Source organism: Bufo gargarizans, chromosome 6, assembly GCF_014858855.1.
Source record: "Bufo gargarizans isolate SCDJY-AF-19 chromosome 6, ASM1485885v1, whole genome shotgun sequence".
Classification (NCBI taxonomy): domain Eukaryota; kingdom Metazoa; phylum Chordata; class Amphibia; order Anura; family Bufonidae; genus Bufo; species Bufo gargarizans.
In genome coordinates this window covers 329,379,000-329,523,178 of record NC_058085.1, presented here as the reverse complement: position 1 = coordinate 329,523,178, position 144,179 = coordinate 329,379,000, and the positions used below count along the sequence as shown (strand labels likewise).

The following is a 144,179-nucleotide window of genomic DNA, read 5'->3' as shown; positions in this document are numbered from 1 at the left end:
GCAAGCTCAGGCCATGTTGCCAATTTTAAGACCCAGAAGTTGAAGGGGGCAGACCCATCATTCAGTACGTGTAGGCGTGTGCACACATACTGCTCCACCATGTTGGTGAAATGCTGCCTCCTGCTAAGACGTTCCATATCAGCTGGTGGTGCTGGTTGTTGTGGTGTGCTGACAAAGCATTTCCACATTTTGGCCATGCTAACCTTGCATTCTGAGGTGCTGGTAGTGCCCCAGCTGCGTTGGTGACATCTTCCTCCTCCTCTGCCTTTGCCTTGTGCTTCCACTGTGCCCCTGCTGTCAGGTGGGAATGCCACCAGCAGCGCGTCTACCAGCGTGCGCTTGTACTCGCGCATCTTACTATCATGCTACAGTGATGGAATTAAGGACGGTACGTTGTCCTTATAATGGGGATCCAGCAGCGTGGCTACCCAGTAATCAGCACAAGTTAGAACCTGGGCAACTCGGCGGTTGTTGCCGGGACACTGCAGCTTGTAATCGCTCATGTGTGCCAGGCTGCCCAGAGGCAACGAAAAGCTGTCCTCTGTGGGAGGTGTATCGTCTGTGTCCTCTGTATCCCAGCCAAAAACCAGTGATGGCCATGGGATGATTTGGGTGCCTCCCTGCTGTGAACACGGTTCCTCCTCCTCCATCTCCTCCTCCTCAATGTCCACCTCGTCATCCTCCAGAACTGTGCCCTGGCTGGACAATTGTGTACCTGGCGTTTGTGAGTGCAGGAACCCACTCTTGGAGCCACTTGTGAATGACTGGCCTGAAACCCTATGAAATGATCCCTCTTCCTCCTCCTGTGCCACATCCTCTTCCATCATCGCCCGAAGCGTTTTTTCAAGGAGGCATAGAAGTGGGATAGTAACGCTGAGAACGGCGTCATCGGCACTGGCCATGTTGGTCGAGTACTCAAAACAGCGCAACAAGGCACACAGGTCTTGTATGGAGGCCCAGTCATTGGTGGTGAAGTGGTTCTGTTCCGCAGAGCGACTCACCTGTGCGTGCTGCAGCTGAAACTCCACTATCGCCTGCTGTTGCTCGCACAGTCTGGCCAGCATTTGCAAGGTGGAGTTCCAACTTGTGGGGACGTCGCATATAAGGCGGTGAGACGGAAGGCCGAAGTTACGCTGCAGCGCTGATAGACGAGCAGCAGCAGGGTGAGAACGCCGAAGGCGCGCACAGACGGCCCGCACTTTCTGCAGCAGCTCTGACATATCGGAGTAATTTTGAAGGAACCTCTGCACCACCAAATTCAGCACATGCGCTAGGCAAGGGATGTGCGTCAAACCAGCTTGTCCCAGAGCTGCTACGAGATTAAGCCCATTATCGCACACCACAAGGCCGGGCTTGAGGCTCACTGGCACGAACTACTCATCGGTCTGTTGTTCAAGGCCAGTCCACAGCTTTTGCGTAGTGTGGGGTTTGTTAGATACCTTTTTGGTTGTTTACCCCTGGCTGTGCTGAAGTTGGTGGTGAAGGTGTTACGCTGACCGGATGAGGAGGCGGTAGAGGATGAGGAAGCAGAGTAGGAGTAGGAAGCAACTGGAGGCAAACTGAAGCGCCCTGCAATCCTCGTGGTGGAAGGACATGCGCCAAGCTGCTATCCGCCTCAGGTCCAGCCGCCACTGCATTTACCTAGTGTGCTGTTAGGGACATATAACGTCTATGACCGTGCTTACTGGTCCACATATCCGTAGTTAGGTTAACCTTGCCACAGATGGCGTTGCGCAGTGCACACTTGATTTTGTCCCCCACTTGGTTGTGCAGGGAAGGGATGGCTCGCCTGGAAAAGTAGTGGCAGCTGGGCACGACGTACTGTGGGACAGCCATAAGGCTTTTAAAACTCTCCATCTCCACCAGACAGAATGACAGCATTTCAGAGGCCAGTAATTTTGAAATGCTGGCATTCAGGGCCAGGGATCGAAGGTGGGTGTGGGGGGGGGGGGTACTTCCTCTTTTGCTCCAGTGTTTGGGAGATAGAGAGTTGAACACTTCCATGGGACATTGTGGAGATGCTTGGTGACCCAGATGGTTGTGTTTCTGGCAGATCCTCTGTTTGCGGGGTGGCAGGTGCCACTTTCACTCCAGAGGTGGATGAAGAGGCAGAGACTGCAGCAGAAGAGGAAGCAGGAGGAGCCAGAGACCTTTCTTGGTTTTTGAGGTGTCTACTCCACTGCAGATCGTGATTGCCTGGTCATGCAGGTTGTGCTCAGGTTGAGAACGTTTATGCCTCGCTTCAGGCTCTGATTGCACAGCGTGCAAACCACTCGTGTCTTGTCGTCAGCACATTGTCTGAAGAACTGCCACACCAGGGAACTCCTTGGAGCTGGATTTGGTGTGCTCGGTCCCTTGCTGCGGTGGGCAGTAGCAGGCATACTGTCTAGGGGACGGCCACTCCGCTTTTGCACCCTGCTCCCTCTTCTGCTGTGCTGGTGGCTCTGTTCGACCACCGCCTCTCCCTCCGAACTAGACAGGTCACTCGCATGACCTTGATTCCATGTGGGGTAGAGGACCTCATCGTCCTTCGCATCATCTTCCACCCAGTCACATGTGTTTTGTCAGCATCCGAGACGTGCTGCGGTGGTCCTCCCATGTACTCATCCTGAAACATAAGTGGTTGGGCATCGGTGCACTCAATCTCTTCCACTTCTGGGGCAGGGTTATGTGGATGGCCCTGGGAAACCCTGCTAGCAGAGTCATCAAAAAGCAGAAGAGACTACTCCGTGACTTGGGGCTCAGACTGCTTGGCTGATTTGCAAGGGGTGAGGTGAAGGACTGATGGACATGGGCTGCAGGTGCCAACTCTGATCTTTCAGCAGGTGACTAGGTGTGAGACAATGTGAAGGAACTGGAGGCACTGTCAGCCACCCAATCTACTTTCGCCTGTACTTGTTCTGGCCTCACCATTCGTAGAGCCGCATTCGGCCCTACCAAATAACGCTGAAGGTTCTGTTGCCTACTCGCACCTGAGGAAGGTGTTTCACTTGTGCGTGTAGCTGGCACAGATTGACCACGTCCTCTCCCTGCAACAGGAGCTCCACCAGCAGCACCACGACCGGGGCCACGTCCCTTATTTGCGGCTCTCCTCATTCTTTGCGTTCACCCACCAAACTAACAGATGGTTTTTGTCAGGCGACAACGTAACCACCAATAGTCAACAATTAAGTTCACTGAGAGTAAGGCAGTGCCGGTGTCATAAAGGGGAAAAATTTCTTGAGGTCACACAACAGTGTGACAGGCGAATTTTATACAATTACTTCACGGTCCCAAAAAATGTTAATTTGTCAACCAACAATGTAACTGCAGTATTGACTGGTTGTATTTGACTGTAACAAATGCAGCAAAGGCCCCAGATGTAGGGTCTTGCAAACAATTTTTATTTTATTTTTTGAAACCCAGAATATAACAGCAGTATTTAAAGTTTGCATTTGACTGTCACAAATGCAACAAAGGCCGCAAATGTATTATCTTGCCCTAAATGGGTGGTTTTTAAAAACAAGAATGTAACAGCAGTATCTAACACTTGTATTGAACTGTCAGAAATGCAGCAAAGGCCGCAAATTTATTATCTTGCCCAAAATGGGTGTTTTTTTTAAAACAAGAATATAACAGCACTATCTAACACTTGTATTGGAATGTGACAAATGCAGCAAAGGCCACAAATGTATTATCTTGCCCAAAATAGGTGTTTTTTTTAATACCAGAATATAACAGCGGTATTGGACTGTGAAAAAATGCAGCAAAGGCCCCAGATGTAGGGTCTTGCAAAAAATGGGTGTTTTTTTAAACCAAGAATATAACTGCAGTATTTAAACTTTGTATTTGACTGTGACAAATGCAACAAAGGCCACAAATGTATTATCTTGCCTAAAATGGGTGTTTTAAGAATACCAGAATATAACAGCGGTATATCACGCTTGCATTGGACTGTCAGAAATGCAGAAAAAGCCGCAAATTTATTATCTTATTATCTTGCCCAAAATGGGTGTATTTTTAATACCAGAATATAACAGCATTATCAAACTCTTCTATTTCACTGTTACAAATGCAGCAAGGGCCCCAGTTGTAGGGTATTGCAAAAAAATGGGTGTTTTTTTAAACCCAGAATATAATTGCAGTATTTCAAGCTTGTATTTCACTGTGACAAATGCAACAAAAGCCACAAATGTATTATCTTGCCCAAAATGGGTGTTTTTTTAATACCAGAAAATAACAGCACTATCTAACGCTTGTATTGGACTGTCAGAAATGCAGCAAAGGCCGCAAATGTATTATCTTGCCCAAAATGAGTGTTTTTAATACCACAATATAACAGCGGTATATAACGCTTGTATTGGACTGTGACAAATTCAGCAAAGGCCCCAGATGTAGGGTATTGCAAAAAATTGGTGTTTTTTTTAAAACCAAGAATATAATTGCAGTATTTCAAGCTTGTATTTCACTGTGACAAATGCAACAAAAGCCACAAATGTATTATCTTGCCCAAAATGGGTGCTTTTTTAATACCAGAAAATAACAGCAGTATCTAACGCTTGTATTGGACTGTCAGAAATGCAGCAAAGGCTGCAAATGTATTATCTTGCCCAAAATGAGTGTTTTTTAATACCACAATATAACAGCGGTATATAACACTTGTATTGGACTATTGACAAATTCAGCAAAGGCCCCAGATGTAGGGTATTGCAAAAAATGGGTGTTTTTTTAAAACCGAGAATATAATTGCAGTATTTCAAGCTTGTATTTCACTGTGACAAATGCAACAAAGGCCACTAATGTATTATCTTGCCCAAAATGGGTGGGGTTTTTTTAAAACCAGAATATAACAGCAGTATCTAACGCTAGTATTTGACTGTGACAAATGCAGCAAATGCCCCAGATGTAGGGTCTTGCAAAAATTTTTTTTTTTTTTAAACCAAGAATATAACTGCAGTATTTAAACTTTGTATTTGACTGTCACAAATGCAACAAAGGCCACAAATGTATTATCTTGCCCAAAATGGGTGTTTTAAGAATACCAGAATATAACAGCGGCATACCACGCTTGTATTGGACTGTCAGGAATGCAGCAAAGGTCGCACATTTATTATCTTGCCCAAAATGGGTGTTTTTTAAAACCATAATATAACAGCAGTATATCACGCTTGTATTGGACTGTCAGAAATGCAGTAAAGGCTGCAAATTTATTATCTTGCCTAAAATCTGTGTTTTTTAATGCCAGAATATAACAGTACAATCTGACACTTGTATTTCACTGTGACAAATGCAGTAAAGGCCCCAGATGTAGGGTATTGCAAAAATGGGTGTTTTTTTAAACCCAAAATATAATTGCAGTATTTCAAACTTGTATTTCACTGTGACAAATGCAGCAAAGGCCCCAGATGTAGGGTCTTGCAAAAAATGTGTGTTTTTTTTAAACCCAGAATATAATTGCAGTATTTCAAGCTTGTATTTCACTGTGACAAATGCAGCAAAGGCCCCACATGTAGGGTCTTGCAAAAACTGTGACAAATGCAGCAAAGGCCCCACGTGTAGGGTCTTGCAAAAAATTTGTATTTTTTTAAAACTCTGAATATAATAGCAGTATTTCGAGCTTGTATTTCACTGTGACAAATGCAGCAAAGGCCCCAGATGTAGGATATTGCAAAAGTTAGTGTTTTTTTAACCCAGAATATAATTGCAGTATTTCAAGCTTGTATTTCACTGTGCCAAATGCAGCAAAGGCCCCAGATGTAGGGTATTGCAAAAAATTATTTTTTTTTTAAACCCAGAATATAAATGCAGTATTTCAGGCTTGTATTTCACTGTCACAAATGCAAATATGCTGTGCTGGTGCACTGAACTTGCATAAAATGGCCACCGACGCCCACCTAACTAACAGACGGATAAGGCCCCATGCACACAACCGTATTTTGTTTCCGTGTCCGATCCGTTTTTTTTGCGGATAGGATGCAGACCCATTAATTTCAATAGGTCTGCAAAAAACGTGGACAGCACACCGTGTCCTCTCCGCGTCAGTATGTCCCTTCCGTTGCTCCGCCAAAAAAATAGTGCATGTCCTATTTTTTTCTAGTTTGCGGACAAGGATAGGCATTATTACAATGGATCCGCCAAAAAAATGGATGCCATACAGAACGTCATCAGTTTTTTTTGCGGATCCGCAATTTGCGGACCGCAAAACACATACGTCGTGTGCATGTAGCCTTAAAGTTCTTTTTCTGTGTCACTGCGCTCAGAGCAGGGTAAAAAAATTGTGCACTGCACCCACAAAACAAAATTGCTGTAGATCGCTAAGTTAACAAGCACTTCTGATAACTGATTCTTTCCTATTCTCTCCCTCACAACAGCAGCATCCTCTCCCTATACTAGTAAGAGCAGAGTGACGTGCAGCGCTACGTGACTCCAGCTTATATAGAGGCTGGGTCACATGCTGCACTGGCCAATCACAGCTATGCCATTAGTAGGCATGGCTGTGATGGCTTTTAAGGGCACACTTGTTAATCGCTTGTTGATTGGCTGCTCTGCAGCCTTTTAAAAAGCGCCATTAACTCGCCGAACCCCGAACCCAAACTTTTAATGAAAAGTTCGGGTTTGGGTCCGGGGTCTAAAAATCCTAAAGATCGGTACGAACCCAAACTTTACAGTTCGGATTCACTCAACCCTAGTTAAGACCCCTATAATTCCTAGAACAAAGGGAATGCAGCATTCTTCATATTACCATGACTCTCACCTGTGGTACATGTAACATCCCAGAGTATGTCACTAAAAACTCTGTCTCCCTGCTACAACATGTCAAGTGTATATTTATTGCCATCTTGTGTAGTCAAACTTAGCATTTTCCATTATGTGTATTTTCCAGGCCTATATTATGTATTTGCTGTAATTTCCCTGTCCGCCAGCAGGTGGCAGCAATATGTAGCAGTCCATAGCCAGTTTAGTATACCTAGCCTGGAATATTCCATTCCAGTCTAGACTCCCCTGTGTGAGCAGAAGTGGGATGTTCCCATGTCCTGTCTCATGAAGAGGAGAGGAAGTTAAGTTAGTGTGTACCAGCCCCCTGCCTGGGGTAGGCTGTGTTAGTAGGAGCTCCCAGTTACAGGGATCCCAACCTAGGATCCAGCCTCGGCTGAGGCCAAGGATCACTCTTCCCAGCCTGAGTCATCTACCTCAGCTGGTGACAACCAAGCAACCCTCCAGAACTACAGATCTCCAGGACGACATCATTCCCTGCGAGCAGTCCTGTTAGTACTTATCCAGAGTCCAGGAGAAGCCAAATTCCTCCTCAACTAGTCAGGCCCATTACTGAGCAGAAGACAGACAGAGCAGAAGATAAATACCTGCCAGATTCTTTAGGCATATGATCAGAAGCAGAATAGATATAAATTCCTGCCACATATTGCCAATTCCTGCTGGGACCCAAAAGACTATTGCTGTAACTTGTATGGATATCTGTTGCCATTAAGTAAAGACAAGTTGGATTATATCTCCTGTCCGGATCTCAATCATTCCTCAATTACTCCTACTGACCACACTCAATTTTATTGCAAGTGAGCCAGGATCCAGGAGTCCAGCCGTACCAAGGTAGGAGACACTGACAATACACAGAGACATTATCCCCCTCTGGCATTCCTCACCTGGTACGTGAGCTATAACATCTTAAAGGGCCCTGCTACAGTAACTGTGCAAGCTGCAATTGGCGTCACAAACTACTACACATATATACTGACCCACTGCATAGCTGACCCACTGTACCAGTGTCCTGCTCATTGCATACATATACCAGTGGCGGATCCAGAGCCTGGTCTCAGGAGGGGCACTTCCAGATTGTCTTGTGGCGGCGGACAGAAAATAATGTGCTTATATCGTACAGATCTAACACATATAATCTAATAGACTTTCTGAAGTACTGGTACAGTCTTCTATAAAGATGGCGGTGCGCTGGGCCCTTGTGTATACAGAGTCCCTGGTAATAGTCTTTGACCACACCGGGCAGTAAATGATTTGTTTTCATTGGGGCCCTCAGATCTGATCAGTTACACACACTGGTCTTCTGCAGGTCTTCTTGGGGGTCGGGCGGCTCAGGGCCAGTCTGATCACACTCTGCACTAAGGAGACAGATCGCAGCACTCCCCCCGCACCCCGCAGAGACAACACAGGACCCCCACACCTTAACGCAGACTCACACACAACATAGGGACATTATACAGAGGTAATATAACTGAGGAGAGCTATCAGGGGACATTATACAGGGGTAATATAACGGACGAGGGGTATCAGGGGACATTATACAGGGGTACTAGAACTGAGGAGGGGTATCAGGGGACATTATACATGGGCACTATAACTGAGGAGGGGTATCAGGGGACATTATACAGGGGTAATATAACTGAGGAGGGGTATCAGGGGACATTATACAGGGGTAATATAACTGAAGAGGGGTATCAGGGGACATTATACAGGGGTAATATAACTGAAGAGGGGTATCAGGGGACATTATACAGGGGCACTATAACTGAGGAGGGGTATCAGGGGACATTATACAGGGGTAATATAACTGAAGAGGGGTATCAGGGGACATTATACAGGGGTAATATAACTGAAGAGGGGTATCAGGGGACATTATACAGGGGCACTATAACTGAGGAGGGGTATCAGGGGACATTATACAGGGGTAATATAACTGAGGAGGGGTATCAGGGGACATTATACAGGGGTAATATAACTGAGGAGAGCTATCAGGGGACATTATACAGGGGTACTATAACTGAGGAGGGGTATCAGGGGACATTATACAGGGGTAATATAACTGAGGAGGGGTATCAGGGGACATTATACTGGGGTAATATAACTGAGGAGGGCTATCAGGGTACATTATACAGTGGTAATATAACTGAGGAGGGGTATCAGGGTACATTATACAGTGGTAATATAACTGAGGAGGAGTATCAGGGTACATTATACAGTGGTAATATAACTGAGGAGGAGTATCAGGGTACATTATACAGTGGTAATATAACTGAGGAGGAGTATCAGGGTACATTATACAGTGGTAATATAACTGAGGAGGAGTATCAGGGTACATTATACAGTGGTAATATAACTGAAGAGGGGTATTAGGGTACATTATACAGTGGTAATATAACTGAGGAAGGAGTATCAGGGTACATTATACAGGGGGTAATATAACTGAGGAGGGGTATCAGGGGACATTATACTGGGGTAATATAACTGAGGAGGGCTATCAGGGTACATTATACAGTGGTAATATAACTGAGGAGGAGTATCAGGGTAAATTAAACAGTGGTAATATAACTGAGGAGGAGTATCAGGGTACATTATACAGTGGTAATATAACTCAGGAGGAGTATCAGGGTACATTATACAGTGGTAATATAACTCAGGAGGAGTATCAGGGTACATTATACAGTGGTAATAAAACTGAGGAGAGCTATCAGGATACATTATACAGGGGTAATATAACTGAGGAGGGCTATCAGGATACATTATACAGGGATAAGTTATATTACCCCTGTATTATGTCCCCTGATAGCCCTCCTCAGTTATATTACCACTGTATAATGTACCCTGATACCCCTTAGTTATATTACCCCCTGTATTATGTACCCTGATACCCTTCAGTTATATAACTGAGGGGTATCAGGCAGGGTACATTATATACAGGGGGTAATATAACTGAGGAGAGGTTGCAGGGTAGGGTACATACTTTATATGCATTATATACTATATATTATACAGAGGTAGGGACGGGTCTCAGCCAGGGCAGTGTTCTTGTATCCTGTAAGGTAGCAGGTGGGCACGAACACTATCACACCGCCACCACCCTCACCTCACAAGCAGGCACACAGTCCGGGCACGCAGCAGCTTCAGGCTCTTCCTTCCAACTTTGCCACCAAGACGGGACCACTCCCTCTCCTGGCTGCGCCTGCCAGCATGGCTCTGCCTCCGCCCCCTATGTGGACTTAGCGGCAGCCCGCAGGACAGGTATTGTAATTACAGTCCAGCACTGTGGCGGCGGCCAGCGTTAAAGGGGAAAATCAGCGGGAAACTCCTCGGGGGGGGGGGTGAATTGACCCGCTTTGAATCTGCCAATGATATACCCTGGTGGGCATATACCATATCTCATATCTCTAGAGCAGTGTTTCCCAACCAGTGTGCCTCCAGCTGTTGCAAAACTACAACTCCCAGCATGCCTGGACAGCCTTTGGCTGTGCGGGCATGCTGGGAGTTGTAGTTTTGCAACAGCTGGAGGCACACTGGTTGGGAAACACTGCTCTAGAGAGTACTTGATCTGTCCTCATCGTGTGCGTTAATAGATGCAATAACTTGTATGATCAAAACCTGGGATACTTTAATATAATTTATTGGAGCAGAAGGTACTCAGCTTAGAAACATTGTACACCCCTCCACCCATCAATATGACAATTGTATGCTGTGAGGATCTGGCTATGGGAATGGTAATCTTTCCCTTTCATATCTTACAAATACTTTTATTTTATTTTTAAACTGAGGAAGGAAAGAAACTAATATGACTTGAGCTGCCCATAATTCATGTCATGTGGACATGACATCCCATGGTACTAGTCTTCTTCCAGCCTTGGCTCTTTTACATATTTTTAGATTTTTCCTACCAAGTATACAGAAATAACCCATTCAATAATATATGTTCCTGCTTCTTTTGTGACTGTGTCATACATCTTGCAGTTTCTGTCTCATGTTTTATACGGCTGCACTTGTGTGCTCGCTCTTCTTCTAACACAATACAATAGCGAGCACATCAATCTATGATAGCCACTTAACGTTATTCTACAGCAAAATGGCTTTAGCATATAGATTTCTGTTTTGTGTCATACTCCTTTGCCTGCGACAAAACCTGATAAATAATTAGATAAAGTCAAGCTGGTTGCTGTCCCAAAATAATTTAGTTTACGATATCACTTCACCTCTCCCATCATTATATATTCTATTCAGCCATCATTTTGCGTCCCCTTGGTCTCTCCTTGTCTATTTGTCTTCTCCGTTCAATTCAATACTGCTTACACTTACTGTCAAATCTACAAATTAAATCATTCAGGAGCTCAGTTTGATCAAAAGAGGACTCTGCTGTCTTGTGTCAGTGGCTGATGCATTTTTAAGTAACATATGCCTGACGTTTCATTTCTACATTGAAACATCCGCCATTGCTCTGCCACACGCTGTGAAGTTGATTTATGAACAGACCAAGATGCCAGTGTATTAGGCTGCATACTCCCCCTCTGTTCAATTGAGGATCTATTTAAAAATCAATGGCTAAACTGCTGCTGCTTAACATGCATGCCAAAGCCGGATAATGGCAAGTCCGGATGGGTTGAACAGCTATAACCAACCCAAATGTTCTTGAAGAGCTGTCAGATTGTGGAGACTGTTTAGATAGGGGATGGGTATTAGATAGTGTTGATCGAGCACCAAAGTGCTCGGGTGCTTGGGCCGAACACCTCGGGATGCTCGGGTGACAATGGAAGTCAATGGGAGAACGCGAACATTAAACCAGGCACCCCCTGCTCTGAAGAGGGGAGGGTGTCTGGTTCACATGAAAAGGTCAGAAATTGATGGAAACACCACTGAAATGGTTTGGGAACAGCATGGGAAGGATGTCTGGATGCATCTTGGACTCCCAGGTCTCTGCTGGGAACGATGTTGTGCGAGTAGTACGCCACTTTTATAGACTGACATTAATACGCACAAAACCAAAGATAAAAATGAGAAACAATCGGAAACATTCTTTCCTGTATATTTACTTGTATATAAAGTGCAAGTGCTGCCAAAAATTACAAGGAAAAGACACTCCGATACAACCTGTATATCACATAAAGGAGGGCCTTATTCACATTGTGGTACAATTGTTCAGGTAGTGGGACTCCTACACTTATAAAGCCTATCCACTAAGTGAAAGGCCTGCCAAATATTACAAGGAACCGGCACTCCAATACACCCTTTATTACACATAAAGTAGGGCAATATAAACCCGTGAAAATTTATGATTGACGGCCTGCTAGTGATCTGACCCTCTAAAAAATTATATGCGAGGGCCTGCAGGTGAGCTGACCCTCTAAAAAATTATATGCGAGGGCCTGCTGGTGAGCTGACCCTCTAAAAAATTATATGCGAGGGCCTGCTGGTGAGCTGACCCTCTAAAAAATGATATGCGAGGGCCTGCAGGTGAGCTGAACCCTGTAAAAGATTGTAGGTGAGGGCCTGCTGGTGAGCTGACTCTCTAACAAATTATATGTGAGGGCCTGCAGGTGAGCCGACCCTCTAAAAAATTATATGCAAGGGCCTGCAGGTGAGCTGACCCTGTAAAAGATTGTAGGTGAGGGCCTGCTGGTGAGCTGACCCTCTAACAAATGATATGCGGGGGGGGGGGGTGTAGGTGAGCTTACCCTCTAAAAAATTATATGCAAGGGCCTGCAGGTGAGCTGACCCTGTAAAAGATTGTAGGTGATGGCCTGCAGGTGAGCTGGCCCTGTAAAAGATTGTAGGTGAGGGCCTGCTGGTAAGCTGACCCTCTAAAAAATTATATGCGAGGGCATATATGTGAGGGCATTATATTCGACAAATAAGCATGTTGATATGATGGAAGAGGAGAAGGAGGATGAGAAAAGGAAGATTCAACCATATACCCTTGTTTGTGGTGGAAGGGGTACATGAGAATACAGTGTATTCAGTACATTATAAACAACACATTTAAAGTGCCTTAATGTTCATCAGCTTTCCTCTGGTGGAGTCGAGAAGTCATGGTCAATCCAGGCCTTGTTCATTTTTATAAGATTTAACCTGTCAGCATTTTCAGTTGACATGCGGATACGCTTATCTGTTATAATGCCACCAGCAGCACTAAATACCCGCTCAGACAAAACGCTGGCGGCAGGGCAGGCCAGCACCTCCAAGGCGTAGAACGCCAGTTTGTGCCCTGTGTACAGCTTGAACACCAAGTAGTTGTAAGGCACTGAGGGATCATTGAGGACGCTGACACGGCCTGCTATGTACTCCTTCACCATCTTCCAAAATGTTTCCCTCCTTGTGACAGTAGGCCGCGCATCAGGGTGAGGGTGCTGGCAGGGTGTCATGAAACTGTCCCAGGCTTTGGAGAGTGTTGCTATGCCTCTGTTGGAACTGCTGTGTGTTCCCCTTGTCTCCCTTCCTCGGTTGCCCACGGAACTACGGACTCTGCCACCAGCATTGTCAGATGGCAATATTTTGAGAAAGGACCTTTTGGTATTGCACCGTTTTCCTTGTCCTCTCCACACGAGGAATGAGAGATGAGAAGTTCTCTTTGTAGCGGGGGTCGAGAAGGGTGAACAACCAGTAATCCGTGTTGTCTAAAATGCGTATAACGCGCAGGTTGCTGGAAAGGCAGCCTAACATGAAATTAGCCATGTGTGCCAGAGTACCAACAGGCAAGACTTCGCTGTTGTCATCAGGAGGATGACCCTAAATCTCCTCATCCTCTTCCCCCTCTTGTGTCCATCCACGCAGAACAGATAGAATTAAACTTCCATGGGTACTACCCTCTGTAGCGGAGGTAACCGTCTCCTGCTTCTCCTTCTCCTCCTCTTCATAGTCCAATTTGCGCTGAGAAGACAAACTGAGCGTGGTCTGGCTATCACCCTGTGTAATATCTTCCCCCATTTCCACCTCTTCCACATGCAAAGTGTTGTCCTTAATTGTGAGCAGTGAGCGTTTTTGAGTAGACACAGAAGTGGGATGGTTACGCTGATAATAGAGTTATCGCCGCTCACCATCTGTGTTGATTCCTCAAAGTTTCTTAAAACCTCACAGAGGTCAGACATCCATGCCCACTCCTTGCTTCTGAATAGCGGAAGCTGACTAGAAAGGCGACGACCATGTTGCAGCTGGTATTCCACTACTGCCCTCTGCTGCTCACAAAGCCTGGCCAACATGTGGAACGTCGAGTTCCAGTGCGTGCTCACGTCGCACAACAGCCGGTGAGCTGTCAATTTCCACCGCTGCTGCAGCATTGACAGACCGGGTGAAGCTGTCGATGACTTGCGGAAATGTGCACTCACACAGCGCACCTTCACCAGTAGCTCAGGAAAATTGGGGTAGGTATTGAGAAACCGCTGAACCACTAAGTTTAAGATGTGGGCTAGGCATGGGATGTGTGTGAGCTTGCGAGCTCCAAAGCCGCCATTAAGTTACGGCCCTTAACCATGCCTGGTTCTAGGTTGAGTGGTGAGAGCCACAGCTCAGTCTGGTCTCTTATTCCCTGAGACACAGCTCTGCGGTGGTGTGCTGTTTGTCCCCTAAGCATATCAGCTTCAGCTGGGCCTGTTGCCGCTTCCCCACTGCAGTGCTACACTGCTTCCAGCTACCAACTGATGGCTGACTGGTGCTGCACGCGGATAATTCTGAGGTGGAAGTGGAGGAGGAGGCAGAGGAGGAGAAGTGGAGGTTGGAGCCAATAACGTAGGTGCTGGCGGAAACCCTGATCGAAGTAGGGCCCGCACTCCTTGGCGTCGGTAGCACCTGTGCCATCCCAGGGTACGACTCGCTCCCGGCCTCCACAACGCTCACCCAGTATGCCATCAGGGAAATGTAGCATCCCTGGCCGAATGCACCTGTCCATATGTCCGTGGACCTTCCCAGTAGCTGCTTTGGTCAGGGCACGTTAGATGTTACGGGACACATGTTGGTGTAAGGTGGGCATGGCACAAAAAATAATGGCGGCTGGGGACTGCGTAAGACGGAACAGCCGCCACCACCAGGCTGTGGAAGGCTTCAGTGTCCACAAGCCTAAATGCCAAAATTTCCAGGGCCTGTAATTTGGAAAGTTGCGCATTTAGTGCTATGGCCTGTGGGTGGGTGGCTGGGTATTTGCGCTTGCGTTCAAATGCCTGGGGTAAGGACATTTGTACACTGCGCTGGGACACGGAAGTGGATGTGGTCATTGATGGTGCTTGCGAAAGTCCAGGTGCAGGGCAGGAGGCATCCGGGCCTGCGCCTTTGACAGGGGATTGGCCAGCACGTAACACAGGGGAAGAGGAGGCAGTGGTGTGACCCGCAGACACAGATTGCGTTCGTCCCACTTATTACAGTGCTGGGATGCCATGTGGCGGATCATGCTGATGGTGGTGAGAAGTGGATATGTAGGGAGAGAAAAAGGTGAGGATTAATCAGATCTTATGGAACAGGCCCAAAAGATCCGAATAAGCTAGAGGCGCCAGTGGATTCAGAGTACGTATTATTAGCGGAAGAGAAGGAGTAAGTACTGTAAAGAAAGCGGTCTATGAGAGGGAAGGCTGCTTGTGGGTTAAGCAATGCAGATAAAGAATCGGCATGTAAATTCAATGAGAAGAAAGAAAGAACAAAAGAACAAGTGGGTTGAAGGCAGTGGCTTCTAAGGGTGAAACCACTGGGTTAACCCTGTTCCCGAACCCACCAAAGAGTTCCAAACCCTATTACGCTATTTCTATTTTATTAGGGTTGCCTAGCCCCTTTTTTTTTTAAACCAAGTGCAAGTGGCTTTGTGCAAACAATATGAGGAATAGAAGTGGTTACGCCAAACCCTAATCCGTTGTTTTGTTAGGGTTGCCTAGCCCCTTTTTTTAAGTCCAAGTGCAGGTCGCTTTGTGCATATAGTAAGAGGAACGGAAGTGGTACTGCCACCAAAACAACTTAGGACAAGTGAAAGAATAACATGCTAAAATCATAATATGAGCAGTGTAGGTTTTGTGGGAATTTGCTCTAGTAGTCAGGCTAGCGGACGCAGTATAGAGGCAACCACAAAGTCTTTAACTTAAACAGTTCAGTGTTTTATTCACACATAAGGAAAAACAAAAAGGGACATTTTGCAGTCTAGGTGTTTGTTCTCAGCATAAAAAGTCCACAGAACAAAAACCTTCACCTGGTTTTCAGTTTCTCCACCTGTGGTCCACAGGAGGCTTTAGGGGTCTGTTTCTCAGCATGCAGCTCCCAGCCCTTTTGCAAAGCACAAGTTTTCAGATCCCCAAAAAACACAGGGACTGACAGCGCTCCAGTGTCAGAGAGGAGTAATCCACACACCCAGCTGAGACTGATGGCTGGGTTTGATATAGGGCAGTAAAAACCCGGCCTGGAGCGTGGGGAGAAGCCACCCACTCAGCACTTTGGCTACTCCCAGTAAGAGCCGGCTCGGATCAGCTTACAGCCATATTAAAATAGCAACGTGTCAACCAGCACTAGCTGCCGCTGACACTTGAAAATACTGACTCTTACTTTACCGAGGCCAGGAACCTCGGTGACACATACCTTCCGTCAACGACGGACCCTTGCGCCTTCCTACATACCTCCCCCCTTTGTTCAACCCTGAGGGGGTGAACACTTGCCAGACAGTGTACACGGGACAGGGCATCCATGTTTCCCTGTAAGCAGCCTGCCCTGTGTTCCACTGAGAACTTGAAGTTCTGTAATGAAAAGAACCATCTGGTGACCTGAGCATTCCTCTCTTTGGTTTGGCTCATCCACTTGAGAGGGGAGTGGTCGGTCACCAGAAGGACCTTTCTCCCCATCAGATAATAGCGGAGAGACTCGAGTGCCCACTTGATGGCCAGGTACTCTCTCTCCACTATACTGTACCTAGTCTCGACTGGGGTAAGTTTGCGCTCAGGAAAACAACAGGATGCTCCTCTCCATTGATTTCCTGAGAGAGTACAGCTCCGAGGCCTACTTCAGATTCATCGGTCAGTACCACAAACTCCCTCTTGAAGTCGGACGTCACCAAAACCGGTGACCCGCATCGGACCGACTTTAATGTGAAAAAAGCCTCTTCCGTCTGGTCATTTCAGCGGACCATCACGGACTTCCGTCCCTTCAGGAGCCCTGTCAAAATGGGGAACGGATTGGGGGCTATTATATGAGATCCGCTAAAGTGTCAAAATGGGGAACGGATCTCATATAATAGCCAGCCATTCCCAGGAACGACTTTATTTGCCCAGTGGTGACAGGTCGGGGCCAATTCCGAATCGCCTCTATTTTATTTACTTGGGGTTTGATGACTCCGCGTCCAATGACATACCAAAGGTACTTAGTCTCCTCTAACTCTATCGCACTTTTTTGGGGTTAGCGGTCAGTCCAGCCTTCCTAAGGGAGTCCACTACAGCCTGCACTTTTGGTAGATGACTTTCCCAGTCAGTACTATGAATGATAATATCGTCCAGGTAAGCCGAAGCGTACCGACGATGTGAACAAAGAACAATGTCCACGAGACGTTGAAAAGTGGCAGGGGGCCATGCAGACCAAATGGTAACACCTTATATTGGTATAGCCCTTCTGGTGTGATGAAGGCAGTTTTCTCTTTGGCAGCCTCCATCAAGGGTACCTGCCAGTACCCTTTGGTGAGGTCCAAAACAGAAAAATACTGAGCTTGGCTGAACCTCTCAATAAGCTCATCCACCCGAGGCATGGGATATGCATCAAACTTAGAGATTTCGTTTAGTTTGCGAAAATAGTTACAGAACCGTAATGTCCCGTCCGGTTTGGGTATTAAGACTGGCCCATTCACTTTTGGACTCCTCAATGACGTCTAGCTGCAGCATTAGCTGCACTTCCTCTGCAATGGCTTGTCGCCGAGCCTCGGGTACCCGGTATGGTTTTAACCAAACTTTTGCCTGAGGCTCAGTGATAATATTATGCCGGATTATGGAAGTGCGTCCAGGGAGGTCCGAGAACACATCCGTGTTCCGACTAATGAACTCCCTGGCTTCCTGAGCCTGTTTAGATGAGAGGCTGTCAGCAATTTTCACTGTGGCAGCTGCTTCCCTTGCTTCAGACAGAGGGTCCGAAACCGCTTTGCCTAGAAACCCTGGCCGCGGGCTGTCTTCAGTACAGGTTTCCCTATTTTTCCATGGTTTGAGCAGATTCACATGGTACGCCTGCTCCGGTTTTCGCCTCCCTGGCTGGTGTACCTTCTAATCTACCTCTCCAATTATTTCAAGTACCTCGTAGGGCCCCTGCCACCTAGATAGGAACTTACTGTCTATGGTTGGTACCAGAACCAATACCCGATCACCTGGGTTAAAATTCCTGACCCGAGCCTGCCGATTATAGACCCTACTCTGGGCTTGCTGCGCTGCCTCCATATGCTCCCTTACCAGAGGTAACACTGTTTCCATCCGTCCTTGCATCTGGGTTAAGTACTTAACAACACTTTTGTACGGTGTGGGTTGTTGTTCCCACGCCACTTTGGCCACATCCAACAAGAGGGTGTCTGCCATATAGCAGTTCGAAGGGCGAGAACCCAGTAAAGGCCTAGGGCACTTCTCGCACTGTGAACATGAGATAGGGCAGAAGAAGGTCCCAGTCCCTCCCATCCTTAGACACCACTCTTTTTAGCATTTTTTTTAATGTTTGATTAAACCTCTCTACCAGGCCATGCGTTTGCAGATGTTACACGGACGTCCGTAGCTGATTTATGTGGAGCAACTTACAGAGTTCCCTTATGACCTTGGACATAAACCGGGTCCCTTGGTCAGTCAGAACCTCCTTAGGCAGACCCACTCGAGAAAACAACTCCATTAACGCCTTAGCTATGAGTTTGGCTGATGTATGATGCAGTAGCACCGCTCCTGGGTACCGAGTGGCGTAGTCGAGGATGACCAAGATGTGTTGGTGCACTCTAAAGGACTTCGGTTCCGGGCCTATAAGATCCATAGCGATTCCCTAGATAATTGGGAGGGGTACCAGGGGACTACGGAAATGTGGCTGGGGTCTCGTTATCTGGTAGGTTGGGCAAGACTTACAATATTCTTCTAACTCTTTGAACACACTGGGCCAGTAAAACCGTTGTAGTATCCGGTCCTGTGTTTTCTGCATTCCCAGTTGACCCCCGAGAACATGCTGGTGGGCTAACTCTAACACGAGTTTGCTATAAGCCTGGGGCACCACCAACTGTTCAATGGATTCACCTTGCAGCTGGTTTACCCGATACAACATATGTTGATGAACCACAAAATGGTAAAACACCGACTCTGCCCCCGGTTATTGTGGTTCCCCATCTATTGTTAATATATTTTCCCAGGATCGATATAGGGTTGGGTCCTGGTGTTGTGCTGAACCAAAATTATCCCTGCAGACATTGAGGTCTGCCAGCTCAGCACCCGGCAGCAAGTCCTCCATGTCTCCCAACATCATACTTAGGGGGGTTGTCTCCCCCTCTTCCACTGAAGTGGCGGTCACCCCTACAGCTGGCCCTTTGGACTGAGCCGGGTTACATCTGTCTCACAGGTATCCGGCCATAGTGCTGGGAAAACGGGGAAGTCTCTCCCAATTATTAGTTCATATTGTAATTTTGTGGCGATGGCCACCTCATGAGTCCATCTGCTGGCCACCGTTGACATAGAGACCAGGGCGGTGGGATAGTCCTTAAAGTCTCTATGAATGCACACAATGCCGACTTTTTGGCCAGTATACTTGGCAGGCCACACCAGGGACACCAGGCTCTCTGAATCCAACAGTGCCACCGCCATAATGTTCCCCACTTCCACCTGGCACAGGTGGCTATTGTCTATAGTCTCAGAGGTACCTGTGGCACACAGCTTCTTGGCATACAATGAGTGGTGGTAGCCATAGTTGGTATCCATGGGTTCACCCCAATGGGGACAGTCGGCCCTTATTTGTCCAGGCTCCTGACACCGCCAGCCGACCACTGGGGCTGGGTCTGCAGGGGGTACGTCCCAGGTGGGTTTTGCTGGCACCAGCCGTCGGATCTGGGGTGGAGATTTCCGGGGTGTAACGGGCCCCCTCCCAAAAGAACCCCCCTGTAGTTTTCTGGTGGCCTTGTAGCGCTCTACGAGGTCGACCATCTCTAAGGCATTACCAGGAGACACCTGGCTGATCCAGTGCTGGAGAGAATACGGCAAAGCCCTCCAGAACACATCCTCCAACTGATGGTAAAGCATAGAAGTGAGAGTCAATACGTCAGGCTGCAGCCATTTTTGCAACCGGTGTAGCAGGTAATAATACTGTGGTCTGGCAGGTTCAGACGGGTTAAATTCCCACTGATGCACCCGCTGGGCCCAGACCAATACATTCACCCCCAGTCTTGCCAGGATCTCATCTTTTACGGTCGTGTAGTCAGCCGCTTGATCATCGAGGAGATCGAAAAACACTTGCTGGGGTCCAGACGCCAGGAACGGAGCGATGACCTCAGCCCACTGGTCTCGGGGTAACCTCTCCCTAACGGCCACCTTTTCAAACAACGCCAGATAGGTCTCAAAGTCATCTGAGAAGGTCATCTTAGGGATCGCCGCATGGATAGCTTTCCAGGCATATGCTCCTGCTGCTTGCAACGCCATCACATGTTGTAATAGCAGCTGGTTAGTTTCCTGCTGCTGCTTGTTAGCCTCCCACTGCTGCAAGTTAGCCTCCACAAGAGCTTTCACTACCGCCTCCATTTTGTCAGGGGGCACGGGTCGTAACCTTGCCGGCTTTATATAGGACATACACTTGGAAAACCTTTTCGCCTTCAGGCTTGCCCGCATCTTCTACCAATTCTGGGGAATTGCTCTAGTAGACAGGCTAGCGGACACAGTATAGAGGCAACCACAAAGTCTTTAACTTAAACAGTTCAGTGTTTTATTCACACATAAGGAAAAACAAAAAGGGACATTTTGCAGTCTAGGTGTTTTTATTCACACCATTAAAAGTCCACAGAACAAAAACCTTCACCTGGTTTGCAGTTTCTCCACCTGTGGTCCACAGCAGGCTTTAGGGGCCTGTTTCTCAGCATGCAGCTCCCAGCCCTTTTCCACGGCACAAGTTTTCAGATCCCCAAAACACACAGGGACTGACAGTGCTCCAGTGTCAAAGGCTACTGAGACTGGACTTGGTGGAAGACAGGGTGGTGCTTAGGCAACTGGAAGCATTATCTGCTGCAATCCAACTGACCACCTGGTCGCACTCATCTGACTTCAAGAGTGGTGTCCTGCGCTGCCCTGCAAACTGGGACATGAAGCTAGGTATCATGGATGATTGTTTTTCTTTTGCTCTGACAGCAGGCACAGTTTCACCACGCCCAGGGCCACGACCTCTGCGTGCACCATCAGCATCACGGCCACGGCCCCATCTCTTACTGCTCGCCTTCTTCATATTAAATGTTATATATGCTTGAACGTCTGTTACACTTACAATAGTGTAGGATTTGGAAGTGTATGCGCAAACAAATTTAAAAAGGTATTTGGGATGTGGAAACGTCACACAGGAGATATCCCGCAGATAATGTCAATGATGCCACCAGCGGGTAATAAAAAATTACAGGGAATTTCACAGGTAGTTGGGATGAGGAAACGTTATACAGGAGAGGTACCACCGGTAATGTCACTATCCGCAGCGTCTACAAAAAAAGGACACTGTATGTCACAGATTTTTTTCAGCGCACACGTTACACTGCAGATCTGGCACTGGTAGTGTCACTGTCAGAAGTGGACACTGTATGTTGAAAAAGTACACTGGATGTCACATATTTTTGGATGCGCACACTTTACACAGGAGATGTGGCACAGCTAATGTCGCTGTCTGCAGCGGCCTAACTATTCCACGCTATTTAGCGCAGCATGCTCGATCAACACTAGTATTAGATAAATTGGTAGTGGTCAAACTTTTTTAAAATCAGTTTATTTTTTATTGAAATAAACATTATCACATGAACATCATCAAGGAGTTCGTATATTTTTTATGTATAGTTGGAAATAAGTACAACAATTTACGAAGATATTGGTGTACGCAGACACCTATGGCAATTATGAGAAATCAAGATTCATGTGAACATTACAACATTTAAATGATTGAAGTATTGTAACATTGTATTCAATAACACAATAACGCCCTTCCCCCCACCCCATCCCACCTTGAGCAGAGAGACATCAGTGTCTGTAGATTTAAGGATAGTCATACAATTGGTCACCAAAACAGTTCTGCCTAGCTATAATAACTCAGCCGTTCAAACATTATACAGTAACTATGTGTTTCCCCTGGAGAGGGAGTGTAAGAAAGACATTTGTCCCCGTATACAGTCTTGAACTAACGCCTGTGAAGCTAGCTGTGCTGACTCTACCCACCCCTGCCATAAAGATAGGAACTTATTTGGACATTTTCGTTTAGCATATACTCCCTTTCTAATCTCAGAATTACATTCATCCTATTAACAAACTCTTGTTTTGTTGGCGGGGCCTCTCGTATCCAGTGTTTAGCTATCAGTACCCTAGCCTGGAACAGGAGTCTATGAATACAAAGGGAGTTCTTGTCTCCCAGTCCCGGTGAGTCCAGTATCCCCAGTATACAGACTCTACGGTCATCAGGTAAATGTATCTGAGTTGCCGTCACTATAATACTTCTGACATCCTCCCAATAGGATCGCAATCGTGAGCAGTTCCAAATCATATGGAGCAATGTCGCACCTTCTTCCCCACATCTAGGACATTTTGAATCTGAGCGCATACCAATTCTGAAAATAAATTGTGGGGTTCTATATACTCGATGTATAAGGTAGAATTGTGATAGTCGCTGGGATTCACTAACCGTTAAAGAAGGAGTAAGGGCCAGAATATCTGTCCATTGTTCCTGGGACAACACTCCAAGAGCCTTTTCCCATTAGACCCTTGCCTTAATGGTAGTAGAAGAGGAGGAAATATCAATAATATGTCTATATAGCAAGGATATAAGGCCCTTAGTGTAAGAATCCTTTAATAACTGTTTAACCACCGGGGGAGAATCAAAAATCCATGCAACCTTGAGAAATTGCGTCTGAAACGCATGTCTCAATTGTAAATACTGGTAGAAAAATTTGTTGAGTAAGCTAAACTCCTCCTGCAACTGCGTAAAGGATTTGAAGACTCCATCTGATTGAAGTTGTCCCATGAACAAAAGACCCTTCCTCTCCCATGGAGAAAAACCTTCCAGACGAAATATCTCAGGCACTTGGGGATTACGCCATAAAGGGGTAGCATCACAAAAACCATTGATACCTATCATACTTTTAGTAGGGAGTGTGGTCGAGCGCAAGGAACCTAATTCCACCGTGGCAATCGGAGCCCTTTGTTTTGTTATAGATGAAATAATAACAGCCGAAGAATCCAACTCGTCCGTCTGGAGCCACCCTTTAAAATGTTGCAGCTGGGCAGCTATGAAATAGAACCATGGATTTGGTAAAGATAGGCCACCCCCCTCTTTACTTTTTTGGAGTGTTGCAATACTTATTCTCGGCTGCTTTTTCCTCCAAATTAGGGACCTAAAAATCCCCTGAATAAAAAAAAAAAGCCTTTGTGGAATCCAGACTGGAGAGTTATGGAGGAGATACAGCAACTGAGGCATAAGTACCATTTTTATGAGATTACTGCGACCAATAACTGATAAAAGGAATTTACACCAAATATTAGATTTAGTGACAAATTTGGCAATCAATGGTTCTATGTTTAACTTAATGTAGTCTGCCGGAGATGAGGTCACCATCACCCCTAGATATTTAAATCTATCAGCTACTTGTAAGGGCAAGCCTTTAACATCTAATGAGGCTGGAAGTGGATCAAGTGGAAGGATCGTGGACTTATCCCAGTTAAAGGTGAGTCCGGAATCCAACAATTTCCTGCATTATAGAATCTATGGAGTACTGCAGGTCCCCTACATATAGTAATAGGTCGTCCGCGTATAATGAAACTCTTTCTTCCCGGTGATCCAGCTGAAAACCTCGCCAGTGTGTCAATATACGCAGGCATGGGGTTTAATGGCAATTGCGAATAGCAAGGGTAATAAGGGGCATCCCTGCCGATTACCCCTATGTAGAGGGAAATATTCAGATAGCAACCCATTTGCCCTAATTCTTGCAGGTAGTGGTCACCTTCGGCAAATCTTCTGGTAGTCTGAGGACCAGAAAAGCAAGACATACAGTTGTGTTCAAAATAATAGCAGTGTGTTTAAAAAAGTAAATAAAGCTCAAAATCCTTCTAATAGATTTTATTTCCATACACACAAATACATTGGGAACACTACACATTCTATTCTGAATCAAAACATTAAGAAATATATCAAATTTGTGTTTGTTCCTCTAAAAAAATTGAAGAAAAGTGAATATTAGACTGTTAAAAAAAATAGCAGTGTTTGTATTCTTCTTTACAAACTCAAACATTCACTATATAAACTGAAAAATGTTTAAAGATTTTGCTTTCCTTTGAATCACTTCACTAATATTTAGTTGTATAACCGCTGTTTCTGAGAACTGCTGGACATCTGTGCTGCATGGAGTCAACCAACTTCTGGCCCCTGTGAACAGGTATTCCAGCCCAGGATGATTGGACTACATTCCACAGTTCTTCTCTATTTGATGTCACCCCACAAGTTTTCTATTGGATTAAGATCCGGGGATTGGGCTGGTCACTCCATAACGTCAATCTTGTTGGTCTGGAACCAAGATGTTGCCCGTTTACTGGTGTGTTTGGGGTCGTTGTCTTGTTGGAACACCCATTTCAAGGGCATTTCCTCTTCAGCATAAGGCAGCATGACCTCTTCAAGTATTCTGATGTATTCAAACTGATCCGTGATCCTTGGTATGAGATAAATAGGCCCAACACCTTAGTATGAGAAACATCCCCATATCATGATGCTTGTGCCACCATGCTTCACTGTCTTCACACTGTACTGTGGCTTGAATTCAGTGTTTGGGGGTCGTCTGACAAACTGTCTCCGGCCACTAGACCCAAAAAGAACAATCTTACTTTCATCAGTCCACAAAATGTCTCTTTAGGCCAGTCAATGTGCTCTTTGTCAAATTGTAACCTCTTCAGCACATGTCTTTTTTCAACAGTGGGACTTTGCGGTGGCTTCTTGCAGATAGTTCGGCTTTACATAGGCGTCTTCTAATTGTAACAGTACTCACAGGTAACTAGACCTTCTTTGATCTTCCTGGAGCTGATTGTTGGCTGAGTCCTTGCCACTATTCTTCTATCCATTCGAATGGTAGTTTTTCCGCTTTCTTCCACGTCTTTCAGGTTTTGGTTGCCATTTTAAAGCATTTTGCGATAATTTTAGCTGAGCAGCCTATCATTTTCTGCACTTCTTTATATGTTTTCCCCTCTCCAATCAACTTTTTAATCAAGGTACGCTGTTCTTCTGAACAATGTCTGGAACAATCCATTTTCCTCAGAATTTCAGATAGAAATGCACTGTAACCAGCATGTACAACATTTGCTGCCTTCCTTCCTTAAATAAGGGCAATAATTGGCGCCTGTTTTTCAAAGAATGAATGACCTCACTCATTGAACTCCACACTGCTATTATTTTGAACATGCCCCTTTCAATAAGTGATTGAATTACAGAGAATCAGCAGCATGCATGTCATGACTGTTGGGTATGTTGGGTTTCTATTACTCTACAACACCTGCTAGTAAATTATTTGCCATGTAGAAATATCATTTCTACAATAAACAGTGATTGATCAGGTTAGTAATGTCTGACTGCTATTATTTTGAACACAACTGTAGATTTGTGCTATAAATTATGCCGGCTTCTGGCAGAAATTATTGTAAATCTGTTGGGCTGTGAGAGGCTTTGCCCTCAAGACGGCTCACCCACTTTCTTTCAAAGGTTGTGAAAGTGTTGCTAAATAGGAAGAATGGCACATTTTGGGTAAAAAAGTTGTTTTTGTGGGTCAGAAAACTGATGTACGGTCTTTCATAAATTCCCACCATCATATTTGTATATTTCATTCTCAAGAACAAGAAAGGAGATAGGCTGCTCTTGGTAGTAGGATGCAACTACAAGTTGTTGGAGTATAGGAAAAGACAATAGGGAAGAGTTATCATGAGGGGAATTTTGGAGGTCAGTTTTGCTTGTGTCTGCATCAACTCCTGGCAAATTTATCAAACTTTGCATATAAATTTGGTGCATCTTTATAATGTCTACTTTTGACTATTTTTCATGCCTGTCATTCCCCACTCCTACTGGAGTAAAATTGCTCCTTTTTTACAACTTTTTAAAAAGTCGATCTGTGTATAGTCTGAACGCTGGCCAGAATATGTCTTTAAAGGGTTTCTTTTAAAAACAACAACCATTAGTAATGCACTTTTTTCACACAATGGACTGAAATCACAGACAGGCAATTCCCATTGTTATGTGGAGAGCTGTGGAGCAGGGGGTCAGTGACTTTAACCTACATGCTCATCCTCCAACACTCATTAGGGTCGATATCATATGAAGCCAACTAACCTGTATTTTTGGAGTGTAGCAGGAGAATTGAGCTTGAAGAACTGGAGGAATGCAAACACGGGAAGAACATACTACATGCAGATGTTGTCCTTAGTGAAATTTGAACTATCCGCTGAGCCAATATAATAGAGCAGAGCGCACATAGTACTGTAATTTTATTTCTAGTTTCAGACTTGACTACTAATTGTATTTTGAAGAAAAAATGCAAAATTAAAAATACTAATCAATTAATGTTAAGTTTTATATCTGCAATTTATTCTCATCTTAAAATACTCATGGATCTGCCAATTCCAAAGTTCATCATGAGACCCATCTTCCACATTCTGCTGACTTTCTAGATCATTCATGTGCCATTCATCTAGCACGTGTCTCAGCCAACTTGTCTCTTCCCCCAGTGTATGTGTCATCAGTGCTTAAGTCATTTACGTGGCCAGGCCTAATTGCTGTTTTGTGCACGGTAAACACACTATGAGTATGCGTTCTGATAAACATCAGATGACATGATCTGAGTCATGTATGGGCAATGGTCACAACTGGTAGGTGTAGTGGGCAGGTCTGCAGTACAATCTGAGAAGTGAAGTTCAATGGTGAATTAAGGGATATTGACACAAGTCACACACACCCCGAAACTGGAGCCTCACAACGAAAACAAGCCATGCATGCGGGCAATGCATGACTTGTTTTCATTGTGAAGTTCAATGCAGGCATTGAAAGCAAACTCAAAACAGTGCAAAAGTTAGTGGTTTATTTTGCCCAACAAAATATGTTTACAGGGCATTATAGGAATTTCGAATGACATCTATCTGCCCCCCATTGAGGTATGTAGCTGTAGCGTCAAAAATCTTAAACCTTCCCTTGAACCCTTGAAATAGCACCTCCAAGAGTACTCCCAAAGCCACTCAGTTAACCAAGGAAATTCTCTCATGAGACATCCAGTACTTGCGTACTTTTAGAAGGAGAACTAGCTTGCATGTCTCAGAGAAGTATAATACTGGGGCACCCACTTATGTTGTTCTTTTGGAAGGCGACCTGGCTAGTATGTCTCATTACATATGGGCCTGTCTCTGTGATTTGCCGAGGCAACTCCCAAGAAGTTTGTGTTTGTTAGAATCTGAATAATTTTTTGCTAATTTAGGGTACTTTCACACTAGCTTTAGAGGAATCCGGCACACAGTTCTGTTGCCGGAACTTCCTGCCGGATCCGGAATTTTTTTATGCAAATGGGTAGCAATTGTTTCCGGATCCGGATGCGGAGCCGTCTGACAAATGCATTGAAATACCGGATCCGTCTCTCTGGTGTCATCCAGAAAAACAGGTCCAGTATTTTTTTTTTCACATTTTTAAAGGACTGCGCATGCGCAGACCTGAAAAACTGATCTGTTTTTCTGGAACACTTGGTACCGGATCCAGCATTAATACATTTCAATGGAAAATAATTCTTCCGGAAGTCTCATTCACACTTCAGTGTTTAGTCAGTGATTTCCATCAGTGATTTGTGAGCCAAAACCAGGTGCAACTCTAAACACAGAACAGGAGCAGATCTTTCCCTTATACCTCATGTCTGTGGAGGCTCCACTTCTGGTTTTGGCTCACAAATTACTGATGGAAATCACTGACCAAACACTGAAGTTTGAACGAGGCCTAAGAGTGACTGCACTGAAGACATCCTGATGTATACTGAACAGAATGCTCTCCATTCAGAATGCATTAGGACAAAACTGAAGCACTTCTTTCCGGTATTGAGCCCAATACCGGAAAACTTTAACGCTAGTGTGAAAGTACCCTTATGGCAGATCCTGAACCTGAGTCAATTTGCACTTTTCTACTCCAAACCTTTAACCTAATCCTACAAATTTATCTCTATTGCTTGTGTATTTTGACACACCTTTCTATAACATCATTCTGTCAGTTTAAGGGTCCATTCACACGTCTGTTGTGTATTGCGGATCCGCAAATTGCAGATCCCCAATACACTCGGCCGGCACCCATATAGAACTGCCTATTTTTGTCCACAACTGCGGACAAGAATAGGACATGTTCTATTTTATTCTGGAAGATCGGGGGCGCGCTCCGGAAATGCGGATGTGGAGAGCACATAGTGTGCTCTCCGCATCCATTCCGTCCCCATAGAGAATGAATGGGTCCGCACCCGTTCCACAATTTGCGGAACGGATGTGGACCCATTATATGGACGTGTGAATGGAGCCTAAGTGCATTCAGACAGAGCACCTGCAATGGGCAGGTAGACATACCATTCCATCCAATAAGACTTCTGCTTACACCAGTGGAATCATATATTTCCGTTCATGTAGTGTATTGTTTCTAAGCTATAGTTTTATCATTCATCATTGATGTTTTAGCTCATTTAAATGTTTTAGTTATCAATATGAACATTTGTATCAGTTGTATTAATGATGTGTTTTGTGCAACCTGGCCTAGAAGTCTTCTGTCTATTAATACTTTTGGCAAGAAACCAGCAATATTAATGATTTAGGATATTTTCTCAATACACTTTATAAGACTTTGAGGCTCTATTCCTTTACAACGGAGCACCTTTCTGCTTTTTCTGTATATGTGCGCTAATGGAAAGAATACTGGTAGCCTGTGACCACCACACGGGGGCTGACCTGTATTCAGCTGTATATACTGGTTGATATAAAAATACTGTATTACTGTGAATCCTCCTTAATACAGTTCTGTGACCTAAGTGGACTAAGTTAACACGGCAGAGAAAGATTATGTAGAAAACTTTAGTATGTGTTAAAAATACTCATTTATCATTACTATTGGTATTATTACTCAAATGCTCTTAAACCGAAAGTTGGAACAGATCCCAAAAAGACGGAAGACAACAAAGGGATGTGAATTTTCATCCCTTTGTTGGGATCTGTGTTCCAATAAAACTTAAAGGGAATGTATCACCTATATTTTGGAAATGTCCACTGACATCTATGGGAGAGTTTTCTATATACACTCTGTGATCCGTGCAGAGGTCATCGTGCAAGGAGGGGTAGTAGATAAGCTGTAGCATCACCTATTGTGAATGGTGGATCGTTTGGTATATATAAATATATATATATTGTAGGGATTTGCTCTGGTAGGCAGTGTAAGCGGAGGCAGTACAGAGGCAAGAACACGGTAGTAAAGCAAAAGTTCAGTGTTTATTCACACAAAAGGAAAAAAGGAAAACAAACACTTTGTAGAGTCCTGGTGTTAATTCACCCAGCGCAAAGTCCACAGAACAAAGATGTCACCTGGCCGGCTGATTTATCCACAGCAGGCTTTAGGGCGCCTGATTCCCATCGTGTGGCTCTCCAGCACGGTACCAAATGTTTAGGTCCCAAAGCAAAGCCTGACCGAGCTCCACTGTCAGATGGAGGATCAATTCCACCCAGCTGAGACTGCTGGCTGGGTTTTTATAGCCCAGCCCAAAACCTGGCCTGGATCGTGGGGAACAGCCACCCACCCTGCTCTTTGGCTGCTCCCAATAAGAACCGGCCCGGATCGGCTTTACAGCCCTACTAAGTAATACATCAGTGTCAGCCAGCACTAGCTGCTGCTGACACACGAAATTACAGTTTTTTATCTCACCAAGACCAGGAATCTCGGTGACACGTACCTTCCATCAATGACGGACCCTTGCACCCTCCTACAATATATATATAGTGTATCTCTCGTTATAATCCTGCCTGTGATTATAATGAGATGACTGCTGAAATGTGATTTCTACAGAACAGGAATTGGCAGTCTATTATTAGGCCCAGTGGCCAGTGTAGAAACTCGAGGATTTTAAGATTTGACATGAATAGTGACATCACCAAAAATCTTAAAAATACGTTTAACATAAACATTTGACTTAAAATAGGTCATACCCTTTAATTGTGTTTGAGCCCTTATCTTTGAACATGGTCAAAATACATCTAGGTCTTTCTGAGAGTCTATTCGTGCTGACCTCGCCTTCCAGATCGAGTTCCCAGGACTGGCTGTAAAATAGCACACTTGATGGTCACCTTAAGTTTGTTCCCTATTTAATGCAATTACATTGTCTTCCGGAGGATCGATTACCTTCTTCTGACCTCTTGTGTCAATCTAACCTGAGCGTGATAATACTCTTATAATTAAATAACTTGGGACAGTAGCCTGGTGGCATGTGACAGCTTTGTAAGCTGGAATTACAATAGATCATGACATAGTTGTGACCTGAATATAAAAAGCAAGAAAATTGTTAGAAGACTGAAATCCCCGAGGCTCTGTGCACATGTACAGGCAACATTTCACAATTCATTGACATGGATACGGCTGTTGTAGTCTGTGCCCTTCTTCCATTGTTCAGATGCCTGTTTTTCCTTTTCCATGTACTGGTCTTTGACCGTTTGGCATTGGTATAGTCATAACAGTGCACCACATCCTAAAGAAATACACTGTCACATCCAGTCTTCTTCCCTAGGTAAATTGTCAATGTTCTGCATTTAGCCACGTTAACGTACAAACAAATGGTGTACTACCAGCCTGGAGAAGTAATATAATACTACAATAGTCCAGGTAAAGTGCAGCATGAGTAACATGGATTGATGATAACTGCCCTGAGATAGTTAAAATTACAGTTAGCACTTTAACTTGTGGCCATATTATGTTCCTTACAAATTCTGAATCATAAGAATCTGTACCATAGCACCAACAGGTTCTGCCACTGCCCTGCTACTTTTGGCAGGCACAGGCACTTCTGCATTCACCCTGTGTCTCTGCATTGAACCTCTCTTTCTTTTGCAGTACTGCAAGGGTTAATACCCTCTTTGGCCCTGTGCGCTGCTGCTTGGCTGTTTCCAATTTGCTAGGTAGCTTCTGCTATGAATGTTATGCTGCTTCTCATACTCCTTGCCTGAGCAATTAGGTTCCTAAGTAGAGATGAGCGAAAAGATTCTACAGAATTGATCTGTCCAATCAGCAGGGCTGTTAGAATCAATTTTTCCAAACAGCAAGGTTTCTTCATTTGCATAAGCCCTGCTGATTGGACAAATCTATTCTAACAGTCTTGCTGATTGGACAAATCCATTTGGTAGAATCTTGTGGCTCATATCTAGTTTCTAGCTTGCTAGTTCCTTGCTAAGGTGTTTGTTCTCTGTTGTCTGCCTGTTTTCTGCATTCTGACCCTCGTCTGCCTATTCCCGACCTGTGCCTGTATACCGTTGCCAACCCTGACCTCGGACCTGTTCCACGTATTCGCATGAACTGTGCCTGCCCTGACTTTGGCCAGTTACTGTTTTGTCTGATCCTTTAGTGCTCCACACAGATGTCTCTGATCCCCACATCAGCTGTCAACCACACCAGGACTTCTCCAAGAGGTAGCGGCTTGATGGCTCCCCTGCAGAGAAGACCAGATCCCTGTACAGAGGTTAAAGGGGGTATACCAGGTGACTGGCAGGATAACACCCATAGGTTTAGCCCAAAGTCAAACCGGTTGGTAGACACAGTAGTTCAACACCCACTGCCATAACAAATAGAGGTCTATGGGCCAATACTGTTGCAATGTCTTGAGTTACACATCAATTAATTCCAATGTCAGTAGAGCGTATCCCTGCATTATCAAATTCTGTAGGAACATACCCATTTAACAGGTTCACTAGTAACACCAAGTTGTCCATATATTCATATATTTCCAAGAAAAATAACAGAGCAACAGCTCAACACAGAGTTCTAAGTAAAGGCGCTTTGGGATTTTTATTCTATAGGAAATACAAACCTTTAATAAAACATATATCAGGAAAGCTGACAGGTCCTTTTCAGGTGCAGAATATAAAACTAAATGTGCACAATGTGAATTATAGGACTCAATATGGATACATACAATGTACACACTGCAATCAAAAAAGCGGCAACGAGTTTATTGTCTTCCACAGTCTAACTAAAGAGGACAAACAAAACATTGCATCACAAAATCGTTTTGTGGCTGATGCCCAAATGTGTTATATGGAAATACGGGAGGCCTCAGACAGGCACGAGGAACAAGCAGTTTGTAAGCCTATAAACTGTACTTGCTGAAATGCTTTTCACCTTGAAGATGTTAATAGCCCTATTAACACTCTGGTCACATTTAAGTGTCAGCTGAGTGTCCTTCAATAGCTTGTCATACAACATTGAGACCACCTCTTCTATAGTAAATAAGTAAATCAAGCCCTGTCAGCTAGGCTAATGCAAACAAAGAACAAAACATGTAATAGTATAGTAAGGGTATAATAAAAGTAATAATTAGAAACATAGCACACAGCACAATGATTGAATGAAATTACTGCATTAACCCAAAGAATAACGTTGTCCAACTCCCAAGTCAACCACAGCTCACAAACCTAAAGTGAACCTGTCACCACATGTATGCGGTCTTCCCTGGGGGCAGCATAAGGTTGCGACAAATGCCAATGTCAGCAATGTGCCCGTCATTTAGTTTTTGTGAAATTTATACTTTGTACTTATAGTGTAACGAAGGGTTCCTTGATAAACATGAGCTGTGGACTAGCTCAGACCAACCTCTGCATTTGCTGATTGAAAGCTTTCTCCCTGTTACTGCATAGGGGGAAAGCTGTCAAACAGGGACTGTAAGGAGGGGGAAGGATCCTGGCGCCCAGCGCAATGCAAGCTCTGCAAGTAATAAACAATAAAGTTCACAAAAACTTTACAACAGGCAGTCGTAATGCTAAGATCAGCATCTGTCACTATCTTATTCCAGCAAAGGAAGCGATGTGGACAATCACAATACGTTAGTAAGTGCCTTGTATTACCTTCTGTACATGAAATATGCCATTTGCTGAAGTGAGACAACCCCTTTAAAGAGGACCTTTCACCTGGATATCCTTAATCTAATTATTATCCTACCTTATAGTGCGGCCCACACTGATGTCTTGGCACATTTTTTTTTCTTTCTAAAGAACCTCCGCTGTGGTCCCCGTATCTTTTCTAATTTGCTAATAACGCGACTCGGTTATACTAGGCGTGGACTTGTATTTCTCCTGGGCGCGGTTATCTTCTCCCTGGCTGCGAGCGCATCCAATCAGAGTGCCCTGCTCTTAGCCAGGGGGAAGGAGCTCAAGTTCTCGCGGGAGAAGGAGCTGCGATTCTCGCGAGAACTTGAGCTCCTACTTCCTGGCTAGGAGCGGGGCGCTCTGATTGGATGTGCTCGCAGCCAGGGAGAAGATAACCGCGCCCAGGAGAAATACAAGTCCACGCCTAGTATAACCGAGTCGCGTTATGAGCATATGAGGCGCCAAAATATTTGGGGAACACAGAAAAAAAAAATGCCAAGACATCAGAGGGGGCCGCACTATAAGGTTGGATAATGATTAGATTAAGGATATCCAGGTGAAAGGTCCTCTTTAATTTTCAGGCCTTGACACAGACTGGAGGTGAGCCAAATCCAGAAATGTTTTTCGTTCTCTTTACCCATTTAGAAATAAAGCTCTTTTCACATCATGTCAGAGCCTTCAATTGATGGGAGAATGTTCAGATGTGTACTTCCAATAGTAAAAAAGCTCTTGGGTATACAGTGGCATATGCATAGTTGCCAACAGTGCCGAATTGGCAGGAAGTACCCCTAATTTTCAGAGTCTGCCCCAGCAGATGCAAATTTTGGGCCTCCTCGGGTAACCGGGCCGGGAAGCCACAGAAAATGTACTTATGCGTCCCCTAGAACTACTATTTGCCTCTGTCTCCAGCAATATAATGTGTATGGTGCCATCACTTCTCCACAAGGCAGATCTTGGTTGTAATACAGAAAACTATTTACACCACCTTTTTATATATAAAAGTATACAAAAGAAAAAAAAATTGTGTGAACCTAGCCTTAAGCTATATCCACACTCTTCTTGAACCATGGCGTCATGTCAGAGCCATATATTTACTGTCAAAAATGTGATTGGATCCCATCAGGAGAACGCCAAACATTTCCCAAAGGGTTTAGCTTTCCCCTGACAGGATCTGATTAATTTTGTATGCTAAATGTTTTTTTTCCTAGTGATTGTCATTGTAGAATTTAATTGCATAACTAGAAATCTGCAGTTGTTATAAGTCAATATGATATGACTGGTCAAAAATAGAATATAAATTTATAGGGATGAAAAATTACTGGAACTGTCTTTAAATTCCTCAATATCACCGAGGTCATAGTTTGCTCATGCTTGTTATGTGCAATATTTAGTAATTTGCCAAACAAGTCCAAGCTGCCAAAATACATATTCCCAGGATAAAGAATTAGTCACAAGACAAAACAGATGAAGATTGCAGCATTTTATGTTTTTGTCTTTTTTATGGTGAAATAATTATGTCCATAGGCCATTGTTTTTCCAGAGCCTAAATGGAATTAGTGTAAATCTCCAATGCTATAATGAGGTGCAAACTAGTGTTGATCAAGCACCAAAGTGTCTGGGTGCTCGGGTGGTCAAGTAGAACACCTCAGGATGCTCGGGTGCTCTACCGAGCGCCTGGGCACAATGGAAGTCAATGGGAGAACGCGAGCATTAAACCAGGCACCCCCTGCTCTGAAGAGGGGAGGGTGTCTGGTTCATATTTAAAGGTCAGAAATTGATGGAAACACCACCAAAATGGTTCAGGAACAGCATGGGGAGGATGTCTGGATGCATCTTGGACTCCCAGGTCGCTGCTGGGAAAAATGTTTTCCGTATAGTACGGCAATTGTTAGGCAACATTCTTTCATGTATATTTACTTGTATATACTTGTATATAAAGTGCAAGTGCTGCCAAAAATTGCAAAGAAGAGGCACTCCAATACACCCTTTATTACACATAAAGGAGGGCATCATGCACAGCCTTGAAAAATTATGATTGATGACCTGCTGGTGACCGTCAAAAAAATTAGGAGCAAAGGGCCTGCTGGTGACCCTCTAAAACATTAGGGGCGAGGACCTGCTGCTGATCTGACCATCTAAAACATTAGGGGTGAGGGTCTGCTGCTGAGCTGGCCAAGGAAAAAAATTATGGGTGAGGACCTGCTGCTGAGCTGACCATCGAAAAAATTATTGTTGCGGGTCTGCTGCAGAGCTGACTCTCTAAAACATTAGGGGCAAGTGCATGCTGCTGATCTGACAATGGAAAAAATTATGGTTGAGGGCCTGCTGCTGAGCTCACCATCGAAAAAATTATGGTTGAGGGTCTGCTGCTGAGCGAGGGCAGCCTAAGGGCTCTTTCACACCTGCGTTCTTTTCTTCCGGCATAGAGTTCCGTCGTCGGGGCTCTATGCCGAAAGAATCCTGATCAGTTTTATCCTAATGCATTCTGAATGGAGAGAAATCCGTTCAGGATGCATCAGGATGTCTTCAGTTCCGGACCGGAACTTTTTTGGCCAGAGAAAATACTGCAGCATGCTGCGCTTTTTGCTCCGGCCAAAAATCCTGAACACCTGCCGCAAGGCCGGATCCGGAATTAATGCCCATTGAAAGGCATTGATCCGGATCCGGCCTTAAGCTAAACGTCGTTTCGGCGCACTGCCGTATCCGACGTTTAGCTTTTTCTGAATGGTTACCATGGCTGCCAGGACGCTAAAGTCCTGGCAGCCATGGTAAAGTGTAGTGGGGAGCGGGCGAGCAGCATACTTACCGTCCGTGTGGCTCCTGGGGCGCTCCAGAGTGACGTCAGGGCGCCCCAAGCGCATGGATCACGTGATCGCATGGCACGTCATCCATGCGCATGGGGCGCTCTGACGTCATTCTTGAGCGCTCCGGGAGCCGCACGGACTGTGAGTATACCGCTCCCCCGCTCCCCACTACTACTATGGCAACCAGGACTTTAATAGCGTCCTGGCTGCCATAGTAACACTGAAAGCATTTTGAAGACAGATCCGGATCCGGCGTGTAATTCCGGCAAATGGAGTACACGCCTGATCCGGACAACGCAAGTGTGAAAGAGGCCTTATAAGCATGTTGATATGATGGAGAAGGACGAGGAGGACGAGAAAAGGAAGATTGAACCATATACCCTTTTTTGTGGTGGAAGGGGTGCATGGGAATACAGTGTATTCAATACACCATAAAAGCCAATTTAAAGTGCCTTTATGTTCAGCCGCTTTCCTCTGGTGGAGAAGAGAAGTCAGGGGAAATACAGGCCTTATTCATTTTTATAAGAGTCAACCGGACAGCATTTTCAGTTGACAGTCAGATGAGCTTAACAGTTATTATGCCCCTAGCAGCACTAAATATACGCTCTGACAAAACGCTGGCAGAAGGGCAGGCCAGCACCTCCAAGGCGTAGAGCGCCAGTTTGTGCCACGTGTCCAGGATGGACACCCAATAATTGTAAGGCACAAAGGGATCATTGAGGACGCTGACACGGTCTGCTACGTACTCCTTCACCATCTTCCAAAAATTTTCTCTCCTTGTGACAGGGTGAGGTTGCTGGCGGGGTGTCATGAAACTGTCCTAGGCCTTAGAAAGTGTTGCCTTGCCTATATTGAAACTGCTGTGCGTTCCCCTTGTCTCCCCTCCTCGGTTGCCCAAGGAACTACGTACTCTGCTGCCAGCGTTGTTGGAAATTTTTAGAGCAATTTTTCCACAAGGACCTTATGGTATTGCACAATTTTGCTAGTCTTCTCCACCACAGGAATGAGAGATGAGTTCTCTTTGTAGCGGGGGTCGAGAAGGGTGAACAACCAGTAATCAGCGTTGGCCAAAATGCGTATAACACGAGGGTCACATGAAAGGCAGCATAACATAAAGTCAGCCATGTGTGCCAGAGTCCCAACAGACAAGACTTTGCTGTCCTCATCAGGAGGATGACTCTCAATCTCCTCATCCTCTTCCTCCTCTTCGGCCCATCCACGCTGAACAGATGGAATAAACCTGCTGTGGGTACTATCCTCTGTAGCGGAGGCAACCGTTTCCTGCTCCTCCTCCTCCTCTTCATCGTCCAATTCACGCTGAGAAGACGAACTGAGGGTGGTCTGGCTATCACCCTGTGTACTGTCTTCCCCCATTTCCACCTCTTCCACATATAAAAGTCCACCTTCATTGTGAGCAGCGAGCATATCTGTAGACACAGAAGTGGAAAGGTTACGCTGATAATAGCAGCATCGCTGCTCACCATCTGTGTTGATTCCCCAAAGTTGCGTAAAGCCTCACAGAGGTCAGACATCCATGCCCTGACTGGAAAGGCGACGGCTATGTTGCAGCTGGTATTCCACTTCTGCCCTCTGCTGCTCACAAAGCCTGGCAACATGTGGAACGTGCAGTTCCAGCGCATGCTCACATCGCACAACAGTCGGTGAGCTGGCAATTGCAAGCGCTGCTGCAGCGTTGCCAGACCGGCGGCAGCTGTAGATGACTTTCGGAAATGGGCACACATGCGGTGCACCTTCACCAGTAGCTCAGGAAAATCGGGGTAGGTTTTGAGAAACCGCTGAACCACTTAGTTGAAGACGTGGGCTAGGCATGGCATGTGTGTGAGCTTGCCGAGCTCCAAAGCCGCCACCAAGTTACGGCCATTATTAGACACAACCATGCCTGATTGTAGGTTGAGTGGCGAGAGCCACAGCTCAGTCTGGTCCCTTATCCCCTGCCACAGCTCTGCGGCCGTGTGCTGTTTGTCACCTGAACATATTAGTTTTAGCCCGGCCTGTTGCCCCTTCCCCACTGCAGTGCTACACTGCTTCCAGCTACTGACTGATGGATGACTGGTGCTGCAAGATGATGAGAATTAAGAGGTGAAAGTGGAGGAGGAGGTAGAGGAGGAGAAGGGGCTGTTGCAGCCACTAATGTAGGTGGTGGTGGAAATCCTGATGGAAGTAGGGACCGCAATCCTTGGCGTCAGTAGCACCTGTGCCATCCCAGGGTACGAATCGCTCCCGACCTCCACAACGTTCACCCAGTGTGCCGTCAGGAAAATGTAGCGTCCCTGGCCACAAGCACTTGTCCATGTGTCAGTCATTAAGTGAACCTTCCCAATAACTTTGTTGGTCAGGGCACTGGTGATGTTACGGGGCACATGCTGGTGTAAGGCGGGGACGGCACACCTGGAAAAATAGTGGCGGCTGGGGACTGAGTAACATAGGATTGCGGAAAGCCTCAGTGTCCATGTAAGCTGTTTATCGGGATGGGCTCCCCAGGATACAGCAAAGTCACAGACAAGGAAAGCGACACTGACACCAGCTTAATATGCAAGAACAGAAACTTTACTTAGGCAAAAAAAAGTAACATCACAAACATAACCAACACAATGAAACCATGCATAGAAAAACGCTATATCCTGGACCCACAGTCAATGTCCCTGCCCACTGGACAGGCCTAGCCGATGGCGGACACAGCAGAGCCTGCAAGTCGTGCTGTGCCGCTACAGAGGACACCCCTAGCTGGTGGCAGACGCAGCAGAGCCTGCAAGTCAATAACTGCGCTGCAGTCCAATACAGAAAAGCCTAGCAAAACTATATAATCCTAACTAACTAACTAATGCAAGGCCTAGGCTAGTCTCTGTTACTTCAGGCGCCACACAATATATTACAATCCGTAACCGGGTGCACTGACCTGCGTCCGTTCTGGGCCCGAGGATGCAGTCTACCAGGGATGGCCGCCAACCTCTCAGCAACCGTGCGGCCTTGCTTGATAATGAGGCCTTCTGTCCACAGACTGAACTGGTCTTCCTGGGACAACCTCTCTTTCAAAAGAGCTGGATTCAGTAAGGGTATAACAGTTACTCTCCTTCTTTTGAGTGTCCATTAACTGCCGGACATCTGCAAGCCAGGATGGAATCGGATTCAGTCCCTCACAGCACAATCCTTCCACCATGTCAGATCACCACTTCCTGCTCTGTCTTGCACACACAGCATGAGTCATCATCTGTTTTGCCTATTCAAAACTCAGAGTGTGCTGGCTGTAGCTGCAAAACAGTGGCCTCTAGTGCCCGGAATGCCAAATGACACTTTCAGTACAAACATTATGCAGAAATAGCCGTTTCACAATTTCACATCCACAAGTCTAAATGGCAACATTTCCAGGGCCAGCAATTTGGAAAGGTGAGCATTTAGTGCTATGGCCTGTGGGTGCGTGGCTGGGTATTTGCGCTTTCGTTCCAAGGCCGGGGATATAGACATCTGTACGCTGCACTGGGACACAGAAGTGGATGTGCTAGCTGATGGTGCTTGCGAAGGTCCAGGTGCAGGGCGGGAGGCATCCAAGCCTGCGTCTTGGACAGGGATTGGCCATCACATAACACAGGGAAAGAGGAGGCAGTGGTGTGACCCGCAAACACTGATTGTGGACCCAGGCGTTCGGCCCACCTATTAGGGTGCTTTGATGCCATGTGGCGGATTATGCTGGTGGTGATGAGGTTGCTAGTGTTCACGCCCCTGCTCATTTTGGTATGGCACAGGTTGCAAATGACAATTATTTTATTGTCCACACTTTCCACAAAAAAAAGTGCCAGACTGCAGAACATCTACCCCTTGGCAAGGGAGATTTCCGCAAGGGGGTGCCCCGAGGAACAGTTGCAGGCCTGTTTGGTGTGACGTGCCTTCTCCCTTTTGCCACCCCACTGCCTCTTTCAGCCTGTGGCGGTGCTGCGGATCCCTCCCCCTCCGTTCTGCTGTCTTCGCTCAACTTGCCACTTTCCCAGGTTGGGTCAGTGATTTTATTGTCCACCACCTCCTCTTCCACTTACTCACTCTGGTCATCCTCCTGAGTTGTTGACCTAACAACGCAATCTCCTCATGTCCCTTTTCAAGTGGGCTTGGCGAGAGGCCCAAATAAAGGAATGGCGATGAAAAGAGCTCCTCAGAATATCCAAGTGTGGGATCACTTGTTTGGCAAGACTCTTCATGGTGGGAGGAAGAAGGATCAGGGTGAGGATTCTGTTGACCAGACTCTTGGCTACTGAGACTGGACTTTGTGGAAGACAGGGTGGTGCTTAACCGACTGGAAGCATTATCTGCTGCAATCCAACCGACCATCTGATCGCACTGGTCTGACTTTGAGAGTGATGTCCTGCGCCGCCCTTCAAACTGGGACAAGCTAGGTATTGTAGATGAGTGTGTTTCTTGTGCTCTGGCAGCAGGCACAGTTTCACAGCGCCCAGGGCCACGGCCTCTGCGTGCACCATCAGCAGCACGGCCACTGCCCTGTCCCTTACTGCTCACCTTCTGCATATTAAATGGTATTTTTAGTTTACGCACACGTTAAACAGGAGATGTAGCGCAGATAATGTCGCTGTCCGCAGCGTCTATGGAAAAAGCACATTGGTTGTCACAGATATTTTTGGTATGCGCACAAACGTTATACAGGAGATGTAGCGCAGGTAATGTCATTGTCCGCAGTGGACACCATCTACAGAAAAAGTTCACTGGATGTCACCGATATTTTAGGCTGCGCACACGTTACACAGGAGATGTAGCGCAGATAATGTCGCTGTCTGCAGCGGCCAAACAATTGCAAGCTATTTAGCCCAGCTTGCGCTATAAATATATATTGCTGCCAGATACAACAATAGTCCTTAAATGGACTTTTGGGTCTCTAACAATTGCACGCAATTTAGCTTAGGTTGCGCTAATAATATAAATTGCTACCAGATACAATAGTCCTTAAAAGGACTTTTGGGTCTCTAATCGCACGCAATTTAGCACAGGTTGCGCTAAAAATATATATTTCTGCCAGACACAACAGTCCTTAAAAGGACATTAGGGTCTCTAACACCAACCCTGCCTAACAAAAAAATTAAATTCAATCCCCTAAACTTTCTTCTACAGCACAGCTCTCCCTGACTAAGACTGTCCAAACCACGTGCTATCGGTGCTTTAGCTGCCAACAAATGTGCGGGGGAGGAGACTCGAGCATCGCACTCGAGCACACGCGGTATTCGGTTCGAACACCGCGATGTGCCAAGCATTGCGATGCTCGAGCGGAATTGGTGTTTGGCCAAGCATGCTCGATCAACACTAGTGAAAACTTCAAATCTGCCCCCTCTTCTAAGGGTATGTTCACATATATTGGATTAGCCATAGGCAAATCCAACACATACATACTCTACAGCCATTGCAGACATCTGAGGCTTTCACGGCAGGGACTAATCCATAGTTGTTCAATGTGGAATCCACGAGAAAAATTAACATGCTCATTCTTCTAAAAGTTTTTTCTTTTTATTTGAACTGAATTTCTCCACCGCACGTTAATGGGGGTATAAAATAACCCATTCTCTTGTATTGGATCCAGAACAGATCCAGAATGTTAGTAGATTTGATGAAGACCTAGCTGTTGAATCTTCTCCAAAATCCAATCAAATGTGGGAATGTGAATGGTCTTTTATTGCGCTATGAGAGTGAACATATTGGAGCAATTATTGGAGCAAGCTATTCTAACGTTCTAATGTTCTGCCGTGCCAACCATTTTCTCCAGTCTCAGGAAACTTATACCAGCTTGAAAAATGTAGCATAAGTGACCCATGGCTGTATTTCGCACGCATTACGTGAATATTACATTGCCCATTTTCGCAATCAAGAATATAATCTCGAATTCTCAAATATGTGAATATATGACGAATATTCTACAAGTTATATTTCGTGAATTTGAATATTACCCTTGCCGCTCATCACTAGCCGGACAGTCCGGTTTTCAGACTCCTGGTCTTGGACAGCCATAAGTCCTCCTTTTTAGTTTGGTACAGGGTCAGGGTCCATTTAAGTATACTCATGGCAGGGGCAGTCAGCACATCGTCCGCACATTGTGTCTTCCAGAGCTGCCTGCGTCGTTGGAGAGAACTGTTATCTGCAGCAGGCAGGAGCTGAGCACAGATGCTCCTGCCAGTGTCCATGCCGGTCCATCGCCGGTCTCTGTATCTCCTGTATATAATTATATATGTACAGCTGATATAAGTTATACATTTTCTTGTATATAGTGATATAGAGCATGCTGGTATAACCTGGGTATCTCCTGTATATAATTATATATGTACAGCTGATATAAGGGTACTTTCACATTAGCGTTTTCTTTTCCAGCACTGAGTTCCGTCAAAAGGGCTCAATGCCGGAAAAGAACTGATTAGGCATATCCCCATGCATTCTGATAGGAGAGCAATCCGTTCAGGATGCATCAGGATGTCTTCAGTTCAGTCTTTTTGACTGATTAGGCAAAAGATAAAACCGTAGCATGCTACAGTTTTATCTCCGGCGAAAAAAAACTGAAGACATGCCGGAATGCCGGATCTGGCATTTTTTCCCATAGGAATGTATTAGTGCCAGATCTGGGATTCTAAATACTGAAATGCTGGATCTATCCTTCCTGCGCAGACCGAAAAAAAGGTGAAAAAAATAAATGCCGGATCCGTTTTGCCGGATTGATCAGGCATTTTTAAGACTGATCAGGATCCTGATCAGTCTTAGGCCTCTTTCACACTTGCGTTGTCCGGATCCGGCGTGCACTCCACTTGCCGGAATTACATGCCGGAACCGGAAAAACGCAAGTGAACTGAAAGCATTTGAAGACGGATCCGGATCCGGCCAAAAAATGTTCCGGTCCGGAACTTAAGACATCCTGATGCATCCTGAACGGATTTCTCTCCATTCAGAATGCATTAGGATAAAACTGATCAGGATTCTTCCGGCATAGAGCCCCGACGACGGAACTCTATGCCGGAAGAAAAGAACGCAGGTGTGAAAGAGCCCTTACAAATGCCATCAGTTGGCATACGTTTTGTCGGATCTGACAGGCAGCTCCGGCGACAGAACTGCTTGACGCATCACTCAAGTGTAAAAGTAGCCTAAGTTATACATCTTCTTGTATATAGTGATATGGACCATGCTGGTATAACCTGGGCATCAAGAATGTAGTATTGAACTACTGTGCACTACTGCCCGAGGTGGGAAGTACTCCTTTTCAGGGTGTGATGTCCTCATTTTTCGTTGCTCTGCAAGTGGCCCCCCTAGGACAGCCCCCTAATTCCCTAAGTACACTTAGGAAGCTAGCTGTGAAAACAAGAAGAATGATGTGGAGAAGGACCTGTGATGATGCTATGAGCATGTGATCAGAGCAGCCATACAGAGTACAAAGTCAGTAGTTTTACAGCTGAAGGAACTGTGATGATGTCATTGTCATGTGACCAAGGCAGGTAGATGAAGTTCAGCAGTGGAGAGGAAAATGTAGTGAAACTATATGGGGAGGAACTTCTGTGTGATAGTCCTAGAAATACTGGGAGTTTTAGTTCTGTCCTACTGTAACCTTCTCTATGTAAAGTGCAGTTATGACCTACAATAACAATCTGGACATGCTGGGGGTTGTAGTTCTCTCCTCATACTCTCTCCCTGTAATGTCAACTTGAGTCCCATAATAACAGCCTAGACATGCTGGGAGTTGTAGTTCTCTCCTCTTTTACTCGTCCATGGTTTGTCCTCTAATTTCCGATAACAATCAGGGCATGATTAGACTTGTAGTTCTCTTGTCACTATACTGATGTTCTGCAGCATCCGAGGTGGTTCACATCTGCGCTAATGACTTTTGCTGTTCTGCCCTATCATAGGAGCACAACGAAAATCATGGCACAAATCTGGCACATCATAGATGACAACATCTGACGGATCCTTGAGCCTAGCTGGTTGCAAAATTGTGTCCAGCATTTATGACCTGATCTGTGACTGAAGCCCCTAATACTGATGTGATCAACACCTTATGTGTTCTTTAGCATCAAATTATCATGTTCTGCAGCAGCTGGAGTGTGTATTTTGAGGTTCTGCAGCAGTTGAGGTATGTATTATGAGCTTCTGCAACATCTGAGGTGTTTATTATGATGTTCTGCAGTTTATTATGATGGGGTGCAGTGTAATATAGAGGACTATACATGGGGTGCAGTGTAATATAGAGGACTATACATGGGGTGCAGTGTAATATAGAGGACTATACATGGGGTGCAGTGTAATATAGAGGACTATACATGGGGTGCAGTGTAATATACAGGACTATACATGGGGTGCAGTGTAATATACAGGACTATACATGGGGTTCAGTGCAATATACAGGACTATACATGGGGTGCAGTGCAATACACAGGACTATACATGGGGTGCAGTGTAATATAGAGGACTATACATGGGGTGCAGTGCAATATACAGGACTATACATTGGGTGCAGTGTAATATAGAGGACTATACATGGGGTGCAGTGTAATATACAGGACTATACATGGGGTGCAGTGTAATATACAGGACTATACATGGGGTGCAGTGTAATATACAGGACTATACATGGGGTGCAGTGTAATATACAGGACTATACATGGGGTGCAGTGCAATATACAGGACTATACATGGGGTGCAGTGCAATACACAGGACTATACATGGGGTGCAGTGTAATATAGAGGACTATACATGGGGTGCAGTGCAATATACAGGACTATACATTGGGTGCAGTGTAATATAGAGGACTATACATGGGGTGCAGTGTAATATACAGGACTATACATGGGGTGCAGTGTAATATACAGGACTATACATGGGGTGCAGTGTAATATACAGGACTATACATGGGGTGCAGTGCAATATACAGGACTATACATGGGGTGCAGTGTAATATACAGGACTATACATGGGGTGCAGTGTAATATAGAGGACTATACATGGGGTGCAGTGTAATATACAGGACTATACATGGGGTGCAGTGTAATATACAGGACTATACATGGGGAGCAGTGTAATTTACAGGAGTATAAATGAGGTGCAGTGCAACATACAGGACTATACATGGGGTGCAGTGCAATATACAGGACTATACATGGGGTGCAATGTAATATACAGGACTATACATGGGGTGCAGTGTAATATACAGGACTATACATGGGGTGCAGTATAATATACAGGACTATACATGGGGTGAAGTGTAATGTACAGGACTATACATGGGGTGCAGTGTAATATACAGGACTATACATGGGGTGCAGTGTAATATAGAGGACTATACATGGGGTGCAGTGTAATTTACAGGACTATAAATGGGGTGCAGTGTAATATACAGGACTATACATGGGGTGCAGTGTAATTTACAGGAGTATAAATGGGGTGCAGTGCAACATACAGTACTATACATGGGGTGCAGTGTAATATACAGGACTATACATGGGGTGCAGTGTAATATACAGTACTATACATGGGGTGCAGTGTAATATAGAGGACTATACATGGGGTGCAGTGTAATATACAGTACTATACATGGGGTGCAGTGTAATATAGAGGACTATACATGGGGTGCAGTATAATATACAGACTATACATGGGGTGCAGTGTAATATACAGGACTATACATGGGGTGCAGTGTAATATACAGGACTATACATGGGGTGCAGTGTAATTTACAGGACTATACATGAGGGGCAGTATAATATACAGACTATACATGGGGTGCAGTGTAATATACAGTACTATACATGGGGTGCAGTGTAATATACAGGACTATACATGGGGTGCAGTATAATATACAGACTATACATGGGGTGCAGTGTAATATACAGGACTATACATGGGGTGCAGTGTAATATACAGGACTATACATGGGGTGCAGTGTAATATACAGGACTATACATGGGGTGCAGTGTAATTTACAGGACTATAAATGGGGTGCAGTGCAATATACAGTACTATACATGGGGTGCAGTGTAATATACAGGACTATACATGGGGGCCCAATTCAGATTCTTGCTATGGGGCCCAATGATTTCCTGCCTGGAATTGCAAATCAAAACACTGATACACTGTGCAATGCCTAGTCCAAGCGGAGGGCCAGTGGATAACTCAGGGATTCTTTGACTTCCTGTGTCAAGCTCCACCTCTCAGGTTCTGCAGTAGAAATAACACATTGTATAAGCTTTCCCTGGAGTGCTTCTTTAAAAACATCTTCTTTTTTTTTCCAAATCATCCCTTCGACATCAGGCTTCACTATTTAATTTGAATAACGCAAAGCATCCGAGTGAAATTTATATTTCTCCTCGAATAGGTTTAAGAGAATTAAATCTACACATCATTGCCTTTAAGCACATTGTGAAGTCCAATACACCTGTCTAGCACAGAGCACGGAGGATAATATATAGGCTTTGTCCACACATTGCACATCCTCGGTCCGCAGGGAAGACTGATAGAAGAGATTCACTAATTGGAAAATGATGAGATTTCACAGTGTGCAAATTCAGTGCTGCCAAATACAGTCAAGCCTGGCCAAGTGACTGCAAAGTGGACAGTCGACGTTTTAACCCTCAAACTGCATGCAAAAAAATAGAAGTCGCTTTCTTTCGGCTTTGTTAACGAACTGAGCCTCTTTTAAGAAAATAAAATGCGTCACCAACATGTAACGGGAGTAGAGAGGAGCCGCTCCTGCAGCTGTTATTATTGGGTTTAATGGCACTGTTGAAAAGATGGAAATCGGATTATCAACATGGGAGATAGCAGTCGGCTCGTGAACCATACTTCAGGGTCTGCCAGCACATTCCTCTTGCTGTGTGCCTTCACTCGCAGGCCCAAAATCTTTCCAGAGGCAATAATTAATATGAATGTTGTTCATTGACCTTGGTTTTTGTGTGGCCTAACTAGAAATCACAGATTTTAACATATTAGCATGTGTCTGACTATGAAACCATAGAGAAGTGATGATTCTTCAGGGTAATGTCTCCTGCCTCTGACATAAAAGTGCAAAACAAAAGAAAAAGCAGCAAAAAATATAGAATTATAGGGGTTATCCCAAAAAGTACTCCTATGTAATAAATAGAGTATTTCAAATGAAGTAGTATTGGAATATACATGCAATAAAAATAATGTACATTACAGTTTACTCTCTGGTAGCGCCCCCTGCTGTTTCTACTGTGGTTGAAATTTTGGTCCACATACTCCTGTATTCAGTGGTGGATCCACATGCTCCGTAGATTCCCTGCATAGTGATCTTATAGAGAAGCAGGTGAAGCGGCCCAGACATCTTTTATTCCTTCATCCCTACTTAATATTTAGCTCTATCTCTCTAGACAGTGGAGAAGGAAATTGGTGGTGGGGGAGCATTGTGTACTATAGTGCTGTTTATCAGTAGAATCGCTCGCTGGACTGTGTCTGAGGGACTATTACCTATTGGCGGGGAAGGAGAACGGAGCTTCAGTAATTGGGGGAGGGTTAGCAAGAGCTCTCTGCAATGCACTCCCGGGAGATGCAGGTGCTCGATGGTCACATGGGGAGATCCTGCCCACTCACAGAAAGTGAAGAGACCAGAGATGCAGGATGGTGAGTAAAGAAGTTAAAAAGGGTGAAAATTATAAAATTATAAAAAAATTATTTGTAGTGATATATTTAAAATAATGGGGTGCATTTTGCCAAATATTTTTATTTTTTAATATATGTGGTAAACACCTCAAGATAATGCTCAGTTGTCCAAGATTACAAAAAAGGATCTAATTTTTTTTCCCAAGAAACAGTGTGATTCATGTTTATGGGATGAGTTTATTTCTACAGCTCAGCCTCATTTAAATGAATGGCACTGAGCTGCAATACCAGATGTAACCTATGGTCAGAAGTGGAGCTGTTTCTGGAAAATTTTAATTTTTATGTGGGATTTTAGGTAAATAGGCTGCACTGGGGTCCTAGGTTCGAATCCTACCAAGGACAACATCTGCATAGAGTTTCCAAGTTACTTGTGGGAGTTCTATAAAGATTGGTCTTTGTGTGTGTAGTTTTCTGAGAAATAGAATTGTGAGGTCCATTGGGGACATGGACCAGTGTGAATAGTGACAGTGGTCTGATTAGGCCCTCTGTGTACATCGTTGCAAAATGTTGGCACAAAAACTGAATAATAATGTAGAATATTAAAAATGATTGCTATAGTAGTAAGACAGAGAAAGAGCGCATCCTGCCAAGCATCCATGCCCCTTCTTTACCCTCATCTCAGTGCCAACTTGCCTGGAGCTCTAGACCTGAATGAGGCAGACCAGATGGTTAAATCAGTCCACCAGGTTTCAGATCGATAGCAAATCTGAGTGATTCATATTTTTGTAAACTCTAGAGAGGATAATATTGGAATATTTGATTATCGTTATAGACTGGTACACAAGTCAATGTGTAAAAGCACCAGTCTATGAATAAGGGATGCCAATGCAATATGTCTGCTTCTTTCATTGTAGGTAAAAAAAATTATAATAAGCATTCTGATATTCCAGTTAATGGAACCTGTCACCAGAAAATTCAGTGATGAACCAGACACAAGGCCTTGTAAGACTAGATCAACTGACTGTAATGAAACCTTTCACTTAATGATCCATTACTTCATCCTGGAGAAAAAGTACTTTTAATCCATATTCATATGAGCAGTAACGTGCACTGAGGGTGGGCCTAAACCACTCTGTGCACCCTTGCTCCTCCTTCTTCCTCTGCCGGCCCCTCCCTCTCCTTTTTTATTGACAGGTCCAGGTTCCTCCTTCGCCATGTAGCAGTATCTGTCTGGCTGAAAGCCGTATGTATGGTGGAAAGTAGATGGATCCCCTTGTAATCAATGGGGATCCAGTGGTTCCTGGCATTATCCGACTATGCCAGATACAGTGAACTTCTCTGCCAGAACAGCTGCCAGATTTCCTAGCGCTTCTGTGAACGTAGCCTGAGAGGAATCATTCCATTCGGCCAGTGTCGGACTGGGGCACCCCAGAGGAAATTATTCTCGGAGCCCAAACCCTATATCATTTATAATAGGCTTTGAATCAAAGACCCTATTGGTAGGTGATCTTTGGGGCCCATTATGGTCTCAGAACCTGGGCCCACCAAAGGATCCTCTGGTACTCTGGTGGGTCAGTCCGACCTTGCATTCAACTAAGCTAGCCCTGCAAGGCATTGTGCAATGTTTAAAGAGCAACTTAATCAACCCTTTTAAGATAGGCACACTGCCCTTTGCTCTCTGTCTACTCCTCCCTTTCGGTGACATCATATCCTGTTTGTTCTGGTCCTGTGTCTTCCTTTTCCGCAGCAGACTCAGAGCTGGTGAGAACATTTTGTTTTGACCTCTAATGTGCTCTATACAGTATGTCTTTGCTCAAGGTAAACTCAATAAATTACCAAAGCATTTCCATTGTATCCTACTCACTGGAGCTTCACATGCAACTGGTCCCACGACCTAGCAGATATACAGCAAGCAGAGTCCATGTTCACTGAAGAACAAACTGTACAATCTAAACATGTTATCAAACCAACACAAACAATTAGAGAGAACTTTGAGGCAACCAAAGAAGAGTTCAGTGACAACTTCAATGATTTATGGCAAAGAACTGAACACTATATAGCAGCTCTTTCACGCTATAACAATGATGCACCAAAGTTAACCACAGCGTTGAATCATTTAACTAACGCCTATGTTGGCTATCAGCGACTGTCTGCAAAGTGCATCACCTTTTTAAACAATTCCAATTTTGATGATGCTTCAGAAGAGTTGAAAGACAGAAAGAATCTTCTCCAAGAGAAGGATGCCTTAGTACAAGATACTAAGAGTAAGGCAGAACTCTGCATCGCACACTTGCAAGAAGTTAGAGCCCATCGATCATCGTCTTCCAAAACCTCTCGTTCTGGAAGGTCGGCGTTACATGACAAGCTTATATGGATCCGGGCAGAAGCAGAGGAAGCTAGTGTTAGAAGTTCCTTTGCTAAGAAGGAGGCTGAGATCACAAAGAAGAGGGCAAAGATGGAGGCAGAGGCTGAAGTCCAACTAAAAATTCTCCAAACAGAAAGGGAAGAAGCAGCTACCTTAGCTAAACTGAAGGTCTTCGAGCAAGCATTAGGGCAAGGCACCAACACAGACTGTTTCATCCCAGGAGAAGTGGAAGACCCAGCCAACAGATATGTGTTAAGGCAATCATCGCCTGCTCCCCTAACATCGAGCCAGCTTGTCCTCCAGAGACTAAACCACAGCTTAATCCTTATGGCACATCATTCTGTCCTGATCAATCTAAGCCTTATAAGCCAGAGCCCCTACATGCCCCAGAGACACCACAATGCAATCCAGCAACAAGGAATGGAAGATCAGACATGTCAGACTTTGCCAGATACATGATGCGCAGGGAGCTGATTAAAATTAGTCTCTCGAAGTATGATGACCGTGCTGAAAACTACAGAGCCTGGAAATCGATCTTTGAAGCTGTAATCAGGGATCTTAACCTCCATGCCAAGGAAGAATCTGAGTTGTTTGTCAACTGGTTAGGCCCAGAATCTGCAGAACGCGTAAAGACATTAAGAGCAATTCATGCAGACCACTCAGTGGAAGGTCTCGCTGCAGCATGGGAGACACTTGAACAGACCTATGGCAGTTCTGATTCTATAGAAAGCACCTTATTGAAGAGACTTCAAGCCTTCCCAAAGAAAACTAGCAAGGACAATCACAAGCTCCAAGATCTGAGCAACCTACTAAAGGAATAATAATTGGCTAAAATAGACCCACTTCTGCCAGGACTGAGTTACCTTGATACTGCCCATGGTGTCAATCCAGTTGTGACGAAACTACCACACGGCGTGCAAGAAAAATGGACAGACCAGGGCTCCAGATATAAAAGAGAACACAATGTGTCTTTTCCCTCTTTCTCTTATGTTTCCAGATTCATCAGTGACCAAGCTCAGAAGAAGAAGGATCCCAGCTTTTACTTCACAGAATCCACTCTAGCTGTTTCATCCTCATGCTCAAGGTATGATAACACAAGTAAACGTAGAGACTTAAGGGGAACAGTATACGTTAGGAAAACAAACGTCCCACTTATTGCAACCTCCACTACTAGGAAGGACACTCATGTCCTTAAAGAAAAGGACCCTAATCGTATGTGACCTATCCACAAAAGACCTCATCCTTTAAAAGAATGTTGTGGGCTCAGGGCAAAGACTTTAGAAGAACGCAAAGAGACACTCAAAGAGCTTGGAGTGTGTTACAATTGTTGTGGATCGTCAAATCATATGGCAAAAGACTGTAAGGCCATCATTGGGTGTGCAGAATGCAGCAGCTATAAGCATGTTACAGCAATGCATCCTATTTTGCCTCCAGACAACACACTCTCAAGCCGCAACCAACGCCGTTGCACTTCATGGCGGGGAGCCACCGGCTCAAGAGCTAGCTACAATGACTGTCTCCTCTTCCTGTATGGAAATATGTGGCAAGGAGACTTGTTCCAGGTGCTGTGCAAAAGTGTGTTTGGTCAACGTCTACCCAGAAGGGCAATCTGAAAAGGCCACCAGAATGTACACCATTATAGATGAACAAAGCAATAGGTATCTGGTGAAACCTAAATTCTTTGAGGTCTTCAGCATAACGGGAGAAGCAACACCATACACCCTTAACAATTGTTCTGGTCGTGTAGATACTTATGTCCTAAGTGAGTTGCTTGTGATAAGTAACATACAGCAGAGTGCCTTTCACATGGAACTGAAATGTATACATGACAAGCAAGATATTCCAAAAAGCAGCCCAGTTGTCAACTTGAAACCAGTAATTGACAATCACAGCATTCTGAGGGTTGGTGGTATTCTAAATAAGGCTAAGTTAGAGATTTCAGAAAGGAATCCCCTCATTATTCCTGCCAATCATCATGTTACTACACTGCTGATACGGCATTATCATGAAAGAATCAAGCACCAAGGCAGACATTTCACTGAGGGTGCTTTAAGAGCCGCAGGTCTTTGGATAGTGGGAGCAAAAAGACTGGTTGCTCATATAATGCACCATTGCATTAAAAGTCGCAAGGCAAGGGAAAAACTGCGACATCAACAAATGTCTGATTTGCCAGTTGATAGGACAAGCACCGAACCACCGTTTACTTATGTTGGTCTGGATGTCTTTGGCCATAAACAGTCACTGTACAAAGGACAAAAGGTGGTCATGCAGACAGCAAACGATGGGCAGTGTTGATTACATGCTTGAGTGTATGTGCTATACACATTGAAGTAATAGTGAACGCTTTTAGTTTTATCAATGCTTTAAGACGATTTCTAGCCATCAGAGGACCAGTAAAGTAAATGAGATCAAACTGTGGAACCAACTTCATAGGCGCCTGCTGAGAATTGCAAATCAACTCTAAGCCAGTTCAAGACTACTTGGCCAACAATGGTTGTACATGGATATTTAACCCCCCTCATGCCTCTCATATGGGCGGTTCCTGGGAAAGAATGATAGGCATCGGCCGCAAAATATTATACTGTATGCTTATGGACTCAAACTTCTCAAGGGAGACCCATGAGACTTTGACTACCTTCCTAGCTGAGGTATCTGCTATTGTCAACACAAGACCTCTTGTACCTGTATCTATGGACCCAGAATCCCCTGCCACTCTCACTCCAGCAACTCTTCTCACTCAGAAGTTTGGATCTGTTCCTAATCCACCTGAAGAGTCTTCTTCTGGTAACTTATATCAGAAACGGTGGAAACACGTTCAACATCTGGCCAACTGTTTCTGGAGCAGGTGGAAAAAGGAGTACTTAACCCTTCTTCAAGGACAAGGGAGGGGCAGCAGGCCAAGCCAGACTTACAAATAGATCTTGTTCTCATGAAGGACCAGAAGGTGGAGAGATATTCCTGGCCCATGGGTCTCATCTCAAAAATCTTCGCCAGTGAAGATGGCAAGGTCCATAAGGTGGGATTGACCATCGCAAAACAAGGCGATCCCAAGTGCTTCATCAGGCCTGCATCTGAGATTGTTCTCTTCTTACCCGTTGAGAAATGATTTCTTCTACCTTGAGGAACTTTGTAAGAACTTTTCTTCCATTTAGTCGTCCATCTCCAGACTATTCCTAAAATTCCAGTCCACCCATTCTAGTTACTGTGTTTTCTTTATTGCCTTTTGTCTTTTAGGTTCCAGTATTTTGATTGAACATCATATGGACACTGGAGCACCTCAACACAGCCAAGTTTGGAGCCTTAGAACAAAGATGTCTTGCCAACTACAACTTCGTGGTCAAGTACAGAACAGGCAAGTCAAATGAAAACACAGATGCCTTATCCCGTCTGCCTACCAGAGAAGACCCTACTGAAGAGCAAGACATATGGGAAGAAGTAGAGATGCCTGCTTTCTACAAACAATTTGCCCAACAAGATGTTATCACCATCAAAGGTAAAGAAGTCCTCAGCTTCCAACAGCAGAGAAATCTAGAACCCCAAGTTGAGAAAGAAAGGTGAATAAAATTGTAAGCCAAAAGTCGAGTATTAGGTGAGCTACAAGATTTCTGAAAGAACACCAGAAAGAATCCGCAGTAAGAATGCAGATCCAGAGCTGCTCATGCTATGGAGACACAGAAAGCAACTGTTCATGCAGAAAGGACTAATGTTAAGAAGAACCCTAGATCCCGTCACCATTGATCGGCTGCATCAAATTATAGTACCTCGCCGAGATGCCAGAATTGTCCTTGAAATGTACCACGATAGGTCAGGACACTTTGATGTACAAAAAACAGAAGCTACTATCCGCCAAAGATTTTATTGGGTTGGAATTAGAGAAGATATTGAAAATTGGTGTTGAGAATGTTCTACTTGTGCCATTGGAAGAAGTGAGAGACATGACCAAAGAGCACCATTACATCCCATTGTAGGCCTAACACCTCTAGAGATAGTGGCTATTGATCACGTAAAGCTAGAAGCAAGTCGCTTAGGATATACCTACGCCATGAAAATAATTGATCACTACACCAAATTCGTAGTCGCTGTATCTGCTAAAGACGTGACAGCCAAAACCGCTGCAAATGTTTTCTGGAAGAATTTCCTGTTGCCCTATGGATGCCATAAAAATATTCTCACAGGTCAAGGATCTGCCTTTGAATCCCAAGTCTTCCATGAAATATGTTTACTTCACAATTGTCAGAAGATGAGAATAGTGATGGACGAACATCTGCCAGGACGGTTCGCGAATGCGAACGCGATTAAATGTTCGTAAACCGCAAGTTCCCTGCGGGTCCCATTCATTTTAATGGCAGGCGTACCTGAAAAATCTTCAGCTCATATTTGCAGCCAAGAAATAATTACTAGAAGTGCACAAATAGTCCCATAACATGGACAGTGACATACCAGATGTATTATTCGAATTTGCGATCTCCATTCAAAAATAATTTCAAAGCGAAATATCAGCAATATAATTTTCGCGTATCCCTCAAAATGAAAATAAATTAAATTATTAAAGTTAAGCAAAAAGCATAGATGATGTAGGCAATAGCAAGTGCTCGGCAGCACTAAATCAGGTGCTCGGCGGCACCAAATCAGAAACCATATTTCCTACCACAATCCGGGGGGTTCCAGTGCACATCGATAAATCCAGGAGGGAAAGCAAAAAAACATCCATCCCTGGGCTAGATGATGATGTGGTATTGAAGGACAGGGTGGGCAAAGAACTGTCCCTGATATTGCCCTACAGGGGGTGCTATTTTGGCCCTGATAGCCTAACCACAGACCACCCGCCCTGATAAGAGCGACCCCGTCCGGAACCTTACCCTATATAAAAATGGCCCTAGTAAGCCCCTAGCCCCTAGGCCCCAGGTGATCACTATATAGATCTATGTGTTTTTGACTCATTATAAAAGTATATTATAAGTATATCGCACCCCTCTGTGTATCACACCTATCGATAGCACACCTATACTGGTGCTTAAAATGACTTTTGTGGCCCTATTAGCTAGTGATTTGTGTCCCTAACAGTCTGTCCCTGCCCTACACTGGCAAAACACTGAATGTAAAATGGCGGCCAGATCAGGTTTATTTATAAGGTAGGGGGTATGTCCATGTGCTGAAACGTCTCAATTGGCTGTCCTGTACCACCTGATGGATGTGTCATGGGTCAAAGTTCTTCACAGAGTAAAAGAATATGGCTGGTGCGAATTTCTCTATATGTTCGCATGTTCGGCAAATCGCGAACACGCAAATTTCGCCGCAAAACGACCGCCGGGCAAACCGCAAGGCCATCTCTAGATGAGAACAACAGCTTACCATCCTCAAGGTAGATAGGTGATTAAAAAGACCAGTGGAGCACCAGAGAGCAAATGGTAGTATCAAAAGGATGCTGGAGGTAATTAAAATCCATGGAGTGCTAATCTCAGTTAGAATGAGGGGCTATTACCGTAGGATTATTGTGGGTGCACACCAGAAAATAAGTAATAACTGAATAAATAAATAAATACATACAAAATAATATATAAAATTGTATATTACTAACACACTATTGTGCTTCAATTAAAATCATATATCCACATGAGTGGCGGGAGATAAAGCTCAAGACACTTGACGCCATGAACCCCCACTCGCCGAGATTGGCTGTAGAGTGTTAGATCTCCTTGTGGTCCCGTATATAGATTACCCAGTGGACTTTAATTGTTGAACAATGTATCCTTTAATAGATTAATTAGCTTGACGCGTTTCGGGGTGTACAGAGACCCCTTCCTCAGGAGCAAACCCCCCCCCCCCCCCCACATCCTTCCCTCCACCTATCCATCAGTCCTACGTCCACCCTTCCTTTTCCTTCTCCACTCTTTCCTCTCTTTTCCTCCCCTCATCCGGTTCCATCCCCCATTGTCCACCTCCCACTATCTCCCCTGTTGTCCTAACCCATTACATATCCCTAGCCCAACTTATGGTCCTTTTTTCTATATCTTTTGCATCCTCAAGGTAACAGACTTTGTAAGAAAATGAACCAAACCTTAATTGAAATGTTGAGAGCTGTACCACCTGCTAAAAGAACTGATTAGCCAACTCTACTACCTCAACTGATGTATCTTTACAACAATACCATCCATTGTTCTACTGGATACACCTGATATTACCTTATGTTTGTCCGTCAAGGCAGATTACCTGCAGATCTCACCTTGGATGTACAAGTTCCAGATTCCATCAATCCTTTACCACAAACAGATTGGGTGAGTGAACATCAAAAACGCCTAGCTGATGCCTAAGAGATTTTCCAGATCCGCATGGCGAATGCATACCAAAAGCAACAGAAAGACTATGATCAGTCTGCAAAAGCATAACCCTTAAAAATTGGTAACCATGTGTGGCTGAAAAATAATCATCGCACTAGTAAGCTGGATAGTAAATGGAAAAGAGAACTCTACACCATCACAGCTATTCCTAATCCTAAAACTGATATCTACGAAGTCTCCTTTGCATTAGGTGGAGAAATTCTAAGCTATTAGCTTCCCACCATAACCAAAGTCAGAAAGGACACATGTCAGGAGATAGTATTCCTAGAGCAGCAACAGAAGTATATGACTATACAGTGCAGAAGAGATAGTACATCCCTCCAGCCTGGAGAAACAAGGGATTAATTATTATAGAGGAAAACTACCCCTTATGCAACTTTTGGGAACTAACCTGTGCTATTTTAGAAGCAGCCTTGCTGTAAATGTCTTTTGCGCACATTGATGACCTTTGGATCAGCTTCAGTAAAGTACAGGGAATTTGTTAAAAGAACTGTTCTCCTTAGTATGCAAACTTATCACCTATTTGCACCTTACAGTGCTGGCGTCACAAACACCAGGGACCCACGGGGCACCTTAAACTCACACCACCAAGGGCACCTCAACCACCATCTGGCGGGAGTCCCTGGACAACAGAGTGTGCCCCGAAGGAACTCGTGCTGTCCTTCCATTCACTGCACGCTGGCCCAGGGAGCTCTGATAACCATGAGTAAAACTGCTACTACCCCCATCGGCCCACCATAACTCGCACATATTGCCTCTGCGGCCCGGTCGCTGCACATTGACTTATTATCACTTTTAAATTGTCTTTGGTTTATGCCTGTTATGAGCAGGAAAAATGTACCGTATTTTTTGCCCTACAAGACGCACTCCCCCCCCCTCCCCCAAAGTGGGGGGAAAATGTCACTGCATCTTATGGGCGAATACTAATGAGCGCTTCTATTATGGAAGCTCTCATTAGTACAGGAGGATCAGGAAGTGATGAATGCAGGTCCAGCACAGCGCACAGCAGGAAGAAGAAGAGAGAGCATTGGAGGTGAGGAGTGGCGACAGCGACTGGCGCAGGAGAGTTAACTAGATTTTTTTAAATCTGATCTAAGCATGGGGGTCATTAACATAAAGGTCTGATCTGAGGTCTGATTGGGGGACTTACGGAGGTCTTATTCGGGGTCATTCACATGGAGGTCTGATTGAGGGACTTACGGAGGTCTGATTGGGAGTCATTCACATGGAGGCATGATCTGAGGTATTATTGGGGGATTTATGGAGGTCTGATTGGGGGGCATCCACATGGAGGCCTGTCTAAAGGTCTGATTGGGGGACTTATTATGGTCTGATCTGAGGTCTGGTTTGGGGTCATTCACATGGAGGTCGGATCTGAAGTCTGAATGGGGGACTTATTAACATTGAGGGGGCCTGTTCTGAGGTCTGATTAACATTGAAGGTCTGATTGAGGTCTGATGAAAAATATTTTTGTTCTTATTTTCCTCCTCTAAAACCTCGGTACCTCTTATAGGCAGGTGTGTCCTATAGGGTAAAAAATAGGGTAGATTAGCTAATCCCATTTTTCAGGGAACTGTGCAGGATAGGAGTAGTAGTACATCCACCAGTATCAAGGCACAGTTCCAGGCAAATCACAGTGCAGTTCTTCCCCAATACCGATGTATGGATAGCAGCAATGGTTGGGATTGCCTGTCTTTTTAAAGTCTCTCTGCAGAACCATAGGCATGCAATTAAGGTTCTGTCATATGTTCTGTAATTGTCGGGCTAAGGGGTACAAAATTAAGAAACGGCAGTCTAAACTGTCTCACTGTGTGGAATGGTGCATTAGCAATGTTTCCTCCCACAGCAGCAAAGTCTCTTTCTCTACCATAAACATGTACAATATCTTGCTGTCTGACTAAAAAGCTGGATCTTTTAGATTCTGGACCTTCTAGTTTACTTTCTCTCTCTGGAGTACTTTGGTGTAGCAATGGCTGTGGATGCCTCAGGGAATAAGGTTCTCTGAGCTCAGGCCTACTTCTGAGGAGTAAATTCATGTAGGCCCTCTCTCTTCCTCTACTAAGAATAGACTTTCTACTAACTAGAGGGTGGACCCAGGTCCATGTCCTAGCAAACAAAAGGGGTTAAATTATGATGTTATCCCTGAGTTATCCATGCAGTACTGTTGGGTACACAACCAAGGTAAATAAGGACATTTTACGTAACCAATTAACATGGCATCAGATTATCCTTTTGCAATGACACAATTCTGGGAAATTGCACATATTCCATATTCAATTTTTTTCTGTGTCATTTAGAAAATTGTTAGTTTGCTACTTAAGATAAGTGGTCCAGATTTGGGTGAATCTAAAAGGAACTGACAACTGGAACCAAACTAGTGTTAGTTCCTGTCACATTTGAGCAGGTCACTCATTGGATCCTTGCCCTGCTGTGCTGCTCCTGGGAAGAGTGAGTTTTCACCTCATTCTTGTGAACAGGTCCCCTTCACTAACTGGAGCTGCCGACACAACTCGCGTTGGGCCACTAGGATGCTTTATGCAGCGGCACATGAAAAGGGTGAGAACGTAGTCGAGAACCAATAAGTAAATGTAGGGACCTCAATTTATTTCTGTTGCTAATATGTTCCGCAACACTGTCATTACTCACATCAGTGTCTCTGGGGCGTAGTACATATCTCTGGGCAAATTATTGGTGGTACTCTAGCACTTTGAGGGACAATATATCTTGGGGACATTGAATTCAGTAGGGTACCTGCAGCTGCTGGCCAGGTGTATAGGTACCTGATATGTGAATATTCTGAACTACCCCTCATCCAGCTCTGCACTTACTGAGGCACACTGGTGGATCACAGGGAGGGAGCGGGCACAACATTGAATCTTTCCGCCCCGCTGCCGGCACTGGTAAGGATTGCGCATGCGCGATCCCTCACAGGAGCCGCGGAAGCCTAAGGAGAGAGAGGATCGATGGGCACACAAGGCTCTGATGTTTCGTGTACAGAGCCGGGCCACTCCCTAATGCAGGGAGAAGCCTGTACAGGAGACATCACCACCGGAGCCTGGTGGATGACATCAGGGGTCACGTAACCCTTATTGGCCGTTCAAAAACACTGCAGAATAAATAATGTGAGTAAATTACAAAAGTATTTTTAATAATCTTATAAGCCACCTGTAACGGTCATGTACACACACACAGGGGGGAGGATAGTGACCACTGCGCTCCACCCTCACCCCTGGCCCTGTCTACTTGCCTTGCAAGTCCTAATGACAGGGGACAACTGGACGGCAGTCCCTAGCTTAGAATACGTGCTGGGAGAACAGATAAGACAAATAACAGATAATGACCGGACCGGGTCAATACCAAAAGAGCAACGCAGTACAAAAGGATAAAGCAGAGAATAGTCAGGAGAAGCCGGGGTCAAATACCAGGAGAGTAATGAAGTACCACAGGAGTCCGCAAAGAATCGTCAGATGGAAGCCGAGGTCAGAATACCAGGAGAGCAGCACAGTACAGGAGGAGCAGGCAGAAGATCGTCAGGGAACACAGGAACAGGTAAGTATGCAGGAAACAAAATCGCCAAGAACCTAATTAACAGGCAACCTGTGGCCAGCAGGCTGCCTGTTAAATACTGGCTAGCTGGGTTCATGTGACGTGGCCAGCACCACATGACCCACACTAGTCAATACAGCTGAGCACTGAGTGCCCAGCTCGGTGCTAAGACCTCCCCTGGTTGCCGGGGTAACTAAAGACGCCGGCCGCGCAGAGGAGACGTGCGCGGCCGATCCGTCCCGCCCCCTATCACCTAGAAAACTAGGGCTCCTGCACAGAGACGGGATGCCGACGGCGCTGAGGAGAGCGAGCGCCTCGGCGTCCTGTGACACCACCATAACATATATAGATATAACTTGGACAACCGCTTTAATTAATGCTGAGATCATCAGATCGTTGTGCACCTGGCCAGTGGCCGTAAGGAGGGCTCAGGTGACCTCCTAGGCATCAGCCCCCCCAGGAAATTTCCCTGTGAGGCACAGAATCGGGGTTATAATTAAATGTGGCACAGTATATCTCTGGAGTACAGTAGTATTGGATTCATTGAGGCTGCTGTTTTTGCATACCCATAGTCGTCCTCCCACGTGACACTGGTGTTAAAGCCTGGTTCACCCTCTGGATTTCTCTTACCTTCTATCTCTAGTTATATAGACACTTATCACAGCAGATACAAGTCTTTAGGCCTCTGTATTTTGTATGTTGGATCACACACAAAGAGCTTCTATGTCACAACCACACTTTTGTGAACACATAGACTTCTGTGAACATCAATGTTATCCAGTTGAAGTCTTCACTGGATTGCTGGCAGACTGTCTCTGAACCCAGCTTGTAGCTCCCCCCAGAGTAGCTGGATTGATTGGCTACACTCGGATTGGGCACTGCTCTCTGCTACTTGGACGCAAATGGAACCATCTGTTACACCTCTAGTTAAAAGAACATAAAGTTGAGCATTTCATATAGACAATACCACCCCTGATACTCCATATACTAAACATTGCTCTGTCTCACTTGGCAGGAGATCACGTCATGGTACGGCCAATAAGAGAAAACAGAAACAAGAGCTCCACGTAAATAGATAACATATTTATTTCACACATTTTCTCTCTACTAGCAGATGGAATGAAATCTTTTATCGTTTTATGCATTGAGTGGTTGTAGAACTTTCACATTTCTGAGGCACAAAAAATGTTCTCGGTATCACCCCGGACGTTTTATGATCTCATATGTAATGTTATACTTAACAAAAATATCTAGGGATCAGTCATCGCTGTTAGGAGCACAAAATATTACATATGCTGTATAAAATTACACATGAAGCGACCATACAATAATATGCATTCGTTCGACATACCCCCCCCCATCCCCAACAGTCCACATGGTGGTCAGGAACCATAACATCTACTTGCTCTATCCCCAGTTTAACCCAGGATCAACCTAATATTTGATGGAACTGTTTTCCTTGAGAAGACTAAAGTCACTGTAGTAACTATATACTTACAGTATAATTAGTATTACAAATCCGTGTTTATTAGACTGTATGAAGCCTTAAAGGGATTTTTCCAGGAATATTAACTTTTATTGGGGTTTTCCAGTAATATTTTTTTAAGCAAGTGCCTGCAGCCTGCCCCCTGAAATAGAAGATTGATACTTACCTGCCCCATGCGGCTCCGGTCCTCGTCGCGGCCTATGCTTTCTGCATCTTCCGGTCCCCGCACTGTTTACGTCAGACAACGCATGGGCATGGTCTCATGCAACGTTCCAGCTAATGACTGGCTTCAATGGTGATGGGGCCACAAGCAGCACATCAACACTAAAGTCAATCACTGGCTGGAGCGGTTCATGCAGCTATGCCAATGCACTGCCGAATATACAGTGCAGGTAGAGGGAAGATGGAGAAAGCGAAGGCAATGTGGAGGTCGAGAGCAGAGTTGAGCAGTTGAGTATGAACTTTCTATTTCAGGGGCAGGCTGCGGGCACTTGATAAAGAAAACACTACATTACCTGAAAACCTCTTTAAGGGAAAGCCTCTTGCCTGCATCTCCTCCTGAAAGATTCATACTTACCTCCACATCGGCTCCATGCCGATCTGGCCCTGCTTGCTGGCTTCCGTTCTTCCATCTATCAGTCCCAAGCTTGTTTTCTTCTAACTGGGACATGGACATGACCACATGTGCCGCTGCAGCCAATGACTGGCTTCAGATGTGGTGTGTCCCCAAGTTTACTTACGGCGCATACTGATTTGCCATAAACAATACTCGCAAGGAACAGTATTTAATATACAGTATATTCCAGATGGTTAGGAAAAGACTGAATTCTTTATATCGGTCCATGCCTCAAGTAGAACATGCGGCCTGATGTCTCTACATTGCACACAAAATGGACAATCCCACATAAAATCAAGTATCCTACTGGCATGTCTGAGAATGGGAACATAGAAAGCACCTACTGAATCTGAAGGCATACTGACAGTATACTGGAGATCACTATAGGGCTCATTCAGACGACTGTCTGAATGTGCCCTTACTTGTATTCTCTATGCCATTTTGCCAATCATATCAGCTATGCCAATGTCTGAACCAAATTTAAGATGATTTACTTGGCTCGAAAGAGGAAGCTAATCATGGGATCTACAAACTGTATTTAAAGGGGTTGTCTCATCTCAGACATTGAGGGCATATTGCTAGGATATACCATCAAATGTCAGGTAGGTGCGGGTCCCACCTCTGGGAGGGAAAATAACCAAGCGCTGGCTCAGCAACTTGCACAAGTCCTATAGAGGTGAATCGAGAGGTGGCCATGCATGGACGGTGCACTCTCCATTCACTGCTATGGGACTTCTGGGAACAGCCAAGGGTGCTCGGTTATTTTCGTAACTCCCATCTTATCATGTTTTAGCAGTAGCCTACAAATCAGTGATGATTTTGAAGGGGTATTCAGAACTTATGAAATTAGTAAAATAGTAACGTAGTCTATAAGGCTGAAAAAAAGACATCTGTCCATCCAGTTCAGCCTGTTATCCTGCAAGTTGATCCAGAGAAAAGAAAAAAAAAAAACATGAGGTCAAAGCCAATTTTCCTTATTTTAAGGCCTCTTGCACACAAACTTGTGCTGCCTGTTCTGCGAACTGAAAATTGCAGTCCGCAATGCACGGGCACCGACCGTGGGCCAGCCGCATGCGGATCGCGACCCCATTTACTTGAATGGGGTCCGCGATCCGTCCGTTCTGCAAAAAGATAGGACAAGTTCTATCTTTTTGCAGAACGGAAGCATAGATTTGAACACCACTGAAGCACTCCGTAGTGCTTCCGTTCCGCACCGCATCTCCGGATTTGCGGATCCATTGAAGTGAATGCACAAGGCCGGTGTCCCGTGTATTGCGGACCCGCCGTATGCGGGCCACAATACGGCCACGGGGGACAAACAGTTGTGAGGCCTAAGGAAAAAAAATTCCTTCCCGACTCCAATCAGGCAATCAGAATAACTCCCTGGATCATCGCCCCCTAAAAAATGTCTACTAAAAATGTCTAACAGGATGTTTTAAAAAAAGATGTATTAACCAGACAACCCATGTCAGATCCTATTCTATAAAAATATACAAACAATCTGCTTGGAGATTACATTTATATAATCATAAATGCAAAAGAAATGACAGAAGTCACCTACCTCTTTTTCCTTTGTTCTTAAAGACGTCCTTCAGGATTGACACACATAGAATATAAGACGCAAGAGACGTGGGCACCTTGTTGCCTTGTAGATTGAACTATATGGGTTTTGAATCTATATATCTCTTCTTTTTTTTTTTTTTTTTGACAATAAAAAAAGATTTAAAGCCCTTTCTTATGAGAGTAAAAAATATTTCACCATAACAGGTGAGAAATAACCCTGAGATTGGATGAAAATCCCTGAAATCCAGACCATGTCTTAGGTGGGTCTTCAAAGTCATTTACTATATAAGAAGGGGGCAGTTGCATTAGGAAATGAGACCACTGAGGAAGAGGTTGTCACCTCGAAACGCGACTGGCCGTTTTGGACTTACAACTACCCACCTAAGACTATTATAAAGAGATTATATTCCATACCTCAATTGGAATTTTAATTGGGACACTGGGCCCTTTAAGGACACTGCACATTTGACCACGTCACGTCACAGCTGCTACTCTACGGCAAAGACTGCAAACTTTTCTCACGTGAGACGCTGAGGTCCGTGCTCCACATAACTGGAAAGTTCACATTACGGTAAAAACAATTGACATATCGAACAACCAGAAGGACCGCAGGGCTACGTGACACTCGTGTGCTACACAGAATCAGAGACACAGCCTGGAGATCAGTGAACGGAGGTAACAGGTAAGAGGCTGTGCGAGGGGGACGCCCCAGGCGCCAGCCCTACTATCGATACCTCCCAAGAGATTGTCTTATACTCTATATTTGCAAGTAACTTTTGATATTGTCACATATTAACAGTGACAACTATCCCTGGGAAGAAATATATTATTCACATTCCTTTATTCACATCTATATCACAATATATGGTTTTATTATTGTTAAATTAGGATTTAGATCAAGGTACTAACAACTATTGATTTTATAAGAAGTATTGTGCACAAATTGTCACTTAATTATTTTTAGATACATTGTTTAAGCACCAATGCACATTTAACTTACATGATTGCAAATAGCTGCTGAGATCTATTAACTGGTGTCCAAACAATCTCAGAATGCCAAGACTGTAGGGGCAACTATATATATATTTTTTTTACTTATTTTAATAAAATATTTTTTTTTATATCTGTCAGATGGTGAGTGCCTGTTTTTAAATTTTAAATTTACCCTCATATAAATACGTTTTGGGAGAAGCCAAACGCAGAGCTTCTATTTTATTGTATACAGTAGAGTTGAGCAAATCGAAGTTAACAAAAATTTCATTTGCCACGAATCAGAATTTCTTGGCGCTTCGTGGTAACAAATCTATGAAATAGCAGGAAAAAACAAAAAAACAAACATACTTACATACTCACCTCATCCATTTGATCGTGGAGAGGCCATCGCGGCCATCTTGATTGAAGAAAAGGCGCCAAATCTTGAGCACACTGACGTGTGACATCATCAGTGATTACACCACCGCGCCCAGACAGCGGACATGGTGTCGTCATCATGTCAGCACGTGCGAGATTTGGCGCGTTTTTTTCAATCAGGATAGCGATCAAATGGATGAGATGAGTATGTTTTTTTTAACCCCTGATTAACCCCCTAAAAGGACTTAATGTGACTCTCAGATGCCACGGTCAGTGTTGAGAGGTTCAATGATAGGGTCGTGGCGCAATCGCGTTCCCCGTCATTGCGCCCGCTACATACAATGGAATGCAATTCATGACGAAGTACTTCGTAACAAATGTGAATTTCTTGTCGAAGGTTTGCAAAGCAGCCGAATAGAATTTTTGAAAACTTCGCTCATCACTAGTATACAGCATAATAATGTGATGTCATAATACTGAGTAATAAATATATATATATATATATACACCCAGTATATATAACTCAATATTATTCCATTCCATTATCATGCTGTATACAATAAAATAGAAGTTCTGCATTTGGCTTCTCTCAAAACTTACCTATTCATTTCAATGGGTCTGTGTACATGAGCGTTTTTTTTTTCACGCATCAGTTCTGCGTTGCGTGAAAAAAGCAGCATGTTCTATATTCTGCGTTTTCACGCATCCCTGGCCCCATAGAATTGAATGGGGCTTCAGTGAAAAACTCATTGTATCCGCAAGCAAGTGCGGGTGCGATGCGTTTTTCACTGATGGTTGCTAAGAGATATTGTTTTTAAACCTTCAGTTTTTTATCCCGCGCGTGATAAACGCATCAAAACGCATTTCACCCACGCAGAAAAAAACGGAACAACTGAACGCAATCACAGACAAAACTGACTGAACTTGCTTGTAAAATGGTGCGAGCTTCACTGAACGCACCCTGAACGCATCCAGACCTAACCCGTGTGAAATGGGCCTTAATGCGTTCCGAGGTAAAGCTTAAACAGCTCAGCTTGTGTGCCTAGATCATATGGCAGCAGCTCATTAATCACAACTTACAACCATCCACACCACATGGCTTAATTATAACCCATCTTCCCAAATTTATCTTAGCCTTTCATCACACTGACCTTGCAGGATGGCAGCCTTCTAGGAGAGAAGAGAGGGGCTTTGGCATGCCCGCTTGTTAACATATTTCTCTGTTCCCATCATATGTTTATATTCTAATTCCTGTATCAGTTCTGCATAACTGTCCAGCAGCATGTGCCCCGAGCTCCTGATACCAAACGGGATGACATGGCTCTGAAGTACTGGCAGCCGGCAAGCCCACGTTTCCACTTTTGGAAAATTCTAGAACATGTAAGGTCCAGAACATATAGACTGACTCTATTGTAAAGCCTAGTCAAAATCTGTCACTAAGCAACAAAATGTGCAACAAAATAATTTTTGGGGCAGTGGGGTAGATAGAAAAGTTAAAGGCTTTGAACACCTTTGGAGGCAATTTTTGTTTATGATTGAAATTTACTCATTTTCGGCTAAAAATCATATTTTCCATTGGCCTTTATTAAAGATATTGAGCCATTCTGTCACAAAAGGTTAACAGTTTTTCTGTGTGATTGGTACTTTCACTTTGTGCCTGTCATCTAATAAACCTTAACTCTAAACTACTAAGAGGTCATAAACACTAATTTAAGCCACATTCTTATCAGTAAAATAAGAACTCAGCTATAAGAGTGTTTACAAGGTCAGAAAGCAGAGATAAGGAGTCTGTCTGCTCCTGGTCTGACGGAAAAAAGACAGAAAATCCACAGGCGGCTACTACAGCATGTCAGCTCTGTACACAAAAAAAGGCTCCATATTTTTAATAAAGAGCAATTGAAAAATATATTCTTAGCTCAAAATACATACTGTAGAGGCAGCCAATGCAATTGCTGAGGGGCTTATGAAGAAGGTGGACACAGACTGGTGCCATTCCAGATTCCTGTAGGAAGTGTGAACCTGCATAAATCTTCCCCTCAATGTTAGCAAACATAAGGAACCTGCTCGGGCTCTTTCACACTTGCGTTGTTCTGTTCCGGCATAGAGTTCCGTCGTCGGGGCTCTATGCCGGAAGAATCCTGATCAGGATTATCCCCATGCATTCTGAATGGAGAGAAATCCGTTCAGGATGCATCAGGATGTCTTCAGCTCCGGACCGGAACGTTTTTTGGCCAGAGAAAATACCGTAGCATGCTGCACTTTTTGCTCCGGCCAAAAATCCTGAACACTTGCCGCAAGGCCGGATCCGGAATTAATGCCCATTGAAAGGCATTAATCCGGATCCGGCCTTTTAAGCTAAACGTCGTTTCGGCGCATTACCGGATCCGACGTTTAGCTTTTTCTGAATGGTTACCATGGCTGCCAGGACGCTAAAGTCCTGTTTGCCATGGTAAAGTGTAGTGGGGAGCGGGGGAGCAGTATTCTTACCGTCCGTGCAGCTCCCGGGGCACTTCAGAGTGACGTCAGGGCGCCCCAGGCGCATGGATGACGTGATCGCATGGATCAGGTCATCCATGCGCATGGGGCGCTCTGACATCATTCTGGAGCGCCCCGGGAGCCGCATGGGCGGTAAGTATACTGCTCCCCCGCTCCCCACTACTACTATGGCAACCGGGACTTTAATAGCGTCCTGGCTGCCATAGTAACACTGAAAGCATTTTGAACACTGATCAGTCTTTAAATGCTTTCAGTTCACTTGCGGTGTTACGGATCCGGCGGGCACTTCCGGCAGATGGAGTACACGACGGATCCGGACAACGCAAGTGTGAAAGAGCCCTCAACTTCCTGACACTCTTCTGTCCTACAAGAGATGAGCTGAAGGGGAACCAGGACTGTGAAGATGGTGTGGGGTGCAATAAATCTATACCAGGAGAAGCAGGTTTGATTTTGTTTTGGAGTGCATCAAATAAGTGTTTTACAAAAGACAAATTTTAATCCTAGCACCGTCTAGACCAGGGATGCCCAACCCACGGCCCTCCAGCTGTTGCAAAACTACAACTCCCAGCATGCTTGGACAGCCTACAGCTATCGGTCTTCAGCAGGGCATTGTGGGAGTTGTAGTTTTACAAGAGCTGGAGGGCCGCAGGTTGGGCATCCCTGGTCTAGACAATTTTATCAACCATTAAGTGTATTTCTTCCTTCTTTCCAAAGGACTTTCGAATTTTAGTTGACAGTAAACTTACCTGTAGTAACCAGTGTCAGGCAGCTGCTGCCAAGACAAATAAGATCATGGGCTGCATTAAAATAGGCCAAATCAACTATAGCCACACGCAGGACAATCTTCAGCTGTTTGCTGCGGAGGCTCATCAAGCCCCTGTTCACACAATGGATAAAGAACGCAGCTCAGCCATCAAAAAGTACATTCAATGCCTTTCCAGAGCCATAACTTATTTTTATTTTTTTTCTATTCACATAGCTGTATGAGGGCTTCTTTTTTTTTTTTTGCAGGACAAATTGTACTTTCCAGTGCCACCATTTAATATTGCATATGATGTACTGGAAGGCAGAAAAAAAATTCCAAATGGAGTGGAATTGGAAAAAAAAAAGCAATTCCGCCACAATTCTCCAGGTTTTTTATTTACAACACTAAAACTGACAAGTTTCTTTCATTCTCCAGATCAGTACGAATTCATTGATATCTTATATGTGTAGTTTTTCTTGCATTTTGATACTGATAAAATAATAAAAACCTTGAAAAAACTCAGTGATATTTTTTTGTCACCATATTCTGACCCCTATAACTTTTCTGTAGTTATGTGTATGGAGCTGTGTGAGGACAAATTTTTTGCGGGGTGATCTGTACTTTTCATTGATACCATTTTGGGGTGGGCATGACTTTTTGATCATGTTTTATTACATTTTTTGTGACAAATGAAGCGACCAAAAATGGTGAATCGGGCATTTTTCCTTTTTTTCCGTTTTGACGTTTGCCATCTGGGGAAAATATTTTTATAGTATGGCCATTTTCACACTTGGCGATACCCATGATGTGTATTTCTTTTGTTTTTTAAGTTTTTTTATTTTATATTTTGGAATTTTAACACAGGCATTTTACTGTCATTCTCAATGAGAGGGGCTGCTGCAAATAAGCTCCGGCTCCTCCAATCAATACCAGAGTGAGCTGGAGCATACCTGGAAGCGCGCGCTTCCGGGTTTTTGTGTGCTCGGGTGCCATGCTCAGGATTGAGAAGTGTTAAATCTACATGAGCCACGGGTGTCTGCTGTGTGAAACAGCAGGCACCCCGCGGCTATGGTGCCCGCTCTGCTTCGGAGCAGGCGCCATCTTTAAGGACCTGGCCAGCGCTGTACTGGTATGGCCCTGGTTGCGAAGGGGTTAATAATGCATATGAATTGAAGTCAGAGGACTGAATAAAGAACTGACTTTAAAAGTATCTTGTGGTCATGAGTAGTATATCGATGCTCACTTATATATATTAAATGAACTTCTTGATTGCTGAGCTGAATTTATTATACTTTGCTTTAAAATAGTCATAGATGGCCATGACGTGACTGTAGTTCTACCGCGTTACTATTCAGACCACACATGGAGTACTGTGCGCAAGAAAGACATAGCAGAGCGGGCAACTAAAGTAATACATGGGGTGGACTGTTCGACCCTGAAAAATTGTCCAAATTAGGGATATTTAGTTTAGAAAAAAGACGACCTTGGGGAGATCTAATAACCATGTATAAATATATCAGGGGGCAGCCATCATCTATTTATCCCCAGGACTGTGAGGGCTCATGCATGACACAAACGTATTATTTTCCGTGTCAATTCCGTATTTTTTTCTGCCTGTATGCAGAACCATTCACTTTGATGGGACCGCAAAAAAAAAAAAAAGGAAAATGACTCCGTGTGCATTTCCACATGGCCGTAGCGCTAAAAGATGGAACATGTCCTATTATTGTCCCCATTCTGGGCAAGGATAGAACTGTTCTATTAGAGGCCGGCCATTCCGTTCCACAGAATGGGGAATGCACGTGGTCCGTATCCATGGTTTGCGGATCCACAGTTTGCGGACCGCAAAACAACTAACGGTCATGTGCACAAGCCCTGACTGTGACGAGGGGACATCCTCTGCGTCTGGAGGAAAGAAGGTTTGTACACAAACATAGAAGAGGATTCTTTACGGTAAGAGCAGTGAGACTATGGAACTCTCTGCCTGAGGAGGTGGTGATGGCGAGTACAATAAAGGAATTCAAGAGGGGTCTGGATGTATTTCTTGGGTATAGAAGTTAGGCTACTTTCACACTGGCGTTTTGGTTTCCGTTTGTGAGATCCGTTCAGGGCTCTCATAAGCGGTCCAAAACGGATCAGTTTTGCCCTAATGCATTCTGAATGGAAAAGGATCCGCTCAGAATGCATCAGTTTGCCTCCGATCTGATGCAGCGTTTTGCTGTCCGCTTGACGAAACTGAGCCAAACGGATCCGTCCTGGCACACAATGTAAGTCAATGGGGACGGATCCGTTTTCACTGACACGATCTGGCACAATAGAAAACGGATCCGTCTTCCATTGACTTTCAATGGTGTTCAAGATGGATCCATCTTGGCTATGTTACAGATAATACAAACGGATCCGTTCTGAACGGATGCAGACGGTTTTATTATCTGAACGGATCCGTCTGTGCAGATCCATGACAGATCCTTACCAAAAGCGAGTAATACAACCGTCTGCTTCCGTTCAGAGCGGACCCGTTTGTATTATCTGTAACATTGCCAAGACGGATCCATCTTGAGCACCATTCAAAGTCAATGGAGGACGGATCCGTTTTCTATTGTGCCAGATTGTGTCAGTTAAAACAGATCCGTCCCCATTGACTTACATTGTGTGCCAGGATGGATCCGTTTGGCTCAGTTTCGTCAGACGGACAACAAAACGCTGCAGGCAGTGTTTTGGTGTCTGTCTCCAAAGCGGAATGGAGACTGAACTGATGCAAACTGATGTATTCTGAGCGGATCATTTTCCATTCAGAATGCATTAGAATGCAAACTGATCCGTTTTGGACCGCTTGTGAGAGCCCTGAACGGATCTCACAAACGGAAAACCAAAACGCCAGTGTGACAGTAGCCTTACGCTGGGTTCACACCTGAGCGTTTTACAACGCGTTCCTACGCGCTGTAAAACGCACAACAGGCAAGAACCAATGATTCCCTATGGGAATGGTTCACACCTGGGCGTTTTACAGCGCGTACGATCGCGCTGTAAAACGCCCGACGCTCAAACAAGTGCTTGAGCTTTTTTATGGGCGTTTGTCGCGCGTTCCCGCACATAGATATTCGGGAACGCGCGACAATGTGTGCACCCCTGTCTCTGTATGCGCGATTGTAAACGCCCGTACAATCGCGCATACAGAGCGCTCGTTTCAGAACGCTCAGGTGTGAACCCAGCGTTATAGTTACTTAATGACTGAAAAAGAGTTGTTCATCCAGGGAGTTATTCTGATTATCAGATTTGGAGTTGGGAAATAATTTTGTTTCCCTTAAGGCCTCACGCACACGACCGTTGTTGTGTCTCGTGTCCGTTGTTCCGTTTTTCGTGATTTTCTGCGGACCCATTGACTTTCAATGGGTCCGTGGAAAACTTGGCTAATGCACCGTTTGTCATCCGCGTCCATGATCCATGTTTCCAGTCCGTGAAAAAAATATGACCTGTCCTATTTTTTTCACGGACAACGGTTCGCGGACCCATTCAAGTCAATGAGATCCTTCAAAAATAAAGGAAGACAGATGGAAACAAAAACGGACACGGATCACGGAACAATGGAATCCCTTTTTGTGGATCACAAAAAAATACTGTTGTGTGCATGAGGCTAAAGATGAAGAAAAGTGGCTTTTTCCTCATACGGATTTTTTGACTTCCTCTTTATCAACCTTGCAGGATGAAGATACATCTGGGTAACCTGTATACTATTTATTTCTCTCCTCCCCATACCTCCTCTCACTTTGTATTTGAAAAAGTATTTTTAAAACAAGAAAGTTTGGAATTCATTAAAAATAGACATAAAATAAAAGTGTATACAGTACAAGCGATAAATGATCACACATGTAGACTTTTTTGTCCAAAAGACCAATTTCTGATACAGTATAAAGCAAGTATCTAATGTGAACCCTCATCATCTCCTCTCCAGTTTACTGCAATGTGCGAACTTACTTTATTGCTATTGCTGTCAGTTGTCAGCTGACTTTTTATCCCTTTCGCCTTCTGCTTAATCTTACAGAGAATGGAGTGATTATGACAAGTGGGTAGAAAGTACAAGCCCCACTGTTATGACCATAGGACACCAGGTAGTAAAAGTTACTACTGACCAAATGAGGCTTTTTTGTCTGCACTAGTCTTGTGGGTGACACCTAATATCCTCTTGTGCACACACTGTTGTGAGCATTTTGCTTCTGGTATTTTATATTTTACATGAACTCACTATTGGCCCATGTGATTCATTCATTTCCGTGATAGATGCTCTTTTGTTGTTGTTTTTTTCCCCGCAATTTTGAGGTGTGATTTTTGTTGCTTGGCTAAAATGGAAGTGTTCAGACATTACATATTAGTCAAATAGTAAAGAAAGGCCGGCACTCACTGCTCTGCAGTTATTGTGGATTTATTGCAGCATCTGTATTATTAATAGGAGACGCGTTTTGGTTCAGGCACGTGCCTTAGCCGAAAAGCGTCAGTCATAATGATATAGATGCTGCAATAAATCCCCAATAACTGCAGAGTAGTGAGTGCCGGCCTTTCTTTACTATTTGTACTTTGGCATGCCTTGCCTAGTGATGAGCGGCTGGGGCTATATTCGATATTTGCGATATTTCATGAATATTTGGGGGGGCGAATATTCATCATATATTCGCAAATTCACGAATTCGAGATTATTTTCTTGATTGCGAAAAATCGGCAATGTAATATTCGCGTAATGCGCGTGAAATACAGGCATGGGTCACTTTTGCTACATTTTCCATGTTGCTAGAATGCTATAAATGGCTTTAGATGCAGTTAGAGTGCTCCAATATGGTCGCGATTTAATCGGCACTAATGATGCGAATATTTTGGCGCAATATGTGAAACTGCATGTATGTATGGACAGTAGAACCTATCACACTACCTAACACCCTGCACTGCAACAGCTGCACTATATCAGGATATAACCTACACTGACTATCTGTATTATATATCTAAGCTATCTAACTATCTATCTAATGTAATGAGAGGAAAGCACAGAGCAGAGCAATGTCACTGCTCTCTCTCTCAGAACTGTAGAAAATGGCTGCTGGGGAGGTTCTTATTAGTGATGAGCGGGAGGTGCCATATTCAATTTTGCAATATTTCGTGAATATTCGAATTAATATTTGTCTTCTATTCATCGAAATCAAATATTCGTCATTATTCTATTTATCGTGATTAGTATGCGATTTTATTATTTGCATATTGCGATTTTTAACTGTATAAGGCAACTTTCCTATTGGTTTGCTAATAATATGTGTATTTTACGAATATTCGCTATATTGCTATATATTCTTGTTTTAGAATATGACGAATATTCTAAAAAACAAAGTTATAGCAATATAGCGAATATTCGTAAAATAAACATATAGACTGCATTTTAACTAATATAGTGCTATTATCTTTTTTTTATAGTCTAATTTTTTTTGTCTCTTCTGAACTTCAGATTTGGAAAACATTTACACTATATATAAAAAAAAAAATATAGCACTATATTAGCTAAATTGCAGTCTATATGTGTATTTCACGAATATTCGCTATATTGCTATAACTTAGTTTTTTAGAATATTATGAATATTCTAAAAAAACTAAGTTATAGCAATATAGCGAATATATTCGTTATTTAGAATATTCGTCTTTTTTTTTTCCAATCTGTACTGTTATTCCACTTTGGCATACTCCTCCCCGACAAGCGTCCCCGTCACCATGGGAACACCTGTGGGTTAGAATATACCATCAGATCTGAGTTTTCACGATCTCAGGGAAAACTCAGATCTGATGGTATTTTCTAACCCACAGGCGTTCCCATGGTGTCGGGGACGCTTGTCAGGGAGGGGTATGCAAACAACTGTACAGATTGGGGGGAAAAAGGCGAATATTCTAAATAACGAATATATTCCCTATTTTGCTATATATTTGTTTTTTAGAATATTCGTCATTTTTTTTCCATATGAAAACATGATTTCTTCCTGCTTAAGTTGCTTGTGGGCCAATGACTCATTGACCCACAAGAAAGAAGCAGGGAGGAATCATGTTTTCAGATGGAAAAAAATATTCGCGAATTAGCGAAGTTGCGATATCCGCAATTAATATTCGCTATTCGAATATTCACGCTCGACACTAGTTCTTATATAGTAAGGGGTAGGCAACTTTCCTATTGGTTGCTAGGGATGTTGCTGAGCTCAGACAAAGATATTGCAGCCTTCTCATTGGCCCACGTGCAAGAAGTAAGGTTACTGATGAGAAAATGAAAAAAAAAATCTAGAACATTCGAAATTATGAATATATATATCACTATATTCTAAATATTCGTGAATTCTCAAAGTGCCGATATTCGCGATTATTATGCGCAATTTGAATATTTGCGCCCAACACTATTGCCTAGATGCAAGCGCCACACAAGCGATAACTGAGTGCTGATTGGTTGCAACTACAAGTCCTTAGTTATTGAAAAAACATGTCATTTACATTCCTGCATTTGAGCTCATATAGGTCATAAATGGAGCACTTATGTCAGGAAATATGAAGATCAGTTCATATGTTATGTCGCCACCATATTACTCAACTTTTAAAGGGAACCTGTCACCGGGATTTTGTGTATAGAGCTGAGGACATGGGTTGCTAGATGGCCACTAGCACATCCGCAATACCCAGTCCCCATAGCTCTGTGTGCTTTTATTGTGTAAAAAAAACAATTTGATACATATGCAAATTCACCTGAGATGAGTCCTGTCCGTGCATATGTATCAAATCGTTATTTTTTTACACAATAAAAGCACACAGAGCTATGGGGACTGAGTATTGGGGACGTGCTAGCGGCCATCTAGCAGCCCATGTCCTCAGCTCTATACACAAAATCCCGGTGACAGGTTCCCTTTAAGTAAAAGACAAGGAATTTTAAATCCATGTGTGTGGCCAAGCAGCCTGGGTATAGAGCGCATTCACACAGATACAGCAGGTTGAATCCGTTGTTCTTTAATCATTTTTTCTCCACAATGGCAGTGGCACTCTGTTATTAGGTTTTTTTGTTTAATTTTTTTATTCACATAGTCACCTGTTAAAATGTGTGTTCACCTAGAACCTAGGTTCATAATTTGAAAAAAAATTAAATAAAAAAGGGAAACATCCTTTGACATAATAAGAACTGTTCCTTTTCAAGATGCTAAAGAAATCAGCACTGGCTCTGTCCACATTGGGATTTAGCATTCAGTTTTGACAGCCTTCTCTCACATCTTTCACACATCAGTTTTTGATCAGTGATTTTCATCAGTGATTGTGAGCCAAAACCAGGAGCAGAGTAGGTATAATGAAGACATTTGCACCTGGTTTTGGTTCACAATCACAGCTCGATTAAGGCTAGGTCTACACGATGACATTTGTTGCGCGACAAAAAGTAGCGCGACAGATAGGGTGCAACATTTGACACGCAACATTTTGTTGCACTAATGTCGCATGACAATTTTTATAATGGCAGTCTATGGTGTCGCACTGCAACATGCGACATGCTGCGACTGCGACGCAACAGTCGCAGAAAAATCCATCTCGAATGGATTTTCTGCGACTGTCGCGTCGCAGTCGCAGCATGTTGCAGTGCGACACCATAGACTGCCATTATAAAAATTGTCGCGCGACATTAGTGCAACAAAATGTTGCGCGACAAATGTCGTTGTGTAGACCTAGCCTAAACCCTGACCAAAGCTCTGTATGAAAGAAGCCTAAGGGCTCATGCACACGACCGCTGCCCATTTTGCAGTCCAAAAATTGCGGATTAGCAAAACACGGATACCAGCCTTGTGCATTCTGCATTTTGCGGAACGGAACATCCAGCCCATAATAGAGAAGAGTCCTATCCTTGCCCGTAATGCGGACAAGAATAGGACATGTTCTATATTTTTTGTGGATGCAACGGAACGGACAAACGGACGCGGGCAGCACACCTTTTGCGTCCACACTGAAGTGAATGGGTCCACATCCGATCCGCAGCAAATGCAGATCGAAAGCGAACAAAAAATATGTTGTTGTGCATGAGCCCTCAATCTCATAGATGTGTTGATCCCATACATGCAAAAAAAAAAAAAAAAACTCCATCAGTGCGGATGATGATCTAAATTTGTGTTTTAAAATCAGAAACAGATCTAAAAGAATGATTTCAAAATTGTTGCAATTTAATATTTTAATATTTTAATCATTTTAAATTTAAATTCCAATCAGGATCTTCTGCACACACCAAAAAAAATAAAGTACAGCAAAAAAGACACTTATGTGAACAAATCCCAAGGAAATAAGATTTGTAAATCAATTCCTTATTTTAGCCATTTTTTTTTTAAAGTGAAATAAGGACGGAGTCTTGCTGAGATTTATGGATCCTGGAAAAACAATGGAGATGGACCCATCTGCCTTCGACTGCTCAGATTGCACCCCATAGAAATAAAAGATGTGTCAAGTGATGGTTTCCTTTATACCTTACAAACAAGGTTTTTATGGTTTTTGATTATAAAATTGTGATGAATCACTAGTGATAAATGATCTGACGGTTGGTGCATTTTCTTCTTTACCAAAAATGCTGTGGTTAGATATTTATTAGAGAAAAATCTGAATATATGTACACTGCGTGCACCTAATTTACTCAGTCTTGTGAATGACAGAGTTATTTTGTAGCCAGATTTATGAAATACAGCTTTATAGGCTGGGCTCATATATACTAGATGTCTCCAGCCAGTTGTTTCATGCTGAGAGCTGGATACAACTGACATATGTGTACATTGTGTGTACATTGTGTGTACCAGTCTGGCATTCAAAGACTGTGGGGACTGAACACCAAATTGCTGCGTGCAAAATGTTTCCGCCTGGCCCTGTTTTACATCCGACATCAAAACTGTTGCACAGCAAATCTGATGCACCAGATGACATGAACCATCCCATAGAAAACTAAGGGAAAAGTCCTGCCATCAGTTTGTCTAAGATGTTCCTGCCCTATACTACAGGGAAACTGAAATAAATGGGCGGATATATCCGCGAAGCCGGCCTTAGGGCTTACGCACACAAATGTATTTTTTGTCCGTTCCGTTTTATTTTTGCGTCCTGTATGAGGTACCGTTCATTTCAATGGGGCTGCAAAAAATGGAAATGACTCTGTGTGCATTCCGTATCCATATCCTATGAAAAAAAAAAATTAGATCCTGTCCTATTCTTGTCTGTTTTGCAGACAAGGACAGGCATCATTACAATGGATCCGCAAAAAATACGGCTGTAACACGGACGATTTGTGTATCAATGTTTTGCGGACAGCAAAATACATGCTGTCGTGTGCATGAGCCCTTAGAAGGTTAGAAAAAAAAAGTTGCAAGTGCATTCTGTTGTAAAAAATAAACGTCATCAGACTTAGCCCCACACCATCTCAAAAATAAAATGCAGCAAGTTTAACAAATGGCGTGCAACAATAGATAGATTTGTGGCAAAAATAAACTGCAAAATAAAATAAAAAAGTGCCACAAAAATATGACTGACAGAATTTATACATAACATTATACTATAGATATTGCTTTCTATGGCATTCATTACTCATTAATTAAAAAAAAATTATGGAAAAATACATGTGGACATTTTACATAAATTTTCTACAGTAAAAAGAGAATTTCCTCACACTGTGGAGCAGATTTACAATAATTCCTCAGAAATCTGCTGTACATTCCCTCTGATACATTTATTTAGTGTTCTAGATATTTTTTTTTTACCTTATTAAACAGTTTTGTAAAGGAGACAGGGCATGGCTAAGTGAATTCTTAAAATACATCAGATTTATTGATGAGGTGCACTGTGCACATATTTATTTGTGGTGCAAAAATGGTGTAAACTAAGCCAGACTGGAGCTGATGTAGGAAAAAGTGTCTAACTTCTTGCAAAATGCACCAAATCTACCAGAGAAGGTCCCACTGTGATACATTTGACACATCTTTTGATGTTACAGTGGAAGTATATGCTGTCAAATATTTGTAATTCCTAAATCTCCTGTGTCTTCAATGTAAAATATGCCCCAAAGATCCCTATGAAACAAACATTTTGCTGCCATTTTTGCTGTCCTTCTAGTGCAGTTCAAAGTTAAAAATACATATGAGGGAGACCAAATTTTGCACCTGAAGAGCTTAAAATGCATCATAAATAGAAGAAAATTGCAAAAAGAACAGATAAAAGTAAAACAAAACCACAAAAACACAATATTTTGGTTGTGTTCACACCATTTCACACTTTTTCTTGTACTGACAAATGTGCATAGGATGGTATCAGTTTGTATTAGTTTACATGGTTACTCATTTTCTGAATCTGTGTGTCATTTTGGAATTCCCTGTTCTGTTTTATATTTTATACAGTGAGAGATGGTGATAACTTAAAGGGGATTCCCAGCTATTCCTAGAAAAATAAAGCAACTGCAGTGCAATGTATCTGATTTACAAAAAATAACAAATAAAGAATTGCAATAATAGAGAGATAGATATGAGAGACAGACAGACAATATCGTCATTGTGTATATTTGAAATATTCTATACTGTACATGTATGTTTTACATTTTTATTTTACTTGGATACTTTTATTTTTGTTTGAATTTTTATTTTAATTAGTAGCTCATTATATATATATATATATATGTGTGTGTGTGTATTTAAATATGTGTTACATGATGATAGATAGATAGATAGATAGATAGATAGATAGATAGATAGATAGACAAAAACATCATAAACATTGAAGGGAGCATATCTTACAATTCCAGATTGGACAGGGTGGGGGTTGGGGTCCAGCTGGTCGGAATGGAAAGTTTCCTGTATTTTCCTCCTGTATTTCTAAAATAGCCCAAATCCTGGTGATTGAGATATATTACACACACCAGAAATATGTATGTCCCAAAATAGGTGCTAAGGTGCAGGTGTTTTGTATTAAATTGTTTCCATGTTCTCTTAATTAACATGTTGATCCATATTATACCATGTTGTTATAATAATAGTAATAATACTAATAATTATTGTTATAATCATATAATATTCAGTAACATAATAATAATAGCATTACTGATAGTAGTGGAAATAATTTCTAATGCTACTGGTGGCATTTGTTTATCAACTTCTATTTCTACTACTGCTTATTTATCATCATTATTATTATTATTAATAATGTTACACTTATATTGTTCTACTACTACAAATATTTATCCAGATGGTTTAATCTGTGAATTTATGGCAAAAATAAATAAATAAAATGGACAGCAGGACGTCACTAGTGTAAACTATGATACAGGTATATAGTGCATTTATTTTAACAAAAAAATATATGACATAATCCTGTATAAATAATATTGTGCTCGATTCATTGCCTGCCGTTTGATCTGTGTTTGGGATGTTAAATATTGCTGCTTATGTGTCTTTTTACCATATTTAACCATACTATTTTGTAGAATATTACAGAACTAAGTACCATATAATGATGGTTGCATTAGTTTCATGTTCCCATAGTTTTACCTGTCCTGGGCCAGAACAAACATGATTATTACATTGCAGGACATCTTGACAGCTTTTCATTTGCACTTTTCTCGCTGGAAGCTTTATTGGAAAAAAAAATGAAAAATATTAAAGTTTAATTATTGTTTTGCTGCTTCTGCACAAATTAAATCAGAAAAGAAAACCTTTTGTGCTGAAAATTCTTCTTGGGTAGAAGTTTTGCTACTATAATGTATTTGAGGAAAATGTATTATTTGCTTGTCTGTCTTGATTCCCATCGAAATGCATCAATTGTGTGTTCCCTGTGTAATGCAATGAACCCATCCCTGCAGTGTGAATTATTAACAGGCTCAGCTCATAATAAGTAGAGTCCTGGTTACTTTTCCAGGTCCCCCCTCCATGTTTATTAACTTTCCATCGATCTCATTAACACTTACAAAATGAGCCCTCAGTGTGATGTGATGTGTGACTCCTTCCTCTGATACCAGATCCAATATTAAGAATCCAGCGCAATATTAAAGCTTTCACACCGAAATGTTACATTAATCCATCCCATCACCCAAAATTACACAGAACATCCAGTCTGATAAGGGAGGCAATGGCTGAGCTTGCAGTCCGGATTCATTCTTTTCCTACCATTCATTTTGACTTTTCAGAAACTTTTTGTTACTTTTTAAACTTTTAACAAAATAAAATATAAATAAAAATAAATAAGAAAAAAGGCATCAAATTAGTAGAAAACGTGTCTGTGCTGAGAACAATCCCAGACGTCTTGAGGGTTTATACAGTGAAGATGGAGGTGTTTGTTTTTAGAAATCAAAACCAAATTCTGAAATATACAAAGGGTAATATATATATATATATTCTAATTCAGATCAACTACAAATCCAGAAATAACTGCATAGGGAGCCATTATAATAATACACTCACGGAGAATATATGGGTTTTGGATATTGAAAAGGACTTCCATACCTTCATTTAGAATAATGATAATAATAATAATAATAATAATAATAATATAATCTTTATTATAATTAAATATTACAAAGCATAACATACAATAATAGCATCAAGTACATAAAATAAAATTTAATACATTCAATTATATGTCATTCATAAAATATTTTATATAAATAAAATAGTAACATGAAATAATATCAAATATATAGAATAATAATAGACCGAAATACACCACAAGCTCCAAATGAACCTGTAAACGAACTATTTTGTTGTTTCAGAAAAAAAGTTAAAGCTGCAATCACTTATTTGGGGAACATACTACAATTTTAAATGAATAAATAGATAATAGACAGATATTTATATTATATATATATATATATATATATATATACATATATATATATATAGATAGATATTAGAAAGGCAGATAGGTAGTTAGATAGATAGATAGATAGATAGATAGATAGATGATTGATAGATAGATAGATAGATAGATAGATAGATAGATAGATAGATAGATAGATAATAGATAGATAGATAGATAATAGATAGATGATACATAGATAGATAGATAATAGATAGATGATACATAGATAGATAGATAGATAGATAGATAGATAACGATAGATAGATAATAGATAGATAATAAATAGATAGATAGATAGATAGATAGATAGATAGATAATCTCCAAGTTCTGAATACTTTAAAAGTAGCTTTTTCCATGTTATTTCTAAGCAGACATCTTAGTGTGACCCTTGACAGCAGGTCCATTGCTTACTTTTTCACTATGGAGAGATGTAATAGAGAATATACATTGACAGCAATTACTACTTACAAGATTTGTAAATAAATATTTTCCAAAAATGAAAACAATTCTGACTTCTCGCTGCAGATTGATCTCTTGTTCTTTTCCTTCCAGAACAAATTTGGAGGAAAAGGGAGAGGAAGCTGTAAAATCGGCAGAACATGGACCTGATTGACCGGCTGAGACCTGAGGCAGGTTCAGGGCACATTCACACAAATGTATAAACTATTAAACAACTGATACACAGAAGTTTGGAAACATTTTTTCAAACATTTGTGTTTTATTCTGCTTCTATTGCTACCGAACCTACTATTTAAAAGATCTTGGCAGATCCACATCATCATTAATTATTCAATCCCTTTTCTTAATTTTTTTTTTTTAACAAAGCGCAGATTAATTGCAGAAATTTCTGCAAATGAAATTAAGTTCAAAACTCATCTGCATGGGGCTGATGTAGAGGCATGCACCTGGATTTCTGCAAGTCCCATTCACATGAACAGTACAGTGGCAGCAATTTCTGCATCATGTGTGAGTATTCTCTTAAGGGCTCATGCGCACAAATGTAATTTTTTTTCCATTTCCTTTCGGTTTTTTTTTTTTTTTTTTTTTGCTGCTCGTATGTGGAACCATTCACTTCAATGGGGCCAAAACAATAAATAAAACGACTCCGTGTGCCTTTCGTGTCCTTATATCTGCATGGCGGTGCTGCAAAAAATACAGAAAATGTCCTATTATTATTATCCGCATTACGGAATAGGATAGGACTGTTCTGTTACGGGATGGACATTCAGTTCTACAAAATGCGGAATGCACACGGGCAGTATCTGTGTTTTGCCGATCTGCAATTAGCGGACCTCCAAACAGCCAACAGTCGTGTGCGTGAGCCCTAACATTCCGTTATTTCTTGTCCATCGGGTTTATGCCTCTCTTAGGGCTCGTTCACGCGAACGTTTTTTGCGTTCCGTATACGGAACCATTCATTTCAATGGGTCCGCAAAAAAAAACGGAATGTACTTCAGTTTCCATATGTCCGCAATTCCGTTCCACTAGATTTTGAGTCTTGTCCTATTCTTGTCTGCAAATCACGGTCCGTGGCTCCATTCAAGTCAATGGGTCCGCAAAAAAAAGGGAACACATATGGAAATGCATCCGTATGTCTTCCGTATCCGTTCAGTTTTTTGCGGAACCATCTATTGAAAATGTTATGCCCAGCCCAATTTTTTCTATGTAATTACTGTATACTGTATATGCCATATGGAAAAACAGAACCGAAACGGAAACACAACGGAAACAAAAAATGGAACAACGGATCTGGAAAAAACGGCCCGCAAAACACTGAAAAAGCCATACGGTCGTGTGAAAGAGGCCTTAGGGCATGGATGTCAAACTCATGGCCCTCCCAGATGTTGCAAAACTACAACTCCCATCATTCCCTGATAGCTGTAGTATGCCCAAGCATGATGGGAGTTGTAGTTTTGCAACAGCTGGAGGGCCACAAGTTTGACATCCCTGCCTTAGGGTAGGAGGGAAGACAGGACAGCACTCGCTCAAAATTGAACGCTGCACGGGAGAGGAGCAACCTCCAATGAACAGTAGAACAACAAATCCCAGCAGCTGTGTCTTTGCAAATGGATTTCTTTTATTTCATTACAGGTTCCCAGAAAATGTCCTATAACCAGGACGCGTTTCGGCATGCAAGCCTTTCTCAACAGGTACCTTAGGGTAGGTTCACTAGAACTGATCCCATAGCTTTCTGTCGGATTGTTCATATTCTTCCCGAGCACCAGTTGTGATGTCAGATGTCAAGTAGCACCAGACCCAAAAAACTGCATGCAGTGCTATCAGTGTATGGACGTCGCACATACATCACTTTTGTCACACTAACATTATGGACACGTAACGAGTCAATGGATTCTGTCAGGATCCCTTTGGATCCCTTGCAAAATATATCCATCATGACACATGTAAAAACAGAAGCCATGGCTTCTGTGTGAACAAAGCAGCAGTCACAGGGTCTGTGTTATAATTGTCAGTAATCTGAGCAATATATGGGGATCATTTTTTAGGCTGATGTCAGACGGCTGCAATACAGCTGCATTTTAACTAGTACAGTATATTATAGAGATAATATCCCGACCCCTATGGTTCTACAATGTAGCGCCAGGGTCCACATATACACTTTAGTCTTTTATATGTCTTGTAAAAAAAAAAACATCAAAGGAACAATCCTTAATGGAATCTCCTTCATTCATTTTTATGGGGTGCAAATGAATTCAAAATGATTGAAAAATGGACACAAAATACAAAGCAGAAAAGATGTTAGCGAGGATGTAACTCAATTCTTAGGCTACTTTCACACTCTCGTCATGGACAGATCCATTCGGATAATAAAACCGTCTGTATCCGTTCAGAACGGATCCGGTTGTATTAGCTTTAACATAGCCAAGACGGATCCGTCTTAAACATCTTTGAAAGTCAATGGAGGACGGATCCGTTTTCTGTTGTTCCAGATTGTGTCAGTGAAAACGGATCCGTCCCCATTGACTTACATTGTGTGTCAGGACGGACCCGTTAGGCTCAGTTTCCAAAGTGGAATGGAGACTGAACTGATGCAAAAATTCTGAGCGGATCCTTTTCCATTCAGAATGCATTAGAATGCAAACTGATCCGTTTTGGACCGTTTCTGAGAGCCCTGAACGGATCTCACAAACGGAAACCAAAACGCGAGTGTGAAAGTAGCCTAACAAATGTCTGGAGCCAGACAAAAGCTCTAAGTCTGGCCTGTCACATGTATATCCTCCACTTATGACAAGTGTCCTCCACATATGACCATACATTGATAAATATATTGTACAGCTGCTGCTAACAAGCCGTACTCCTCCGCTCCACTGTAACACCCTTTTCGAAAAATGTTCTAGGTGTCATGGCAGCCTCAAAAAAAAGTTGCAGTTATTTGATTAATAGGTCACAAATGTCAGTTTTCACAACTCTCCCGAAATCAATTAGTCTCATTGGAATATGGTAGCACATCATGGTTACCACACAACTTCCTAGGATCCAAATTGTGCAAAGGGAGACAACTCTGTAACCTAACAAACCTTGAATGCACGAAGGAACAATCTACAGGCGAAACTCCAAAAATTTGAATATGGTGCAGAGTTCAATTATTTCAGTAATGCAACTTAAAAAGTGAAACTAACATATGAGACTCATTACATGCAAAGCGAGATAATTCAATCCTTTATTTGGTATAATTTGGATGATTATGGCTTCCAGCTTATGAAACCCCAAAGTCACAATCTCAGGTCCCCTTTGCTCAGGGGGTATGGGTTAATTAGCTGACCAGAGTGTGACACTTTAAGCCAAGAATATTGAACCTTTTCACAAAATTCTAATTTTAAGTTGCATTACTGAAATAAATGGACTTTTGCACAATATTCAAATTTTACGAGTTTCACCTGTATGTTTTGCTTGTTTTCAATGTGCTATATCATAGGACACTAGTTATGTACAAGTAACTCCTGAATTTTCTTATATTAAAAACATTACACTATACAGTGATGGCTAACCTCCGGCGCTCCAGCGGTGGCGAAACTACGACTCCCTGCTTGCTACATTCATTTCTATGGAGTTCTGAGAACAGCCAAGCAAGTGTGCATTTTGGGAGTTGTAGTTGTACCACGGCTGGAGTGCCGGAGGTTAGCCATCACAGCTATAGGCCTCATGCACACGACCGTTTTTTTTTTTAAGGTCCGCAAAAACAGGGTCCGTAGGTCCGTGATCCGTGACAGTTTTTTCGTCCGTGGGTCTTCCTTGTTTTTTGGAGGATCCACGGACATGAATGCCATTGAAATGATAGGAAAAAACGGACACGGATCACGGACACGGATCACGGACACGGATGACAATCTTGTGTGCATCCGTGATTTTTCACGGACCCATTGACTTGGATGGGTCCGTGAACCGTTGGCCGTGAAAAAAATAGGACAGGTCATATTTTTTTCACGGGCAGGAAACACGGATCACGGATGCGGCTGCCAAACGGTGCATTTTACGATTTTTCCACGGACCCATTGAAAGTCAATGGGTCCGTGAAAAAAAAACTGAAAACGGCACAACGGCCACGGATGCACACAACGGTCGTGTGCATGAGGCCATAGGCTGTAGATTGTTACTGAAGTACACTAATGTACTGTATGGTGCAGGCCCAGATCTACATAGAGTGGTCTCCTCTCAATATAATTGCCTTATTACACAACCTTACATCACGAGAAAGACTTATCTGAAGCAAGCAGCAATATTCGTTTCAAAGACATAGATACCATAAAACAAGGTTGGTGCATGGAGAGAGGAAGCCTAAGGCCCCCTTCACATATACCAGTTGTGTCCAGCCAGTTGTTTTAGGCTTGGAGCCCAAAGTCTTCAGACCCTTTCACTTTTTTCACTTGTTGTTATGTTGCAGACTTGTGCTAAAATTGTAAAAATTCTAGTTTTTTCCCTATCATTCTGCACTCAATTCCCCTTTAAATGGGGTTGTCTCACTTCAGCAAGTAGCATTTATTATGTAGAGAAAGTTAATACAAGGCACTTACTAATGTATTGTCATTATCTATATTGCTTCCTTCACTGGTTGGATTCATTTTTCTATCAGATTATACATTGCTTGTTTCCATGGTTACGACCACCCTGCAATCTAGCAGCTGTGGCCGTGCTTGCACACTATAGGAAAAAGCACCAGTCTATGTGAGCTTCCATAGTCCCGACCACCAGAGAGGTTGACGATTGCAGGGTGGTTATAACCATGGAAACAAGCAGTGAATAATGTAATGGAAAAATGAATCAAGCCAGCAAAGGAGGCAATATGGACAATCACAATACATTAGTAAGTGCCTTGTATTCACTTTCTCTACATGATAAATGCTATTCTCTGAAGTGAGACAACCCTTTTAACCAAGCTCCCCTAGCTTAAACCCCCTTAATGACCAGACCACTTTTTACAATTCTGCACTACACTACTTTCACAGTTTATTGCTCGGTCATGCAACTTACCACCCAAATGAATTTTACCTCCTTTTCTTCTCACTAATAGAGCTTTCATTTGGTGGTATTTCATTGCTGCTGACATTTTCACTTTTTTGGTTATTAATCGAAATTTACCGAATTTTTAGCAACAAAATGACATTTTTCACTTTTAGTTGTAATTTTTTTTTTAAACTACATTTCTATATAAATTTTTCTTAAAATGTATTGTTCTACATGTCTTTGATAATAAAAAAAAGTTTGGGTAAAAAAAATGGTTTGGGTAAAAGTTATAGCGTTTACAAACTATGGTACAAAAATGTGAATTTCCGCATTTTGAAGCAGCTCTAACTTTCTGAGCACCTGTCATGTTTCCTGAGGTTCTACAAACCCCACAAATGACCCCATTTCGGAAAGTAGACACCCTAAGGTATTCGCTGATGGGCATAGTGAGTTCATAGAACTTTTTATTTTTTGTCACAAGTTAGCGGAAAATGATTTTATTTCTTTTCCTTACAAAGTCTCCTATTCCACTAACTTGTGACAAAAAATAAAAACTTCCATGAACTCACTATGCCCATCACGAAATACCTTGGGGTTTCTTCTTTCCAAAATGGGGTCACTTGTGGGGTAGTTATACTGCCCTGGCATTTTAGGGGCCCTAATGCGTGAGAAGAAATCTGGAATCCAAATGTGTAAAAAATGCCCTGTGAAATCCTAAAGGTGCTCTTTGGAATTTGGGCCCCTTTGCCCACCTAGCCTGCAAAAAAGTGTCACACGTGGTATCGCCGTACTCAGGAGAAGTAGAGCAATGTGTTTTGGGGTGTATTTTTACATATACCCATGCTGGGTAAGAGAAATATCTCTCTAAAAGTCAACTTTTCCCATTTTTTTATACAAAGTTGTCATTATAGAGAGATATTTCTCTCACCCAGCATAGGTATATGTAAAAATACACCCCAAAACACATTTCTCAACTTCTCCTGAGTACGGCGATACCACATGTGTGACACTTTTTTGCAGCCTAGGTGCGCAAAGGGGCCCAAATTCCTTTTAGGGGGGCATTTTTAGACATTTGGATTCCAGACTTCTTCTCACGCTTTAGGGCCCCTAAAATGCCAGGGCAGTATAAATACCCCACATGTGACCCCATTTTGGAAAGAAGACACCCCAAGGTATTCCGTGAGGGGCATGGTGAGTTCATAGAAGTTTTTTTTTTGGCACAAGTTAGCAGAAATGTTTTTTTTTTTTTCTCTCACAAAGTCTCCCTTTCCGCTAACATTGTGACAAAAAGTTCAACCTTTCATGGACTCAATATGCCCCTCAGCGAATACCTTGGGGTGTCTTCTTTCCGAAATGGGATCACATGTGGGGTATTTATACTACCCTGGCATTTTAGAGGCCCTAAAGCGTGAGAAGAAGTCTGGAATATAAATGTCTAAAAAAATGTATGCATTAGGATTCCGTGAGGGGTATGGTGAGTTCATGCGAGATTTTATTTTTTGTCACAAGTTAGTGGAATATGAGACTTTGTAACAAAAAACAAAAATAAAAAAATAATCAATTTCCGCTAACTTGTGCCCAAAAAAATTCTGAATGGAGCCTTACAGGGGGGGTATTCAATGACAGGGGGGTGATCAGGGAGTCTATATGGGGTGATCACCACCCTGTAAAGCTCCATTCAGACGTCCGTATGTGTTTTGCAGATCCGCAGATCCGTGGATCCGCAAAACACGGACACCGCGGATCCGCAAAACACATACGGACGTCTGAATGGAGCCTTACAGGGGGGTGATCAATGACAGGGGGGTGATCAATGACAGGGGGTGATCAGGGAGTCTATATGGGGTGATCAGGGGATTAATAAGGGGTTAATAAGTGACAGGGGGGGTGTAGCGTAGTGGTGTTTGGTGCTACTTTACAGAGCTGCCTGTGTCCTTTGGTGGTCGATCCAAGCAAAAAGGGACCACCAGAGGACCAGGTAGCAGGTGACTGTCCCAGCCACTGAACAATGATGCTGCCACCACCAAGCTTCACTGTAGGGATGGCCTTGGCAGTTGACGAGCAGTTCCTGGTTTTAGACAGGGTTGTGTCTTTCCAAATTATGTCGAATCCCTTGAATTTACCACAGGTGGACTCTAGTCAAGGTGTACAAACATCTCAAAGATGATCAAGAGAAATAGAAGGCCACCAGAGCTACACGTCAAGGGTCATAGCAAAGGGTCTGAATACTTCTATCCATGCAAAATTAAAGTTTTTTTGCAAACATTTCCACCTTGTCTTTATGGGGTATTGAGTGCAGACTGATGAGGGAAATGTATTTTTTTAGCACATAATTATTTTTATTTTTTTAAGTGAAAGGGTCTGAAGACTTTCTGAATGCATTGTATATGTGTAGTATGCCTTAGTGCACAGGTCCACCTTCCATACACTTATAACACTGGACTAATTAGATATTCGGTTATCCTGAAGCTGTGCTCCAGACACAGGACAGGAAGGAAGGGCCCTTTTACATGGACCAAAGATCAGGGGAATTATCGGGGACGAACATTCATATGAATGCTGATTCTCAATAACTAAAATCGTTGTTTGTGGCCAGGACTCTGCCATGTCTAAACATGGATGCCCTGTCCACAAACAATCTGTATGGGGATGAACGATTGCAGTTCATCCCCATACAAAGAGAATGATTACTGCATTAAATGCTCAAAAATTTGGCAATGATCAGGGGTGAACTGGCCATTCCTCATCACTGCCCTTTTTCCTACTTTTGACAGTACATACAGTACAGACCAAAAGTTCGGACACGCCTTCTCATTCAAAGAGTTTTCTTTATTTTCATGACTATGAAGGCATCAAAACGATGAATTAACACATGTGGAATTATATACATAACAAAAAAGTGTGAAACAACTGAAAATATGTCATATTCTAGGTTCTTCAAAGTAGCCACCTTTTGCTTTGATTACTGCTTTGCACACTCTTGGCATTCTCTTGATGAGCTTCAAGAGGTAGTCACCTGAAATGGTCTTCCAACAGTCTTGAAGGAGTTCCCAGAGATGCTTAGCACTTGTTGGCCCTTTTGCCTTTACTCTGCGGTCCAGCTCACCCCAAACCATCTCGATTGTGTTCAGGTCCGGTGACTGTGGAGGCCAGGTCATCTGGCGCAGCACCCCATCACTCTCCTTCATGGTCAAATAGCCCTTACTTTCAAAGTTTTCCCAATTTTTCGGACTGACTGGCCTTCATTTCTTAAAGTAATGATGGCCACTCGTTTTTCTTTACTTAGCTGCTTTTTTCTTGCCATAATACAAATTCTAACAGTCTATTCAGTAGGACTATCAGCTGTGTATCCACCTGACTTCTCCACAACGCAACTGATGGTCCCAACCCCATTTATAAGGCAAGAAATCCCACTTATTAAACCTGACAGGGCACACCTGTGAAGTGAAACCATTTCAGGTGACTACCTCTTGAAGCTCATCAAGAGAATGTGCCAAGAGTGTGCAAAGCAGTAATCAAAGCAAAAGGTGGCTACTTTGAAGAACCTAGAATATTACATATTTTCAGTTGTTTTACACTTTTTTGTTATGTATATAATTCCACATGTGTTAATTCATAGTTTTGAGGCCTTCAGTGTGAATCTATAATTTTCATAGTCATGAAAATAAAGAAAACTCTTTGAATGAGAAGGTGTGTCCAAACTTTTGGTCTGTACTGTATGTATATTTAAACACATATATGATCCGTCATAATATCAATTGCCCTCTTGAGTGAAGTCTATTCATCTGTCTCTCAGTTATTTTGGTATCCATGATGGCTGTCAGACAGTTATTTTATATCTACTAGCACTGTATGGAAAGTTTAGGGTTGATACTTCTCATTCCCTTAGGTCCGGGAGATCTACCTGGGTCTGCACCCATGTTAATGTGTAGTGTGTAGCTGTGCTACAGTGAGTACTTACATGTGAAAGCTCCTTAGAGCTGGGCCCAAGCTCAGAGAACATTTATCTCTGAGACAATCTGCAAGGCTGTGCATTGGAGTCAGTCAGCAAGGTATTGTGCATGAGAGACCTTACTGCTGTGAGAGAAAGCACCCTGCCACACTTGGAGAATGTTTAGCCAGCTGCGTCTTAAATCTGCACCCCTCAGCTGGGTGAATTTGCAGAAACATTAACAAAGAACTTCATTGCCAGCCTAAGATTCTCTAGACTCTCTAGAGAGACTTTAGAGAGAGACAAAAAGAAGCAGTACTGCAACCACCATCATTGCTGTTGTCCACATGGTACACTGTTATCTACTTGGAACTGTGCCTTGTTACTTTCGGATGTACTACTACTCCTGTTATGAACTTTAGTAAAGAGAGACTTATTTATTTCCTGGCCTGGTTACTGACTTCACCGCTCACTGTCCACTGCATTTGCTCTCCTGCCTTGCACCCAGACCAACACCTAACACCAAGGGCACCGCACCTACCACCAGTTAGGAGCCTTAACACCAGGGTGTGCTCTGAGGGAAGAAAGGGTGCCAGTCATCCCCATAGGGGAGATTGTCACTGTGATCTGTGAGTATTACAACCACCCTCATGGCCACAACCACCACTCCCATCTTCCACACACTCTCCAGCAGACCACTGTAAGGCTTCCTGTACACGAATGTGGGCTGCCCGTTGCCGTATTGCGGACCACATTTGCGTATCCGCAATACACGGGCGCCGTTCCATGTGCATTCCGCATCACGGATGCGGACCCATTCACTTCAATGGGTCTGCAAATCGGGAGATACGTAATGGTGCGGAACGAAAGCACGGAACTGAACCCTACGGAAGCACTACGGATTGCTTCCGTCTGTTTTCGTCCCGTACTTCCGTTCCGCAAAAAAGATAGAACATGTCCTATCTTTGCGGAACGGCCGGATCGCGGACCCATTAAAGTTAATGGGTCTGCGATCTGCTGCGGCTGCCCCACGGTCGGTGCTCGTGCATTCGCAGCACGGCCACAGGGCTCGGAGGCCTAAATAACACAGGCAGCCCATGCAGCTGCTGTAAGGGCCTTGGAGAGAGGAGTCCAGGACATATGCTTGACTGCTTTGCTCCCTCCCCCCAGTCTGATCTGCCTGTGTAACTGAGAAGCTTCAATGCAGTTCTGTTCATGGATCAGGTCGTTTTATGATAAATGGGATCCACAAGGATATGTGGCTGCATCTATGGCTGCAGGGGCCTCCTATAAGAACTCTTTAATGAGTCAAATATTAATACAATCTTCCGACAGATAAGCTGCACCCTAGAAATATACAGAGTGCAGAAGCTGAGTGGCTATTGGCCTGCCCGTGGCTCATCGTAGTATCCCATTTACTGATAAATCCCTGTCAAGATAAATTAGTGAGAGGCTGAACTTCGTTTGACTCTGCAATCTCTTTGCATCGGTTTGTCAAAGGCGTCACAACACCACTCTGTCCTCTTGTTAACATTTAGATGATGGGGTTGGCGCTAGGCCCAGGCCCGGCCACTTCACACTTGCCTGTACATGGATATGCAGAAAATCTGTGAACCAAAATATTATGTGCCGTCCTCTACGACTAATCCTCTGAATGGCAGCAGGTTGTCCTAGCGCTGTCCACTCCATCTCCTGCTCATCGGTGTGCAGCCACTTTTGTAGAATAGTAGGTGTTCTGGTCTGAAGCTGCCGGTGAGCACTTTCACACAGGAGAGGTTATGCCAGGATTGGTGCCATAATTCCCTTTCAGGACAGGGTGTGGAAGTGAGCAAAAAAGTTGTGAACTATTAGTAGTATTGTGGTGCACTATGCACAAAATTCTTAAAAAGACTGGAAACACACAGTTTTTATGTCGTTTTTGTCTGCCAAAGCCTGAACTGGACAGCAGGAAGGAAATGTTTAAATGGGTTTTATATGTTTGGGGACCTTTTGGGCATTTCCCTCCCCCTCCTCCCCTCCATGGCCAGGACTGTGGAGGAAAGCATACTCACCTGCCCCCTGCATCCCCTTGTGTCATGAGACCCACTGACATGAAGCAAAGGGGACGTGTCAGTGGTGCAGTCAGTGATTGGCTGCCGGATAGTGACACAGCGGGGAGCGGAGCACTGCAGTTACCGCAGAGAAGCAAAGGAGCGGGAACTCAGCGGCGGGAAGCAGGTAGGTATGCTTCTCTCGACAGTGCGGGGAAGGTGGGCGGGGAGGGAAGTGTCTGCCCAAAAGGCCTCGAAGATGTGAAAAAAAATTCAAAATCGGCAACAAAAACTGCATGTGTGATTGCAGCCTGTTTTGCATTCCGCCCTCGAATTCCGTTATAACGAAACCGATGACGGAATTCCCTAACGTAACGAGACCTACAGCCAACACTAAACGCACTTTTTGATGTCTGCACAAGCCTATTATCCGGGGAGAATCTTTACGAATGTAATCAGAATATAAGGTTCATGTAGGAAGCTGTGGATCTGTGGACCTTTAGCAAATCTCATCCACGAGCTGCTGAAAAAAATCTGCAGCGAAGTGTTGAAATATTGGCCTGCAGTGGAGATATTAAATCTGCAGCATGTCAATCTATGCTGCGAATTTCCACTGCGTTGCACTGCAAACCCACAGCAAATCTGCAGTAAAAGTACACATGTAAGGCCTAGTTCACATAAACGTATGGCTTTTATAGTTTTTTGCGGTCCGTTTTTCACGGATCCGTTGTTCCGTTTTTCCATTCCGTTTTTCCTTATGCCATGTACAGTATACAGTAATTACATAGAAAAAATTGGGCTGGGCATAACATTTTCTGAAAAAACGTAACGATACAGAAGACATACGGATGCATTTCCGTATGTGTTCCGTTTTTCTTGTGGACCCATTGACTTGAATGGAGCCACGGAACGTGATTTGGGGCCAAATATAGGACATGTTCTATCTTTCAACGGAACGGAAAAACGGAAATACGGAAACAGAATGCATACGGAGTACATTCCGTTTTTTTTTGCGGAGCCATTGAAATTAATGGTTCTGTATACGGACCGTATACGGAACACAAAAAAACGTCCCGTACACTCGCAAAAAAAAAACGTTCGTGTGAACTAGGCTTAAGTCGTGAGGATTTTGGCGAGAATTTTACTGCAGATCAGATTTTTTTGCTGCATCCTACATCCTTTCTGTTCCGTTTTTCCGTATGGCATATACAGTATACAGTAATTACATAGAAAAAATGGGTCTGGGCATAACATTTTCAATAGATGGTTCCGCAAAAACGGAACAGATATGGAAGACATACGGATGCATTTCCGTATGTGTTCAGTTTTTTTTGCAGACCCATTGATTGAATGGAGCCACAGAACATGATTTGCGGGCATCAATAGGAATTCCGTTTTTTTTATGCGTATACGGTGAAAAGCATATAAATCCACACGGAAATTCTTCACTCATGTCACACACAAAGGCCTCAAAAAATGCATGACATGCTTAGCATTTTTGTAGCCTTTTTTAGGTGTTTTGTGAAATTGTTGCCCATATGATCTGTTTTACCACATGGCATTTATTGAAATTTTTAAGGGAAAGAATGTACCCTCTTCATCTGCACAGCTGCATGGAAAAAATGTCGGCAAAAAAAACTCCATACCAAGAACGCCATGAAGAAATGACTAAACCACCTGAGCATACTGCAATTTCAAAAAGACACCACTGACCCAAAAATGCAACCGAAGGGTGAAAAAAAACTAAGAAACACCTGTTTCTCCTGCATTTAATATTTCCATAGTCTTCCAAGCAACAGCTGGAGCCGATGTTTTCTGACTAAAAATGCTTCAAAAAGTGTCAAATAATTGCAGAACCCCTCAAAAACACCACCAAAATGTATTTCTGGCACCTGCCACTATATACTAATTAGCTCTTAACTGAAATGTAGGCCTCATGCACACGGCTTGCGGGCACAGGTTGTGTGTAGTGTTGAGTGAACTTGTGTTTTAAGTTCGGCATCTAAAGTTTGGGTTAATAACCCGAACCCGAACTTTAGACGCCGAACTTAAAACACAAGTTCGCTCAGCACTAGTTGTGCATCAAGGATCACAGATCTGTTCAAGTTGAATGGGTCTGGATCCGTCGTGGCAGCCACACGGATAGTGCCCATGCATTGGGGACTGCAAACTGTGCTGCCCAATGCACGGAACGGCCAAGCAACGGCCGTGTGCATGCCAAGCAACGGCCGTGTGCATGAGGCCTTGATCTCAAATTTCCACTGTCAGTGGAAAAACAAGGATGTCTTCAAAAACACATTGAAATCAATAGATATGTGGAGAAACATCCACACGTGTGAATAAGTCCTAACACCAGAAGGACATTACCCCTGGTGGGATGTGAACCTGCACCCAGTACTGCGCACATCCCCAAGTAGAGACCCTAAAAGAACTTCTCATGTACAGAACTTCAAAACCAGGTTTATGTGAAAAATACAGGGCATCTATTCAATTAATGGACCACTCATTTAAATACTGCCATGTTGGTGAGGTGTAAAACCCCTTAAAGGGGATATCCTATGACTAATGTAAAAAATGAGAATCAGACATAATATAGTACATGGCAATCTCTTTCTAACAAAGCTAGAACCAGCCCTGTACCTCACATGGATCCAGAGATCTCCCCATTCATTGCTCCAATTGCTGTGTTAAATGTACTTCAAGCTGGCAGTGTGCTTTTTCAAAGGGTGTGTCCTTTCTGCTGCAGCTGGTGGCATTGAAGGATGCAACTGATCATGTTCGTCCACCTCTGTGAGGTGGACAGAGAATTTATAGAACTGAGAAACAGAAGATGGCTTTACAGATAGATTTCAGTGAATACGGGCTTGTTCACCGTGCCGCGTTTTGCAGTTTGCAAATTGTGGATCTGCAAAACACAGATGCCGCTTGTGTGCCTTCCACAATTTGCGGAACGGACGGCCCTTTATGGAAATGCCTATTCTTGTCCGCAAAACGGACAAGAATAGGACATGGCGTATAATTTTTGTGGTGCCACGGAACGGAGCAATGGATACGGACAGCCCACGCGGAGTGCTATCCGCATCTTTTGCAGCCCCATTGAAGTGAATGGGTCCGCACCCGAGGCGTAAAAAATGTGGCTTGGATGCGAAACCAAACCACGGTCGTGTGAATGAGCCCTAACTCAGTAGCTATACTAAATTTTTAATTACATGCAATTACAAAAGTATTGAGATCCAGGGGCTGGTTTGAAAACTGTAGCATATTTTTCGCTATGAAACAGAATAACTTCTTGCCTTTTTTATGTCACCTGATTTTAGTTTCTGTGGCATTTCTTCAGTTGTGCGTTTGAACCATAGCGTCTTTTTTCATACAATTTTTCCCTCATAGAGAAGGTAAATCCAATACACCTGAAAAGCACCAAGGGCTACAGAACATGTTTTTATTTTTTTTTAAACGAAGCCAGAGAGACAAAACCGCCACCAAATGAGCAAAAAACGTCAGTAGCAGAAAAAAAGAATGCTTGTGTGTCCTGTGTTTCATATTTCCCATAGACCTTCAGTTAACAATTGGAGCTGGTGTTTTTACCCAAAAAATAAAAAAAAAGTCAAAAAATAAAAAAAAAGCACAAAAAATTAAAAAGTGCAGAAAAATGCCAGCAAAAATCTACTTGTGAAAGTCCCCTTCAGCTATTGCCTATATCTATATTCTTTGCCCACACGATAGACATGAAATTCTGACATTTATGGATTAAACATTCATTACTTATCAGCAAACAGCAGGTTAAAAAAAAGCTGTGAAGTGGTGTAGCAAAACCGTATGAAAACTGACATTTTAGTCAATGAGCTCAAAGACAGAATCAGAGGCAATTAAACAGCTGCTAGATCTAAGTGCCCTGAATTTGGCAGGGAAGGCGTCATACAGCACAGTACATAAAACACAGCCATAAATCACCGTGCATTTTTGTGACTTCCCTTTTGTGCTGCACAATGGTAAAAGGGGAAAACATTGTTTTAAGTGAGTCTATTTTCTAAATGAGTGAACATTGTTATTGCAGGTATATAAGTGCGGCACCATTATCCATCCTCACTCTTGGAATAACATTGTTTCCATTTTCTGCCAACACTTAATTGTGTGTTTGCATCTTCTCCATAACAATCCAATAGAATGAATACTGATTGTTTCCAGGCCTGATCTGCATCTCTCCTATATATAAGATAGATAGATAGATAGATAGATAGATAGATAGATAGATAGATAGATAGATAGAAGATAGATATGAGATAAATATAAGATAGAGAGATATGAGATAGGTATAAGATAGAGAGATAGATATGAGCTAGATATATGATAGATAGATAGATAGATAGATAGATAGATAGATAGATAGATAGATAGATACGAGATAGATATAAGATAGAGAGATAGATAAATAGATACAAGATAAATATAAGATAGATAGATAGATAGATAGATAGATAGATAGATAGATAGATAGATATGAGATAAATATAAGATAGATAGATAGATAGATATGAGCTAGATATAAGATAGATAGATAGATAGATAGATAGATAGATAGATAGATAGATAGATACGAGATAAATATAAGATAGATAGATAGATACGAGATAAATATTAGATAGATAGATAGATAGATACGAGATAAATATTAGATAGATAGATAGATAGATAGATATGAGATAAATATAAGATAGATAGATAGCGGACATTGTCTGACCGTCTTGTCACGGATGTCATCGCGGACACAGATGAGTGAATGAGGCCTAACATTTACAATGATGTCGAAAATCCCAAGAAAATCAAACTGTTTTCAAGGTAACGTACAAGCCAATAAATCAAAGTGAATTAACAGCGGACAACCTCTCAATGGTCTGTGAAATGTACAATTATCTAGAAGGGGAAGCATGTAGCTGTGGGCATTGATTTGGGTGGAGCAGCAGTTTATGCAAGATTAATCATTTACCAATATACATTTAGGGTAAATTCACACGAGGCAGATTTGTTACCAAAATCTCCATCCGGGTGGTACACTACATCAAGAATAGTGATACCGTATACATGACAATCATAAATCTATGTAATATATGGCAGAGTCTCCTATATAAATATGTTCGATATCCCTATGTAGGACAAGGGAGTCACTACCAGGGAAGTAGCAACAGTCAGAACTGCAAATATAGCTGGACCATATGGAAACCATGTGAAACCATGGCGCCTAGCGGAGTTCTGACCAGGAAAACAATAATGAACATATACAGGGGAGACTTACCAAGCAAAGTAGTGTATCCAGACCGGGATGGCGTTACCCCAACGCGCGTTTCGGAGTGCCTTCGGCGTGCCCCCTGACGAAGGCACGCCGAAACTCACGTTGGGGTAACGCCATCCCGGTCTGGATACACTACTTTGCTTGGTAAGTCTCCCCTATATATTCTGACTGTTGCTACTTCCCTGGTAGTGACTCCCTTGTCCTACATAGGGATATCAAACATATTTATATAGGAGACTCTGCCATATATTACATAGATTTATGATTGTCATGTATACGGTATCACTATCCTTAATGTCGTGTACCACCGGGATGGTGTTTTTTTCCTGCTGCTATTTCTTTTTAACATAACGTCTTATATGTATGTAATGATGTTATTTAATAAAGCTTATACACTTTTTTGCATTTGTACCTTTGGCTTCGGTTCTTGTAGGTCGTTGTTTTGTTATAGGAGCTGGTACTTTTTTGTACTCTATAATAGTTGACCCCCTTTATATTGCCGCAACATGTGTTGTATCGACTCATTGTAGTTTTGGCATGGGAATCAACGTTGGTCTTATATCGGTATTATTATACACAGATAAACCCTAATCTTTTGAGACATTTTTCTTTAGCCTCTTCCCGACCTCTGCTGTACGTGTACGACAGAAGTCGGGTCTATAAAGGTTATGCCCGCTCCAGAGTGCAGCGGGTGCCATAGCCACTGCGTTTCTGCTGTTTTAGGGAGTCTTCACGCGCTGTGGATTTCGTTGCAGAATTTTACCTGACTCAAAACCAGTTCTATCCACCTGAATGGCCCATGTAATTGCCGACCTATCCAAATAAATGGAACTGATTTTCAGTCGTAGAAAATTCTGCAACATAATCAGCGGCGTGTGAAGGGACCCTAAAACAGCAGACAGCTGGGACTAATGTTTGCGATTGGCAATAACACCATTTACAGACATTTAACCCCTCATACACCATGGTCAACTGTGACCAATTGTGTCTGTGAGGGCTTTCCTTTGGATCGCTGCACTCACAGGGCTTCTGTCACGTATGTACTGAGACATACGGACGTCCCGGCGACAGTGAGTGGCAGGAGATCTGTGAGACTGGCAACACATGGTTTGATCTGACAGGTTTTCCTTTTGGATCAATAGGTGTCTGTGTTGTTTCTGGTAATGGACGCTCCCCTTGACTCCAGGTGTTGCTTATGTGGTCATTTAACCTTCCTTATTTATAGTTGCTTCTCCTACTATACTGTGCGGTTTATAGGTTCTGTGCCTGTGGATTGTTTGTGGTTGGACCTCAGCTGAGTTCCTGGTGCTTCCATAGCCTCTTTCAAGTTAAGTCTTTCCTTTCCCTTTTTGTATTTTATTTGGGTTCTGTGTGTTGCATTTTCCTATTGTTTGTATTAGGCCTGAAAGAGACTCCTGTTCGTTCTTCCTTTTGGAGGAATGGGTAGTCTCGTCCCTGCCATTAGTACCAGGGTCCTATAGGGTTAGATTGGACTTTAGATATTCCTGCGTATGAACTTATCTACCTTTGGGGTCTGTTCATACTGGTAGTCAGTCAGGATTTTGGTTAGGGTTTTCACTAGGAGGTGTCCATCTTCCTTCCCTAGTTCTCAGGCCTGATTCCCTGTCCCCCCCCCCCTTCCCTCCTATGCTAGGTGTGGTGTTTCCTTCCCACACCAAAGTGGGACAGCTTCATTGTACTGATATCGGAGAAGCTGTTCAGTGGCTGTGGTAGCCTTAGTCTCTCTGAAGGATCTGAGGCTACCACAGCAATGTAATGGAACTCCTATAGGCTGCAATGGTAATTCATTTCTGTCCATGGGACCAGCGATCTAATGATTGAATGTTTATTTTCCCTAAGGGGACTCAATATGAGTGTATAACAATTTTTAAGAATTAAAAGTTTTTAAAAATACAAAAATAAAATCTAAATGTTTAAAAAATTCAAATCATCCACCTTTCCCCATAATAAAAATGAAAAAAAGATTAGTAGCATTGCCGCATTCTAAAATATCTGAATTATTAAAGTATAAATGACTTTATCCTGTATGGTGAACACTGTAACAAAAAAAAAAAAGTCAGATGTCGCTTTACCTCTCAAACAAAAATTGAATAAAAAGTTATCAAAAATAAATTAATGAAAACTACAGATTACCCTGTAAAAAATTAGCCCTCACACAGCTCCATAGACGCAAATATAAAAATGTTATGGGGGCCAGAATAAACATTAGTTAGTTTTTTTCAATATTAAAAAACAAGAGAAACTATATAAATGTGTTATCACTGCAATCATACTGACCCAGAGAATTAGGGTAACAGGTCAGTTTTATGGCATACGGAATGCCATAACAACAAAACCCCAAAATTACTATGGCAGAATTGCATTTCTTTCCAATTCTACCCCATTTGGATTCCCCTTACATTGTATGCAATATAACATGGCACTCCCATCGGCACCCCTGCCGATCAGCTGTTTGAGAAGACCTCAGTACAATGGCTATTAAAAAAAGTGTAAAAAGTAATGGATCTGGGAAGGCAGGGAGTATAAAAAGGAGAATGGAACGTTACAATGGCAGTCAGGACTTTAAATATGGTGCCGACTCGCTCGTCCAGTGGGCAGCATAGCAGCCGGGTGCCTGATGCTCTCATCACCTTGCTTCACGGCATCTCATGTACTAACCTACCTCTCTCTTTTTTCTGTTATTTTTAACATGTTGTAATAAAATTTATATATTTTTGGTAATATGAGCTCTCTTCTCATTTGTTTCTGCTATTTCACTCGGGAGCTTTTACCGAGTTACACTTTAGGTGTATCCCCTGTGGCTATCGAGGGTGGGCACTGTTCCTTACCCGCCCTGGGGATACCCTGGGTCATTTTTGTTTATCTGATTAAATGATAACGTCAGTTGCACATATTTAAGCCTTCAGATCCCGTGGTCAACTGTGACCACGGCATCTGTGCAGTTAAAGACCAGGAGTGCGTGCTCTAGGCTGTGCTCCGGCTCTCCCCTGCGAGGATTGGGGAAGCCGGATGCAGTGTGCAGCTGCCCTTGTACTCAGGAGTGGTACAGAGCTGCCCCACACAAGTTCCTATGGAGAGTCTGCCTGTGGCAGGGCTCCATAGGAACATAGGAGGTCATTTATAACCTAGGGGTAAAAAAATTGGCATATATCTGGCGCAGATTCTATCACACGTCATGGTGTGGCAGAATCTGTGACTTCTTCTCCGCTCACGCCAGGTCTAAAACAGGGGGCGTGATGTGGATGGTAAGGGGGCTGGCCAGCAGGCTTATCTTATTCATCATTTTCTATTCATGGTTTAGGTTTACATAATGTTCTAAATGTAAGACATAAAGGAAGCTGTCTAACGTTTAGAATTAGATGCACTGAAGTTATGTAAAGTCCGGCACCTCTACATAACTTTCGCGATCCACCACCAGCTATAGGGCTTATTAAGACCTTTATCTTTTTACACCCTGTCACTGGCCAGGTGTAATAGGAGTACAAACATGGCAGACCTGGGGGCCTTCAATAAGCCCCTGGCTGCCATGAAAACTGCTCAGCACTCTGTAGCTGCATCATACAGTAGAAACCAGAAGTTTACATACACTACATAAAAAGACATCTATGCATGTTTTTCTCAATATCTGACATGAAATCAGAATAAACCTTTCCTGTTTTTGGTCAACTAGGATTACCATTATTATGATTATTTGCCAAATGCCACAATAATGAGAGAGAGAATGTTTTAAGGCATTTTTATTACTTTCTGCAATGTCAAAAGTTTACATACACTAAGATTACTATGCCTTTAAACAATTCTTGCCCATATGATGCAGTCATGTGTTTGGAAGCTTCTGTTAGGTTTGTTGGCAACATCTGAGTTAATTAGAGACACACCTGAAACACACTGCTTCTTTGTGTAGCATCATGGGAAAGTCTAAAGAAATCAGCCAAGATAAAAGATATCAGGAAGAGCATTGTGGACTTACACAACCGTGGGTGCAATTTCAGGATTCCTGAAGGTGCCTCATTCATCTGTACAAACAATTATATGTAAGTACAAACAAGATGGGAATGTCCAGCCATCATACCGCTCAGGAAGGAGATGGGTTCTGTGTCCCAGAGATGAACGTGCTTTGGCCCGACGTGCATATCAACCCAAGAACAAAAGCAAAGGACCTTGTGAAGATGATGGCGGAAGCTGGTAAGATTGTGTCAATATCCACAGTGAAACAAGTGCTGCATTAACATGAGCTAAAAGGCCACTCCACCAGGAAGAAGCCATTACTCCAAAAGAAACATAAAAAAGCCAGATTAATGTTTGCAAATGCACACAGGAACATTTTTGGAGACATGTCCTGTGGTCTGACGAAACTAAAATTGAACTTTTGAGTCATAAGGACCATTGTTACGTTTGGAGGAAAAATGAGAAGCTTGGAAGCCATCCCAACTGTGAAACACGTGGGTGGCAGCATCATGTTGTGGGGTTGTTTTGCTGCAGGAGGGACTGGTGCACTTCACAAAATAGATGGCATCATGAAGAAAGAAGATTATGTGGAAATACTGAAGCAACATCTCAAGACATCAGCCAGGAAGTGAAAGCTTGGGCGGAAATTGGTCTTCCAAATGGACAATGACCTGAAGCATACTGCCAAACTAGTTACAAAGTGGCTTAAGGATAACAAAGTCAATGTTTTGGAGTGGCCATCACAAAGCCCTGATCTCAATCCTATTGAAAATTTATGGGGAAAGCTGAAAAGGCAGGTGTGAGCAAGGCGACCAACAAACATGGCTCAGATTTACCAGTTTTGTCAGGAGGAATGGGCCCAAATTCCGACCAACTATTGTGAGAAGCTTGTGGAAGGATATCCAAAACGTTTGACCCAAGTCATACAGTTTAAGGGCAATGATACCAAATATTAATGAAATGTATGTAAACCTTTGACTTTTCAGAAAGTAATTCAAATGCCTTAAAACATTCTCTCTCTTATATTATTATGGCATTTGGCAAATAATAATAAATATGGTAATCCTAATTGACCAAAAACAGGAAAGGTTTATTCTGATTTCATGTCAGATATTGAGAAAAACATGCACATGTGTACAAACCGGATTCCAAAAAAGTTGGGACACTATCCAAATCGTGAATAAATACTGAATGCAATGATGTGGAGGTGCCAACTTCTAATATTTTATTCAGAATAGAACATAAATCACGGAACAAAAGTTTAAACTGAGAAAATGTACCATTTTAAGGGAAAAATATGTTGAATCAGAATTTCATGGTGTCAACAAATCCCCAAAAAGTTGGGACAAGGCCATTTTCACCACTGTGTGGCATCTCCCCTTCTTCTTACAACACTCAACAGACGTCTGGGGACCGAGGAGACCAGTTTCTCAAGTTTAGAAATAGGAATGCTCTCCCATTCTTGTCTAATACAGGCCTCTAACTGTTCAATCGTCTTGGGCCTTCTTTGTTGCACCTTCCTCTTTATGATGCGCCAAATGTTCTCTATAGGTGAAAGATCTGGACTGCAGACTGGCCATTTCAGTACCCGGATCCTTCTCCTACGCAGCCATGATGATGCAGTTGTGATTGATGCAGAATGTGGTCTGGCATTATCTTGTTGAAAAATGCAGGGTCTTCCCTGAAAGAGATGACGTCTGGATGGGAGCATATGTTGTTCTAGAACCTGATTATATTTTTCTGCATTGATGGTGCCTTTCCAGACATGCAAGCTGCCCATGCCACACGCACTCATGCAACCCCATACCATCAGAGATGCAGGCTTCTGAACTGAGCGTTGATAACAACTTGGGTTGTACTTGTCCTCTTTGGTCCGGGTGACATGGCGTCCCAGATTCCCAAAAAGAACTTCGAATCGTGACTCGTCTGACCACAGAACAGTCTTCCATTTTGCCACACTCCATTTTAAATGATCCCTGGCCCAGTGAAAACGCCTGAGCTTGTGGATCTTGCTTAGAAATGGCTTCTTCTTTGCACTGTAGAGTTTCAGCTGGCAACGGCGGATGGCACGGTGGATTGTGTTCACTGACAATGGTTTCTGGAAGTATTCCTGAGCCCATTCTGTGATTTCCTTTACAGTAGCATTCCTGTTTGTGGTGCAGTGTCGTTTAAGGGCCCGGAGATCACGGGCATCCAGTATGGTTTTACGGCCTTGACCCTTACGCACAGAGATTGTTCCAGATTCTCTGAATCTTCGGATGATGTTATGCACAGTTGATGATGATAGATGCAAAGTCTTTGCAATTTTTCGCTGGGTAACACCTTTCTGATATTGCTCCACTATCTTTCTGCAAAACATTGTTGGAATTGGTGATCCTCTACCCATCTTGGCTTCTGAGAGACACTGCCACTCTGAGAATCTCTTTTTATACCCAATCATGTTGCCAATTGACCAAATTAGTGTTAATTGGTCTTCCAGCTCTTCGTTATGCTCAAATTTACTTTTTCCAGTCTCTTATTGCTACTTGTCCCAACTTTTTGGGGATTTGTTGACACCGTGAAATTTTGAATCAACGTATTTTTCCTTTAAAATTATACATTTACTCGGATTAAACGTTTGATCTGTCATCTACGTTCTATTACAAATAAAATATTGACATTTGCCATCTCCACATCATTGCATTCAGTTTTTATTCACGATTTGTATAGTGTCCCAACTTTTTTGGAATCCGGTTTGTATTTTTATATAGTGTATGTAAACTTCTGGTTTCAACTGTAGGTGGCCCACTATATCTAACCACTTAGATGCCATGCTTCCTATTGACTGCATTATCTAAGGGATTCATTTGCAAAGACTGGACTTTTCACTTTCATTTCACACCTGTTTTGTATAATAGTCAACTAAAAGTCAACTACATAAATAATATTCAACTAAAAATCAACTACACAGCTCAATTCATTGTGCAGTGGCCAATGCTCTGTAGTACAGTGCCGTACAGAACCATGTGCATGGCGCCTAAAGTTGTATGAATAATTATGAGATGATCATATGAGCAGTGACACATCAGCACAGGAGAAGTAGCCATGTACTCACATATTATCTCATAAACATGTCAGTGCTCATAAAGTATCGACATATCAATGATAGACGGATAGATAATAGATTGATAGATATATAGATGGATAGATAGATAGTTAGATAGACTGTGTACAGTGTCAGGGTGCACTATGACCTGCAGGGAGACCACCGGACCTAGAGAGGAGTGGTAGAGCAGGAGAGGTAAGTTAATTTATTTATTTATTTTAAGGTCTGATCTGAGGTCTGATACTGGGGGGTCTGACATGGAGGTCTAAAGGAGGTCTGATCTGAGGTCTACTATGAGAGGGTCTGACATGGAGGTCTCGTAGGGATCTGAGGTCTTATATTGGGGGGGTCTGACATGGAGGTCTAATTGGGGTCTGATCTGAGGTCTGATATGGGGGTCTGACATGGAGGTCTAAAGGGGATCTGATCTGAGGACAAATATGAGGGGGTCTGACATGGAGTTCTAATGGGGATCTGAGCCGAGGTCTGATATGGGGAGGTCTAATATGAAGGACTAATTGCGGTCTGATCTGAGGACTGATATGGGGGTCTGACATTGAGGTCTCAAGGGGGTCTCATCTGAGGTCTGATATGGGTGGGTATAACATAAAGGTTTGACTGGGGTTTCATTTGAGGTTTAATATGGTGGTCTGATCTAAAGATCTGATATAGAGGTCTGAGGATCTGATATGGGGGTCTGATTTGAGGATCTGATATGGGAATTTGATCTAAAGTGTGATATGTGGGTCTGATTTGAGGTCTGATATGGGGTGTCGGATCTGAGGATTTGATATAGGGTCTGATATGAAGATCTGATATGGTGGTCTAATTTGTGGTCTGATATGGGGGTCTGCTCTGAGGTGTGATATGGGGGTTTGATCTGAGGATCTAATATTAGGGGTCTGATCTGAAAGGTAAGGTATTTTTTGCACTGGAGCATAATATAAGGGGGTATTTTCATAAGGGCGCACATTATAAGGGGGTATTTTTTGTACCGGCACACATTATAAGGGAGTATTAATTTGTACTGGTACACATTATAAGGAGGTATGTTTGTACTGGCACACATTAAAAGGCATTTTTCTATTGGTACACATTATAAGAAGTTTTAGTACAGGGGGGCTATGGGGAACATGATGACTAGTATGGACACAATGGCGGCATTATTATTATTGGAGGCACTATTAACACTATGTACTGTGGGAGATAATTATTTCTATTGGTGCAACTTTGGGGAGCACTATTACTGTGCAGTGTACCCTAGCACAGTATCAGCTCGACACAATTATTTTTTGGGGGTATTATGTTTACACTGTTTGTGTCAGGAACACTATTTGCTGAGCGCAGTTATTTTCTAGGGCACTGTGTGCCAATAATTATTGAAGGGGGCACTATCTGTGTGGTGCCAGTATTTTCAGGTGGACTGTTTCTGCAGTATAATATTGGGGAGCATATTGGGCATAATATTGGGGGTGGCAGGATGGATTGTTCAGGAGGTGTGAGTATGATGGAAAAGTACGAAACTAAGATATCTGTCTGTCAAACTCTGCAGAGATGAGAGATGGCTTAAAGAAATCATCATGGCGGTCTGGTCTGAAAGGAGAAGAACATCTACATCAGAGGAGACATCACTGGATATAAGAGGAATGTGGTGCTGTGTTGCCCTGTATGTTTTGTAGCATTGTATGTAATGTTGTAAAGTATGTATTTAACAGTAGGGCTGGAGGGAAAGGGTTAGGTTGAGAATTTACCATTTTGGGGGGTGCCATTTCAATTTTTGCCTCATACAGCAGAAATTAGAACCCAAGCTGAACTCTTTCACCAGGGCCCATGAGCCTTTAGTTACACCCCTGGATAGACAGATAGATAGTCCAAAAGCAATAGAAAACAGCAGCACTGTCACTGTGAGGCAGTTAGGAGCAATATCTCTGGGAAAGTTCCATTAGTAGATCCAAATTCAAATGATGAGGACCCATTTGTTGGACCCATTTGTTCCCCAGATAGATAGATAGATAGATAGATAGATAGATAGATAGATAGATAGATAGATAGATAGATAGATACTGTAGATAAGACACAGTAGATGGGCGTTTGTCTTTTTTTCTGCCTTATACAGTTATTTTGTTACTGTGTTACACATAAAGATAATCATCACAATCTGTTTCTCAGTTATTGCAACAATTACTAAACACAGAAAGTATAGAAGTTATTCTCACAATCAGTTGCTTGTCCATCATTAATACTGACAAGGTATAGTTTGCTTCAATCAAAGTCATATCTGAATTGGTGGCAAAAAAGGAACTAAAAATTAGCAATATGATTGTATTCTAAAAACAGCACAGGCTGGTATTGAACATTGTTTTCTATGGTACAAACAGCAGCTCCAGATTTTAGCTGAAGATCTATGTGAAATATGAAACACAGGATACATAAACCTTTTTTTGTTGTTTTATTTTTATTTTTTTAGAGGCAATTAGTTGGCATTTTATGCCTTTCTTATTGCTACAAAAATGCAGCATGCTGGGGCTTTTTGGTATTTTTATGGCATTGAGATAATACCTTCTCTATAGAGGAAAATCACTGGTGGTAAGCCAACAAAGAGAGAAAAAAGCATGGATCGCACATCCCCATGCTGTGCATTGATCTAGTCCGACTCGAGGAGACAACCTTGGCATGGTGAGTTAATCTTATGCATTTTGATCAAAACCTATACCAATGTCTCATGTACAGTGCGTATATCAGGGGGCTGTATACTATTTATTACATTGAGAAGTGATGGTAATTGTGCTGAGAAGCAGTTATAGATCAATGCATAGCATGTGGATGTGCAATCCATGTATTATTATATTTTTTGGGCATTCTTCACTGGTGGTGAGCCACACTGTGCAAAAAATGCCAGAAAAAAACACCAGAAAAACCTCAGGTGGGAAAAAACAGCACTTATTATGGCTTTTTTTAAAAGATGAAAAACACATAAATTCCTAGGTGTAATGGCCCTTAAAAAGGACTTAAACACACAGGGGGCAATTTATTAAGACTGATGATTCATACATCAGCACAAAATAAAAATACATTGATATGAGATGTAGTGTTGATCGCGAATATTCTAATAGCTAATTTTTATCGTGAATAGTGGCACTTCGAAAATTTGCGAATATCTAGAATATAGTGCTATATATTCGTAATCGCGAATATTCTCAATTTTTTTCATCAGTACCCATGATCCCTCACTGCTTCTTGCGTGTGGGCCGATGGAAAGGCTGCAATATCTTTGACTTTAGGAGTAGTGTTGATTGCGAATTTTCATATCGCAAATTTTTTATCGCAAATTTTTATCGCTAATTTTCTGATTGACGATTTTCACAATCAAGAAAATAATGACTGGAGATCACAAATTCACCCCAAAAAAAATCACCAAATATCGCAAATTCGAATATTGCCCAATATTGCTCATCACTAATGAGATGCTCCAAACTGATTAAAGGTGCATCCTGGTATATCTCAGGACGTCCATGTGCCCGAAACTGAAATCTTTGGACGTTAGATGCTGCATGGATTTCAGGTATAATGTCTACATGTTCTCTGTTGTAGATAATGGTACATTTTGTCGGACTCTCTAGACTGTACCCAGGCTCCAGCCACGTTGTTGGAAAGTGTGGAGCACAGAGCAAATGGACAGAAAGGTGCAATTTTTTTCCACAAAAGAAGACTGGAGCAAAAGTTTGAGACATTAAGGTTTCCTTTTATAGCGGCTTGAGGAATTCCCCTGATGACTTTCATCTGTTGACCAAGATACAATGCCTTTGAAAGGTTTACTTTCTGTTAATGTGACCCAAGATTTGTTTCCATTGCTTTCTATACTGCTTATGATTAAGGTGTCCATACACCATCAGTAGCTTTTGGCTGGGCGCTCGCTTGGCTGGCAGCCATCTCTCTTGACTCCCACATACAAGTACAGGCTCTGTTCGGCCACACGTGTATGTGTTTTCAATGGGGAGAGAGGAGAACACTGGTGGACACCTCTGGTGCCGGCTTATCTCCTGGAGCAGCAAAAGGATGTGTGAAAAAAATTCCATTTGCCCATTCCTTCTCTCCCCTGACATCGTCTGTCAGGGTAGATCCAAGAGCTTCTCGTGCACAAAAATGGCAGGTTTGGCCAACAACACACAAATGTGTATTACAATATTCCAGACCCATATGTACACAGAATGCAGAGCAATTGAAGTCAATGGGTATGCAAAAAAATGTGGATGGCACAAGGACCACATCCGTATTTTACAGGTCCACGATTTGTGGACCGCATAACAGATACAGTTGTGTGATTTAAGCCTTACAGGGAGAGAGTTGCAGCAGAAAGGAGATAGGACACAATCCTTGAGTTGTCTGCTTCAAGAGGATCTAGCAATGAATGAGGAGATCTCCTCTGGATCCATGTGAGGTACATGGCTGGTCCTGTTAGAAATATGTTTTTTACTTCTATCATGTCATAAGCCCTTTAAAGGGGTTTCTGAGACTACGAAAAATAAACCAGTCTGCTTCCCACCTCCACCCCTCACTCCAAACAGTGTCTAGACAATTTTTCTAGAGCTAGAACTTCAGTGAGGACTTTGACTAATCACATTCACTTAGCAGTTGCTTAACATTAAATGAGATGTGAATCCATAATCCACATCCTTTGGTTGGTCCCAGGCTTTTCTTCTCCTTTGGTACTCCATACTAGTCGTCTCCAACTGGTGGTTCTCCAGCTACCATGAAACTACAACTCCCAGCATGCCCTTCCAGCTGGGCACTATTTGAAAAACCTGCCCAGAACATGTGAAGACCCTAGATGACTGGTGTCACATCGTTGCACATACTTCAATACTGATGCATTCTCTGTGGCCTTCAGTTAATCTTAAACACATTTACCGAATAGAATTTTATCACATACTTGTTAACAACACATACAAGTGGTAAGATGAAAAAGACCCTACGTTTTATGTGGAATATCCAATCAAATTTATTAAGGAGCAAGACAGCAGCTGTTCTCAGTCTGTAATTTTCTAATCCAGGGATTTGTCGGCTATATTAGCCCACACAAGATTTTATCAGTTCATATATATATGCAAACGTCTTGCGCTAAAAAAAAAAAAAACGTAAATCGTGGCAGCCAGTGCAATGGGACAATTAACAAGGGGAAAGAAAGAAAGAAGCAAAGAAAGAAAGAAAAAAAGAAGGAAAGAAAGAAAAAAAGAAGGAAAGAAAGAAAGAAAAAAGAAGGAAAGAAAGAAAGAAAAAAAGAAGGAATGAAAGAAAGAAAGAAAGAAAGAAAGAAAGAAAGAAAAAAGAAAGAAAGAAAGAAAGAAAGAAAGAAGGAAAGAAAGAAAGAAAGAAGAAAGAAAGAAAGAAAGAAAGAAAGAAAGAAAGAAAGAAGGAAAGAAAGAAAGAAGGAAAGAAATTAGGCCTGCTTCACATGTATGCCGTGATCTGGCACAGTGGGTGCAGAAAATGCTGGAGGAAAACTGAGCCAGAACTGATCCCATAGATTTCTATGGGATCGTTCACATACATAGGGCGCCTCAGTTGTAATGCTGAATGTAAAATAGCACCAGAAAGAAAAAGGAGGGAGTCTCGGAGGGAGGATGGATGGAAAAATAGATGGATAGATCTTTTCACTGGAGATACACACAGCTGTCTTTTAGGACACATCTCTCTGTCCAGCTCAGAGAGATGTCCACTGCCAAAACTGACACCACCACAAACAATACTGACCCCATAAGATACTATACGATTAGTTTTGTCTGCACGTCCCAGTCCTTTCTTAGGCCTCTTGCACACGAACATTGTGCATCCGCAATTTGTGGTCCCCAATATACGGGCAATGTCCGTGCGGCGGCCGGGACAGATCGAGACCCATTCAAGTGAATAGATGCGGAGTGCACATGGGCCGGTGCCTGTGTATTGTGGACCCGCCGTATGCGGGCCGCAATATGGCCAAGGGTGCACAACGTTCGTGTGCAAGAGGCCTTAGTACTGGTATATTGATGTCCATGATAGCAGCGCATGTGACCACATATTTAGGCCTCTTTCACACTACCGGGTTTTTTTTCCGTTTTGCGGTCCGTTTTTTGCGTTCCGTATACGGTCCGTATACGGAACCATTCATTTCAATGGTTCCGCAAAAAAACCGAATGTGTTCCGTATGCATTCCGTTTCCGTATTTCCGTTTTTCCATTCCGTTGAAAAGATAGAACATGTCCTATATTTGGCGGCAAATCACGGTCCGTGGCTCCATTTAAGTCAATGGGTCCGCAAAAAAAACACGGAACACATACGGAAATGCATCCGTATGTCTTCCGCATCCGTATCCGTATGTAATTACTGTATACTGTATATGCCATACGGAAAAACGGAACGGAACAACGGAACGGAAACGGAACCACAACGGAAGCAAAAAACGGAACAACAGATCCGTGAAAAACGGAACGCAAAACACTGAATTCAACATACTGTAGTGTGAAACAGGCCTAAATTTGTTAAAATGGGATGTTTATTATTTTTGCTTTAAAAAGACCAAGGAATAGATTGAAAAAAAGATAGATAGATAGATAATAGATAATAGATAGATAGATAGATAGATAGATAGATAGATAATAGATAGATAGATAGATAGATAGATAGATAGATAGATAGATAGATAGATAATAGATAGTATTTTTCATACATGAGCTATTTTCCGACTATAAGACGTGGTGCACATACATCAGTTGTGTCCAACCATATTTGCGGAGCCTGACAGGAGTAGCGTATGTGTGGCGCTCTATAGTCGGATCCGTGTTTATAGCAGGCAGCAGTTTTCTGTCCAGGGCTATTTCACATCCAGCATCAGGACCAGGCAGCGGATGAATAGGAAGAATCTGATAGAAAACTATGAGATCAGTTCCCTCCACCTTTTTCTGCCCCAGTTCTGTACTGAGCTGGACCCCAGACATATGTTAAGGGGATCTACATTCACTGATCTGTTGTTTCTGTGAGACATTATGAAAATATTACTGAGTAGAAATGACACAATCATTATTTATAATGATGTCATTATAGTTGATGACATCAGAGGAAGAACCCTTCATGTACAGACAGATATAGGGCTGCTGACCACTGCTGGACTGGTGGTGGTACCTGTACTGTTAGGAGAAGCTGATGTTCTCCTGCTCCCAGCATCCTCCTCTCTGCTACTCTGCACCTGTGTAACAAGAAACACATTTTTATTAATAATCATATTAAAATCCTATCCACCCATCAGAGGTATTATACATTCTCTGTGTCCTTGCTTTATGGCACTAAGTGTGTTTGTCTCAGTGTTTAATACTTAGAAGAAATGCAGGCAGCTCATTGGTCAGATCATCCCACGTGACCAGGAGCCTTTCCAATGCCGAATTCTCAATGGTGAGAGAGCAGTAATGATCCCTTATTACAGAGTAACCTGAGACTACAGACTGCTCATAGATCAGTCATACCATAGAGAGAGAGATAGAGAGAGAGATAGAGAGATAGATATGAGATAGAGAGATAGATAGATAGATAGATAGATAGATAGATAGATAGATAGAGATAGATATACATAGATAACAGATAGAAAAAAAATTATTAGATAGATAATAGAAAGAAAGATTACAAAGATAGATAGACGATAGATAGATAGATAGATAGATAGATAGATAGATAGATAGATAGATAGATAATAGATACTGGATGATTGATTGATTGATTGATTGATTGATTGATAGATACGAGATAGATATAAGATAGATAGATAAATAATGGATGATAGATATATAGATAGATAGATAGATAGATAGATAGATAGATAGATAGATAGATAGGAGATAGATAGATAGATGATAGATAGACAGACATCGATGGAATATGGATAGATACATTTTAGATAGTAGATAGATATATGATAGATAGGTAGATAGATAGATAGATAGATGATTTCAGCCACAGCTTATATTGTAGATGTGGACTGGTGGTATACATAAGGATTATGTGATGAATGGAGGAACATGAGCAGTTATTACAGATATAATATCACAGCTCTACCAGGATGGGAAAGTCACCCTCTCTGCCCATCTGCTGCATCATATTCTCTGGACCAAGACAAAACCGGGACTGTGCTCTAAACATGGAAGGACCCCGAGAAAACAGGGCGCCGGCCCTTTAAGAGATGGAGCCACAGACTAGCTGGGTAATTGTAACCCACAATAAATCACTTAAGGTTAATCAATCAAAAATATATAAAGATGATAGATAGAGGGTTCCTTGTTTTTAATATTAAATAATTCTCCAACCACATTAAGATTGTCTTCATTAAAGGGAGATTAAAACCAATATCGGGATATATATATATATATATATATATATATATATATATATATATATATCTCCTCCATATATATCTCCTCCATAGTACTATGTATACTCTTCTATTTTGTCTCCATACAGATATACCAATATAAAGAATGGCTCTGAGCCTATGGATGATATATTTTATGCCTTTCCAATTCCCAGGCCTTCAGTACATGCAGAATATCCGACCTCCTCTACAAGATGTATGAAGGCGCCTATAAAATCCCATATTTCCAGACCAGGATTGTGTGGCTGCCGAGCTCAGACCCTGTCCCCCATATACCCCCATAGACCCCCATAGACCCCCATGTACAGCTCGTCTGTCGGTGACAAACCTGCTTCTCTCTATTCACAAGAAAACCGCAAGGATTTGTTACAATGACGATGTTCATGTAGCTGAATTCTGTATGTAGCATTTTACTATGAAGCTCTCCTGTGTATTTTATATTTCAATCCAGAATAAAAACATTTGGTTTAATTAACACACAAATATGTATGACAATAGAAAAAAAAAACTAATAATTACTATCACCATCAGCGATGAATGCATTATCAAGAAATATATATATATATATAATAAATAAAACAAATGAAAGAAATATTAATTGGTTTACTAGATTTCCTAGATTTATAACACTTTTATCTCCAAGCAGACATATCCTGTAGATCTGCAGTTACATAGGCGGCTCACATGCAAACATTTAAAGGACAAGATCGAATATAAGGAAAATAATACAATATAAAATGCGGCAATGACACATAATAAATACAATAAGGTTCCACAAACACAATGCACATCATAGATGGAATAAACCTTCGTCTTACCTGTCATTCTTTATCATTTTCGTTGTGGTAAAATAATCTCTCCCTTTTACTAACAGAAGAAGAAGGGAAAAAAACAGATAAAAATGTTTTTTTTTTTTGTCTTTCTTTCTCTTTTTTCGTTGGGATAGTATTATCCTGATTCAATAAAGGCTGGGTGTTGTGTGTGTAATGTAATTTAAAAATATATATGGCCAAACAAAATGATAGGGGTGGTGGTGAAGGGGGGGGGGGGGGGGGGAGAAAGTGACAAGTGCATTAGGCATTATAATTCAGCTGTGCTCCACCTACCAGCCCTGCCTGGTAATTAATGGAGCTCCCAGCCTGAAGACGCCTGCATTAGGTAGGGAGAGGCGAGGAGAGAGCGAGAGACATGCCATTGGAGATAATTGATTACATCCCAATCAACAATAACTTGTTAGCCATAGTCAATGTATCAGTCTCTCTGGTTTCTCCTCTCTCGCTCCGGTTGAAGGATGAATTTAGTTGGAAGTAGTCTGAATTCACTCTGAGGGGAGCAGCAAGGTTATAAGAAGCTGGCAACTGAGGTACCTTGGACAATAGTGGAAAAAGTCATCATCACGATTGTGGAATCCTTATCTGCTCCTTCACACCTCCCTCCTTCCCCCCTCCTCCCTTTTTAAATTCATTTTAACCTTGCCTTGCAAAGCCTTTAAGAAGACAGCAAGGAGAAAGACATTGGACTACTGGAGAGAGAACTTTTTTTTGGTAGACGCTCTAGTCTTGGGTGAAGTTCTCCCCAAAAAAAAAAAAAGACAATGACATCTAAGGAAGAAGCCAAACCATCTTCTGTGGAAGAGAGAAGGAGAAATGCCTTGGACCACTTACCACCTCCTGCAAATTCTAACAAACCCCTGACTCCATTCAGCATTGAGGACATCCTGAACAAGCCCTCAGTCAGGAGAAGTTACACCATCTGTGGGACAGCTCATCTGCTGTCCACTTCGGAGAAGCCCCCTCCTGCAGGGTTACCTTTGTCCAGCAGAACACTTCTCTCCCAGACCTCACCTCTATGTGCCCTGGAGGAACTAGCCAGCAAGACCTTCAAAGGTCTGGAAGTCAGTGTCCTGCAAGCTGCTGAAGGTAAGAAGCATGTTATTCTAGACAGATTCGATAGAAAGATGATAGATAGATATATAGATATATATTTAAGTAGGTAAATAATACATAATTCGGAGATAGATAGATAGATAAATAATGTTCAAAGAACAAATAATGAGGCAGCACTCCAAAGAAGGTGAAAGTGGTGGACCCCTTTATTACCCCAGTCGCAATAAACGGGTCCACCACCCTCACCTTCTTTGGAGTGCTGCCTCATTATTTGTTCTTTGGACATTATCTGTGGATTCGTACCTGGAATCTAGGAGGGATTGAACCCAACTTCATTTTCTTGTTAGGAGAGTGTGCTGCTGTCGTTTTTTGTTTGTGTAGATAGATAGATATTACATATTATTTAAGTGGGTAGATGGATAGGTAATTCAGAGATAGATGAAAATTTAAAAATATAAATTAATCCTATGATTTAGTAAAGTTTGCATGAATCTTGATTTGCCCAGTTTTTAATTATTTCCATCTATAGCCTAACCCATTGTCTGCATATTTTGGAGGCGGCCATAGTCTACCATTTGTAAATATATATTTTTCTTAAATGGTTACTTTCTATAAAATGACATTACTCCTCACAAATACTGATGAAATACTGATGAAATAATGTTCTCCTTTCAGGACGAGATGGGATGACAATATTCGGTCAGAGACAGACTCCAAAAAAGAGGAGAAAATCCAGAACAGCTTTTACAAACCATCAAATCTATGAGCTCGAAAAACGCTTTTTATACCAGAAATATTTATCCCCTGCGGACAGAGACCAAATCGCCCAGCAGTTGGGACTGACCAACGCTCAGGTCATCACCTGGTTTCAAAACCGAAGAGCGAAGCTCAAAAGAGACCTAGAGGAGATGAAAGCAGATGTCGAGTCAGCCAAAAAAATGAGCCCTACCTCAGTGGAAGCTGTGCTCACCATCTCTGAACTTGAGGAGACAGAGTCTCTAGGTCTAGACGGGTCTAAGGACAGGTCCAGGTCCCCCCATCATGTCCTGGGCAGCCACCTTCACATGTCTCCTTCATCCCCCTTCACAGAACAGCACACCAGCAAAGAGTGCTCAGAAGATGAGGAGGACGTGGAAATAGATGTTGATGACTAATTTATTATTATTATTTTCATTTTTTTTTATTAAAAGACATTGAACTAAAAGCAAGAATGGACAGTATTAATGCTGCACTTGTGTCCTACCCTCAAATCATGATTTACACCCAAGACAATATTTTTTTTTTCAATTAAAGCAATAAGTAATATTTAAAAAAAAAAAAAAAAAAAAGACTGAAATGACTTCGGCTGCCCAATCAGGTAGTTTCATCTTTTATTTGTATTTTTGTTTTTGTTTATTATTATTATAATGATTATTATTTTTTGGAATGGTGCAATTGTGTAAGGCGTCTGTAAAATATATATTTAAGCATATTTTTTTAAGCTTTGATTTTTAATCTAAATACAATCTACATATCACCTAGCTTTGGGGGGAAAAAAATCACAATCACTATTTTGCAACAGAAATATTTTCAATTTTTTTCTCCAGTATCCGGCATTATTCTCTTGCATGTAAAGAAAAAAAAAAACAATAAAATGAAAAGTGCACGATTTTTTTCCTTTGATTTTATTTTTGCTTGCTTTATAAATTGTATTGTTGTCATTTTTTTTATTTTTTTTACCACTTGACATGTCTACATCACTCTATATTTCCTTTGATCAATCAGACTTAAAAAAAAAAAAATTCAATCATTTCTACACGGCTCTGCCATGACAGCACTTTTTTTTTTTTTTCACTTTTATGCGACTGTGTGGTTTTTAAAAGAAAATAATTCTACCTTTCATAAATTATTATTATTCATACAAAGGAAGTCGAAAGACGTATTTTTACTTGTTTCTAGGAGTTTGCATGATACAATGAGATGCAACCGATGGCATACTGCATACAAAGTTCTATACAGATTAAATGTACAGGCAAAAGATTTCTTAGGATTGTACAAAGATAAAAAAGCATTGTAAAGGCCTGCTATTTAAGTTTCAATTGCCAAAAGCAATTCTGCATTGTTTACGTTATTTTGAAATTGTACAGATTTTTTTTTTCCAAAATGAAATAAAATAAACTACATTTTAATACTAATTGAAATACCGAGATGTTATGTTAATATATATATATATATATATATATATATATATATATATAGATAGATAGAAGATAGGTAGATAGATAATAGATATAGATAAAGAGATATATAATAGATAGATATTAGATAGATAAATAATAAATAGATAGATAGATAATATATATAGATAGATATTGAGATATATAATAGATAGATAATAGAAAGGCAGATAGGTAGGTGGGTAGATATATATAGATAGATAAAGAGATATATAATAGATAGATATTAGCTAGATAGATAATAGATATAGATAAAGAGATGTATAATAGATAGATAGATTAAAAAAATAGACATATTTTGACATTTCTGCAGCAGCTCTGGTGGGTTCCACATGTATCTACCTTCCTCTGTTTGTCCTCAGCCTCCTGCAGAGGTGATTCTGCTTGTGTGTCTATAGGTTTTTTACAGGTCCAGAGTATAATGGGGACTTGATTTCTAAAGTGTGCCTTCCTGCCATCCTACCTCCCTGCTTTCCTACCTTCTTGCCTTCCTTCCTACCTTCTTGCCTTCCTACCTCCCTGCTTTCCTACCTTCTTGCCTTCCTACCTCCCTGCTTTCCTACCTTCTTGCCTTCCTACCTCCCTGCCTTCCTACCTTCTTGCCTTCCTTCCTACCTTCTTGCCTTCCTACCTTCCTGTTTTCCTACCTCCCTGCCATCCTGCTTTCCTACCTTCTTGCCTTCTTACCTCCCTGCCTTCCTACCTTCTTGCCTCCCTACCTCCCTGCTTTCCTACCTTCTTGCCTTCCTACCTTCCTGCTTTCCTACCTTCTTGCCTTCCTTCCTTCCTTTCTACCTTCTTGCCTTCCTACCTTCCTGCTTCCCTACCTCCCTGCCATCCTGCTTTCCTACCTTCTTGCCTTCTTGCCTTTTTGACCCAGTAATGCAATGTTTTGCTTTTCTATGTAAAATTTATGTGAGAAGCTCCAATCTGGTGGAGTTTTGGGCCAGTTTCTCCGGGGCTATATAAATCTCTCTCTCTCTTTGAAAATGGATGGGGCTATAATTTTAGCGTAAAGCATGAAAACTGGGGACAAATGAGTCGCCTTCCCTGATGTGACAAGTGACAATGGCCCGTGCAGAGCCTCCTGCAGTTCTCAATGCTGAGACAAGCGTGGCCCTTCAGAGTAAAGAGGAGAAGCGTTTGGAGGCCATATGGTTTCTGAATTTTCTTCACAATTTTTAGACAATTTGATGGATTGGGTTAACCCTCCTCGAGACTGTTTAACTCCACTCTACAAAGGCAATCATGAATACATGGCTCTCCCTTCATGAGGGGCATCTGTGCAATTCCTTGTGTTTTCTGGCATTCTGAGCAAGTCCATGAATTACAATGAAAGCCCCTTCACCCCCTTTCTCTCCTGCTCTCCCCCCTTTTCTGGAGCTGGGAATGATAGGTTTGACTTTTGTCCAGATATCAGTGTTTTTCCTCTCCTTTGCAGCTTTCAATCTTCAACTTAAGTGTTTTATGCTAAGTAGGCAAATGGTAAATGCTCCTGTGACATTTATGCCAGGATCTAGTTAAAGGCTTTTTATTTGTTTTCTTTTATTTTCTCCCCTTCTTTTTAGCTTTTATCCCTTTGTTTTAGAGGGGTTTAATGAGGCTGAAAACACTACAATTCAATGGTGTGAAAGAGGAGAAAGAGAGAAAGGAGTAGAGTTAATTTGGGTTACAGCTTTTGTCTGAAATGTACTGGGAGATGAATGGCGGAGTGAATTATATACATGGAGGGCAGGGAAGTTTTACCACACGTGGCAAAGGCCTGCTTATATATATATATATATATATATATATATATATATATATATATATCCCCCTACTCAAAAGATGCATAAAATGTGAATACAAAATAATAATACTGTAAACAACAAAAATGTGTGTATATATATATATATATATATATATATATGTGTGTGTGTGTATATATATATATATATATATATATATATGTGTGTGTGTGTGGGTGTATATATATATATATATATATAGATATATATATATATATATATATATATATATGCGTGTGTATATATATATATGTGTGTGTGTATATATATATATATATATATATGTGTGTGTGTGTATATATATATATATATATATATATATATATAAAATCTACCTATAAAGTTAGCTTTGCATCATATATATATATACCGTATATAGATAGAAAAAAATAGATTAAGAACTTTATGTAGATAATCATGTAAATATAATCATCATATATATCTATCTAATATATCATTTTCTATTTCAAATCATTCTATCTCTCTATATCATATTATCATATAGCTGTCTAGCTATTATCTTTTTATTCATTATTATTACTATTCATTACTATTTCACCTCTCCCTCTCTATATGTAAAAGTATATATAGATAAAAGGGTACAACAAATCTACATCTCTGACTTGGTGTAGTAAGGCAAGTAAATAAAAATGGATTATAGGGCTGCATAGATTCCTTATCTTCTGTGCTTGTTGCTATGTATATTATGTGTATAGTGATCCGATTTAAGGCTACACATTAGGGACAATGATCTGAAATGCATAACTGTAGCACTGGGAAAGTTCAATTATGTTTTTACCCCTTCACTTTACATATATTCAATACATAAAGATGTAGCTGAGTTGAAAACCACAGTTAACAACTTACCCATAAACGGGGCCAATTTAAGGACATCAGTCCTGCTCTATCTGTACACCCTGTATATAGGTGTCTATAGACTGTCCCAACCTGTATATAGGTGTCTGTAGACTGTTCCACCCTGCATGTAGGTGTCTATAGACTGTCCCACCCTGCATATAGGTGTCTATAGACCGTCCCACTCTGCATGTAGGTGTCTATAGACTGTCCCACCCTGCATGTCAGTGTCTATAGACTGTCCCACCCTGTATATAGGTGTTTATAGACTGTTCCACCCTGCATGTCAGTGTCTATAGACTGTCCCACCCTGCATGTCGGTGTCTATATACTGTCCCACCCTGCATGTAGGTGTCCATAGACTGTTCCACCCTGCATATAGGTGTCTATAGACTGTCCCACCCTGCATATAGATGTCTATAGACTGTCCCACCCTGCATATAGGTGTCTATAGACTGTCACACCCTGCATTTAGATGTCTATAGACTGTCCCACCCTGCATATAGGTGTCTATAGACTGTCCCACCCTGCATATAGATGTCTATAGACTGTCCCACCCTGTATATAGGTGTCTATAGACTGTCCCACCCTGCATGTAGGTGTCCATAGACTGTTCCACCCTGCATATAGGTGTCTATAGACTGTCCCACCCTGCATATAGGTGTCTATAGACTGTCCCACCCTGCATATAGATGTCTATAGATTGTCCCACCCTGCATATAGGTGTCTATAGACTGTCCCACCCTGCATTTAGATGTCTATAGACTGTCCCACCCTGCATATTGGTGTCTATAGACTGTCCCACCCTGTATATAGATGTCTATAGACTGTCCCACCCTGTATATAGGTGTCTATAGACTGTCCCACCCTGTATATAGGTGTCTATAGACTGTCCCACCCTGCATATAGGTGTCTATAGACTGTCTCACCCTGTATATAGGTGTCTATAGACTGTCCCACCCTGCATATAGGTGTCTATAGACTGTCCCACCCTGCATATAGGTGTCTATAGACTGTCCCACCCTGCATATAGATGTCTATAGACGTTCCCATCTTGCATGTAGGTGTCTATAGACTGTCCCACCCTGTATATAGGTGTCTATAGACTGTCCCACCCTGTATATAGGTGTCTATAGACTGTCCCACCCTGCATATAGGTGTCTATAGCCTGTCCCACCCTGCATGTAGGTGTCTATAGACTGCTCCATCCTGCATATAGGTGTCTATAGACTGTCCCACCCAGGATATAAGAGGCGTCGATAGACTGTCTATTCAAGTGATCAGCAACATCTGGCACTCCAGGTGTTGCAAAACTACAACTCCCAGCATGCACATTTGTTCACTTATTCTTGAACTTCCCCAGAAGTGAATGGAGCATGCTGGGAGTTGTAGTTTCACAACAGCTGGAGTGATGGAGGTTGCTGATCCCTGGTCTGTTCTATAGTCAGGTACATGTTCTTCTCTCATCATCAGGGGATCTCTGGAGAAAACAGTGGATGCACATCATGTCCCTGGTAAAACCTTCTTGATCTGATCTACTATGGATTGGTATTGAAGGAAGCAAGATGGCATCCTGCAGTATGCACCAAGCATGCATTTATTCTTGTGGAAGATCCAAGTGTGCACGTGTAATGAAATCCCTGCCTGTCTGGTGCGGTAGCTGAGGTCTATGGGGCTGTGGGTTTGGGACTATAAGTTTTAGAGCCCAGAGAAACGTGCAGAAAGCAGGTGTTTAGCTCAGTCATGTGAACAGATCCCTGTTTCACATCTTAACTCATCCCTGGTGCGTAGCATGTTTAGAATTTGCATTGGGATTTGAGGCTCATAAATGTACAGTATATAAAAGATTTCTCCAGGATGTCTGAGGAATGCTGCCAAGTCTCCGCTTTGGTGTTGTTGGCATCTTACCTGGAGCCCAAAGGCCTTGTGGGTGTAATCCTAGAAGAGACTCCAGGTGCCCCTCAGAACCTCCTGCTTTACTCTGCACTTGTCATGTTCGGACTAATGAATAAAATCTATTTTATGCCAAATCATAGACATAAGCGCAGAATTTATCATTGTAGGTGTATTTGAGGTTAGTTTTTAGAGTGGCGTTGCTATGCACCAAATTTATGAAAATCGTGCTTAGCAACAATAAATTTGGCGCAAGTCCAATGTGGTTGTGTCTATTTCAGTAATAGTACATCTGGGGAAGAGTCGTGTGTAGTTGCAACTTTTAAAATCGTCTCAAAAAGATGTATGAGCGTTGGCCCAAATCCCATTGCACCTATGAAAGTAATGCAGGGTGGTGCAGTAGGACAACATTTTGCACAATTGGAAATATGTACCAACAGATGCAACAATTTTACACCAAAAAAATGGCGTAGCACAGTTGATAAATGTCCCTCATAGTTTCTATTGATCTTAGGGTACTTTCACACTTGCGTTTTTCTTTTCCGGCATAGAGTTCCATCCTAGGGGCTCAATACCGGAAAAGAACTGATCAGTTTTATCCCCATGCATTCTGAATGGAGAGCGATCCGTTCAGGATGCATCAGGATGTCTTCAGTTCAGTCGTTTAGACTTTTCAGGACGGAGATAATACCGCACCATGCTACGGTTTTATCTCCGGCCAAAAATCCGGAACACTTGGCGGAATGCCGAATCCGGCATTTTATTCCATAGGAATGTATTAGAGAAAATGTTTTTTAAAAAAAATGCCGAAACCGCTTTTCCAGATGACACCGGAAAGACGGATTCGGCATTTCAATGCATTTGTAAGACGGATCAGGATCCTGATCAGTCTTACAAATGCCATCAGAACTGCATGCCGGATTCCTCTGCCGCAAGTAGCCTTACTTGTTTCTTATACTTTAAAGGGGATGATAGACCCCCCCTCCGGTTAGGGTGACGTAGCAAACCCTCCTGAAAGTAGGATCCCCCGAGTGATGCAAACTGCAGGTTGAGTCCCTGGGATTCAGTTCCTTATTTTATGAGGTGTCAGGGAAGATGTCAGACGTGGCAACGATAAGTAATACTACAGTCTGAGGGACCAGAACGTAGTAATTAATCCCAAAGACTTAAGTGTATTTTAGTTCAGGAGAGAAAAAAAATCACTAATTCAATCGTCCGGAAAATTGAAGTTTGATGCATGAGTCCCTGCTGGAAGGGGAGTTCTCTGTTCTGAATCCTGGATGGGGCTGGAAATGATCACATCAACATTACATCTCTATATCCCGTCCCTCCACATCCAATCACTCAGCCCTACTGCATATTCAGGGCCCCCCTTCCCTTTTTTTTTTTTTTTACCACACTCTCTTAAAAGTGACATCATGGACCGACATGCTTGGTGTATCGAAGCAGATGTTGGGGTTAGGTGATGTCACTGATGCATCTGCTGGAAGGAATCAGAAGGCATCCTCCTCTTCTATGTAAATATTGGTACTGTGTGGTGCTACTATCTGTATTGTATAACAAGACACTGGTGGGGACTAATTGCTTAAAAATATGTCTCCCCCCAGACCTGCCGCAGTTGCTGATTCATCGAAATTGGACAGATTTGTCACAGTAGGAGTAGTCATCTTATTATTATCATCAGGCTGCTAATCTCCATATTGCACAAAATATCTTAGGCGTCTATATGAAGTAAAGCTGCGCACGCACACAGACGCGTATATGAGAAGATTGTGTTTATTTCTCACATTTTCTATAACCTTACCCTTTGCTCCTGTATGCTATTCATTCACTATGAATTATATCTAACTGTGCGTAAACTGACTTCAGTATGGCGCGGTTGACCTTTTCATGACTACGGAATATATGGTATGTGCGATATGTATTTTGCCCCTGGCTGTTGCTCACTTATGGGCTTTGTAGTGTATTTTGCATTTAAGGCCATAATTGAAATCAGTTTAGCATTGCTTTAGAGAAAAGGTCTCCTTGTATTAAATTGAGGTGGAAATGCACAGAAGCATTATATAAGGAAACACCTTGGTTCTTCATCTCTGTTTTATTCTCATTCTGATATGTTTCCGCTGTTTTGTAAGGAAACAGCAAAGTTCCTCTACGCTCTCAGCCTGGCAGACTGTAAGTACTTAAAATGCCCTTTCTGGGGGGTACAGTATGCAGAAAGAAATCAACAGCAACAAGAACACAATGGGCAACAAAAGTCACACTTTTAGGGGACACAACAGTGGGGGAAAAAAAATGTCCGTTAATTTCTATGGGGTCCGTCTGGCTGTCAAAACGTCCGAAAATAGGAATAAATGTGAATAACCTCACAGACTGCAATGGTTATGAAAATGGCCATGTGACTAATGTCCGTCACACAGCGTTTTCCATTGTTGTGAGAATATACCCTATCCAGGGAGTTATCTGTTTGCCTTATTGGAGTCGGGAAGGAATTTTTCCCCCTTTAGTGGGGAAAATTGGCTTCTACCTCTCAGGTTTTTTTTTGCCTTCCTCTGGATCAACTTGCAGGATAACAGGCAGAACTGGACGGAGAAATGTCTTTTTTCGGCCTTATGTACTATGTTACTATGTTACCCTAAGAGTTCTCTGTCAATGGTTACATTTTTGTGTCACTGGTTTGTTTTGATACATGTTCTGCAACATAAACAGTAAAAATCAAATGCTTCTCATGAACTAGACAGTACACCTTTGTGTTGTCTCCATCATGTGGACAAGCATAGCATTGTGTTATACCGCAGCCCTGACATCATATAGTCTGCACATTGAGATATATAAATATATATATACCTACATACATACATACATATATATACTCATTTACATATGTGCCTGACATTATATCAGGGTACGTTATTCTTTTTTTATTTATTTTTTATAAATGATTATATATATATACTCATTGATAAAAAAGAAAGAAAGAAAAGAATAACGTACCCTGATAATAATGTCAGGCACATATGTAAATGAGTACAGCTGTGGTCTTGCCACAAGAGGACGTAAAAGTGTTTCCCCCTCTGTCCTATAAAAAAATCTCATAGGCTACTTTTGGGTAGTGTACCTCTTGATGATTGATCATTGACTGCTAAACGTGTCTTTATACCAACATATTTTGAGAGGGGGCACATCATTAGGCTGAGAAAACAGGATGGTCATTTGGACCTACCAGTTAAGATGTGCTTTAGTGAGGACACACATACACGGTGAACAGGTCTCCGAAAGACCAGACAGACCACCAGTATTGAGGATTGTTTCAGCCACTGAAAAGCATATGCAGCTCTCACAGTTTGTGGCCCACCATCCAGATACTGGTGGCACCTTTGTTACTGCCTGGACCATTTCCAAGTGCTTAGCAGAAGGAAAGTTGGTATCATGGCGCCCAGTACATGTTCTGCCTTTGACAGCCAGCCACTGTCAACTTTATTTGCAGTGATGTCATGAACGAGATCTCTGGACTGCTACCATCTCATACAACAGTAGGTCATCCCTTGTAGTAAGATGAGGGACACTAAAGGCAATCCATGGAGAGACACGGAGGAGGTAGATCAACCATCATCACAAGAAGGTAGGACATTTCAGGGTCTGCCTTTTAAGTCTGGACTTTTTATATTTAGACTCAATTATTTTCCACCTTTTTGTTATGGAGATTCTATTCACTGTGTGCTAATGCCAATGATTATTAAAGTGAAGCAGAAATGACAGCATACGCTGGTCTGCATTGCAATATGGAATTTGGAGCTTCATGTGTCTGGATGCTATGAGGGCAATCCTGAGATTATTGGTTTGACTATAGTTCTGATAAGTCATACAGTTTTACAGTCATACTGCTGTAATAGGATGATGCATATGGTATATTTCTCTCTAGTGTCTCTTTGTTGTATATTTTTCAAGTTGTATGTGTTTTGTACAAACTACTTAGGCTGATTGGCAAGTAATTCTAATGAGATCCATCCTGAAACCTGGGTCTAGAAACCTGACTAAAGTAATACAAATAGGTGTATTTTTCATCCATTTGCATCTGCTTCTAATACATTGAATCCAGTAAACATAAAGGTTTAGGATTTGACAGATAATGTGTATGTGTGTGTGTATATATACAGTTGCAAGAAAAAGTATGTGAACCCTTTGGAATGATATGGATTTCTGCACAAATTGGTCATAAAATGTGATCTGATCTTCATCTAAGTGAGAACAATAGACAATCACAGTCTGCTTAAACTAATAACACACAAAGAATTAAATGTTATCATGTTTTTATTGAACACACCATGTAAACATTCACAGTGCAGGTGGAAAAAGTATGTGAACCCTTGGATTTAATAACTGGTTGAACCTCATTTGGCAGCAATAACTTCAACCAAACGTTTCCTGTAGTTGCAGATCAGACGTGCACAACGGTCAGGAGTAATTCTTCACCATTCCTCTTTACAGAACTGTTTCAGTTCAGCAATATTCTTGGGATGTCTGGTGTGAATCACTTTCTTGAGGTCATGCCACAGCATCTCAATCGGGTTGAGGTCAGGACTCTGACTGGGCCACTCCAGAAGGCGTATTTTCTTCTGTTTAGCCATTCTGTTGTTGATTTACTTCTATGCTTTGGGTCATTGTCCCGTTGCAACAACGAACTTCTGTAGAGCTTCAGCGGGTGGACAGATGGCCTTAAATTCTCCTGAAAAATGTCTTGATAAACTTGGGAATTAATTTTTCCTTTGATGATAGCAATCCGTCCAGGGCCTGAAGCAGCAAAGCAGCCCCAAACCATGATGCCCCCACCACCATACTTCACAGTTGGGATAAGGTTTGGATGTTGGTGTGCTGTGCCTCTTTTTCTCCACACATAGTGTTGTGTTGTGGGGGGTTCAGCCCGCACAACCTTGCATGCAGGTGCCCATTGCTATGGCGAAATACAGATACAAACGCAAAAACACAAATGCAATCGCACTCTGCAAACCAGCACTCTGCCCTTCCTTTATGCTGGAATGTTGAATAAGGCATTGGTGTACATTTTGGCCAAAGCGTAATAAGCCACTCACCACGTCAAGGTCGCCTTCATGAGTAGTCCCTAACACTAGTTCCTACCTGTTATGGGCCATGACAGCCACATGAACCCCCCAAATTTTTTTCAACATAGTGTTGTCTGTTTCTTCCAAAGAACTCAAATTTGGTTTTATCTGTCCACAGAATATTTTGCCAGTACTGCTGTGGAACATCCAGGTGCTCTTGTGCAAACTGTAAACGTGCAGCAATGTTTTTTTGGACAGCAGTGGCTTCCTCTGTGGTATCCTCCCATGAAATCCATTCTTGTTTAATGTTTTACGTATCGTAGATTCGCTAACAGGGATGTTAGCATATGCCAGAGACTTTTGTACGTCTTTAGCTGACACTCTAGGATTCTTCTTCACCTCATTGAGCAGTCTGCGCTGTTCTCTTGCAGTCATCTTCACAGGACAGCCAATCCTAGGGAGAGTAGCAGCAGTGCTGAACTTTCTCCATTTATAGACAATTTGTCTTACCGTGGACTGATAAACAGCAAGGCTTTTGGAGATACCTTTATAACCCTTTCCAGCTTTATGTAAGTCAACAATTCTTAATCATAGGTCTTCTGAGAGCTCTTTTGTGCGAGGCATCATTCACATCAGGCAATGCTTCTTGTGAAAAGCAAACCCAGAACTGGTGTGTGTTTTTTATAGGGCCGCTGTAACCAACACCTCCAATCTCATCTCATTGATGAGGCTGACACCTCACTCCAATTAGCTGTTGGAGATGTCATTAGTCTAGAGGTTCACATACTTTTTCCTCCTGCACTGTGAAGGTTTACATAGTGTGTTCAACAAAAACATGGTAACATTTAATTCTTTGTGTGTTATTAGTTTAAGCAGACTGGGATTGTCTATTGTTGTGACTTAGATGAAGACCAGATCACATTTTATGACCAATTTATGCAGAAATACATATCATTTCAAAGGGTTCACATACTTTTTCTTGCAACTGTATATATATATATATATATATATATAGCACAAAACAAATTCTTGCATGAATATAGCCCTTGACACATGGCTTTGGGCTACAAATTATATATATATATATTTTTTACCTGCCATTGTTTTATGGTGTAGTCACATACAGTATGTTCAGAGATCAGGCTTAGTTCCTCCAGCTTTGTTATATAAAGATTCAGGGGTAACTGAGGGCATAACTGATCCTATCGCTGTGCCCTTTTAATTTGTACAGGAGGCAAAGGGAATAGATTCCCTGCCTGTTATATGTGACTAAACCCTAGGGGAACACCATTTAAGTACTACAGTACATCTGGCAGGACCTGTGGTCAGTGATGGCCAGTTCGCAGTGTTCGCCAATGAACACATGCGGGCTGCCATCTTATCTCACAAGTCTGGCAATGCACAGGTAAGTCCTTACCTGTGCCGTAAGTCAGTATGAAATCAAATGCAGCAACGGGAGCAGGCAGTTCCGAGAACAGCCGCCGGGGGCCTTCATCGGGCTGTTCTCGGAACTGCCTGCTCCCGGTGACCGCATTTGTTTCAGACCGTCTCCTGACGCAGGCACAGGTAAGGACTGACAGGGCACACCTGTGAAGTGAAAACCATTTCAGGCGACTACCTCCTGAAGCTCATCAAGAGAATGCCAAGAGTGTGCAAAGCAGTAATCAAAGCAAAAGGTGGCTACTTTGAAGAACCTAGAATATGACATATTTTCAGTTGTTTCACACTTTTTTGTTATGTATATAATTTCACATGTGTTAATTCATAGTTTTGATGCCTTCAGTGTGAATCTACAATTTTCATAGTCATGAAAATAAAGAAAACTCTTTGAATGAGAAGGTGTGTCCAAACTTTTGGTCTGTACTGTACATATATATATATATATATATATATATATATACACATAAACTGCAATCATCTTTCTGTATTCAAGACAAAAGGCTCTGTCCATCATTACATTAGATATATCCCCCACTTAATTTGCATTTGTTGAGTTCTTTGTCCTGTGCTGAGTTGTTTGTCCAAATTCCGAACATTGTGCGATTACAGGGGTTCCTGTTTCTTCAGTCCACCACAGGTGTTTCCCAGAGGATTTGGAGATGGTGGAGGTCTCTGCAGAGGAGGATGGAGAGCAGACGGGACCCTCCGGGCAGCAGAATGCCCCCCCCCCCACCTGATGTGGGCCAAGTAGTGGAGGTCACAGCTGAAGAAGACGGACCCTCCTAGCCTCCGGATTCCCCCACCCCAGGTCAAGATGATGAAGAGGAGGTCTTCACCACCCCCCGCCAGGAGGGTTAATACTGTATGTGTACACAGCAAAATAACTCTGTACCAATAACATATACAGAAACATTAAGCCTTTATACCCAAAGACAGTTTTCACCTTCCTGGCCAGGCCATTTTTTGCAAATCTGACATGTGTCACTTTATGTGGTAATAACTTTAACGCTTTTACTTATCCAGGCCATTGTGAGATTTTCCTAATTTACCAAAATTTTATAAACTACAACCCTCAAGCTAATCAAAACTGATTCTACAAACTTTGTTAACCCTTTAGGTGGGCCACGAGAATGAAATGAAAATGTGAATGAAATTTCAAAATTGCACTTATTTTAATCACCTCCACATGACAACCACTGCCCCCCACCCCCTGCAGCTTCGTAGCTGCGATGCGCATATGTAAGGAATCCGGCCAATAGCAGCGGTTGGGGCTGCAGGGGGCAGGAAAAACCTCCCGCAGCCCTTAGTAAACATAGTTGCCTGCTCCGCAGAGCACCCTTTGCACCCCGATTCCCGAACGATTATGCCTGGTGGCGGAGTGTTCGTTGCGCCGTAATAGTACGGCGCTGGGTGGCAAATCATGTCCCGATGCCCTGTACTGTTACGGCGCAGGTTGGGAATCGGTTAAAACGACCAACAATAAGGGGACAACACAAAGTACAGTAATAGAAAACAACAACAACACTGGACAATAACTCTGTAATCAACATAAAAACCATTCACTAACCAAATAAATAACATTATACTCTACTTAACTATCACTAACTAACCAACTATATAATTTGCACAAATATAATTAACAAACAAATTGATATGTAAATCGATAGTGCTCAAACAAATACTACACGCAATGCACTAAATGCCGCTTAGTCTGAATAGGGAGTAATTTTCATATAATTTTTTTCCTAACAGTACTCATTAAATTTAAAACCCTGCTAAACAAGATGCAGCAGGAGAAGAAAAAAAAATGCAGGAGATCCGGGAGCAGCAGCGGCAGCTGGAAAATAAGGTGAAGGAGATCCATGCGCAGCAGCAGAAGCTTGCACTGAAGGTGCAGCAGTTTGATGCACTGCAACTAAGGCCTCATGCACACGACAGCTTTTTTTCACGGTCCGCAAAAACGGGGTCCGTGGGTCCGTGATCCGTGACCGTTTTTTCGTCCGTGGGTCTTCCTTGATTTTTGGAGGATCCACGGACATGAAAAAAAAGTCGTTTTGGTGTCCGCCTGGCCGTGCGGAGCCAAACGGATCCGTCCTGAATTACAATGCAAGTCAATGGGGACGGATCCGTTTGATGTTGACACAATATGGTGCCATTTCAAACGGATCCGTCCCCATTGACTTTCAATGTAAAGTCTGGAGTTCTTTTATACCATCGGATTGGAGTTTTCTCCAATCCGATGGTATATTTTAACTTGAAGCGTCCCCATCACCATGGGAACGCCTCTATGTTAGAATATACTGTCGGATATGAGCTACTTCGTGAACCTCAGATCCGACAGTATATTCTAACACAGAGGCGTTCCCATGGTGATGGGGACGCTTCAGGTTAGAATACACTACAAACTTTGTACAAGACTGCCCCCTGCTGCCTGGCAGCACCCGATCTCTTACAGGGGGATATGATAGCACAATTAACCCCTTCAGGTGCGGCACCTAAAGGGGTTAATTGTACTATCATATTCCCCTGTAAGAGATCAGGGCTGCCAGGAAGCAGGGGGCAGACCCCCCCCTCCCCAGTTTAAATATCGTTGGTGGCACAGTGTGCGCCCCCCATCGGGCCCCCCCTTCCTCCCTCTAATGTTAGAAATCGTTGGTGGCACAGTGTGCGCCCACCATCGCCCCCCCTCTATTTTATTAAATCGTTGGTGGCACAGTGTGCCAACCACCATCGGCCCCCCCTCCCTCTATAGCAGTAACAACATTGGTGGCAGTGTACGGCCTCCCATTCCCCCCCATCATTGGTGGCAGCGGAGTTCTGATCGGAGTCCCAGTTTAATCGCTGGGGCTCCGATCGGTAACCATGGCAACCAGGACGCTACTGCAGTCCTGGTTGCCATGGTTACTTAGCAATAGTACAACAGTAGAAGATTCGTACTTACCTGCTTGCTGCTGCGATGTCTGTGAACGGCCGGGAGCTCCTCCTACTGGTAAGTGAAAGGTCTGTGCGGCGCATTGCTAAAGAACTGTCACTTACCAGTAGGAGGAGCTCCCGGCCGTTCACAGACATCGCAGCAGCAAGCAGGTAAGTATGAATCTTCTACTGTTGTACTATTGCTAAGTAACCATGGCAACCAGGACTGCAGTAGCGTCCTGGTTGCCATGGCTACCGATCGGAGCCCCAGCGATTAAACTGGGACTCCGATCGGAACTCTGCTGCCACCAATGATGGGGGGGGGGGGAATGGGAGGCCGCACACTGCCACCAATGTTGTTACTGCTATAGAGGGAGGGGGGGCCGATGGTGGTTGGCACACTGTGCCACCAACGATTTATTACAATAGAGGGAGGGGGGGCGATGGTGGGCGCACACTGTGCCACCAACGATTTATTACAATAGAGGGAGGGGGGGCGATGGTGGGCGCACACTGTGCCACCAACGATATTCAAACTGGGGAGGGGGGGGTCTGCCCCCTGCTGCCTGGCAGCCCTGATCTCTTACAGGGGAATATGATAGTACAATTAACCCCTTTAGGTGCCGCATCTGAAGGGGTTAATTGTGCTATCATATCCCCCTGTAAGAGATCGGGTGCTGCCAGGCAGCAGGGGGCCGTCTTGTACAAAGTTTGCAGTGTATTCTAACTAGAAGCATCCCCATCACCATGGGAACGCTTCTGTGTTAGAATATACTGTCGGAAATGAGTTTTCACGAAGTGAAAACTTAGATCAGAAAAAGCTTTTATGCAGACGGATCTTCGGATCCGTCTGTATGAAAGCAACCTACGGCCACGGATCACGGACACGGATGCCAATCTTGTGTGCATCCGTGTTCTTTCACGGACCCATTGACTTGAATGGGTCCGTGAACCGTTGTCCGTCAAAAAAATAGGACAGGTCATATTTTTTTGACGGACAGGATACACGGATCATGGCCTCGGCTGCAAAACGGTGCATTTTCTGATTTTTCCACGGACCCATTGAAAGTCAATGGGTCCGCGAAAAAAAAACGGAAAACGGCACAACGGCCACGGATGCACACAACGGTCGTGTGCATGAGGCCTAAATAAGATGCAGTTGTTGTGTGACCTGCATGAGCTACTTAAAAAGTTGCCATAGAGCCGTGTGAGGCTCCAAATGTTGAAAAAAAAGATTTAGCAGTTAAAATGTGTGTGTACTTTTTTAATACTGTTATGTTTTTATGTTATTTTAAGCGATAAGGTTGCAGTAAGGCCCCTTTAGTCCATGGCAAACTCACCATGATCAGGACAGACAGCAGCATCAGTGGGTAATGGTAATGGTGGAGTATGAGGCCTACACACAGCATGATTAGGACAGACAGCAGCAGGTTCTTTGTTTGCAGCAGGAATGTGTTCCCAGGAATGGGCACCCACGAGACCTGGGCAAAACACCACAAATAAACTTAGACACCTCTGAGAGAAGCAGGTTTTTCATCTATAGTGGGAATGTGCTCATATGCATAAAAAATTCTATATTTTCCATTGAACTTGTTTTTTTCCTAAGATATTTTAACTTTGTAGAGCCCACAATAGATTTGTACAAATTTAGCTCCACACACCACCCGCACCGGTCTGCTCTCATTTTCCATATCGGGCACATCGAGTCTGGAGTAGAACATTGTGGTAATGCAGCCTGCCGCCCTGTGCTGATTGTTCCAAGCCAGAGGGCAGCAGGACTGTCGGGGTTTAGCACTGCAGCGGCTCTCTCATTCTCTTTTTGTCTTTAGTTTTCGGGGATCCCTGGAGTTGCCTGTGGCTGGGGGGAGGAGACCGAGGACGACATTCCCTGGGCGATGAGGAGCCAGGGCGCTCCACTGCTTCCAATTGCAAATGGGTGCCTTCATGCTCCAGTGTTTGAAAAGGGACCCTCGTATAAAAAGCATAAAGGGCAAGGACCAGTACTGGGTGGCAACGTACTTAGACCCCTGGAACAAACACAAAATTGCAGACATGTTACCTCCAGCCACATAATCTCAAGTTATTTTCTGTCAGATGAATGCCTAATTTTTGGAACCTGTTTTTATAAACTACAACCCTCAAGCTAATCAAAACTGATTCTACAAACTTTGTTAACCCTTTGTGGCCTAAAATAATTTTTTTCTTGGCTACAGCAGGGCACATTTTTGTGAGTTGGTCTTTAAGACGTATAAAAATGCCCCATGATTAAAATACATTTTTTGTTGTTGCAATTTTTGTCATTGATCCCCCTCTGGTATGTCACTGTCTATGTTGTGGAACTATTTGTGCACTTCTACTAAGTATTTAGTGACTGCAAATCTGACCTGAGGATTTTTCAGGTTCGCCTGCCATAAAGGGAATGGGGTTTGCCGCGAACTTGTAGTTCGCGAATATTTGATCGTGTTTGCGTGATGGCGTTCGTGAACCGTCCCGGCCGATGTTCGTCCATCACTACTGGTGGGGACAACAGTGATCAGTGACACCCTCCTAATTGCATTTTAACCCCTTAAGGACCCTGCCATTTTTTACCTTAAGGACCAGGCCATTTTTTGCAAATCTGACCAGTGTCACTTTATGTAGTGATAACTTTATAACGCTTTTACTTATCCAAGCAATTCTGAGACTGTTTTCTCCTCACATATTGTACTTCATGACTGTGGTAAATTAGAGTCAACATATTTCAATATTTTATAAAAAAAAAACATACTAAATTGACAAAAAATTTAGAATAATTAGCAATTTTAAAAATTTAAATTTCTCTGCTTTTAAAACAGATAGTGATACCTCCTAACATAGTTATTACTTTACATTTCCCAGATGTCTACTTCATGTTTGGATCATTTCGTAAATTACATTTTTTTTTTGGGACATTAGAAGGATTAGACGTTTAGAAGCAAATCTTGAAATTTTTAAGGAAAATTTCCAAAACCCACTTTTTAAAGACCAGTTCAGGACTGAAGTCACTTTGTGAGGCTTATATAATAGAAACCACCCATAAATGGCTCCATTTTAGAAACTACAACCCTCAAGTTATTCAAAACTGATTTTACAAACTTTGTTAAGCCTTTAGGTGTTCCACAAGAATTAAAGGGAAATGTAGATAACATTTCAGAATTTCACTTTTTGGTCAGATTTTCCATTTTAATCCAGACCAAAATTTTTTTATTGCCCTGATTCTGTAGTTTACAGAAAGACCCCATATGTGGTCGAAAACTGCTGTACGGGCACACGGCAGGGCGAAGAAGGAAAGGAACATCATATGGTTTTTGGAGGCAGATTTCACTGAGATAATTTTAAGTTGCCATGTCACATTTGAAGAGCCCCTGATGTACCTCTAGATTACAAACTCCAAAAAAGTGACCCCATTTTCGAAACTACACCCCTCAAGGTATTCAAAACTGATTTTGCAAACTTTGTTAACCCTTTATGTGTTCCACAAGAATTAAAGGAAAATGTAGATGAAATTTCTGAATTTCACATTTTTGGCAGATTTTCCATATTAATCCATTTTTTTTCCGCTAACAAAGCAAAAGTTAACAGCCAAACAAAACTCAATACTTATTACCCTGATTCTGTAGTTTACAGAAACACCCCATATGTGGTCGTAAACTGCTGTACGGGCACACGGCAGGGCGAAGAAGCAAAGGAATGCCATATGGTTTTTGGAGGCAGATTTCACTGGGATAATTTTAATTTACCATGTCACATTTGAAGACCCCCTGAGCACCCTTAGAGTACAAACTCCACAAAAAGACCTCATTTTGGAAAATAAACCCCTCAAGGTATTCAAAACTGAGTTTACAAACTTTGTTAACCCTTTATGTGTTCCACAAGAATTTAAGGAAAATGTAGATGAAAATTGAGAATTTCACTTTTTTGGCAGATTTTCCATTTTAATCCATTTTTTTTCCCGCTAACAAAGCAAGGGTTAACAGCCAAACAAAACTCAATATTTATTGCCCTAATTTTGTAGTTTACAGAAACACCCCATATGTGGTCGTAAACTGCTGTACGGGCACATGGCAGGGCGCAGAACAAAAGGTAGGCCATACGGTTTTTATAAGGCAGATTTCACTGGGATACACCCCTAGAGTAGAAACTCCAAAAAAGTGACCCAATTTTGGAAACTACGGGATAAGGTGGCAGTTTTGTTACTGCTATTTTAGGGTACATATGATTTTTGGTTGCTCTATATTACACTTTTTGTGAGGCAAAGTAACAAAAAATAGCTGTCTTGGCACAATTTTTATTTTTTGCTATATACAATGTTCATCTGACAGGTTAGATCATGTGGTAATTTTATAGAGCAGGTTGTTACGGACGCGACAATACGAAACATAATAGAGCATTTTTGAAAAAACTAATTTTTGGTGTTTCCATATTCTGAAAGCCAAAGTTTTTTTTGTGCAGCTGTCTTATGTAGGAGCAAATTTTTTCAGTATAAGATGATGGTTTCATTAGTACAAATTTTGGGGTGTATATCACTTTTTGTGATGTAAGGTGCCAAAAAATGGCTTTGTGACATATAGGGCAGGTTCTTACAGATGCGGAGATACCTAATATGTATACTTTTTATTTATTTATTTTTGCTTTATACAATAACAGCATTTTTTAAACAAAAAAATCATGTTTTAATGTCTCCATATTCTGAGAGCCATAGTTTTTTTTATTTTTAGGCGATTGTCTTAGGTAGGGTATCATTTTTGTGTGATGAGATGACAGTATAGAGCAGGTCGTTATGGATGTGGCAATAGCTAATATGTCAACTTTTTTTTATTTATTTAAGTTTTACACAATAATATCATTTTTAAACAAAAAAAATCTTGTTTTAGTGTCTCCATAGTCTGAGAGCCATAGTTTATTTTATTTTTTTGGGCGATTGTCTTAGGTAGGGAATCACTTTTAGATGAGGACTTAGATGAGATGACGGGTTGATTGGCTCAATTTTGGGGTGCATATGACTTTTTGATTCGCTTGCTAAAAGCTATGGCTTTTTTATACACCGTATTTATTTTATCTTTTTTACGGTGTTCACTTCAGGGGTTAGGTCATGTGGTATTTTTATAGAGCAGGTTGTTACGGATGTGGTGATACCTAATATGTAAACTTTTTAATTTTTTTTACATTTAACACAATAAAAGCATTTTTGGAGCAAAAAAATATCATGTTTTAGTGTCTCCATCGTCTGAGAGCCATAGTTTTTTCTATTATTTAGAACATTGTCTTAGATAGGGGCTCATTTTTTGCAGGATGAGGTGACAGTTAGATTGGTACTATTTTGGGGGCATACGCCTTTTTGATCACTTGGTGTTGCATTTTTAGTGATGTAAGGAGACAAAATTATTTTTTTCAGCACAGTTTTTATTTTATTTTATTGACAGTGTTCATCTGAAGGGTTAGGTCATGTGATATTTTTATAGAGCCGGTCGATACAGATGTGGCGATACCTAACATGTCGACTTTTCTTTTTTTCCCTATTTCTTACATTTTTTTTTACTTTATTTTAGGAAAAGGACACTTTTTTCTTTTTACTTGAAACTTAAATTTTTTGGTAAAACTTTATTTTGGGACTTAAACTTTTGGGGGTCTGATCCTCTTTACAAGGCATCATAATACTTCTGTATAGTGATGCAGAAGATGCTCACTGCTTGCCTGTGAGATCCAGGAGGCATCGGGCTGCCTTCCCTGCCATCGGGTCCCAGTCACAGCAGCGCTGTGTGGCTGCAGCTAAACAGCCCTCTGATGGATGATGCTGAGGGCAATGAGGAATTGGACATTTGTAAATACGCCAACTGAACACTAGATTCTGGACTTCACCTATATCATTCACCTGCTTTCTAACAGTGACAAGGAGGACTTAGATCCCCAGAACTTACAGCAGGGCCGAATTGTGGAACAACCAAACAGTTGCATGAATAATAATATGAAGTAAGTATCAACTCTAGTAGGTAATCAGAATGTAAAGAAATTGGACCTCACTAATAGATGACAGGAACTGGTGATGGTAAATGGATGATGGCCAAAACAGAAAATGTCTGGTAATGAGACGGATGGAAAATGGTAATCCGAGATGAAGAAGCAGCAACTCCTGACCTTCCAATTTTTCCCTAGATCTATCCCTGAACACTGGCCCTAACACCAAACAACACGGACTCTCACTCTCCCTAAAGATGTCCCCAACCTGCAATACTGAGCCTAAGATAGCAGTAGGAGAACCATGGATGGTGGTGGTGTGTGTGTGTGATGGTGGTAGAGAAAAGACAACAAAAAAAAAGCGAGTAGAGCTGAACTGGAAACTAGACAGATTCGGACAACAAGGGAACAAATATATACAAGAGTAAAGTCTATGTACACTACACCTCAGAGGCAATTTTTTTAAGATTTCATTTTGCTAATGTTTAGCAATTTTTTTTTTTTTAATTTACCTTTATTAACCCTTTCATGACCGGGCAAATTTTTCAGTTTTTTTACTCCCAACTCTCCAAAAGCCATAACTTTTTTTATTTTCTGTTCACATAGCTTTATGAGGGCTTTTTTTTTTGCAGGGCAAGATGCCCTTACTAATGGCACTATTGAAAGTTGCATACAATGTGGTGGGAAGCAGGAAAAAAAATTATAAATGGGGTGAAATTGCAAAAAAATAAATAAAACAATTCCAGAACAGTTTTTGGGGGTTTGGTTTTTACGGCGTTCCCTATATGGTAAAACTGACCAGTTAATTTCATTCTCCAGATCACTACGAATCCGTCAATACCACATATGTATATTTTTTATTGTGTTTTTATAATGAAAATAAAAATAAAAACCTTGACATTTTTTTTTCTTTTTGTCTCCATATTCTGAACCCTATAACTTTTAGTATTTATGTATGTGGAGCTATGTGAAGACTCATTTTTTGCGGGGCGACCTGTAATTTTCAGTGATACCATTTTAGGGCATATACGATTTTTTTGATTACTTTTTATTTAGGAGAAACTACTGAAAAATAACAAATTGGCCATTTAGACTTTTTTTCTTTTTTAAATTGTTTCCTATGGGATTATTTTTTTAAATATTTTAATAGTTTTTGCACGCCAGGATTCGCATTTATGTGTATTTTTTATTTTTATGTTTTTTTTTTCATTTTAGGGAAAGGTGAGTTATTTGGATTTTTATATTTTTTTAATTTACAAAAACATTTTTTTTACACTTTTTTGCACTACAACAAGCAGTCATTGGATTGCTTTTCTCATAGACTCCAATACATTAGCATTGGAGTCTATGAGGATTTTACCACAGGCAGAGGCTCCATAGAAATTACTATGCAGCAGCCTCCTGTTGCACAGGAGGACAGGGGCTGCTGCATGCACACTCTGGCTCCCCCAATCCCCTTCCGAGTTTTAAGCATTCAGATGCTGTGGTCAGGATTGACCACTGCATCTGAAGTGTTAAATGTCCGTGACTGGCATTACTGCCGGTCACGGACATTAGCTGCGGGTGCCTGCTGTATGAAACAGCAGGCACCTCGTGACTATAGCGCCCACACCACTAAGGAGTGTGCGCCATCTTTAAAGTCCCGACCGCAGATGTATATAGCCGCATGATGGTTGGGAAAGGGTTAAAAATATTTAGCCATTCTGTCACAAAGTGTTAACAGTTTTTTTTTTTTTTTTGCTGTGTGACTGGTATTTTCACTTTGTGGCGGTCATCTAATAGCCCTTATGTCTAAACTACTGAGTATCAGTAAGATAAGAACTGAGCTATAATGAGTGTTTAGAAGGTCATAGAGCAGAAATAAGGAGTCCGTCTGCTCCTGGTCTGACGGAAAAGACAGAAAATCCAAAGGGTGCTACTGGAGCATCTCAGCTCTGTGCATTTAAAAAAATATTTTTAGTTCAAAATGAGCCCCATACAATAATAAAACAAAATTGCCCCCAAAGGTATACATAGCTTTTAAGGGCCAATGACTTGACTTGAAACCGTAGAAACTTTAATTATCAAATTATCAAAAAGCAAACTAGTAAAACAACAAGATACTAGTATATACAAGGATTGTCGGCATCTGTGCTGCTCTGGTAGTAGCATTAGAGCCTCTGTGCTTGTACTGCTACTTAGAGCAATAGTGTAGTCAGTGGCATAACTAGAGTTCTATGGGCCCCAGGGCAAATTTGGATCAGACCCCCCGCCAGGTCTGATCGCACTGCGACCATGATTGTTACACCCCTTTTCTCTGGTAATAATATTAACCCCCTACTAATGTACTGTATAGTGCCCCCAGGTATAGTGCCCCCAGTAGTGTCCTTCACTGCCCCTAGTTATGTCCCCCACTGCCCCAGTAATGTCCTCCACTGCCTCCAGTAATGTCCTTCCACTGTCCCAGTAATGTCCCCCACTGCCCCCAGTAATGTCTCCCACCGCCTCTAGTTATGTCCTTCCACTGTCCCAGTAATGTCCCCCACTGCTGCCAGTAATGTTCCCCACTGCCTCCAGTAAGGTCCTTCCACTGTCCCAGTAATGTACCCCACTACCCCCAGTCTTCACTCACATGTAACGTGGCTCAGCACTGTTATTTTACTTTATGCTTGGCCCCGTAAGAACACTCATCACAGCACCATTACATGCGGTCAGTCCAGGATCTATCAGGTCTCAGTGCTGCCCTACTAGTACTATTTACAAATGAAGTGGGTGGGCGGAGCCTGACTGATGTTAGTCAGGCTCCGCCCACCTGCTTCATTTGTGAATAGTACTAGTAGGGCAGTGCTGGGTCTTGATAGATTCTGGACCGACTGCTTGTGATGAGTGTTCAGTGACAGTGCTGAGCCCTGTTAGATGTGAGTGCGGCGAGCCCCCTCCTCCTGCCGGGCCCAGTCGCGGTCACTTTGCAACCGAGATTGTTACACAGGGACAATTACATGGACAGGCAACATGTCCATCTGTGTCAACTAAGTGGCCAGGGGTGGGGGGCTTCTTGATCAGCGGGGAACCTCTTGAGCGCAAAATCTGTTTAATGAACAAATTGATTTGTACGAATCGATTAGATCATTTCTACTATCCAATCAGAAACCTTCCCAAATAAGCTGGGTCTTCATCAGTCATCAACTCATCTACATTTATGGATCAGCATTCTAATGCATATGACCCACGATATCTACCTTTACTACCATCTTTATTTCCCCAATGCATCTAAAATGAGAAATAAAGCAACTTGCAATAGATATGATTATTTTATGTCATTTTGTGTCAACATTTTTTTTGTGTCTGCAATTTTTATACAGATTTATAAATCTCTATGGTAACAGAACACAAACAAACCTTGTGTGTCATCTGATCCCGCAGTCATACTCCTTGTAACTGTACTCGGTTTCTTGCCAGACAAACAAATTTTTGGTTTCACAAAGTGTGTCAATGATGGAAGGACGTATAACTGCAGGATAAAACGATATAGGGTTTCTTTGTTGTTTGTTACCATGGAGACTAGATAAATCTGCGTAGGAAATTTTTAATTGAGATGTGTTACATAGTTGCTTCATTTGGTGGCAAAGGTTGATCTATCCAGTTGAGGGATGAGCAAATCTATTTTAACGAATCAGTTTGCCTCATTAGCCAGATTTCTTCACCTTTGATGGGCTGTCACCACGGGTAAAAAAGTGCCCTCCTGCCGATTGATTGATAGGACCGGACTTCTAGCCTGGCCCTACCTGTGCTGCTGCTCCGAGTAGTGATGTAGGCACCAAAGTTCAAAATGCAGCTACACAGTTTCTAATAGGTCTATTACTGAGGCATGTGAACCTCAATGAGGAAGAATCCAAAAGCTCTGCCATGATAACTGGTTGCACCTAGACCCCAATCCAAATCTTTAGACCTCTGAGGAACAGAGCCAGCTCTTGAAACGCAATATAAGTTGTTCTATAAATCTAAAATGGATATTGATTAGAAAAAAATACATATTATTCTTTTTAGAATAAGTTTGGAAGATAGCAAAATGTGTAAGCAGTCTCAATACTTACATAAGACTAGCACCCATAGGTTCAATTGCAGTAATTTCCATCTGTGCGCCACCAAGACGGCACCGACATACTACAGGGACCCATTAAAGAGGACTATCAACTCTCCTGAAAGTACGGCGATGGGGGTGACTTGTGCGCCCTCATATGCCAATTTGTTCCTGGTGCTGTGGGAGAGAGAAGTCCAGAATCTACCTGGCCATGGCTCAGTGGTCTCGTGATCAAGGTATATCGAAGATATTTTATTCATCTGGCAGGGCCCTATAGTGGAGTTGAATACTTTTTTTTCAGCAACTTAATGTAAATGATCATGGAAACATAGCCGGGAACAAATTGAATTCCTGGACATCCTACTAAGTAGGGGGTCAGATGGCAGGGTCTCCACAAACCTCTTTAGAAAATTTACAGCAACGAATTCTCTGTTACATGCAAACTCCTCTCACTATCCATAGACTATCAAGGCCATCCCTACGGGCCAATTTTTAAGACTTTGCCGGATCTGCTCTAATGACGAACGCTTTGAGACCCAATCGGAGGATCTCTCTTAAAGATTTTGTAATAGGGGCTATAACTAACGTGACATCAGAGAGGGTTATTTACGAGCAAAATCCTCCTCTAGAGACTCCCTCTTGGTGAGTAGAAAAAAGTCCATTGATATGAAACCGCAATTCATTACGCCTTTCAATGCACATTCGGGGAAGATTCAGGAAATTATGACTACATTTTGGCCTATTTTACTGCCGGATTGTGACCTTAGGGGGTCACTTTCAGATTATTCCTTAATTACGTAGCAAAGGGCTAAAAAATTGGCTGACATCCTTACAAGGAGCCACTATGTCCCACCTATAATATGTAGCTTCTTCGGCAGCAGGGGCCCCAGATGGGGGTCATTCTCCTGTGGTAGCTGTCAGGCGTGTAGATACATGATGAGGACATCTACTTTTAAAGATTCCAATGGGGTCAAAGAATATCAGATTGTCCATCATGTTACCTGCAGGTCAACAGCAGTCATCTACTTGATTGCATGCCCTTGCAATTTTTTGTATGTTGGCATGACCACTAGGGAGCTCTGGGTAAGAATTTTGGAACATGCCAGTAAAATTCGATTGGCAGGTAAGGATGAAGACAGAGGACTTGGTCAAGTTGCAACCCATAGCCCTACATTTTAAAGAAAAGCATTACTGTGACCCGAGGGGTCTGAAAATAGGGGCATCAACAGAGTGATTTTGGGTTGCCGAGGATGTGACATTAACTACTCCAAAGGGAAACAAAATGGATAATAATGCTGAACACTGAGATCCCCCAGGGATTAAATGAAGCAGTTAGTTTCAGGTCTTTTCTCTAATTGCGTTTTTTAAAATATTTTTGTTGGTATTTTTTTTTTGAGGGGGGGTTGATGATTTAGTGTTGACATATGTATTTTGCATCCTAATTTTTTGTCTTCTATGTTTACAGCACCTGTGAGGTCATACTACCTTTAAAGCTGTGATGCATCACACCCCTTGGATGTGAGGTCCCAAGTGGAAAGATGTGTTATATGTTATGCACCAGACACTTTAATATTATGAATTTAATTGGTGATTTACTAATTGAATTCTGTTTTTAGTATAATTGTTTTTACATAGTTGTGTACACAGATACCTTGCAATAAGAATTTTTCATTTCTGCTGAGTTGCACTTCACATAATCTTGTATGTGTTTGATTAATTAAGTGTTCTTGCATGGCAAGACCACTTACTGTTATCTCACATATATATTCTTATTATTATAGCCAAATTTACCACCCTAACTCCCCCCACAGTATTTACACTACATAGACAGTAATATACTGAAACGTGCGGATTGTTCCCGGTTGGTGTGCTTTTACTTTGTGGAACGTTTTGCCGAATGGTTCACAAAATATCTGCGTTTTTGTGGCGAAATTGGTCCCATACGAATGAATGGCGGAATGTTCAAAACTAGAGTGGGAGAAAAAAAAAAATCAGGGCAAGATTTCTAAACTGCCACCACTCCCTCATTTTCAAGCCCATCTACACAAATCTTATATCAAAACGTTCAGCTATCCCTGCTGCCACTAAAAATAGTTATAGTCCTGATAGTTTTCACATTATGATCATTTGTTTGCAACTCTCGCCGCCCATTGACATTCATTGAAACTACACTCTAGCCACCTCAAATTTGAAGGGCAATTTCTAAACTGCGACTGTGTCTTCATTTTTAATATTTCAGAGACATACTATGCTTCAAAATGTAGGTCTGGGTCTTGTGATTCTCACAATATAAAGCTCTTCGGTGTAGGATTCATAATTTTTTAAACTACAACTGTTTGAAGATAGCAACCGCCAGTGAAGTGAGCAAGTTGGAGCAGTTTGTTTTTAACCGCTCTTCTCTGCCATTGCTGTTGAGTGAGTTCCCATAGGAACCCAGGTGTGTGAGCAGCCAGCAGAGTGACAAAAGCTAGAGTGTGAGCTGAAAAATCAGGACATGAACATGATTTCTAAACTGCCACCAGTCCCTCATTTTCAAGCCCACCTACATAAATCGGCTGCTAATGTTTTTATAAATGTATGTTTTAATGTAACTGTGAAGCACTTTGGGCAACAACATTGCAATTAAATGTGCTATATAAATAAATAAAAGTTGAAATGCATTTCTCACTCTATCAAGCTTGCCATGTGCACTTTTTAAATTTGATTAATCAATTGGTTAGTGGAATGTTTACTATCTTTACTCACTCCACACAGTTACTCTGCCCACTCCATAAAGTTACTCTGCCCAGTCCGACCTTTCTACAGTTACTCCAGCCACTCCACACAGTTACTCTCCCCACTCCATAAAGTTACTCTGCCCAGTCCGACCTTTCCACAGTTACTCTGCCCACTCCAACCACACAACAGTTACTCAAGCCACTCCAGTTGTAGACTACTGGTGGAGGCAAGAACACTTCACACAATTTCCCCAGAAATTGTAGCTTTTCTAGTTATTATATGATTTTGCAGTATCACTATATTGATTGAGATTTATTCAATTTTTATATGATTGACTTTATATTTATATGCACTATTACACTTTCATTCACTTATACATTATGTATGTGATGGTGGCTAGGATGCTGTACTACACATAA

At 42.3% G+C, this 144,179-nt stretch overlaps 1 protein-coding gene and 3 long non-coding RNA genes across 4 annotated transcripts; 3 read left to right on the top strand and 1 right to left on the bottom strand.

Annotated features, from left to right (window-relative positions):
- Window positions 1–63,876: 63,876 nt before the first annotated feature.
- Window positions 63,877–81,506, top strand: LOC122941034. The gene is made up of 3 exons (XR_006390407.1): window positions 63,877–64,043; window positions 76,321–76,465; window positions 81,361–81,506. It is a non-coding gene; the product is annotated as an uncharacterized LOC122941034 (long non-coding RNA).
- Window positions 81,507–82,897: 1,391 nt separating this feature from the next.
- On the top strand, window positions 82,898–130,042 carry LOC122941037. The gene is made up of 3 exons (XR_006390409.1): window positions 82,898–82,968; window positions 128,724–128,958; window positions 129,849–130,042. It is a non-coding gene; the product is annotated as an uncharacterized LOC122941037 (long non-coding RNA).
- LOC122941035 lies at window positions 109,535–114,167 on the bottom strand. The gene is made up of 4 exons (XR_006390408.1): window positions 114,069–114,167; window positions 113,781–113,829; window positions 111,726–111,789; window positions 109,535–109,688 (listed from the first exon to the last, which is right to left on the bottom strand). It is a non-coding gene; the product is annotated as an uncharacterized LOC122941035 (long non-coding RNA).
- Window positions 113,892–116,939, top strand: LBX1 (ladybird homeobox 1). Its single transcript, XM_044298018.1, has 2 exons — window positions 113,892–114,881; window positions 115,524–116,939. The coding sequence occupies exons 1-2, from the start codon at window positions 114,557–114,559 to the stop codon at window positions 116,000–116,002; spliced, it is 804 nt and encodes a 267-aa protein (XP_044153953.1). The 5' UTR covers window positions 113,892–114,556; the 3' UTR covers window positions 116,003–116,939.
- Window positions 130,043–144,179: the final 14,137 nt, after the last annotated feature.

Bases quoted from the DNA above. Each gene is read 5' to 3' on its own strand.
- LBX1 (XM_044298018.1), top strand. From the start codon at position 114,557: ATGACATCTAAGGAAGAAGCCAAACCATCTTCTGTGGAAGAGAGAAGG. The intron at 114,882-115,523 runs GTAAGAAGCATG...TTCTCCTTTCAG, and splicing joins TGTCCTGCAAGCTGCTGAAG to GACGAGATGGGATGACAATA.